This window comes from Rhamphochromis sp. 'chilingali' (genome assembly GCF_963969265.1).
Source record: "Rhamphochromis sp. 'chilingali' genome assembly, chromosome: 14".
NCBI lineage: Eukaryota > Metazoa > Chordata > Actinopteri > Cichliformes > Cichlidae > Rhamphochromis > Rhamphochromis sp. 'chilingali'.
The window spans coordinates 23,331,420-23,475,598 of record NC_137941.1 but is presented as its reverse complement, the minus strand read 5'-3'; the positions used below and the strand labels follow the sequence as shown (position 1 = coordinate 23,475,598).

The following is a 144,179-nucleotide window of genomic DNA, read 5'->3' as shown; positions in this document are numbered from 1 at the left end:
CTCAGCAACACGGAAATGGCATTTTGGAATATGGCTGACGACTTTTCAGTGTTCATCCCTCCTCCTCCTCCTCTCCTCTCACTCATTGCTGCCAAATACATACTTACAGAGCATACATAATTTAAATCGCGACTTTGAAGGCCCACTCAGCAAGACCTCGCTTTGAGTGTTCGCCGCGTCACAGTTTCGAGAATTTCTTAAGCAGAACTTGAGAGGAGTCACCGAAGACTCGGGCAGACATTTCCGTCTCCTCGTGCAACATTAAGGGATTGCTGAGGCAGGCTTAGCATAAGATGCTAACTGAGATGCTAGGTTGTATCAAGACTGACGCATGGTTCGAGTTTTATCCTGCTTTGGTTCTTCGTTGCAAAAGCACTATGGTGATCTTAAACAGTGCTGCTCTAAAACTTTTCTATGCACGTTCCAGAAAATGAGCCTGAGAGGACACGTGAGACAAAGCTGGAATTAGTGAACATCAGGTTTGGCAGGAGGATGAGCTTGTGTTCATTTTCAGGTCAGATATTAAGACACGAAGGCTTGAAGAAGGAAGGTTAGGTCTAGCTTTTTCTTCTTCTTTTTCTTTTTTTTACTTAAATGCACTTTTACCCGACTTTTTCTTTTTTTTTCTTCTTCTTCTTCTTTTTTTTTTAACCAATAGGCCAATGAGCGTTATGGCAATGTAGTATCTGGTTGATTCTTATTCTGTGGGGGTAGAGAGTGGGTGAGGCAGCCAGATGGTAGGAGTCTTTGATTCTCCAGATGGCTGTTCTGTGTGGTGCTCAGTGACACTGGGCAGGCTCATTGACATGCTGCCTCCCTCCCCTCCATCTCTTCGCCTCCTCTTCCTTCACCTACTCCTCCAACACAGTCGCTGTTACGAAGATGGATACCAGCCCCCTGGCCTCTAGCTGCAGATCTTGAGAGGATGGGATGGGACTCACCACTTAGCCCAACATAGAAAATATCAGTGTTTGGGTTCGTATTGATGACACCCATTTGCCACTGTCAGATCTACGTGAATTGTCTGTGGGAGGCGCTGCTATTGCGGCTAAAATGATTTAAGGAACGAGGAAGAACTGATCTTAGGCTGGCTGCAGCATGACTACGGGGCGAGTTGGAATTGGGGTTTAAATACAGGTCCTGCTTTAATAAATCAATTTCACAAAGCAGGAACATTTGTAAAACATTTATTCGGCTTCTCTCTTTATTAAATTTATGAGAGCCCCGTTTGATGGTTATATGATTATTCATTCTATGACTGGCAGTGCTATTTAATAAACTTTTGGACCTTTATATGAGAATACAACACAGAGTATCACATGGTTATTATTAAGTCATTTTGTCTGTGTGTATAAATTATTATATTGGGAGTTGACTGCTGACATAAAGAAAATTGTCATCTTGACCCTCATCATTAATTTTATGGGAGGAGAAAACACACCCTAGCCATACTCACGGCTGGAAATGAATCTACATTCATGCACATCTAAATTAGCCAGTTAAGCAAATCTTGGCCTAATTTGAATTGGACCAGTTAAGACCGTGTTTCTGCACATCAGCCAAGCTCTGGCATTAAACGCTCCCTGCTTTTATTCCCTGACCCCTGGTGCACCTCTCCTTTTGGGGTCATATCATCATTACCATAGTGCAAGCCCAGAGACTGTGTTTCTGTGTGCCTTAATTAATGTGTGTTTATAGGGGGCCACAGGAGTGAGTGCACTTAATGAAACATTGCTACGGTAGCCTCCAGGGTCCAGAAGAGACAGCTTCTCTATTGTGCTGCTGATTCTTACAGGCTGTAAACACTTAATTGATCTGAGGAGCATATTTCACTGCGCGTTCTAGGGAAATCCTTTTTGAATTGGGACTGTTCATGATTACTTTTTAACTTCTCTTTCAGGGATCTCGGAAAAAAAAATAACACTGTCTGGAGTCTGTTTATTTCCACCAAGAGAGGTTTAATTAATGATAAGTCTGTACATAAAATGAAATGAAAACACAAAAGAAAGGGAGACGGCGAGTAAATATACGGCGGGAAATCAAGCGAAAGAATGCCGCCGTCTTTCCAAGTGTTTCGTGCGATTATGATGATGCCACTGGAAATTATCTCTGCTTGTTGTGATGTCACGTCTGGGAGTCTGGCGTGGAAGTACTGGTGCTATAAAAAGGCCTGGAGGTCCCTGCTTTGTGGCAGATTGCTTTCCTCCAGCAAAGAGTGATCCTGTGTTTGCGTGTGTGCGTCTGTGTGTGAGTGCGTGCAGCAGGGCCGATGACAGGGGCCATGGCCTCCCCACCCGGGGGACCGCCAATGAGAAAGAAGCATTTCCTCTAACATTCCATGGGTCACAAAAACAATTTGCCCAGAGAAAAGTGGCTAAACAGCCACAATCCTACTCAGTGAAGCTTGTGCAGGGTGGGGGGAGAGAAAACGCTTCAACTTTCGTGGGAAGAAATGTGCTATACCCTACAACGAGGCTGTGTGCTAATACCGTGCTAGCTCCACAGCAGTGTATAATTAATAAGTTTGCTCTGTATGTTCTGAAACTGTTTTGCATTGGAAAAAACAAATTCATTTTTCACGCTTCAGTTGCTTTGTGATTACTGTTAATCGAGAACACAGAATGATTCCCTACTTCATTACCCTGTACACATACCATGTCTGCAGCAAAAAAAAACCCCAACCATAACTACGTGACTAACCCCTCATAGGTGTCCACATCACAGCGTACACCTCTCCAAATATACCTCTGCTTGAAATGGCCATATTATCTAAATATAAGCATGGAAAAATCAGACGTTCCCACCCACACAAGCACACACACACACAATCATCTGTGGCCCTTTAATCAGCACAGAGTCTGGACTCTTGATAGATATAGATATTCACGATGACATAACACCAGGTCGAGTGAAACCTGGAACAGGAAAGCCAGGCAAAGTCCGCCATAAATAAGCTTGAGCTGATAGAGAGAGAGGGAGAGAGATGCAGCTGGATTGCTGCTGAAGCGCACAGAGCACTTCCTCTGTCTTTCCCACAAGGCAGACGGGCCGACTTCTGGGACAGGTACAGGGAGCAGAGCGGACATTCCTCAAAATACTCCCGATCTAGGACAACTGGAAAAAAAGACGGTGACAAGTTGCTGGTGCGGTGTTACTAGGACAGTGGGACAGGAGGGAAAAAATAAATAAATAAATAACCTCTGTCAAATGGCCGTGAGGCTTGGCGGTGATAAAATGCTGTGTCGCGGGGACGAGAGCCCGTTTCAAACGGCACAGCTCGGGCTTATCCTTTTCACTCATCCAGATAAAAGTTGTCGAGAGAGCACCGAGCCCTCACTCGCGCTCTCTCCGGCTGGTTATGAAAATGTGTTTAGCGCCAGTCTTTAAGAGGAGTTGATTGGGGGAGGAGGATTCTCCCTGAACACTGTGCTTTTCCTGGGAGAGTGAGGCCAGGTAGTTAATAGGGGTCAGAGCCAGGGCTGAAGTGTAAATTGGCAGGGGTGCATCAATTAGAGGGTGGCAGAGGCTAGGATAAGGAGAGGAGAGAAGAGCTAGATGGAGCAGGAGACAAGCATATAATCTTTATCGCCACTGCAGGACGCTGCAGGAGGTCTACAGAAAGAAAGAAAGCTAAAAGATTGCACAAATTAATGAGACAAAGCAGCGGCTTTATATTCACGTCCAGGGCTCGTCTAGGTTAGCGTGTCGGACTTGATATATTATGTGTAGCTGCAGCGCTGGTGTGTCTCTGAGAAATTACAAATGTGTCTCTGTATTTGCATAGAAGGGACAGAAACAGTCACTTATCCCACCTGGACACGGATGCACTTCAACATATATATATATAGATATATACACATATATGCACCTGTGTGACCCTCTTTCCCGCTAACATGTATGTTCCGGTGTCCGTGTGAACAAGTTATTCAAAAGAAGAGATATTTAATTATAATATGCTCACCTATCCAAGTGATCCAAATAATCTGAACACTGAGCACTGGAGCAGACGGCCACTACAGAGCTTACATTTGCAATCTTATACCGTTTAAGTGTATATTGGAAAAAAGACAATCTCGCTTATTGAACACATTCACCCTGGAGGGCAAACTGCTACGGTAATGAACACCACACTCTCAGAGAATTACAGTGTCCTTTATCCCGCTGTAGTGGAGGATGAAAAAGGATCTGGCCGACACGTACACACAGGCGGGGACACGCGCACGGGCTCGCACACGCACACGGGACGAGGGGGGAAAGTGGAAGAGAGGAGAAAAAGAGAGCAAACATGCATTTCAAGACCCCATAAACCTGTAAACAAAATCTGTGGAGCAGATAAATTATAAACGCCACAATGCAATTAAAGCCGAATTCAATTTGAGCACACACTGTCCATCTGTCACGGTGAAACAAAAGCCGAGAACCTCCATTATTACCAAATCCCTGCTCCCGTTAATTTGCTTGCTGGGAGATTTTTAGTTTCTAGGAGCGAGTCGTACTTAAATGCCAGGGTTGCTCACTCAGGGCTACATCCTCTGAAAAACAGCCTCCAGATGCTCCCAATCAGCCTTCATCCAACTGTCACCTCTTCCCCACCACCACCCGCCCCTCCCGAATAAGAATTTTTTTTTTTGTGTGCCCCCCCATCCTAATGAGCTTTTTTGTTCAACAACAATACAGCAAAACAAGGATACCTCAGGAGAGAGCTACCATAATCTACATTCTCCAGCTTTTGCTATAACGTGCAACAGAAAATTAGCAGTAAAAAAAGAAAAAATAGAAAGAAAGTGAAAACATCTAGAGGAAAATTTTCTCCTGGAGTGTGCTCTTTTGATCGCATCTGCATGTCTTGCAGGGAATGCCTGAAAGCTCCTCTAACAGGTGAGAAAACAACAGCTGATACAGTCACAGTGTGCATCTAAGATCTTTAGTCAGGCTCTGGTGAATTGTGAATCGTGTACGCTTCCTTGGTCCTGGTGAAACAGAGGCGCTCCTCTTCCTAATCCTGTTTGGCCACTTTAGAACGGCAGATAAAGATCTGTGCCCCAGAATCTGAGAGTGGGGTTCAAGGGACTGAGCTTTCTCTGCTTTATGCCAGCAAGAAGAAAAAGAAGGAAGAAGAAGAAAAAAAGACACAACTATCATCTTCAAAGGTGGAAGAGTGTGTCAATTTAAAATCAGAAATGTATCTGCCATCTTTATGCTTCTTAAACTACAATACATCTCGGCTGATTAAAGCACATCAAAGAGGGCTCATTCGTTCCTCAGAGCAATAACGGGGGAGATTTTAATTGCAAAATGTTAAACCTCACAATTAAAGGCTTTGTGGTAGTCGGATCTAACCCAAACACAACCATTAAGGACACCATACAAATTAGCCTTAACACGAAAGAGGCTCGGGAGGAACAGAAAATGGTAATAAGACGAGCAGAAATGATAATCTCCCATCAAAATCCTCATCTCTGCCCATGCTTTTAGAGAACGAGGACAGAGCTGGACTCTTTTTTTGTTTGTTTTTGTTTTTCCACAGAGAGGGGCAAGCCTGCTAAGCATGAGGCAGGAGGTGTGGGGGGTTAAAAAAACTTATCGGGCCTCGCTGCTTTTTCTTAGACAAACCCATTTTGGACGGGGGGGGGAGAACAGATATGCACTGTCCGTAAACAAACAAGTACATACTAACGCACACGTGCACGCGCGCACATACCATTGAGGTGTCGGCGTGTCAGAAAGGGCTGCGGCTGCCATGATAAGAGGCTGACAATGATACTGTACGGCTATTAGGCTGGAAATAGCCTGCCAATACAAACAGTTGTCAGGCCAGCCCATTGTCAGGCTGTGGATTTACAGTGAAGCCCAAAGAATTTAGTCGACTGCACTTTCGTAGGTAGTTTCCTGAGAACCTATTCAAAACATTGTTTTCCTTCAAAATACTTGAGCATTAATAAAGAAAAATAAACATGCTGGAAAGGTGCGACAGTAAGTGAATACATAAAGCACGCAGCTACACCACACTCACTCACACATAGCCGCACGCACGCACACAATGCGCACACATGCCTCCTTGTAACAAGCACAGAGCCTCCTTTTACAACCCCTTAGAGTAACAACCGTGTCTAATTAAAATTCACATTTCAACCAAAAAGGGAAAACAAGCCATCTTTGAACAATCCCGTCCGTCCTCGCCCTGGTCATGAATTTCAGATAAACACTGCGATACACAGAGAGTAGTGCCACATTAATTAAAAGCCTTGATAGACGTGGCTTCCATCTAACAGACCTATCAGGAATTAAATTTGTATCAGCGGCAGAAAGAGCAGTTGAGGGGTCCCTCAGGGGGATTAATGAAACAGACTTTCATAGCGGAGTCATCAGAGCCCTGGGCTGAGGGGAGGAGGCAGGGAAGAAAGGGCCAGCAGCAGGATGTCATGTGTGGGACCGTCACGTCACTGACCTCTCATTTCATACTTTAATAAAGTTGCACCCAGGTGTCCTTGATGCCTTCCAGTTGCCTGGGGCTCTGGGAAAAAGCTAAACAGGAGGCAGATATAACATAATTCCGAATGCCCGCCCCTCCCTTTCTGCATTCCCTCTGTGCTGTTGTGATATACATCCACGGGCACGCAAGCGTCACTGTGTGCTGCGAGCAGGCACGTATGTCGCAGGCACTTAAGGCTTTCTCGACCGTGCAGATTTTTGGGGCTTTTTATCAAGATGAAACTATGCTTTGGTTGAGAAACCTCGATGTGTTTCCTCACTCTCAAACTCGAGCATTCAACTTGTGCAATCCAAAGTAAGGGTGTTACATCAATTCTTCAGAAGTAGCCTCAAACGCTGCCGAGTTGGTACAGCATTTGCCGTGTCACTTCGGCTTCATGATTTACTATCACTGTGCAGTTGGTTACAGGAAATTGGAACAGTGCTGACTTGCTTTTGAATTGTGGTCGAGACAGTTTTCTGTTGAAAACAGAAGCAGATTATCTCGACGAGAGGCCAGCAGATTTAGAGATGTACAGTATGCAATATGTTATCGCAGCGTAGTCGGCCCAGACAGCTGCTATCTGTCATAAACTCTGCCTATTGTTGTCCACACTACACAGCAACATGTGACCTAATCTAGATGAGCAGCCACTGAGCAAATACAGAGTGGAATGGTGTCATTTTTAATAAAGCTGTTTTATGGACTCCAGTCAACAGAGCCAGAGGAACAGGCTGAAACTTCCTTGTGCAAATGATATGGCAGTAGGAGTTTCATAACTTCCTCTGCGCAGACAAGCCTGTGGCAAGTCTCCTAACAGAGCACAGAGCAGCAGTCACAGACTGAGAGAGAGAGAGGGGGAAAAAAATAACCTCAGCCTTATCAAGATTTTCCAGAGACATTTCTTTAATTAGTTTTAATATTTCTTGTTTAGATAATGTCAGCCAATTGACAATTCGGTCCCAAAAGAAACGGGGCAAGGGGGGTGTGAGGGATGGGAAGGTTGGGGGGGGGGGACTGTGCACTTGTCTGATACTGAGAAAAAAAAATGGCTGATTAAACAGATTGCTTATTTCATTTGTTTTAACTGTATTTGCATTTTCTGGACAGAAATCAAATACCTTTGCATGCACAAACTTTTGCCGCTGATCGTTATCTCCGGCGCCCGAGCGATATGCCCTCTCCCCCCTCTCCCCGATAGTATTTGTTAAATTTACAGGTAAACCGTCGCAGAGAAGAAAGCTATCTCCGAAACATTAACTGTGTAAACACGCTCGCAACAAACCCCGCGCTCTCCACGCCGTTACGTGCTCTCCGACCGCCGTCCCGGACGTGGAAGCGTTCACGCCGGTGACGGGGCGGCGATGGAAAAGCAATTAAGGGCTGCGGAGGAAAAAAAGTTTCCCCTCTCTGTGAGATCTCGGAGAAAACGGGGCTCGGACCGTCGGCCTCACACAAACAGTGCTGATCAAAGCACGTAAACATCTGGAGCAATGCCTCTGGAACAAAGATATCTATTTATATATTTCTCTCTCTTTCTTTTTCGTTCTTTCCAAGATAACCGCTAAAGATAACCGTATTTCACGCATAAGGGAGCACTTAGAAAATGTTTAGACTGTGATACTGTAGCCTACCTGCATATACACCCCCCACCACCACCAACACCACCTGCCTCTCCTCTAATCTTTGTTTTTTCACAATCCTCACTCCCACATTAACACATTCTCTGCTTTTGTACTCATGTCGCCTCTCCCTAACCACCTATCTCTATCCCCCCCCCCCCCCCCCTTCTCTTCTGCACACACCTTTTCTCTTCACCGGGCAGCAGGTGTTGAGTGGTTATGTTTACTCCCACCACCACCACCACCATACCCTCTCACTCTCTCTCCCTGTCTTTCTCCTGGTCTCTCTTTCGCTCTCTCTCTCTTTCTCTCTCACTGGCAGCTGGTAGGAGGAGGGAGAAGGCTATAACAGCTGCACATGAGGGCGGGTGGAAAAAAAAAAGAAAAAAGAAGCACACAAGGAAAACAGCTCAAACCCCCTCAGGGTTGTCAACTCCAATCCCCCCCCCCCCCCCCCCCCACAAACACACACCCCCAAACCCCACCTCAACCTCTGGCGTTTCTTAACCAGGCAAACAGAGGGGAAAACTGTTGCAGTTGGAAGACATCGGGTGGCTGAAGTGGGGGCTCGTTTTTTTAGCCCTACCTGGTGATCTCAGCCTCAGCGAGCAGGAGTTTGCGCTCCCAGAGGGTCTCTGTATAAAAGCTGTCTAGTAGCCTGCATGAGAAGTGTCCACTTAAATCCACTTACTACCATTTAATCATTTCGAGTTTGAAAAACATGTCACTTCCAAATGGAAATTGTGCTGAAGGTACTTACATCTGTTGGAGAATAACACAAAACAACGGACACCATTGGGGCGGGTTTTTTTTCACTCTTCCCTCTTTTTTTTTCACCCCTCTCAAAGTCTGAGCACTGTGTCTGCGTGTGTGTGTGTGTGTGTGTGTGTGTGTGTGTGTGTGTGTGTGTGTGTGTGTGTGTGTGTGTGTGTGTGTGTGTGTGTCGTTTTCACAAACAGCATCAAAATACATGAGATCAGCTCTCGGGCTTTGTTTGGCCCTGGCAAGGTTAGGCCAGCCTCATTCCAAATTTCCTGAGGGGGAACAGAGAGAAAAACGATTCCATGCAGATAAATCACTCGCACAGATCAAAAGACAAATCAGTGGCAAAGACAAAAGATGCTGACTCGCAGAGAACAATGGAGACAAGGAGATGTAGGTATCAGAGGAGTCGGCCCTAAGATCCCCGGCACCGCTCAATCAAACCTGCTAACCAGGGTTTGCACACTAGGTCAAACAAACTCTGCTTCTGTGAGAGGAAAAAGTGTATTTAAACTCATCTTACAAAGATGGGGTTTTTTTCAAGAAGGAAGGGGCTGCTGTGGTCTGATGGTTTAGTTTTGCAGAAGCACAAGTAGAACTGAGAATTGAGTTTCTGGCTTTTGCAAACTCATCTTCTAGTTTTGATTTAATAGCTACCCTGAGAATGGGAGATGTCCCGGTTTGAAAAGAAAAATGGGAAGAGAAAGAAAGAGAGGGGGTAAACTATTTGATATAAAGCGATGGTATGTGTGGGTAGTTGTGCAGCCGCACGTCTGTGCGGCTTGATATATGTGTTCAGCCGGGCTTTCTATAGTTCTGCATCTAAGACGAGAAGTCCTGTCCCATGCAGCCCTTCACGCATCACAGCCCACATTCTTCTATTAACTTCTTCAATACGAGCAATAAATAAATATATAGAATCCACAACTCTTTACCATGCAGCCATCACTTTTGAGAACCGAGGTGTCACGCAGACAAAAAAAAGAAAGAAGACGACGACGAGAACCAGCAGCACCCTCACCGATATTACCTTTTGATCAGACTGCTTCAGAGATATCAGAGGAAGAAACACATCACTTTTAGAGCTCTGTTTAAAAACAATTCTCACAAAGGAAGGGTCATGTGAAAAGCACCTTTGTGACTTCGCTTGAAAGCATGTTCCATAATGTAGAGGACCAAATTATGTTCAAAAACAGTTCACCATGCCCCACTGACAGCCATTATTTGATCCCCTCCTCTGAGATCCATGTATGATAACGCATCAATTTAGATTAAGGTGATATGAAAGAGAAATGTAAAATAGGCTTCAAGAGGGAGGAGCTGATGCATTCGAGATGAAAAAAATGATATTAAAATTAACACATTGAGCATGAGCACAGTCACATTTGACCTGTGAAGTGTGCTTAAGAAGAAAATATTATAATTTCCAAGCTCTGGGTCCAGATAGGCCGTGAGAGCTGTCCATAAAATCTGCTGAACTCGTCAAAAAAATGTGGCACAAGTCTTGACATCGGGCTTTATTCGAATATATGAGGAGATAAGGAGACCGACGGGGGCAGAGGATTTACCCTAATAGATTTGTATAGCTGGTGAGAGCCCCATTTGAAGTGTCCAAGGGAAGATCAGTGTGTAACTCTAACTGTTAAACGGAGCTGGGTCGAGCCCTCGGAGAATCTGACCCACGTTCCACACGGTGTTTGCCATCTCCAGTCCAAACATGTAAGATTTGATACTGCTGTTCAGGCCTGGAACAGAGGGGAAAAACAAGCCCAGTGCCACAACAAAGACAGGAAATTCAGCATAGATTCCTACTTCTCTCTTTTCTCCGGCCCCTCTATACCTAACAATGCTGGTAATGGAGAGAGAACAGTGCCCGGAGCTGGCAGAGACACCTGCGACATATTTTCTCCCCCACTCCCACTCACCCACCCACCCCCATCCACCACCCTCCTCGCTCTTCCCACCCCCTCGACATTAAAGTCCTTCACAGAAATCAGAATTTAATAAATCACCCCAGAGCCTGACAGAGTTTATCTCTGGGGGTCGCCTCCACTGTGCAGAGACTCACAGACAGACAAAGCCCGGCCCGATAAGATGTGAAATTAAATACAGTTAGCAGTTTGAGACAAAGGAGGGAGAGTGTCAAACCGAGCTTTGTACGACGTAAACGGCTGGCTGCTAGTCGGGGCGCGTGCACGCACACACAAACGACACCGAGACGGCGGGGTGATTCATTTCAGGTTTCCTCTCACATTTAGCCTCATTTGCATCATCCACTGTCAACATATCGCCTCTCCCAGATATGTTCAAGAGCTTTCATTAGACGTCCAGGGGATGACATCCTTTTTACCCAGATGCACCATTATTAATCACCAGCTCTTCTCCTATGTGGACTCATCTCCATCACGGATCAAACGCTATCTGCCCGTGTTTCCTTTCATTCAGCAGACATCCCTGACACCAGCCATCACTACAGCTAAAGGAGACTTATGGGAGTGTGTTAGGGCTCAGACGACCTTATGAATGCAGTACATAAGCATTTAGTACTGAGAGGATATAAATGTGAGGATTTGTTCGACACTGGTAGGATCTGTCAGCAAACCTCCAGCCGACTAACACGTGTGCCTCGCAGCATACCAACTGGAGGACTCTGTGAGACAATTAGTGGCACTTTGAAAAAAAGAAAATGAAACATCCAGTATGAAATTGCTGCCTGGTGTTAGAAGCCTGATTGCAATGTCTCCATAACAGTGTACCGTAATATTCTTTTCAATTAGCAGCGGTCTCCAGTTCACATCAGGATATGGCCGACCTCAGCTGTTCAAAGCTGATTTTTTCCCCCTGCTCAGTAGTTAAGAGAAAGCACAGTCAGGTTTCCAGGAAGAAGGCGAGCGGGTTGCTTAATAGGCTTAGCCTGGTCGTTGGACCTGACCTTTCCCTTTAACAATACCGGGGCCGTCGGGCTCGGGCCTGCTATGGGAACACAATGACCGTGGGTGAAGCCTAATCTTCTCCAACTCCATTCTCTCTGCTGACCAGACAGCCTTCATCCACAGCCTCTCTGTTGCTCCAACTGATGTCTTCCTGCTGAGACAACAGTGCCAAAGAACTGTCAACAGGCCCGGCCCAGCGGGGTCTCGGCTGGGACGCTCACACAGAGCCCTCTGGGGTCCGCAGGCACTGACACTCTGCGCTCAGACTGTGAGTGCCCCTACGCAGAATGTCGAGAATGACAGGAATGCTGGGTGCCATCACGAATCCTGATAACGCCGTACATCTAAGAGCATGATTAGCAGTCTCTGTAGTCAGCCCATCTATAGTTGTTATTTTAAAAAAAATGGGCTGGTGGATATTGTTGGCTTGTCACTGCAGTGCAGCAGCTTGTCATTTCAAATAACCTGATCCCAAACCTCCAGCATCACATGTCCACAACGCCGTAGCGCGTCCGTGATAATGGCAGATGATTATATTATTGCGTATGCGCTTAAAGTTTCGAGTTCAGTAAGTACAACTCTGGAAAAAATATGCATTAAAAGCTTGCCTTTTGATTTGGCCTCTACAATTGTTGTAGGAAGGCATCGGTTCAGATAATATTAGTCATTAATGTTTATTGCTAGGAAAAATAAATGGCTATGCTGTGGAAAAAGCATTACACGTCAAAGAGTATTGTAAATACGTGTTTATACACTCACAGATCCGGACCCACTCAAGAGATTAGCCTCGAGTGATTCTAAATCTCGTCATCCAAAGCCCATTTCTGTGACAAAATGCATCTGATAAAGAAAGAAAAAAGTAAAGAAATGCCTCAAAACTCAATTCAGTGCTGCGCTACTTAAACTTCTTAAGTGTTTGATCTGTGCAGGTGCTGACAAGGCTGTTCATTCTTTTCCCCAAATATTTTCTTGTTTTTATTTTTTTCGCCCCCCTCCCCAAGTTCAAATGATGTGCTGCAAAAGGTTGTTCTTTCTTCTCCGCGCAAGTAAAACTATACAAAGAGGTGTTTGATCTTTGAAATCCGATCTGTATTTCTAGCATTGTCTCCAGTTCCTACTGTGGCATCTTAAAGGTCAGGAGTGAAAGGCCATTTGATAACTACAGAAAGACCTTTCGGATTTATTACGCTGCCTTTCATCTCCTTTCCTGCGGAGGTTAAAACAAAGCATTGCATCCTTTGAAAAAGAAAGGATAAAATGGATCGCTTTGGAGCCTCAAGCCTCTTTTTTTTTGTCACTAGGGGAAGTCTGGCGTGCAGTGTACAAGGAAAACTCTAGTGGGATATGTTTCTGAGAGCGACGAGTCTTCTCAGGCACAATTAGCATATGTCCTCTCAACCTTCTACCAAACCTCTCAATGAGACCCTGAAATCCTATTGAGATATTATTACCACTCAAACAGGGCATTACATGAAACATCTAAAGGATGCACGCAACCGCTCGGTGCACACGCGCAAACACACACGCACAAGCTCAATGACATCCACTTCCCTCTGAATATTCCTTTCTTTTTAATGGTAACCTTGGGAGACGGGCCGCACCGGCGCGACACTTAACAGCCACTAGTCTGAGAAAAATGTTTTTGATATGCTTGTGTCATTTAATCATCCACATTCTGCCGAGGCTGTGCAGGACAATTTTGCAGGATATTAACTCCCATCTAAACCCTGGCTTGTATCATTTGTGGGGCCAGTCAAGCAGGAGTCCCAGGAGGAGCAGAGACTTCCTCCTCACAGTCGTAGTAATCTAAGCTTGACTGGGCACACACACACTCGCACGCAGCTACACACACAGACAAACACACAACTAATAGACAGGTAGAATCAACCATAAAGGAGGGAAGGAATCGGTAAACGTGTGGCACAAATAAAGGCCTTTTACTGACAGTCGCAACAGTAAAAAAGAAAAAAAGAGGACGAGTATATTTGTGATTTGGGTGATCAAGTAACAAAAAAACAACACAGCCCAGGGAGGTTGAAGCACAGCTACAACAATTTTACTTCCTTTTCTTTTTTCATTTTCACCCCAAAAAAGTTAGAGATTGAAGAGCATTCGTAAAAATGTCACTTTAACGTGATCCATTTGGACAGCTCACATTGCTTAATGGGGTAGGAAATTCATTTTTTTTCTGCTGTGGGACAGACATAGTGGATGATGTGATTCTATGCAAAATATATGAAGCCATTACTAGAAAAATGCATGAGTTTCAATAGTTGGGGGGGGGGGGGGGTGGGGTGGGGGGTGGAGAAAGTATCTGAGTGCACGGAGGCTATCCCTATTCTTTACCAAGAAGCATCGCATACACACACACACACACACACACACACACACACACACACACACACACACACACACACACAATGCAAAAGACAGCAAAGGCAACTGATGAAAACCATTTTTGTTCCGTCACAAAGAACTAGGTCACCCTCTCATAATTGTCAATCATGCAATAAATCTCTCTGTGGCACAAATGAATACAGCATTGGAAATGAGACAAAGCTTATTGGCATGCTATGTCAGCTTGACTCAATTCATCCTCCTTTTCACACAAGACCATTCATATGTGAAGTTGTGCGAGGGTGTCTCTCTCTCTCTCTCCCACGTTCACACTCTAACTCTCCTTCTCTCTCACACACACACACGCATACACATACACTCTCTAACGGAGCGCCCAGCACGCACTCGCGCGCAGGCGAACACGCTCACACGCTCCTAATGTGAAAGACACACAGGGTTAATATATGTGGACAGACCATTTCAGCCAAGGGCCGCTTTATTATCATAACCATGTTTGTTTCCATAGAGAACGTGTCTCACTGTATTTTCTGCACTACTGTGGAATTACTCGCAACGTACACAAGCGACTGTTGCAGCGCATCACTTTCAAGGGATTAGCACACGTACGGGCAGAGTTTGACAGCTTCAGACGGTCGAAGTTATCACAATCACGTGCAAGCTGTATTTGTTTCCAATAACGATGAACAACTTGCTTTTTTTTAAAAATCTTTTATTATGAAGTATTAAACTAAACTCACAAGCATTACCAGGTGTACAGTGGTTCTGTTTCCTGCTATCTGATTGGCCGGGAGCATTGGCTTGACGCAGCACTACAGCTCCATCCACAGAGGTTTGTGTCACGTCTCTTAGGACCCGACTGTCACTCTTTAAGAGGCGGGTAATAATAGCCAGGCGCCACAGCAAGTGGTGGCACAGGCGATTTTAAAGAAACATCAGGGAGACGGTGACATTTGAGTCTGCGAGGAGAGAAACCCAAGCGCCGCAACCAATAAAGACTCCCACCGATATTCTCACTAGGCTTACAGGGGAGAGACACAGAGGCAGAGAGTGAGGGGGCGCGAGGCAGAGAGAGATGTCAGTGTTAGATGAAAATGTGTTGACCTGGAGATATTGATACCCCCGTTCATAACCTCTACAGGTGTGCGTCAGGAAGCAGCTCTGGGTGTGGCTCTCTCTGTGGATAAAAGCCAGAGTTGCAGACCTCATTGTTTCACAGCACACTGAGCTGTGCACGGTTCACTTTGAACTGGCGAGAACTGAAACTGAGAATAGAGGTACCCTAAGTAAATAGAAAAAAAACAACCACTTTTTGATTGGGCAGATTTATTAGCGAGCTTATGGTGATTTTTTTCTTCTTTCTCTCTCATCTTTTGAAAGACAGATCTGGAGCAATCTGTCGAGCAGCGCCTCACATCAATCTCTGTTGTTAGATGTCTCGTCTAGATATGACCTATTAATATATTAAGGTAGTCTCGCAAATAATCGCAGCAAGTGAGACAAAAGTGTTTTTAAAAATGTAAAAATAACACAACTCTTCATTCCCTCTTTGCAGACTCTGATCCCCAAGAGTTTCTGAAACTCCAAAAACCAGAGCCATGAGAGAAGCTTAGCATCTAGCCTGCTGGCTCAACAGGGAGCTTATTTTATGCACACTGTTCGCTATAATTCAATGCAACAAATTGACTGCATAAAGTGTTTCTGGTGTCTAAGTGAATTCAAATTCACACAAATAGCTGTGGGGATGTTTTTTTTTTGTTTTTTTTTTAATCGCAAGGTATTGACTGAGCAGATGCTTTGAACCACCGTAGAATGTGCTGCTAGTCTCAAGTGTCATTAGCTTCAGGGCTTTTCCAGCTAGCGCCAGGTAAAGATTAGATAACAATCAGCCCTTTAATAGATACTGTTGGAGGCACTGGAGCCGTTCCTGTGCTTTGCTGTTCTTCTGTTGTTAGCTTCAGATGAAGAAAAAGAGTGGAAAGCGATGTCATTTCCTCCCCGGTTTCTTCTCTGTGATGTACCGCTGAGCCCAGCAAGGAACACGGCTGTTGTTAAATTACATGTAACTGTTGGCTCATAGCAGAGTCATTGCAGAGTGGCTGTCTGTCTGCGGTTAAGCATTCCTGCTAGGATTTTTTTTTTTAGAGGCACAATTCTTTTGTGTGCCTATTTTTTTAAAGAGATGTTGAACATATTTAGACATGAATTTGAGAAATTTAACTTTGTTATGAAATTCATTTATGATTAGTTGACCAGCTCCTCACAATTCTAGATCAAACGTGAAAAAACAAAAGAGACGAAAAAAAGAAAATTTAATTTAAATTGCTCTATGCCGGACAAAAGACGGCTTGTGCAGATTCTTAGCCCTTACTCCCACTGTAATGAAAAAAACTGCTGTATAATATGATGAGCATTACTTGAAATTCCAAAAAAAAAAAAAAAGTACAAAGGGCTTTTTGTTGGAGGACTTTCTTCTCTTAATATCCTCCAATTATTAAGGAGGAGTACTGCATTGAGCAAAAGAGCTCCAAAAACATTGACACTGGAGGAATAACATCTGCATGTTTACTCAGGAGAAGATTCATCCCCGATAGCCTCCACGAAAATGAAGAGGGGGAGAAAAAAACAAGGAGAGGAAATTTGTGGAATCCCATCTGAGATTGCTTCCCTGATGGATTCCTTTTCCTGTCAGCTCAGACGAGAAATGAAGCCGGGGAAAATTAACTCCTGATACAGCTACGCTGAATTAGACAGAGAGGAGGGGGGAAGAAGAAAAAAAAACCAACAGACTTTTTAAGGATTCCAGCCTTGTCATTTTCAATTTTCTGCTCTTTGGACATGCTTGTATTCAGATTCCCCAACATCTATTCGCCATATCAATCCTAATTAGACAATCTGGGCCCACGAAGGATGAGAGCGGAGTTATTTGCATAATTTAATCATAAATACTCAGTGATACATATTTCCAAATGCATTTGTACAATTATCTTTTCATCCTTGGGGCAAAAGTATTAATATGATTAGGCAATAATTCTTTAAAAAAAAGGGAAAATAGGAAACCAGCAAGTGTGCACTCTTTTTTAAACTCCAGCTTTGGGCTATATGAAAAATTAATTAATTTCTGAGGAAAATCAATTTCTCTATGTGACCATATTAGACAGAGCCAGGCACGGCCCTGCATTCCTCCTCCAATCAGGAAATCTCATCTGCTCCCTCTAACTTCTGTCAGTAGCATTTAACATCCTGGTACGAGCGTCTGTGACTTCCGCTGTGCTCCCTAAATGCGCTGTAATGCGAAAGAGCTCGTAAGTAAAGACGAGCTGGGGAGCTGTGACCGAGGACGGAGGAGAATGGAAATGAGCATGACCCAAAATCTATTGCTGGCGTGTTAGACAATCACTCACAGGTGAAAGAAATCATCAGGAAAAAATCAAACCGAGCTTAATGTGCAAGATTACTCGTGGATAGATGGAGAGATTTTAAACAGCTTAAGTCTAGGGGGAAAAAAAATCTAAGCTAATGCATGTCTATGGTTGAGGAACGTAGCAAATAAATCATTTTCACGCGCTGATCAATGCAGAAAGACCTGACGGACGTCGGCGTTGAGATTTTAAGCCACTTCGTTTCGCAAAGGAATTAATTGGTAATTCAAACTGCTGTTGCTGTTCCAGTAAAGGCATGCAAATAAGGCAGGAGCATGGACAACTAATGCGTCCAACAGGCAAATTAACAATACAGGCCTCTTTGCCATGCAAATAGCCTCTAAATCCACAAATGACATTAGACAGTGTCAAACAAAGCCTCTCTAACAAGTGAAATCTGTGGTTTCAACAATCTTGCCTCCCACTTCATTTAAAGCTATAGAAATACGATCCCGGAAAGCAGTGAGGACTTGATGTAATGTAACTTTTTTGTTAACTGAGCTTCTCCGTGGACCCCCTTCTCCCCAAAAAAACAAAAAAAAAAATGTTTTAATTTGCTCTTGTTCCAACTGAGTGAATGTCAAATCAATAAAGCAATTCTGATTTTCAAGGAGACTATTTGTTTTGCGGGAAAAGAAAAAAAACAAAACACCTTGCCACCATCTGCCAACTGCACAGTTGACTTGAGCACATGTACTGTACCTAATCAAATTTAGCAGAGCCCCACTGAAGGATTAAAATGCAAAAAAAAAAGCAGAGAAAGAACGAGAAAGAACCTTAAATGCTTCTTCTTCTTTCTTTTTTTTTTACTTCAATAAAGTAGCAAAGCACAATATGAGGGCCAATTTGGCTTTCAAGAAAGCAGTTCAATAGATTTGTATTTTAAACAGCTTTGTATACCATTATCTCTCTCTATCTCTCTCTCTTTCTCTTCCTCTCCCTCTCTTTCTCTCACTCTCTCTCTCTAATCAGGCATCTGTCACTCTGTTTTTGAAGTTATTATCGCCCAGGCTCCCTCTTGGATGTGGTTGCTGGGTGACGGGTATCTCGGCACCCACTCTGACTGGGAATGATTTGAATGGAATCCAGAAATCTCCCCTGAGTACCTGTAAACACATCCGTGCCTTGTAGAAAACAAATATATTATAAGAGAGCTCAGCAGAAGAGAGGCGGGAGAGAGACAAGCTGGCACCCTCAGTGGCAGCTCACACTGAGCGCTAAACAAAACAATTACCGTCATTTGCAAATATGTGTGTTTAGGCATAAACACTCTTGAAATAGGAACAAGAGAGGTGATAGCTCTCGTAGCACTCGCTGTCATATCAGTATCAATTAGACGCATTTGTTAAAGGAAAAAGGGGCTTTCGCCGTGACCTGTCACTCGCGACACTTCGGAGGAGGATCTGCTCAACTGAAACAAGGCAGGTAAAAATCTATTTAAGGGGAGCATGTAAGTGAAAAAGCCATCGCATTCCCAGCGGTGGGACATCGTCTGGGGCGTGTGGTTAACCTTCAGAGGTAGACAATGATTGTCAATTAACTGCTGTATTTCTTGCGCCCCAGCATCGGATAGCCTTGCCTCCACAAAGCACACCAATGAGAGATATGCGATATCAACACCCCCCCCCCCAAAGTCCCGCTCCCGCCCCACCCTCCGTGTTATAATAACCTTTCAGAGAGTTCAAGTGTCACACAGCAATAAGAACCTTTTTCATCCCACCGCGGGGAAAATGAAAAGGAAAACAAGTAGCTGAAACAGAGGGCTCCTGGAGAGGCCAGAGTCATAATGTTGGGGTGGGTTAGGAGGTGGGGGTGTGTGTGGGGGGGGGAATGAGATGGCAGAACCTGCATCAGTATGGGAGCAAGAGCGAACATGGCTAATCTGGCACGAGAGTCCTTAAGAAAATGAAGGGGCCGAGAATCGCTATATGCCGAGTGTCTTTAAAGATGAGCAATAATCACTACAGGGTAAGCAGACACAGTTTAAACACTCACTGTAAAACTAAGAACTTTAAATGAAAATAAATTCTAATTATTTAAATCTTTTTATAAAACACAGGAAAAGGGGGGGGAAAATCCAACACGGCCTTTGTGAACAGCTCTGCTTTTATTTTTATTTTTTTTTGAGTTGTGCTAAAGTAAGCATGGTGGGGAACAATTTGGTTGGAGCTTGTTTGTGTCCACATCAAAACTAAAACAGCGGGATGCAGTGGTGCTCTGTGATGCTATTCACATTCACACTGTGTACAAAATGAGACGAGTGTTGTTTTAGCACAATAGACTGTGGGAGGGGGGGAAAAACAGCATGTGAAAAAGTAGGGGCCCATTGTATAGGAGTATTATTCACTTCATTGTTATCACTCTGCCACTGTATAAAAAGAGTAGTGACATCGTGGTAATGGGGAGAGATGAAAAGCTAAACTATCTCGGGCAGCGGGCTGTTGTTGTGTAACCTGAGCGGGTTAACCGGTGAACTCGTCTTTTTATCTGGAGAGAGCACAAACAGCAAATAAAGAAATAAAACGAGAGCAAATACTTCGGAGAGGGGACCTGTTCTCACCTACGGGGCAACCCGCGTCCCTGTGACTCGGGCCGATCATTTTGTCACTAGCTATTCAACGACAAGGAGAGCAAAGCACACATCCCCGCAAATAAAATCAAACTCTTTCTAAGTAACAGAAGCCTTTTATCCAGCGGATGCCTCGCTCTTCCATGATGTAATTCTCCAAATGGGGCAGGCAGGCAGGCAGGCCGGGTCTGAGTGATTGATTTCAGCCCAGCACAGGGAGAACCTGGCTGCTTTCAGAGACAATTACAGTCCTGTCCATGTGCCTGTAATAGCCCAGCACTTTAGCGTCATTAAAGCGACGCGAGGCACTGCATTATCCTTTAACCCCATCGCTGGCCATCCCCCCATTGACAACCCGGAGAGTTCAACCACGTACTTTGTCACCTGAAGCCCCACGCCAGGCTTGAGAGGAGGATCACCGCACTGTATGCTTCTCTCTGCGGAGTGTGTGTGCGTGTCTGGAGTGTGTGTGTGTGTGTGTGTGTGTTTTGGGGGGGGGGCTCTGCTCTCTTGACGCTTTATGTAAATGAAGCTTAAGCGCCAAAGTGCACAGGTGAGATTTTTGAGACGACTGCAAGTGGGATGGAAACATAAGACTGCAGCATATTTATACGGGAGAATAAAAGGGGGGTGTTTACTGATAGCATAGACTGCAACACAATGCTGTAACATAAATTTAAACATCTGAAGTGCACGACAAGCAGCCTCGTCACTGTAATAACATCACTCTCAGACTTCCTCCCTGTGCGGTGCGTGCTATTTGATTTATTTTTTTTTCTTTCGTTTGTTTGTTTTTCTGCTGTTTTTTTGCCCACATGTACCTTTTTAGTTACAGCAACACTTTGAGGCTTCAAATATACTAAATGTTAACACTCGTGGATTTCTTAATGACACAAACTGGCAATAAAGAAGAAGAAGAAGAAGAAAAAACATGCTTGCGCAGCAACTTGTGTGTACGCGTCTGTGTGAATATTTGCACGCTGCATCCGAAACTCTGAATTAAGTTCGACCTCACACGGTTGGGGTTTTTTCTGGAGGGGACAAAAAATAGGGGAAAAAAAGAGGATGCATGCTTTAAAAACTGAGACTCAAAAGTGTTTATTGCTACCCCTCCTCCCCTCCCCAACTGATGTGAGCCTTTCCATCATATTTGCATTTCCAGCTCATTTCTAGAGCCAGGAGATCAATATGGAATCAATCATACTGACAGGTAAGATGGTAAATTTGACCAGGCTGAACCATCCTGTGAGACTGAGCGATACATCAAAGCTAGGAGCAACAGGACAATAATATTTTTTTAAAGGCTTTTAATCAAATATTGATCTTCGCTTTAAATCACACTGATTTTAAGATATTTTTTTAAAAAACTCCAAAAATAACTGAATGGGTCAAAATGGTTTAATGTATTTATTTAAACACTCGTAGTCCTTTGCCTCATTTGATTTAGTGAAATCAAGTATGTTTAATTAAGACAGATAACTGAGTGCTCTCATGAATTATCCTTAGCACTTACAGTGTGCAAAAAGAAAAGAAAGCTCCTCCATTAGTGCACTGTAACCTCCCTGAGAAATGTCATCAATACTAAAGGGGGGTGAAAAAAAATCATACAAGAAAAAAGCTGGCCCTTTTTTTTATTTTTTTAATACTCTGGTTCCTTCTTGTTTACTGTCTGAAAACTCAAGTTCTAATTGAAATCATGCTACCCCCTGTGGCAAGGACAAATAATGAGGCATAGCCTAGTTTTATTTCAGTCATTAAAAAAATAAAATTGAGCTAAAAGCTGTCTAAAATTAAACAGAAATTGGAGTTTTAAAAAAAAAGAAAAGGCTCTTATTTGTAGTTGTATCTTTGTGGTGGCAGCTGTATAGCGAAAGTTTATTCAACAGCACTGTGAAACTCAACCAGGGTGTAGCCTACATTATCGATTCATTTGTTCAGAGGGAGACAGGCTATCCATCACGGCACAGCTTTGCCTTGCACGTGTTAAAAAACTTTCACTTAACTTTTCCCCTCTCTCTTTACCACTGGTGAAGTGCGCCGGTCTCTTCCTGCCCAAACACACCAGCCTCGGTGTTTGGGATGGAGTTTGACACACACACGCGCGCATTTTCACACACTCCGTGTAGGAATCAATTATTAAATTCGGCTAAGACAATCGTACGACTCTGACCGCTTGTTTTGCAAAGGCAAAATGTCTCCCCCTTTCTAGCTCCTGCGCCTTTACGCACGGCCGTGTGTGCGGACATTTAAACCCCCCAAAAAGAAAAAGGAAAATCCACAACAGAGCTCGCCACTAACCTCGCATTGGTGCAGTCGTTGTACAGGGTCTCGAAGTCTTTTCTGGAGATGAGTTTACAGCGGTTCACGCCGGGCTGGATGGCGCCGAGCCCTCTGAGGATGCGGACCTGCTCCACATTGCACACCACCGGCGTGATCTCGAGCCGCTTCAGCTTGGTGTAGACCGTATGCAGTCCGCCGACCAGGTGCTTCAGGAACAGGTCGAAAGCCTGAGGAAGGCAGATGAGCTCGCAGCCGTCCACGGTGAAAGAGGCGACTTTGGCACCGCGCAACTCGACCATCTTGCACTCGTTGTTTTGCGGTATGTTTTCAACAGGCGACGGAGTCGAGTACACGGGTTTGCTCGGGGGGAGAGCCGCGGTTGGGGTCGGGATGCCCGGGCTGCTGGTTGCGAGGAGCTCTGATCTGAACAGGTTCTGTCCGGGTCCCGATGGGGGGGCCAGGGATGGAGATGGTGATGAAGTTGTCGACGGCGGGGACGTCGTCGCGGAAGGAGTCGAGATTGGAGGCGGTGGGACCAGAGGGTTTGGTGGGATCAGAGCAGCCGGTACGGCCATGGTCACCTACAAGAGGGGAAGAGAGTAGCCGAAGTTCAAAGTAGAAAACCCAGCCTGCCGAGATACCCCTAAATGAAAGAATCCACGAGAGTTTAGCTCCTCAGATAAGTTGGAAAGTAAAAAGAGCTACCGAAAAAAAGGCGTGCTGAGTGAGGGTTTTTTCTTTTGGGGAGGGGGGCGAGCGGCGGGACAATGATCAAAGATAGGAGGAGGAATGACAGGAGGAAAATGAGCTGAAAAGTGCAGCTCCGCTCTGTGGATGAGTTGTTGTTGTCACACGGTACAGAGAGGGAGGAGCTAGGGGACAGTGGGAGCCTTTGAAGAGCAGATAACTGGGCTCCGGCCACTGCTCGCACGTTTCACGTCTGTTAAATGATTTCATTGCCCAAAGTAAATACGTTTATGCTGGATCATAAGTTGTAAAGAAAAGCGTATGTTTAAAACAAATAGTTTTTAAATCCCTTTTTGCCAACATTAATGCAAAGCTCACTTCACCTATGGCGATCAAGATTGGGGTAATGTTTTTTTTTAACTTTTGCTTTCATTTTCGTGCAAATACTAAAACAAATTTTTTTTTAATTAAAAAAAAAACCCCTCAAATGCTTAAAAAAACCCTTTTAATTCGCACGTTATTTTTGGTAATTTTTGTCATATTTACCAAGAATGCACGCCAATATGAATCACTGTTCAGCCGACTCCATCTGTGAGGAAGGATGTTTGGTCTTTTTATGTGCACATCCAAAGTGGCTGTAACTTTTTGTCTTGTGAAATATTTTTTTGTAAGAAATATGTGCAGTTAATTGCATATAAAGCTTTCATATATATATATATATATATATATATATATATATATATATATATATAAAACCCTGTCATGTGAGTTAGGGGTTAATGTTAATGTATAGATTACATAAAGGTAGCATATTTTCTGGTAATTTTGCAAATTGAAGTCAGACAGTAAAGATTGATTTCCAACAGCTTTATATCATCTTTCACTTTAAGTGCATCCACTCAGTTTTATGTACTGTCCATCTCAAACCCCATGATACTTTTCACAGGAGTCAGGTGAATATTAAAAAAAATGTCATGTAGGTTAGGGGTTAAAAAGTTCATGCACTTAAAGGTAAAACCTCAGAAATGAAAGATTTAAAATATTAAACAATATTATAATATTTTAGAACTGAACTATTGAAGTTAACCTGGTAAGAACACAAAGCCATAAACTCCAGGAAGTGCAGGAAAGAAAGATAAGAGAGAGGAGGAAAATAACAGCACTGCAGAAATGTGCAGGGTCAAGTCCATGTGCAAGTGTCTTGCTGCAGCTCATATACACTTAACTGCACATTTATTTCCAACCACTAAGGTACATCATGAGGTGGAAAACCTGACTTCCTGCCTTTCCTAACAAATCAATCAGTTTATGCAGGGCACTAAATCATGTACGGATTATTTTAAATCAGACGTTATTTTATTTAAAAGATGGCAGGCCATTATTGATTTCCTGGGACATTTGGATACTGCGTACATCACTATAAAATTCTTTGTAATCCATTTCCCAACTACCCGAGATTTCTAAATATCAAACTGGTTGTAAGATAAATTATATAAAGTATACTATACATATATGTCACGGCTTTATTATTTTGTTTGCGCAAACTTTTTGAGACAAATGTATTTCCCATTAGTTGGATTTCAGTTAGTTTCATTCTGGTGAGCACATCAGCACTTATTATGTATTGCACATCTTAAAGATTGTTGCTTATCTGTCTGCATTTGCCTTAATATTTTGTGTATTTCTTGTGTCCTGTTAGATCAGCTTTAAGATAAGCAGTGTGCCATTTCAAAATTATCATTCAGGGAAGAGGTAGCTTGTAGTGTAAAATCAATAGCTGCTTAAAATTCATTGCCAGGCAATCCATTTGCCCTTTATGTTGCTAACCTTTCACTTAAATATGCACCATATTAAGATTTCATTATATACAATGAATGTCACAACAGTTTGCCCACTATTTCTCTTGTTTGCATGGGTTAACTGCAAATCATGGCGCTTGTAATGTCTGAAAAATGACTTTCATTAAGAGTATGCAGAAAAAAATAGGGAAACTATATGAGCTTGAGTGGTCTAATAGGTATTAAAAGGCACCACCGGATGTGTATGATGTTTTAGATACAAAGGCCCTTTAAACAGACTGGATGTGTCTGTATCCAGTTACGAAAACAGCCACATAGCACAAAAACATATCCGTGAAGTGGTGAAAAGTGAAATCCTTACCTGATGTGAAATCATGTATTTTAACACAATCTCAAAGGAAACCATTTCTCAGCTTCTGAGAAATGGTTTTTAGAAAGTTTACTTGTGTCTCGAAAAAAAAAAAAAGAAGTGTCTCGACTTTTTCCTCAGGCGTTGGTGACCTAAGTATTGGCAGCTTGGAGAAACACTTTCAAATTAGCCCCATGAAAGGAGTTCTCTGTGGCCTAATATTTGGTTAACTAAGTAACATAAACAGTTAACACAGTTTTCCTAAAAGTACACAGAAGTAGAGTACATGTGGATGAGATTGCGGTAAACAAATGACTATGTCAAAATGTAATCACCCCCCCGTATGATGAATGGCATCAGGAAAGTGTTTGAAAATGTATGGATATGGGACAGGACTTGTGTATGATCAATGACACAGTATATTGTTTGATGTAATAATTTATTCACCCCATAAAGCTTTGATAAAACAATGTTGAAAAGCAATTTAAATTGAATTCATTTAAATGTCAATTCTCATGGTTAGGATTTTTCTATAATTGGCTATTTAATTAAAATAATTTTCATAGTCATTAATACAGCCAGCAACTTGTAGCGCGCTGACGTGTTTTAATTACATGGTATTAACAAAATTGATATGCTTTAGAAAGCATGGTGAATAAGAAATAATTAGACCAATCATACATCATCCTCTTATGGACATTAAGTGTATCACAATATAATTGATGAACTTAAAAAAAACGAGAAAGATAAATAACTTTAATTGTACAGAGTTGGTGTACAGAGCTGGGAACAAAGAATCATACTTACGATGTATTATATTTCAGAGGCAATTCATTATCTGTAACATCACTTAGCTCTCTGTGCCCAGCACTCTCCCCTAACCTATGATTACATGACATTTGAAAGCAGTGATACTGTGTAGTCTTTTAAACTGTCCTTTTACCCAGTCTGCATAAATCTTCAAAGTGCTTTTCCGCATGGGCAAATAAGAAGAGGAAAAGCAGCTTCAGACATAAGAATCATTTAGATGCTTGGAATAAAGCTCTTATTGATCATGAATATTTGTTTTCTCCAAGGTTATACTGCCTTGACCCCATCTATCCATAGACATCGGCCAACACAAACATGCCACTTGGGGTGAACGGGGGGATGTCAGAGAGCACTTTCTGATGGTGGAGGATGAGTGATAATTTTCGGCACAGTCTGCATCAGTGTCTTTCCATGTAGAAAGAGTGGACTTTCACACCTGCTGTCGAGTTGTTGAGTTATCAGAGAGTGTTTGTTCAGAAGCCCTTACTTTTCATTTACAGAGCAAAATATGATCCTTTGACCTACAGTGGCTCATTCATTAACCAGTCAGTGGAGTGCAAATGGGTATTACTTACTACATTCTTCACGCACAACTCTTTCTCAGCTCCTCTCATCTGTGCATTTGTTACTTTTTGTTTGTTTTATATGAGAGCAAATTGAAACTTTTTTGCTCTCGTTCAGATATCAGACATAGAAACTCTTTAAACTTTTTTTCACGATTTCCTTAAAGAATTTTATTTTGACCTCTCTTTTATGTATAAAGCCATGATGCATTGAGTTTTTCCTTTCCAGTCACCTTTCTCACTCACTATGTGTTAACAGACCTCTCTGCATTGAATCATATCTGTTATTAACCTCTGTCTCTCTTCCACAGCTTGTCTTTTATCCCGTCTTCCTTCTCTCACCCCAACCGGTCGCAGCAGATGGCCCCGCCCCTCCCTGAGCCTGGTTCTGCCGGAGGTTTCTTCCTGTTAAAAGGGAGTTTTTCCTTCCCACTGTCGCCAAAGTGCTTGCTCATAGGGGGTCATATGATTGTTGGGTTTTTCTCTGTATCTATGAAGTGCCTTGAGGCGACTTTTGTTGTGATTTGGCGCTATATAAATAAAATTGAATTGAATTGAATTGAATTATAAAGCGAAGGTAAAGTCAGTATTGTTAACCAAAGTGGTGAAATATAAAAGAAATAAACTGAAAAGTTCTGAAAGTCATAAAAGAAAGATAAAACGTCACAATCGGCCAGGATTTGGTGAACTGAATTCGTCTCTTTATCCTGCAGCAATTTTCTTCAACAACACTGCCAATATGAAACAAAGTAATTCGGTGCAAGAAGCTGTGTGTACACTTAACCTTGACAGACGTGCGCTGAGAGTTTGGGCATTGTAGATGCGCAGTCTTCGACCTCTTCACCCAATTGTTTGGACTCAGCCGAGCTAATAGAAATGCTCCTTCGCGCAATAACAGCTTTCTGGTAATGTAACTGCTCAAAGGAGCAAATGGAGCTCAATTCATTTTCAAAGCACCAGCCCCACCAATAGTACCACAATTAGAGTAGTCACGGCCCACATCCTCTAGTGCTTCATTTGATGCCACGCAGCTTCCAATATAACTGGGGTGCAAGAAACAGAGAGATTTGTGGATATCTAAATTGCTAAAGCAGAAACCTGTATAAACAGCGGTAATTACCGGCCCATTGACAGTCTCTCAGTGTTGTGCTCATTCTGCCACAGTCGCAGTGATTAAAATGAATCCTCATCGACTTCTCCATTAAAGCGCTGGCAGGAGCGATCCCGTGACCTTTCCCCATTGATTGAACATAACAATCACAATTCAATTGTAATGCAAAGAGAACATTTGTTATAATGTACACGAGATGCATGAGCCATTTCCTGGGAGCGGAGAAGGGTAATCAATGGAGTGACTCTTGGCATGATGCAAGGAGAATGAGGCTGTGTTTGCGGGCCCTAATTCATACAGCCTGCAGTGTATGATGGAAAGCAATGATATGCATGTAAACACTCAGATTTCTCTCTGCTCATCATTCAGCGGGATAACAACAAATTCTGATTTCTATATCTACATGCTCTACGTCACTGTGGTTGGCAGTGGTGTACATGCCTGCACTTTAATTCAATCTGAGGTTACAGTTTGCACTGCAGTCATACTGAGGTATCCCTTCCAAATTGTCTTTCACAGAGCAGGAAATGCCAAGAAGTGACTTAATGCAACATCTGACTCCAGACTACACAATACTAGAAGAGTTACTCAGCTGACGGCTGAGGAATAACCTAAACCGTTACGCTCTTGGAACAATCTCACATGAAGCTATACAGTGTGTAAGTGAGAATCGAGCAAGGACAAGCTTGTATAAGCACAATAACTAACGATTAGCCAAATTCGTGCAAATGAAACTACAACTTGAACAATCTGTGTGCCTGAGAAAAAGAAAAGCATGATAGGCATAACAACCCATGCCGTTCAATCCCCCTTTAAAAGCCGCACTCGATCATGTCTTTCAAAAACTGCCTTATGAAGAGTGTATGCGAATTATGTCCTTAAGGGATTTCGTTTTAGAATCAGGAGATTATAGTTTACACGGACATTAAACAGATTAAACCAGCCAGCTCTCTAAAGGCAGTTATCTAATGGAGAAAATGTGGTATGCTAATTGAGAAATTCCGATGGTAAAATTATATTTAAACCCCGCGCTCTCTCGCTCTCTTCCTGCTGGAGGATTTTTAGTTTGGCTTGATGAAATCAAATGGCTAATCACAGCCATAAGCTGAGAGACGTTAGCTGAGTGAAACAGTGTTTGCCATGCTAAAAGGTAATTGTCCCGGAAAACTTCATCGATGACAGATTCAATTCCATTTAGTAAATGTTTAATAAATGTTGTACAAACAGGCAGGCCTATCTCGCTGCGCTTGGAAAACAAAGGGAAACTTTAATTGCTTTAATCATCCCTAGCTTTGACGTTGTTATTGGCCTTAAAAATAGCAGTTAACAGAAACTGTCCTGCTGAGGAAATTGAACCACATTTGGAAAGCGATCCGTAATTAAGATAGGGGCATCCCGAGCAGCTAGGTCCCAGCAAATTGTTGTGACTAGGAAAAACATTCCAAGTCATACAAAGCTATTCAATTAACAGAAGGACCCAAGGAAAACAACCTCTCTATTATGTATCACTTACTTTAATCAGATCGAAAGCAATTGTATCCCTTTTTGAAATTCCCTTAACGCAAACATGTTAATTAACAGATAGGAAAGTGGAAAGATGTATTTTTCATTAGTGGGTAAAATAATGTTCCCCTTTAACATCAAGGAAAATCAACTGCTTACTGCAGTTAAACCAGTCAGCGGTGTAAATTCCCTGCCAGCATTTTTATTTAAAACCTCATTAATGTGCTTCAACCCAGCATAGCTGTACCTTTAATCTGCACTAAAAGGAAATAATGCGTTTCCTGCTTTATTTACCAGCCTTACTTAACAAGTGTTCCTGTACAATTAGAATTGTTAATAGATCTGGAAACAAAAGGACTTTGAAGGTGGGAAAGTGCTGACATTATTTCACAGGGGAAAAACACTCTTGAGAAAAAAGATCTGCTGTAAATGTAGTTTCCTGGAACACAGGCGTACTGCAATGTTAGTCTCTCTCATTAGAAATGCCATGCACAGGACATAAATCAAGGCCCGTAAAACATTTCATTGCCACACAACACTAAATTACACACTTGCTGGTTTGCCACACTGATTGTATTTAAACGTTGTAATTTTACTTTATTCCCATTAAATCTATGCAGAGTTTTACAATCCATAAACAGAGCATCCGTAATAAACGTTAATAAATGTCATAATTTGCATTTGGAAAAAAACACCCCGCTACATTTTTGCAAATATCAATCTATGAACCTTTCAACATTTCGTCAAACAAAATGCTAATTGTACCTTTAGGAATTTAGGAGACAAGTGACAAGAAATGAGATGCAATGTCCTTTGGAATCAGGAATCAGGGAATCAGCTAAGCGGGAATACATTAAGGGAGACACCAAAGCAAACCGGAGGAGGAATGTTCATATAGTGGAAAAAAAAGAGAATGACATTACATATATTATCATTATACAGATATGCCATTTAAGCATTTAAACACCTGTTTCACGTGACCCTTTGTTGCTCTGTTTTGTACTGATTCTCCCCACTTTCCTGCTACTTCTTCTTTACTTGATATACATGGAGAAGCTTACCCTCATTGGCTAATCCTTATAGCTTACTATTGCAGGTTTGGATCCCACTTCTACCTCCAGAACTTCCTTAATTCTTTGTGGCATAGATTCAAAAACAGTCCCAGAAACATTCCTGCTGCAGATTTGTGGGCGGCACCTTCGTGATGTGATTCTCCTGTTCCACCAAATCCCAAAGGTGCTCTGCTAGATTGAGATCTAATGAGGCCATTTAAGTACAGTGAACTCATTGTCATGTTGAAGAACACAGTATGACATGAATGACCCTCGTGACTCAGCTGCTGAAAATAACCATCAGAGGATGGGCACATTGTGGTCACAAAGGGCTCGACATGGTCAGGAACAGTTCTCAGACAGGCTGTGGCAAATAATTGATGCTCGGTTGGTACTAACAGGCTCAAAGTGTGCCAAAAAACAAACAAACTACTACATCACCACCAACCTGAATTGATGGTACAAGGTGGAATGGCTCCACAGAGAAAGTGCAGCTCATCAGACCAGCAACACTTTTACAGTCCGGTCTAATTCAATTTTGCTGAAACCATGCCCACCATAGCTTCATTTACCTTTTCTTAGCTGACATTAGTGGCACACAGTGTGGTCTTGTGCTGCTGTGGCCCATCTGCTTCAAGCTTTGACGTGTTGTGCATTCAGAGAAGCCTCTCTGCATACCTTTTTATTGTTGCCTTTCTATCAGCTCTAAGCCGTCTACCCATTCTTCTTTGACCTCTGCTGTCATCAAAGAGTTTCTATCCAAAGAACCAGCACTGACTGCGTGTTTTTCCTTCTTCTCTTTCGGACCACGCACTGAGATGATCATACACGAAAATTCCAGGCGATCATCAGTTTTTGGAAATATTCAACCTGCTTCTTGCACACCAACAACCGCGCCACACTCAGAGTCACTTACATTACCTTTCTTCCCCATTCAGATACATTGACTGAACTTCAGCAAATCCTATTAACCATGTTTATAAGAACAGATATTTGCTGTAATGAGCAGTTGAGCAGAAACTTATATAAGAGACGGACTATAAATGTATGAATGCTGTGCATTAACTGAGATTAAAACTATTACTAATGTCATGTTGAAGCTGTTGTGTGCAGTTGCATCAAAGCAAACACTCATTATTTATTAAATTACAGCACTTTAAGTTGTATCTTACATTAAGAAACTGTCAAACTTTAAAGTGTGCTCCTCAGTGTGCAGAAGAGTCTTCTTATACAGGCCAAGATTTATTAAACATATTATATTTAATATGTAATTTTTCCAAACTTACAGCATAACGTCCTAGTATGAAGCAGTGTATATTAAATACTAACCAGCTTATCAGTGCAGTGTTTAAAGTATGAACAATAGGACAGAAACGTTAAATTATACAATTGTCTTTTAAGTAACAGACAACTGCAGGCAGTTTGAGAGGAAACATTATATAACTTACACTTATTTTGTGTGTAATGCAAGATGAGGTTTGGTTAGGTTTGTGTAAAATTACCTAATTTCCCACAGCTTCATAAAGCTAAAACTACACAGCTGAACATTTGTAGTAATAGAGAAGAAACCATTTTTAATGGAATCATGTTTGGCTAATGCCCAATAAGTTAAGGGCGGTATTCACACTGAATCATTGTGTCATTAACATGAACACCAATACATCTTACACTGAGCAGGCCAAGCCAAATAGAAGCTGCTTGCCAGTCCAGCAGCATCAACAGCCATCAGTCATGGAAATAATCGGCAATTTGTAGCAGTAAGTGTGCTTCTTTGTCCACGTGTTTGCTTCACAGTGGGTCAGTGATTCTACAGTGTGCGATATAATAATTAGAATGTATTTTGTGAGTAAATACGAGAAGTCGTTTCTCTTTTTAGTATCCAAAATGCAATACATCAGAAACTCTTGGCATGGCACCGCCACGTTCTTTAATATCTCTCAGTTTGCATTAGGTCACCGTGTTCTGCCGACTTAAACTATGCATCCAACAACAATGATTATTCATGTCATTCTTCAAAGGTCCTTGAGAGAAGCTTGATGCAGCAGCGATTCAACCTTTCGTATTAATTCAAGCTTGGCTAAGACTGTACCATCTGGGCCCTTGTACTTCATGATTAATGCCAAAGAGTTGATTCATATGTGCAATTGGAGTTTAATAAACATGGATTTGGGAGTTAAATGGCACATACAAATGCTCGGGATGAACTCATTCATAGTATCTAATTTGTGTTCTCTCTAATAAATCCTGCACATAATTGCTTGGTACAATCATCTCCCAGATACACAAATATTGGGATTTTGTGATTAGCATAATGTGTTTCTTCCATAGAGGAAATAATCCTACAACTCTAAGATGCCTTCAGACATATGTACACAAGATTCTTTATTTGGTCCAAATTAACTTACTGCGGGTACAGCGTGATTAATACTGGCACCAAAAATAATTACTGTTCAACGCTGCACAGATTAAGCATCGAATAAGTTTTTCCCTTTTAAAATCATGTTGTTTGTAGTAGACATTATGGCTTGGAAAACAGAATTGACTTTGTAATCCTTCTCTTACTTATGCTCTCTTGATCTCTTTCAATGTCACAGTACTTAGTGGAGGCTTCATGAAGGAAGGTGCTACTACTGCTGGTAGTATCCCAGTCTGACACAAAGACACCACACAACAGTGACCTCTACAGGAATAGAAGAAATCAAGTGAATTCCAGTTCATGCTTACTTGTACTACTGTAACATTAGCCCCAAAATGATCACATTAAACATTGCACTCACCTGATTGTGTTCTACAAAAGCACAATCTTTGTTTCTAATAGAGTACAGAATTATATTTGTTTTATTACAAATACCAACAACTAAGAGCAATAGTAGTTTCTAGAAATTTGCATTTATGGCACAACTAAGAAGTTAGATTATTGTTGCTTATTGGCCACTGGATCCCTGTGGATGAGCCAGGACCAAGGCAAGTAAGAGTAAAGGTGTAACGCAAACAGGTGAGTTTACTGCATATTAACAATTAATGGCCTCCCGAATTCCAATCCCTCTTCTTTTAGCCCAAAACAAAGAACGGTGCCGATCAGTGTCTTTGGTAGCGTAGAGGAAGAACGGGTGGGTGCCAAGCCACACAGACCTCAGCCAAGTGCAGGATCACAGAGGAGGAATGAATGATGCTCAGATAAGGGGCAAAGTAAAGAGGGCAGACCAAACAGGAAAACTAAGACGGGAGAATGTGCGGGGCGTTGCCTGCCTGAGCAGGGAAATGTGTTGATATGAATACATGGCATTCCTTTTTTGATTCTTGGTGTATTGTATAATCTGGTGTTTTTTGGGGGGGTTTACTGCAGTAATGACTGGAAATATTCCAATTTAGCATGTATCACCAGGGTGTAAACGGTATAATAAGGCGTCATTATATGACAAAAGTGCAACCCTCTAACTCTAACTTAGCAGAAATATGTAACTTATTTAGTAGAAGCTCTTTTAGTGCAATAATTCCTTTTGCAGAGTTGCTTAGCAGAAGCGCATACTCTGATTAGAAAGAAATGAACTATCACTAAGGAACAACACATCTGAGAAAAAAAAAAAACGGTCCGTGGGGGTTAAATATGCAGCTCTTGAGCTAAAGTACTCATGGCACAATTGGAGACCTAAAAAATGCTAAATTAGTAGTTGAGACCAGGCAGAGAATGGAAAAAAGAAACACATAGGCTAATCTGCCTCTTTTCCCACACAAGGGACCGGGAGAACACAGGCTATGTTGTACCCCCCTTTTCTTCTTACCCGAGTTCTCCTTTATGTATTCAAATTCACTTCAGCAGCATAAAATTCTCCCAAGAGACAGCATTGTCCTCCTGTTTGTCCCTTGGGCTTCCCATCTCTTAGTAACATCTCTTCACTCCTTACAATTTATCCCTACATCTATCAGACAGACTTTTTTTCACAGTACCCTCTTTTTAAATAGTTCAGTGCAATTTAAGGAAAATTAATCAAAATGCCTTTAAAAAAAAAGGCATTTTTAAATACTTAATACAAATTATTCTAGTTTTTTTCCTTCTTTCTTTATTAGTAGGACAGTCAGAAACAAGAGCTCTGAATCAGCCTTTCACTGGGTTTAACCCCTGAATAATAATCTCGGTTGTGTTATTATGTGTGAAAACAAAGGGTACACACATTTTCCCTCTCTCTGTGTCTCGCTGCATTCAGGAAACTTAGAATGGCAAATTTTACACTGATGGCTGAGTTGCAATTGCAGTTACAAATGTATGAACACTAAACTTTCATAATAACGCGGTCCAAATGTTTCACAAGGCACGTAGGTCTGCTCTAGTGAACTTGAATGTGTGGTCCTTGGTGCATAAAGTAAGCATAAGGCCAGCTCTATAGCAATGAGGCTTTACTGAATGAAAAAAAAGAGGGGGGGGGAAGCCAGAGGCGTCAGAGTTAATACATTAACGAAGGGGACGACGAACAGACAAGAAATACAAAGAAGTGAAAGGACGACTGATTAGCGTGGAAGTGAAATAATGCTTATTATAGCTTATATTTTCCGCACTCAAGCGATGATCCAAATATAAGTTGGTGAATCTGGAGCCTCGGCGTGGAAGAATATCACGAGCAGTTGCGCCAGGGGCTTTTACTCCGAGAATAAAATCATCACACTTTAGTGGGAGTGTTTCTATCACATTCTAAGTATCACAATATTGTGATATCTATTCACTGCTGGCATGATGCAAATGGGCTCAATGACATGCTTGCCTCTACAAAACTCTCCCACAGGGTTCTAATAAAACAGTACAATTTCCCACTCTCCACTCTCCCTCAGAAATGTAGCAGTCTGCAGCCCTGTGATCTGCCACAGACAAAATGAGACGCAGCAGCTACAACAGAACTGAGACGCAGCCAGAGTATTCCCTGCGCTCCTTGAATAGATAATGCTTTCCTTCACATTCCTTTATTCTTTCAAAAAGAATGCATCAGAGGCCAAATATTAATTCTTCTCGTCATATGGAGGAGCTACACAAGTAGCATACTAGGATGGGCTTTTGAATGATTAAGGGAACACATAAAGGGTTTCTTGTGGCGCTTTGAACTTTCTGCAGAGTTCTGAGCACTCGCAACTTATTCCCCACTCTGCAGGAGACTTGATGTTAAAAGACAACATTAATGAAAGCTCTGTAACAGGTAGAGACAGAGGGATTAATGCAATCTAAACACAGCAAGCCTCTCAGAACTGGCTCTGGCTAGCAGGTGAACGAGGAAACACTTTTCCTCACTTTCCCCCTTTCCTCTCACCATGAATCTCCTTTAAAGAAATGCCAATAGATCTGATTGCCTAATTCACTATTCCCTCCCTTCCTCCCCAGGCCCATAAAGATGCACGTGTGGGGGAATCACTTCAAGGAATGACATTGACTGGGGAAGTGCTGACTTGCACCGCTGTTTGTCTTTTGATGTGAGAGATCAAATCAATGTACACGCCTGTCTCCGAGCAATGTGCAGGCAGATTAGCATTAGCCCGAAGGTGCCTGCTTACACTCAATCATTAGCGTTTACGTGCAACTCTCTAAATAATCAGGATGTACTCAGTGACGTTGTAGGTGCAAAAATAGAAAGAGAAGAAAACATTTGAAGACATTTGAGATGAAGGGTAGTGTGAGGCTGTCATAATGACACCTACCTAAGCCACAGACTCTGCTTGACACTGGCATTTATTATTGGTGTGAGCTGTGTTATTTGTCACTGGTCTGGTGTGCAATGGTGCTTTCACATGGAAAATGCCACAATGAGATCTCCTGAGTGCTTAAGTCAGATGGATTGAATGCTCTTGAGCGCTGATAAAGGTTGATTTTAGGTTCTGCCAACATTATTGTGGGCACACTAATGCAGAATAATTATCATATTTTTTGCTGTCAAAAGCCAGGACGACGACATATTTAATGCTCTAAAGTGTGCCTTCGCGTCACAGGCGAGAAATGAATTCAGATTTGAGTATGCTCAGGTTCATGTGTTTGTATACTTTCTCAAAAATGCTAATCCTAAATGTCCTGTCACCGTTAAAGCCTCGGTCCTCAAACAATCACTGTGGAGGGGAAAAAAACTATTAAGGGGTGCAACTTTGAGATTAAAAAAGGCACGAAGATCTTGGCAATGCGTTTCTGCCACATTTGAATTCATAATGTTTGCCTGTAACTTCATGCTAATGATCAAAGTTGGGGGTGGGGGGGTGGGATTCTCCTGAGTGCAAGTTATGAAGATGAGATGAGGAGAGAGAGGGGGAAAGGGAGAGGGAGAGAGAAACTGCTTTGCTGCCCTGCTTTGAACACTTTTACACTTTCCAACAAGCTTTGTTTTTTAATTGGCTGAAATTAATCTTAGGGATGTAGATGCCTGATTTGCATTCATTAAAACCCAACCAAAAGAAGTCATGCTTAATTCCAATCAAATTTGCTTAATTATGCATGGCGAGATATTCCCAAATGAGCTGTGGATTTTTGTTAGACCCTTTTTTTGGTTTCCTATAGCAAATAAAATGTAATGAAGCTGTCTTTTTGTGTTTTACTGAATGTTGAGGAGCGTGTGAGGAGCACCTTGAGCCCGAGCTAGAAAACAATATTACTGCTAAAGTAATTATAAGAATCTGCATTTTTCATTGTTAATTGTGGATGTCAGCGTCATTAATTTTAATTTACGACAGGCAATAAAATTAAGAATACTTTGTGCTGATGTTTTAAATCATGCCTATGAAAGGGACACATAATGCAACTTAAATCTCAAGTAGATATTGATTGGGGTGGATGGTCTTTTCTATGAATCTTAAATAGGCAGATGCTGGGAATCTGCTTGAGACTTCACTTTTACGAGTTAACTCCGACACCAGATAGCAGGAGTGCAATACAATTAAAGTGTCAGTTTAGGCACACACACTTGTGCGCACATTCACACACACTTAATCAGCTAACCGCCTGTCGAACCCTCATAAAGGAGTGAATGTAACAACGCGGTCTTAACATGAACTTCTCGAAATAGAACTCCACCGCGCTACCTTTTCTTTAATCCAGCAGTCGTATTAATGCAGCTGTTGGACGATCTCTGACTGTTTGTACAGACGGATTGAAAGCAGGGAGAAGGAGTTCGAGGTGTGGTACTATAGCGGGGTCTATGGGGGATGACATTATGTGTTTCTGCTCCAACACTTGATTTATAGCTTCATTTGGGCCGTGCTTGTACGAAAAACATCCTGCTGCTGCAGGAGCTTTAGTGCATTGTAGTCTGAAAACAAAGGAAGAATAAAATTGATCTTTCTGGACACACACAAAATCAATGAATGGCTATTTCCTGTTCCGTGGCATGTTAGTCCAACTGACTTGCTCAATCCTTGAACTTTCCTTGTGTCCTCATCGCGGGAGAGGAAAGGTCTTCAGAGTTCAGTGGAAACATAAGATGATGTCATTTCAAATTGGCCTTGGATTGGAGGGTTTTTTGTTTTTACCTCTCTACAGCCGCCCTAAAGAGAAAATATTGAAAGCTTATCGTATCTTTTAAAGTTCAAGGTAGACAGAGTTTTTGGTTTTTAAAGAGTTAAATAACACTCATGTTGCCATCACGACCACAAAGGAAAAACATAATAAAAATCTTGAAATGTGTGGGCTCTTTTTTCTTTTTTTTAAATTCCACATGTTTACCTATTGTTCTAGAGGATGTGTTTGTACCTGTTGCACAATGCTTTCTGTTCTCCAACAAGGTGATTGTGTTTCCAACACAAAAAGACTCTACAGTGATGTTCAATTGTTCTCTTTGGGGCTGGCTGTTAGCCAGCAGCTCCTTCATGACACATGGAGCTGGTACTATCAGCTCCCCTCTCCTCTTCCTGCCTGCTTTCCTGCCGGTGACTGAGGCAAGTCACTCTAATGCAACAATGATGGTGATTTCACTCTGCTTATCGAAGCGAGTAAGTACTTAAGCAGCTGCTTGTACTTTGATCCAATTTACTTCCTGAATGTGTGCTTCCTCATGCACAGTAAACAGGCCTGCCTAAGTTGTCATTAGTTCAAAGCCAAGGTAAATAGTTCACATGATTATTGTTCGCTCTTTTTTGCTCTCCTTTGTACAGTAACTCTGTTAACAGAAGTGAGCTAACGTGAGCCCTCTAAATATGGGGGATATTTCAGGTATCGGTTTTTATCTTGCAGCATTGCCTCTAATTCAATACTGCCGGCGGAACTCTGGAGGTTGAATGGGAAAGCCATAAGCTGAATACCGCAACCTTTAACATCATTGTGTGCTTGAATCATCCCCAAGGACAGGACAGATAAAAGATGATCAGTAAGAAAATTGATAGCACTGATTTAATAAACATCCTCAAAATGATCTCTGTGACCTGCAGGGAGTGCGGCAGTCACTCGTACTTCGCCTGGGTTAAAGAATCAAGTGCGATGATTCATTTGAGTGACTGAGGTAGTTGAGTTTGATGGATCATTCCTAAAAGCATCATTGCTAATCTTCAGCTCCTCTTTTTTAGGTTATTCACAGATCAGTGAGTTTTCCGGCTAATCCTGGACCTGACGCTGCTCTTGTCTGTGTACATGGTATTCATCATACTCTGACAGGGAGAGTCCTTCAGACGACAAATAACCTTCAGAGAGAGGAGGCAGGCAAGCAGTAGGTGTGCAGTTATTTTGGATACATTTCACAGTGGAGTAGGAAAGCTGCATGGGGAGATGTATGGTGTCCTTGTTGGGCGCGAAGAGATGGACCCCTCTCCGTTTCCTAGCATAATCATTCTGAGCCTCAGCCATGCCTTCGACAACTCAATCAGACAGCCCTCTACCTGTAAAGTGGCTGGGTTGATTTGATTGCCATTTTTATTGGATCCTGGTCACATAAATCAAACCAATGGGGACGGCTGTACAGACGTGACCACTCGTCATTCGCTAGTAGCCTTGGAAACATTGTTTCGGGGACCGCGTGGCTGTCATCGGAGGTAAATCAGGGTTCTGAAGTTTCTTTCCTCCAACACAGGAGCATGGAGTTAAATCATCTTGAAAATTGATGTCACTGTGCCCAAGTGTTTTCACCTATCCCTTAGATAGAGTCCCATCAAGTGGTGACAATGTCAGCACTTTCACCTTTCTCGCACAAAAAAAAAAAAAGGATGTTTCCTGTCCTCGGGCCTACGGGCATGCTGTGGCTGATAAGAACCCTTAAAGTTTTCACCGTTTTAATCATAGGTCTTCATCCGTTTATTAAAGACGTAGCTTTAAAACAAAGACGAGCACTCAGACCAGCTACATCACTCTATTTGTAATGTATCCTGTGTTATATGAAGTAGGCCGCTGTTTCAGGAGGTAAACTCAGAGACCTTGTCTTTAAAAGTTAATACATTGTTCATCGCTAAGCACTGTCTGGTGAGCATTTTGATTCAGTGCGAAATGATTAAGTCTAACATGTCCACCAGCGCTTACAGTGGGAACATATTAGATTAAATACAGGTAGCTAATTTCCTCCTCTGCATGGGTGAGTGGGAGTATGAATGAAAGTGATGTAAAATTAATTTAGACCTCTAAAATTTTGATCACGCCGCGGCTATTTTGGTTCTCATGATGACAAGTAATAGGACGTTGTTGCTTTCTAACCTCACAATATTACCATGTTTGCCTATAGGGCTTTCAGGATCAATTTCATTCAGCATAAATATCACTTGATCTGTAAAACAAATTAGAAATAATAAAAGCCATAAAAATGCACCCAAGCTCTATTGAGATGTCCCTCCTAGCCATGTGTCAAGACTGAAGACATTAATGATACATGGAGGAGAGAAAATTACCATCTAGGATACGTCCAAACCAGTAAACTGGTAAACAAGCTGGCCGTTAGGAGTGGGGATGATTTGAATCAACAAGGGTGAACAGATATGGATACTCGGCGCATTAGTGTTAATAGGAATAGATTATGGAGGGATTTCGTGGAGTGACCTTCAGTGCACTAATTGAAATAGTATTCCGAGTCAGCAGTGGAGTAATCAACTTAAACACAGAATCATAAATCATCATGAATAGCGCTGTCACAACCAAGCCATTAGCCTCATGTTTTTTCCCCAGCAACCTCATGAAAATATCTGCCACACCGATCCGTAGGTTAATAGGAACAGAAATGGCATTTAGAGTCTATTTGGATCAAATGTACTGAGAGCTTGAAAGTAGAACTTTGCTAATTTGCAGGTAATGTGAATTGATGTAGTAAGGCTTGAAGATAGTTCAGACGACGAGTCAACACGATAACAACGTAAGGGGAAAACTCGTCTGCGGAAAAAAACGCAAGAACTCGATAAAGCCTTTTTCCCAACTCTAGTCCTCTCCGTACGTGACCGAGGGAGCCAGCGGTGACTAGATATGTTATCAGGCGGGGGTTAGGTAATTGTGCTGGCTGTGTGTGACCTTTGTCTTCTCGTATTAATTATGTCTGACTGAAACACAATAAATTGCAGGACCTTGCAGCTACACTTGCTCTCTCGAAGGATCTGCAGAGAGCGACCTGGGCAATCATTGCGCAATTCACAGCAAAACAAAATGACTGAGTGTAACGCTGCAAGTTTTTCAGAAGCTACTCTTTGATCTAATCCATATTATTGTAGTTTATTAATATTATCGCTTAATGCCATATTTCAAGTATTGATACACAGTGCTTTGTCAAAGTTTACAACATCTATATTAACATCAACAAGTGTTCTCGCAGTAAATAGCTTTTTAATTGCAACTAAAGTGAACGAATTAGATACTAAACAGTCGCTTAGCGTCAGTAAAACGTCTTTCACACAACAATACCCAGCAAACTTGTCAGAAATGCTGATAAGAGGGCCGATCCTGAGCGCTTACACTGCATTAATCAAATAGCAGGTCTAATTAAAAGCGCTTTAAACAAAGCTTTTTTTCTAAATGTTGCTCAGGTATGGCAATAATTTTTGATCAGCCAAGCCTGGAAGACAAATAATTAGAACTGCCACAGCGGCCTGATGAGTGATGTCAGCATCTCCGAGTGACCTTCCCCTGCTAATTAATTTTCATTCCAGGGAAAAAAGACCCCGTTGTTGCACATTATTAATTGAGTTCATGAAAAGATGCACCTGATTAATTTTTGTTGATAATACTTGTCATTCTGGCCGCCGTTCGTAATCATTTTATGGGTTTTCATCTTAGTGTTTTTCAAAGTTGATCTAAGTCATCTTTACTGGAGATTAATTTGTCCAAAGTAGAGCTGCCCTGTCCCAAAAGACAGCAGGGCCTCAGTGCGTCTCACTTAGATGCCCAGCAAGCACATGCATTTGTTTATTTTTAATTCCCTATACTAAAAATCATTGTAAAAGTAAAAACAGCTAATCTTATTTTTCTGTATTTACTGTATTAAATACATCATCTATGAAGACAGTTATTCACATTTACTGCCCTTAACAAAAACTGCATCTTAACCAGTCTGCACCTTTACAAATGGATGGCTGTCAGCTGAATATTTTATATTATCTACATTTTTTCCATTAAAGATTCTGGGTATTACAGTATTATAAGCCATAAAAATTAACCGGAAGACAACAGATATATTAACCTTTCTTCAAAGCTTCAGGAAAAGATGCACATTTTAACACCTTAACTTGCGAACACGTAAAGTGTGTTTAATGTGGTACTTACAGTGTTGCTTACTATAGGTGAAGTCTTAAAGTATGATTTTGTTTTATCTGATAGAAGTGCTGTATTTTGACATCTCAAAAAATCCTAAACCCTACAAAATCAAAGCATGCTCTCCCTTTTACACATAAATTTAATTGTATATGCTGTAAGCTTTGCATTCGCTGTATTTTTACACTAATATATGTAGATTTTTTTTTACATATTCAGATAACAATCACAAGCATGTCCATCCTAGGAAACGGTAAAGACAAAAAGAAGAAAAACAGCAGGGAAAATGGAATGGCTGCATATAAATGAATGACTTTCCGTTAACACATGCAAAGATTGTCCATGATCCAATCTACATTTACATTCAGACCAAATCAGTAGCCACTATGATTAAAGAGCTGGAAGTCCTTAGGTTGTAAATCATTACGGTAGTAAGAACGTGACACGATAATTTGGTTTCTGTCATAATTACAATTCTATAGTAAATTTACCAATACCGTAATAATCTACCGTAGTTGTCCCTTTATCATGCAAGTGCAATGAAAAAACTACCATTAACTGCTCAACAATCATTTTGGCTGTTATCACCGTCTATAACTTTAATGTTCAGAAACCTTCCCTCAGCCCCAAATTCTGATGTTCTGAAGGAGCTGATAGTGTCACTGCTGGCAGTGGAAAAAGAAACATCCAATAAAGCATGATGAGTTACAAGGATGGATTAACAGAACTTTGACACAGTCTCAACAAAAGTGTTATATATTTTAGCAACTCTTAGAGTATATATAACAACTTTATTGTTAGAATGATGTTTCAGCTTTTTGCCCTTATCAAGGTCACTTTGACAGAAAAGTCAAACGAACGTATCTCATGATGGTCAAACCCAGCTCAAGTCAACTATCAGTGAGTGAACAATCCAATGCTTGGTAAACCCAGTGACAGAAAGAACCTACATCATGGGTGACCCTGCCTAAAACTTTAATCATTTTAGATTTATAATATCCAGTAGCTAGGATCAAGTTTGGCAGTCAGTGTTCCAAATCTTCAGATTAGTGAATGTGGTCATAAGCTTCACTTTTATCTAGTATACGTGCAACACGGTAGACAAAGGACGTTTTTTGTCTGCACTGTTTTCCAACAAGGAGTGGTCACTGCAAAACAGGGCTGGGTATTTCTAAAGCTCTCCTCAACCGTTATATGTGGTTGGGTTAAAGGCAACATCAGTGATTTCAGCTAATCACTTTTAATGGTTGAGTAAAATCCAGAGTAAATAAAGAGCACCCCACGCCAAATTTTCCAATTCTTTATGTTGGTTGGTCACATTAGTACCAGCAACTATATCAGATGCCAAAAACTGAGCAACTGGCACCGTAACGTTATTGAAACTGTAGTGCAAATATGCCTTAAATGAATGAACGTGGAACTCACTTGGTCCTTTCTATTGCGAAGTAACATGTTTTTGAAACTTGGAAGTGTGGTGGTAAAAAACCTTAAGTCATTTGTTTGTTGGTGCAGCAGGTGCTCATATTTGAATTAGCCTGTGCTGACGTATTAATAGTTAACCTGGCTACCTAGCAAGGATGTTTAATCCCTTACCAGTCGAAGGCTCATGCCATTTAATTAAACTTTTCCAAATGAACAGAATTTATTCAAGAAATCATATTTGACCATATAGAACATATAAACTGTATTTGCCACCAGAAAGGATTAAAAGACTAGTTTAAGTAACACCTAAATATTTGCATTTGTATTTGCATTATTGCTTTCAGTTTCCTGAGTTTTATACAATATACTATGAGAGGCAGCGCCTTCATCTCATCCTCCAATAGATGCTCCTACTTTACTTTTAAGTTGAGGTTTTTGATAAAGCATATGGGTAGGGCTGGATGAAGAGAACCCAAACCATCCCACAGGTATTCTGCTGAAGGTTTAGGCTGCCAGGGGGAGCTTGCATGATGTACTGAGCACTTCTCCTCGTCGCCCCACTTTTCACTACAGATTTGTTTGTTGCTACTGCTGCATGTCTTTAACTTGACTTATTTTCCCAAAATGTATGTTTTGTTCTGTCGAGGTTCAAGTTTTTTCCTGTGTTCTCTTCCCCTCACCACCAAAAAGGCTGCCCACCCCGATCCTTGTTCTCTTTGTGCTTTCCTCCTGGTGACTACAGTGGAAATGATATTTAGATCAAGTCTAATAAGTAACAACTGAGCTCCAAACAGATCATTTACAACAGTAAAATAATCTTTATATAGTTATATTTAATGAGTAATAGTAATTTAAATAATCTGTGACCATTCTCCTGTAGTGAGTTGTTTTTTTTTACTTCAGTAACATCTACTGTAATAGATTACTTTGCAGCGTTTTAATATTTTAGTGATTTTTTTTGTGATTTTTTAAAATTATTTAAAATTTTAGTTATTAGAATTGTGTATTCAGTGGGTTTTCCCTGATCAATAAAATCATCATCTTTATAAGTTGTTGGTGCTAAGCTTCTACTGCACCACTGCAGTGTGTCCCCCTGGGCTACGTTTAGCTGTAGTACTGTGGTGCTAACATGAAAAGTAAAAAAGAGGGTCAAGCTGGCCAGTTAGCAGATGGGCTCATTTACTAATGATTCTATGCATGAGGAGAAATAAACGTAATTTGTCATGTTTCTACTTCCTTAAATAAAACGCTGAAATATGCATTGCAGGTTGTTTTTTTGTTTTTTTCTTCAATCTTCTTCTTCTTAATGGAAAAAACCTTTACAGCCACAAAAGCCTGCTATTGTTTGATAAGCTGAAAATGTAGAGTGGTGTATGAAACTCCATTTAGATTTAATAATACCCAAACCATTCTTGTTAATGAAAAACTGTAATTTATCTGAAGAGGCTCCGAGTCATCTTTGAAATGCAAGATGTCACCGAGCTGAGAGAAATGCAGTTTTTAATGGATACATCGACGCTGCCGCAGTATTGTTCATGACAGTCGAAAATGATGTGAATACAGTTGCACGTCATTGTTGGGAAACTATTAATAGATTTGTAATTACGGTTGGTAAATTGTTGATTATTTTTTTCCTCTGTGGTATTTGATATGCTCAGCACAAAGAAGAGATGAATTAAGACTAATAAACAGGTCTCACGATTCTGTCTCTAATTGGAGGATCATTATATCTCTTCCAGAGAGATGCCCACAGCTAAAGCCTTTAACGGCACTATTTCAAACAGGACACAAAGGCCTTAATGAATACTCCTGTGACTTCACAGTGTCTTTCACAAAGGGACACACATACTGTATGCTGTTTTTATCTTATACAAAGTTTCCTGTAATTGTTGGATTGAGGTGCTAGATCAACCCCGCTTCCCTTGGAAATAACAATAATTACACTGAGGTCATATCTTAGGTTAAAGAGCTAATTGATCCTTTAAAAACATGCGAGAGACTTAAGATAGCAGTGGAATGACACTACATTTTCTTCTGTATGAAACCTGCACCTGCTCGCTCTGTGTGTCTAAATGTGATGGATTCTGGAAAAATATAACCGATATTGTTGTAGTGCAGAGTTAACTGTTTTACATTGTCCTAACATGCATACTTATGCATTACCATTACAATACAATAATGAAAATACATAGAGAAAATGTAATGCATGCTCAGGGAATGTGTTTAAATCTCTGGGTGCCATTTGCTCCCATCAGTGTAGCTGATAGAGTCATTAGAGAGCTGCTGCAGCTCGGCTCTGGGGTCTCTCTCCTGTAAATGGCTCTGTTGGATGGGTGAACAACCTTCACATGGTTCCGTGGCCTCAGAGCACTTCACTAAAGCTAATAGGTCATAGCTGTAGAGATGGGTGACAAAAGCATGAGAGTTAACAACGGATAATGTGAGAATGGATTGCATTTATCTGGCGCTTTTCTCTGTTTCACAATTCAGTGTTTTACATTGCATCGAGCGAGCTTTAAGTGTAAGTCACGTTGTTTTTTCCTCTGACTGCAATGACAGCAAGGTTTGGGAGTTTTGACATTACACATATGACCTCCATGCTAATGGAGGAGCTTCTTCTTTATCTATTAGTGACTAACGTGATCACCCTTGGACGGCTGAAAAACCAAAAGTGCTGAAATCGTCTAAATGATGAGCTGAAGGATCTGTGGGTTTTTGCATATCACACCTCCTCTATGGCTTTAAGAAAAAGGGTGAAAGAGGTCAGCTCAATATGCATATAATTTGGGGTTACATTTGAAGTTTAGGTTTTAAGCTTCTTGATGAAAGACAGCTATGAATAAATGTAATCTTTTCTCTCACATTTGGTCATTTGCTGAGAGGTTGGAAAAAAGCCTTTGTGCGCTCTTTGGCTAATAATATTCCTTATTGCCATTCCTTTACATTCATTGTCCTGCTGAAAAACCCTGTTTAAATGAAAATAGTCAAACATGATTAAAATTACTGATCTACGTTATCCAACTAAATAAAAATCAATATTGTTACTGTCACATTTTATGCACTCGGTTTGTCACGGATGGATGAACAGAAAAGTTTAGGCCACACCGAGGAGGAACTTATTTGTTGAGCAAGGGAAAAAACAACAAGACGAGGGCAGACTGTCAAAGGATCGAAAGCCATTCATCTGCTCACCTGTTCAAGGTGTGCTTGGTTGATGTCCTCCTCTTTGGTGGGAAACATATGTCCACAGCAGCTGTGCCACCATGAATAGGCGGTGACTGTGTGCTAGCTAACTGCATTCCTGGGAATCAGGCCAAGTCTGAGTGGAGTAAGCTGTCCCATTTTTGATGCGAACATTCCACCTGATTTACACATCTCTTTTCCTACAAAACTAGCAACCATCTACACAAGCCAGGACAGCACCTGACCAAAAATAGTGAATTGTGTGACATTTCTTCGTGCAAATAGATATAACATTAAGAAATTATGAAAACACCTTCATCAATTTAACGAAACAAGCACACAAGCAGAAAGAGTAACACATTTTTATAAAAATAGATCTACTACTACAACATCTAGTACTACAACTTTTACTAGACGGTAATGGAAACATTTACATGTGAAAGAAACCCCAGCTGGGATATGGTGTGTTTGGTGACTTAGAAGATGCGCTACCAATATAGGTAAACTTATTTCTGTTGTCACTAGCAGCAAATCCTAGTAACTGATTTCAATGTGTGTATTTAGCAAAGTTTTTGACTGTTTACTTGTGTTGTATTTGAAGGACATTGTCTTTGCATGCTTTTTAAGTTGCAGTACATTCTCAGATGAAAAGCTATTAGAAGTGCTTTGAACATCTGTGTTACTGAATCTTGGCAGTGAAACTGCAATGATACACAATACTGTTTCGATATAGATGGTAGGGGTGCAACAATACTCGTATCGATATTGAACCGTTCGATACAGTGCTTTCGGTTCGGTACGCATATGTATCGAACAATACATTTATTTATTTTATCAACTTTTCTTCTGACGATGCTGTCTGTGTTGAGCGCTCAGTGAATCTGAGTTTGACTACTCCGCCTAGGCTGCACTGTTGACTGCAGATCCACTGAGCGCAGCGCAAGCTAGCGAGACAGAAGCTAAGCTCGTTGCAACATGGCAACTGCCTCAACGCTACCCGAAATTGAACCTCCCCCACCCTCATTCAGATCTGGCGTTTGGAACTATCTTGGTTTTCTTGTGAAGCATGACCCTGATGGTCATGGACAAAAGTAAAACAGTATGTCGGATGTGCCACGCAATGCTCAATTGGTGGGAACTAGTGCGTTAGCGCAGTTAGCTTGATAACGTGTTGATGCCGTCCAGCCCCGCGCACAGGGCGATCTGCGGTAACTCGTTAACGGAGATTTGCCGCGTTATGGGGTTAATGTCATTTTAACGAGATTAACGCTGACAGCACTTGTGGGAACACAACAAATATGACTACACATTTACACCAACATCATCCTAGTGCAAAGACAAGTGGAAGCAGACAAAAACAACAAGCATGCATGCTACAAACTTTACCCGAGTCATTTAGACAGCCGTTAGCACATGATTCTCCTTATGGGGACCTGATATGTTTAATGTGCTGCTGAGAATATAGCCCAGAAGAAGCGTATAGTATAGCTTTTATTTTGGAAAGAGCCATTTCTCTGTAATAAACTCTCTTTTCCAAAGATGAGCGATTCCTCGATCAGATAGATTTTTTTTAATTATTATTATTTTGTTGTTTCAGCAACATTAAATTTTAAAACTGTACTTTTGAGTTAAAATATATATTTATAATTTTAATAAATGACAAATTAAAAAGGCATGAACATTTTTTGTATCAAAAAAATATCGAACCGTGACACCAAAATGTCGAACCGAACCGTGAATTTTGTGTATCGTTAGACCCCTAATAGATGGTGTAGGCTTACCTTGGTTCAGACCTTTGAATCTGTACATCGCGGTATTTGATGGACCTGTATTTTCTCAATTGAAAACTAAAAGGCTCAGTGAAGTCTGTGGCAGGACAACACTTATCAAATCAGAACTACTAGTGAATCTACCACCATCGTAATGCAGTTAAAGATTAAGCAGGCTCTATGCCATTAGCCATTTGTGAAGTCTCCATTTTAAGATTTGCGCAATTATTATGTCATCTTGTAAGTGCTATATTTGGATGATGAGGCAAAAGGCTAAGTTATCCACTAAAGCTAGCAAGTTTGATTAGCAAGGTGCTTTCATAGACTTTGTGGGGGGATTGCAAAAATACAAATACAGAATTCTAATAATGAACTCACCAAATCTTTTGCACAGATTTTTGGACAGGCTCTTTGTACAGTTAATCCATTTTAATTAGCCCGGTTGGCAAGCAATGCAACCTTGTCCCTAATAATATGTAACTTTAAGCCTTAATAAAAACTTACATTAGTGAGTTGTGCAGTGGTCTGCATTGTCACCTCACACCAAGAAGATCCTGGGTTCGAATCCACCAGCCAACTGAGGATCTTCTTCATGAAGTTTGTGTGTGTGCAAGGGTTCCCTCTGTGTACTCCGGTTTCCTCCAACTGTCCAAATACAAGCAGTTAGTTGGGTTAGGTTAACTAAATTGGCCATAGGTCTCTGTGTTAGCCCTTCGATATACCGGTGAACTGTCAGGGGTGTACTCATGAGAGCTGACTCCAGCTCCTCCTTCCACTGAATTGGATAAGCTGTCATGGTCCTGGGTCGGTGACCCAGCGCTTTTAGTTATCATTTTCTAGTTTATGATGATGATTATTATTGTTTGAGTTCTGTGTGTTATATTTGGTCTGCCTTTGAGTCTGTGTCTCTGTCTATGGTGTCACCCCATCTGTTTGTGAATCTGTCTGTTTAGTTCAATGTCTTGTCTGGTTCCATGTGTCTGAGTTTCCTGTTTTATTGTGAAGGTCTGTGTCGTATGTGAGTGTGCTCAGTTTACGTTTCCCCTGTCTCGTCAGCTGTGATTTCTCCCAGGTGTGTTCCCCTCCTGTCTCTCATCCCTTGATTACTGCCATCTGTGTATTTAAGCCCTGTGTTTCTCTGTGTCAGTGTCGTGTCGTACCCTCAACTAGCTGTGTGTTCTGCTTCTATGTTCCTAGTGTTTGGTCTCCTGCTCCAGTTTAGTGTTTCTTTCCAGTGTTTCAGTCCTTGGTTCCTCTGTTCTGACTTTTGGTTTTCTTTTGGTGAGTTTAGTTTGTACGAGGTTTTTCCCAGCAATAAAGCTGCGCCTTAAGTTTCACTTCCGTGTCTGAGTTCTGCATTTTGGGTCCACCACTCCTGCTTGCCTGCCACACAGCGATTCAGGACAGAACGACACGACCAGTATGGATCCAGCAGACTCACTGAGGAAGCGCAGCGCAGCCTTTGACGGGACCCGGCTAGCGCTTGGAGGGCCTCTGTGCTGCCGTTCCTCACTAGCTGCTTACCCTTCGGTCCACTCACCTGCTTCTTCCCCCCGGATGCCCCGGTCTCACAGAAAACGCTCCCGCCGGTCCCGGGAGGATTACTATGAGACCGCGAGCAACCAGCTTACACCAGCTCAAGCTTTCTACAAGATGTTAGGGATCATTATAGTGCCACCCGACTCACCCAGCATTTCCACATCACAGCAGGAGCAGCCACAGCCGAGTCATTCCTTGTCACATTCTGCCAGCGCTGCTCCCTCTTCTACTTGGAAGCGGCGAACGTGCCGCCAGCACTCACGGCTCCGGCAGGAGCCTGGGACTCTTCTCGACCAACCGCCTAGGGTGAGTGACAAAGTCCCCCTTCATTCGCCTTCTGTGTCGAGGGATAAACGTACCGTTTCCCCCAAGGCCGCTAACGTCAGCTTCATGAACTCTAGAACTTCTGTTCCTCCTGTTCCAGAAAATGACAGAATTCATTTTGAGAGCGATCGTTTCCACTTTGGTTCAAAAGACTGTGCTTCTGATGCTCCTTCGGACCCAGGAGTTAAGACTGTTTCATCTGGAACTGTTTATTCTGGGGCTATGTCAGCTCGGCTAGCCGCCCGGCCCGAAGCTCGGCTAGCCGCCCGGCCCGAAGCTCGGCTAGCCGCCCGGCCCGAAGCTCGGCTAGCCGCCCGGCCCGAAGCTCGGTTAGCCGCCCGGCCCGAAGCTCAGTCGCCACCTCCACCACATTCAGCCTCGCTTCCCATAGCACAGTCACATCCACAGCCTGACTTACTACAAACCTTATTTCAATCCTTAGCCCAGTCAATAGCTCAGTTGGTAGAGGAATCATCAGCCTTATCGTCAGCTCGGTTTCCAACTTCACAACCATCATTTTCCCGACCTTTTCTTCAGTTGCCCTCAGCTCAGCCACCTATACAGCCATCATCTTCACCTACACCTCCGGTACAGCAAGCTATGTCTATCCAACCCTTACAGAACTGTTCCACAACCTCGAATCCTAATCAGAGAGACAAACCAAACAATATTGTTATCAGTCCTCAAAAGCTGGCCAGTTCTGAGACTGAGATTCACTCCAGGGCCTCCCCAGAGGCTGGGTTTCAGCCCCCAGCAGACTCTGGACCCCTGGCGGTTAAGAAGCCAGCTGAGGACCGCACCCGGCCGTTGCTGCCTGAGCAGACTCAATGCTCTGTGCAGCTGCAGTCTGCCATGTGTTTGCCAGAGGCCCGTGTGCCTGGTTCTGTTCTGTCCCTGCCGGAGGCCCGTGTGCCTGGTTCCGATCTGTGCCTGCCAGGGGCCCGTGTGCCTGCTGGTTCCGATCTGTGCCTGCCAGAGGCCCGTGTGCCTGGTTCTGTTCTGTGCCTGCCAGAGGCCCGTGTGCCTGGTTCTGTTCTGTCCCTGCCAGAGGCCCGTGTGCCTGCTGGTTCCGATCTGTGCCTGCCAGAGGCCCGTGTGCCTGGTTCTGTTCTGTCCCTGCCAGAGGCCCGTGTGCCTGGTTCTGTTCTGTCCCTGCCAGGGGCCCGTGTGCCTGCTGGTTCCGATCTGTGCCTTCCAGGGGCCCCTGTGCCCACTGGTCCTGAGACTGTTTTCGCTGGAGGGCCCGAGGAGCCCGTCCAGCCTCCTGCTTTGCCAGCTGGGGGGCCCGAGGAGCCCGTCCAGCGACCTTCTTCGTCAGCTGGGGGGCCCGAGGAGCCCGTCCAGCCACCAGCTGCTCCACCAGCAGCCTCATCCACACCCGCAGCAGCAGCCGCATCCACAGTTTCATCCACACTGCCTGCTGCAGCGCCTCCGTCTCCGGCTTCCACGCCGCCGCCAGCTGCAGCCTCTGTGTCTTCATCCTCGCCAGCTGCAGCCTCTGTGTCTCCACCCACGCCAGCTGCAGCCTCTGTGTCTCCACCCACGCCAGCTGCAGCCTCTGTGTCTCCACCCACGCCAGCTGCAGCCTCTGTGTCTCCACCCACGCCAGCTGCAGCCTCTGTGTCTCCACCCACGCCAGCGGCAGCCTCTGTCTCCACCCACGCCGTCGCCGGGTCCAGCTTTAGGTCCACCCACGCCGTCGCCTGGTCCAGCTTCAGCATCCTCTTCGGCATCTCCTGGTCCAGCCTCTGCTTCAGCTTCATCCTCATCTGCCTCGCCTGGTCCAGCCCCCGCATCAGCTCCAGCATCGCCTGCAGTGGCCTCCTCTTCAGCGTCACCAGTTTCGTTTGGCCCAGCCTCGGCCTCGGCCTCTGCCTCGTCTGGTCCACCCTCCGCCTCGCCTGGTGCCGCAGGGATCACGCCACCTTCAGGTCCCAAACTACCGCCTCAACATCATCGAGCGTTTGTCAGGCCTCTTGTTGGGCATCGTCACCACCGTGGCCGCCCTCCGGACTTCTGTTGCCACCCCCGCCTTCTGCGTGGACAACCTCCTACACGCCGCCACTGCCTTCCGTGTGGTCAGCCCCCGGACCTGCACCCGCGCCGCCGTTGCCGTCCGCACGGTCGGCCCCCGGAACTGCACCCGCGCCGCCGTTGCCGTCCGCACGGTCGGCCCCCGGAACTGTTTCCACGCCATTGCCTACTGCGTGGCCGGCCTCCGGACCTGCCCCACTGCCGCTGCCATTCGCATGGTCGGCCTCCGGAACTGAACTGTTTTGGCCTCCTGTGCTGTTGGCCCCCTGAACTTGGCCATCTGGGCCTTTTTGGACTCTGTCCCTCCGTCCTGGGCCCCCTCCGCCCGCCCTGGTCGGGTGCTTTTCTTTTTTGGTTTTGGTCCGTTTTTGTGTTTCTGCTGGGCTGTCTGGAGCCAGCCCTTGAGGGGGGGGTACTGTCATGGTCCTGGGTCGGTGACCCAGCGCTTTTAGTTATCATTTTCTAGTTTATGATGATGATTATTATTGTTTGAGTTCTGTGTGTTATATTTGGTCTGCCTTTGAGTCTGTGTCTCTGTCTATGGTGTCACCCCATCTGTTTGTGAATCTGTCTGTTTAGTTCAATATCTTGTCTGGTTCCATGTGTCTGAGTTTCCTGTTTTATTGTGAAGGTCTGTGTCGTATGTGAGTGTGCTCAGTTTACGTTTCCCCTGTCTCGTCAGCTGTGATTTCTCCCAGGTGTGTTCCCCTCCTGTCTCTCATCCCTTGATTACTGCCATCTGTGTATTTAAGCCCTGTGTTTCTCTGTGTCAGTGTCGTGTTGTACCCTCAACTAGCTGTGAGTTCTGCTTCTATGTTCCTAGTGTTTGGTCTCCTGCTCCAGTTTAGTGTTTCTTTCCAGTGTTTCAGTCCTTGGTTCCTCTGTTCTGACTTTTGGTTTTCTTTTGGTGAGTTTAGTTTGTACGAGGTTTTTCCCAGCAATAAAGCTGCGCCTTAAGTTTCACTTCCGTGTCTGAGTTCTGCATTTTGGGTCCACCACTCCTGCTTGCCTGCCACACAGCGATTCATGACATAAGCAGAAGAAAACATTTGGATGAAGTTATAAAAAAGTCAGTTGTAATTTTTTCTACAGAAACCGTAGCCAGCTTTTCTTCCATGGTGTAAACATCTTTAGAAACAACAACGTACATGTAACATATACACATAGTCAACAACATACTCACAACGTATACGTTAATGTCAACAACACACATGTAATGTACACCTAAATTCAACAATGTATGTTTATAGTGTTGATCATTATAGTAAGATACATTAATGAAAAAAGAATAGCTAAAATACATACCTCCTGCTCAACAGTTATTAACATTTAGCTCTGCACAACATGCAACATCACCATGCTAAATGCTAACGAATAAATTCATCTTAAATGTTAATTAATGGTTAGCACCATCTTTGTTTCTCATATTAGCATGCTCGCATTTCCTAATTTGCAACATGTATGGTACAGATTTAAAAATGAAAATATAATATGTTTGATAGTAGTTGAGCATAAATTAAATAGCTGGACAACTTTAAATTGTTAATGCTTTTAGATAATCCTCTGGGGCACTCCAGCGTGTATTCCATATAATAACCGCCCACGCTTAAACAGCTGAATAACAACAGATTTCCATGAAACACATGAAATTGTATTCAAGAAATTAAACAATAAATATGACCCTCAAGTTGGTGTTAACGAAATGTCTCTGGGTGTCGAATAGTTTCTCAGTGAATGTAATCACTATTTTTAAATATGACACTCACTCTACTTACAATAAACTGAAGCACCTGTAATAATTATTCGGAAACTTGCACAAGTAAACAGAGCCTGTGAGGGCAATTTAAATGTAAACATTAAAAGGCTGTTGCTAAATGGAAATGTCGTTTCTGTTTGCCCTGATGTCTGATCAAAAACAAACAATAGACATCTGCAATATTTCGCTGTCCTATCACCAACCTCCATCCTATGAGGAAAAAGGTCAACAGAAGAGCTCCAAATGGGATGGTGATCCCAAAATAACAATCCCAACAAACGCCCCCCCTCCTCTCTTAAACACAATCACACAATCAAAGCCCTACTGCCTTTCCTTCATTGTTTAATTTCTGCTGGCTATCTTAGATATCTCTGCGGCTGTTCTTATCTTTGACCTTCAGCTTGTTGCTTTGTCGTCACCCCCTTACATGCGCACCCTCCACCCACCTACCTGCTCCCACCCCCACGCCAGTGTGCTGCGACCTTCAGAGGGGTGTCATTACTCCCTGACCCATTTGACGATTCCCTCATGTGGAATGTGCATATGCCGAATCGCTGTGGATCTGCACAGTATGGGGTGAGGTGAAGTACTTACAGAAATATGACTTGACACGCTTTATCAAATGGGGAAAGATGAAGACGAAACAGCTGCTGGTGCTGTCGTAAGCAATCTGGCCGTGATTGAATAAAAGTGTCAGGAAAAGGGCTGCTTGATGGTCTTTTGTTCTCCCCCATCCAGCTTGATGTTAGTTTGAGCTGTCAGGAGGGAATCACAGCTGGGTGATTTATCAATACTTGGAGTGACCTTGTAGCCACACTGCTATGTGTTTGTGGGTGTTTGTGCAAAGGCTTGTATCTGTGTGTGGCTCTCCCAGATTAAAAAAGACACAAAGTGGAATATTTTCAAAATAGTTGGCACACATAGACAAAGACTTGGCTTGACTTGGAACAAAATTCTCTCTTCTCTTAAACATAGTAAGTGGATTGTTCTGCCAACACGATAAGGGTATTTTTCTCGACATCAGAGCACTCAAAGCAGCACCGGGAAATGTTTAGGAGAAGTGTGTCTCTTTTAACTAACTTTCACAATTTTTTTTTCTAAAATCGCTTTACTATTTTTCCCCCCTGACCTGTCCACACGAGCTCTTCTCCTCACTACTTTCTTTGAGATGTACTTGGACAGCCTGTTTTCACAGCAGCCACTGACTGTCTCTGTTGTGATTAAGCAGATGTTTTATTGCAGACTGGAACAGTCATTACTGCCATAAACCCATCTGTGGAATTGCTTTTTATGCAAATTTGCAAAGCATCTGCATAAATAAAGTTCTAATTAATACCTTTCTGCAAACCTCTGCGCTCTTTGATTCCTAAGTGTTCTTAATTGTGTACAAGCAGGTAGAAAGTACAAATCAATGCTCACAACATGAGAAGATTTTGTTCTTCATTTACATTATGTGTGTGTGTGTGGGTGGGTGTGTGTGTGTGTGTGTGTGTGTGTGTGTGTGTGTGTGTGTGTGTGTGTGTGTGTGTGTGTGTGGGTGGGAGGGTGGGTGGGTGTGTGTGTGTGTGTGTGTGTGTGTGTGTGTGTGTGTGTGTGGGTGGGAGGGTGGGTGGGTGGGGGTGATTATTTAATTTATTTATTTAGGTAATTCAGATGATAGAGGTAAGAGCAAATAACTAATGACTGTCGCTATAATTGGCAATAGTTTGCAGACTTATAGATTTTTGAAAACACGCTGCTCAGCTGTTAGTTAAACATAAAGCGTGCATTCATACACAATTATATTTTTGATAACCCAACATGGTTAATTATTGACAAATTGTTAATTAAGAGCGAGCTGTAAGCAATTTCAATCAGGGAAAACATTTATGTAAAGTTGCATTGAGTAGCGTTTTTAGCTCCTGTTGTAGGTTACAAGGGAAATAAAACAAAATCTGCTGCTACCGGTTGATTGGGAACTACTGAAGAGTAAAGTTTCCCTGAGAACATTAAGGCTGCTTTATAGATCCCTTTGTTGTGAGGGTGCCAATGGAAGCTCATTAATTTTCCCAGGTTTTTAATGGGGAGTGTTGAACATGTGGCAAGAGTTGTCTTGGTGGGACTCTTATGGCTTGCACTTATGCTGCTGGAAGGAAGCTATTTGTTAATTGTAACAGTGTCCTTTGCTAAGTAATCGAGCCCATTTTATTGTACAACCCAATTTACTTAAGCTGTGTTGACAATTTGTCATTCAATTCATATCAGTCACTTCTCTTCTTTCATGCCCTGTTTTGCAACTTATTAGCCGTGATTTTATTTGCACCTGCAAACATTACCCTCTCCTTGTCATCTCATCTCTGTCCAGTACATATCACCTTTAAAACTAACCTTGTGCAACTCCACCTTGGGTTTGGGTATGGACGTTCTATAATAATACAGCATAATAAAGCACAGTAAAAGGTACAAAGGCATTTAGATTAAACCCCCCCAGTATCTCTGAAATCACAAGACGAAAGGAAGTGTTGTGGATGAAGAAGGACTTTGTTTAATGATTAAAGGCGGCATCTGAGGCATGAGCGAGAAGGAGGAGGAGCTGTCAGCGAGGTCAGGAGACAAATGACAAATGGTTTTGAAAAAAAAAACATGTTGGGATAGAGGCAAGATCCTCAGCTTCAACTTTAACTTTTATTTTGAAGTGTTTAAAGAACAGCACTGTTTTAAAGCAAAAGGACTTTCCCACTTGCACGTTAAAGTGTGTAAAGTAAAGCCTGTGTGCTAACCTTCAGCCAAATGCATCAAAACTCACTGTATGACATTTCATCATTCAGCCACTGACAATCCTAAACACATGGCCAAAGCAACCAAAGTGCCCCACACAGACAATTTATTGATGAGAATAAATGCTGTGTAACCGTCTAACTATGCTGTGATCCATGTTTGATATTTACTAATGCTAGCACAAACAGTACTAAACATTTGAAATGGGGTATAAATACCAAATTAGAGACTATAGAAGTTGAAGCTTTTGTACAGAAGTCGGTATCATTTACGTAATTAACATGCAGCCTGGGAGCCAGATCAACACGGCCCACTGGGTGGCTTGGCAAAGTTCGAAAATTTGGAACAAAATGCTTCACATCTGTAGTTTTTTCAATAAAATATGTCAGCCCGGTGACGCCTTTATACACAAGAGTGAAAATGTATTGTCAAAAGGGAAATTAAATGTCATCATCGTGACAGCTGGCTTCAAAGTCATAAAGAGTAACATGCTATTGTTGTTTAGGTCCAAGAACTCTGGAGGTGTTGTACTTTTGCAGAGCCGTTGTAAATTATAATCCACATACCATAAGAGACACAGCACCGAAGCACCTCAGTGTGTTCTTCAGTCTGTTTTGTGCAATTAATAAATGTGAACACTTTTAAAATGTGCTTGTTCTTCTTTAAACTTAGATTTAAGTTTAAAATAAGTCCGTGACACACACAAACACAAAAGTGATAGAGGGAAAGCTTTCTTCGACAATGCAGTGCCAGTTTCTTGCACAGCAAAAAATACAAACATACGCGCTGCTACTCTGTTTCTCTCATCAGCTAGTGAGATCTAGCAACTTTTAGCATAATGAATTTAGCAGGGATGCCTTCTCTACACAGCCCATCAGTCCTACCATCTAGGAGATTAAATTATGTCTGTAAGCATTAAAGCTTTGATGCTGTATTTGGGCCGCATGCATGCATCCATTTGCAAAATTCTATATAACAAAATTAAAAACATGGACACCTATGGAAAATGGCTTGGCACTAGCACTTAAACCCAACCACTCCAAACAGTCTGCTGACTAATGCATTTCTAATCATTTCTGTGATCAATGTTAGCTACTGTGCAATAAGATTAATCAGCCATATGCAAAGCTAGGATCACCTTGAACAAGGCACGACGAAAGAGAGGAGAAAAAAAGGAGATAAAAGGGCTGAAAGAAAGTGTCCTGCTGTTATGTATGATAAGCACACCGTACAGAAATAAAGCGCACCTGCATTATTCACGTTTTCCATGGCGTTGGTTGTGTGTGTGTGTGTGTGTCAGTGTGTGTTTCATCGGCATTACACCATTGTGCTTCCCTCAGCTGTGCTTTGGCATCTGTGCATGGCCATCTCATTGCTGAATAGCTGCCTGATTATTCCAAATCTAAGGGAATATTCAAACAAGGCCGATAATGCATTCTTCCATATGATTCTCCAGAGCTGGGACAGCTGTTCAGCAGCTTTCAGTGCCATGTTCAGAAAGGGACAGATTTCTCTGCTCAATTAATAGGCCCCCATTAAAAATCCAGGAAGAAGTTTGACAAATGAAGCAGAGACTGAGTTTGTCTTAGAAAGATAGCTACAAAATAACTATCTCGCATAACTGATAAATAGCACACACTTTGAGCGAAATGATTGGGAAATTAATGTTTAACTTACAAATCAATGGCTGCGCTGAATCACTGTGGCCAGACGAGGCTGACGGATTGAAATTTGCCTGTGGAAGCACACAAAGCCTGCACTATACGGAGAGGAGTGTCGTTTACATTTCTAGACAATAACTGTCAGTAACTTTGTCACTGTGCAGTCATCGAAATTAAACAGATTACAACCAGGTCAATTTCACGAAGCGGTCGTGATAAAAAGCAACATGATAAAACTTTAATGACAAGAAGTGGTCGGCTGTACCCAGACAGGAGGAATTACTGGAGATCACTGTCTCTTTGTTCACTTCACTTTAGCCACACGGTGATATGAGAACACAGAGCGCTGCTGCTGCTGCTGTGCCGCCGCCACTGCCTCGTAACGTTTCAACTGGCAGATGAATTCTTTCAGTCTGGCTTCGCCCTCTCCCTTTCTCCCTCACTCTCCCAAGAACAACGAGGAGGTTGTCTGTCCAAGGGCACACCTGTAAGGTGCAGACCCTCGACAGGCTTACCTCAGTGGCCTCTCCTGCTGTACTCAAAAGGCAATTATTCCTCTCAGAAGATAGAGCACTGTCAACTTCAAACAGAGGACATTCTTTAGGCAGATTAGGCGAAAATTATGTTTTATTATTTGGGCCCTGAAGAATGAATTGGACTCTATTTGGCCGTCTTTGTGGTGAAATCTAAGACAGTTTAAATGGCAGAGGTATGTTTGGAGTCAAGGTAATACTCTGGTGTCTTTATGAAAGGGCAACAGAGAGGATCAGATTAGAAACTGAACAGCGAGAGTCTTTCAGTGCGGCTGTGCTATCATCTCTGTCTTCTTGTCCGTGCCTGTAGAGAGGTTAAATTAAATGGCTGTAATAAATGTTTTGGTCTTGCTGATGTGGTATGGCTGGCTATCAAACAGAAACACTGTGGAGAAATGGCATGGTGGAAGATCAGAGAGAGGAACAAATGGAGGGTGGGAGAACTATGTCAGCACATTACCAACATTAGAAACGGACTTGTTTTCACTTAAACCTCAATTATAATGGTGGCTCCAGAAACAATTATATTGATGAATGCTTTCTTAGTTACTGTAATTAAATTATTCCATTTAATTAACGAATTATATTGAATTTCTCCCTAGAGGACGGCATTAGCCTCATCTGCTGTTTTACAAACAGGAGTACTCTAATGTTGTGTGCTATGGAAATGATTACTAATGCCTAATGAAACTGTGTCAGATCAGATAAATGCTGTGCACAGTCAACAAGCCAAGCTTGTAACACAGCCAAACTTGAGACAAAACAATAAAGCCAAAGAAAAAATTATTGATTGTATTTTTTCAAGGGCAGGCTTTGTAAAGCTGACATCAAATGAATTATAATGCAGAGTGCCTGCTTCATGTTTTAAAGACTATATAGAAAGTCAAAGAGAATTTGCATTAAGCAGGTTTTAAAAACATAATTGTCCTTGCACCAGTTCAGTCAAGTCAAGCTTTTAATTTACAATGAAAATAACCAGTGATTTAAAATTAACTTTACGTGTCTAGTTAAAAAACCACCCAGATTTAAAAAAGAAAGAAAGAAAAGGTCTTGCTTTAAAAAATTAGTAGCACTAAATTAAAGTGTGGATTTACTGCATAAAATGTCAACCCACTGCCCATTACACTCGTGTGTGTGTGTGTGTGTGTGTGGGGGGGGGGGGGGGGGGGGGATTATACACTATATAAAACTATGTAGAAAGCACACAAACTCTGATGGTTCTGCAGTACAAAGCTACACTATGTAAATCCACAAATGAGGAAAAAAGATATCCAACTGCAGCTGACCATTGCCCTCTGGTGGGTGTGAAAAGCACCTGCTTGAAGATGACTAAATATAGAGGGTAACTTAGATTTGTTTGTATTTCTTGTGTTGCAAATTTCACAAGAGCTCAGATTATTCAAGACAAGAAACAAGCACAAATAAACACAATTTATACCAGTTACACAAAAACAAACCAGCTAATTTATTTCTTATTAAGCTGTTTCGTTTCAAAGGAATAAAAAGAAAGAAAGCACGAAAACGTTAATCCAACAGTAGTAATGTGATGCATGTGTTTATTGTCCGATCCCATTTTGGCTTGGCCATATTAGTCCATGTGAAAGGAGACAGGAGTTGTGATGCTGTAAGCACATACCGTGCATTCTCTGTCCTCCGCTGTGCAGTTGTTGGGCATATTGTGAGGTTTTAATACGAGGGATATGGCGGAGGGCTCGGCTCACATTCACTGTACAGGAAGAGCCAAGAATGACAGTTGCTCCTCTTGCAGCTGAGACATCCATGGATTTATATTGCACTTTTAAAGGTCAGCACATGACAGGCAATCAGTCAGCTCCCAATTGGATGATCAGCAGTCATTTGAATATGTTTCTAAAAAACTTTTCTCATTATTAAAAAATCTGAAATTGCAAGCATTTTCTTGGGGGTGACTCATCCTGATGTAGGTAAGAGTTTAAAAGCCACCCTTAATATTATGATCACACCATCTTATAAAATATAGATAGAAAAAAATCTTTGATAATGGTTATCTTAAAATGCAAAAGGTAAGATGATTTCTTAAAAGAAAAAAAAAAGACTTTGCTGTAAGTTAAGAGAAAGCCATAAGATGAAAAAGCAGAGGCAATTTAGAAAACCATAAAGACTTTAAAAGAAATCTCTAATAATTGTGAAATAAAGTGCAAGAGTCAATATGACTTTTGTGTAATATTAAATAAAATTGCTGTATACATTAGAAACATGTTTTCCTCGTATATTTTGGCTTTCAAATATGACCATATGTAACCCGAGCGATTCTCATATTTAAAGCATGTTCAGTCAAGCCTGCAATGGGTGTAGTTACAACATTTTAATAAGAGGACTCAAACTGCCTGAAGGTGAAAGTGGATGGGAGTGGCAATAAATGTCACATTAAAAGAAATCCTAACACACACTGAGGTTTCATATATATATATATATATATATATATATATATATATATATATATATATATATATATATATATATATATATATATATATATATATATATATATATATATATATATATATACATATATATATATATACATATATATATATGTGTGTGTGTGTGTGTGTGTGTGTGTGTGTGTGTGTGTGTGTGTGTGTGTGTGTGTGTGTGTGTGTACATATATATATATGTGTGTTTGTGCCAAATTGTGGCACACCCATATTTCCAGTTCAAGCATGCTCCCGTGGAACCATCATAGGTAGCATAATATACACAGTGTATTATGAGGGGTGTGTGTGGGGTGGTCGACAAGTCAATTCTGTTTTGTTAAGCTGAGTTATAAAGCTGCTGTCACTGATCTCGAGTGGGCTGAAGGCTGTAATCTCCTTTATTTCTGGGCCAAATCCAAGAAAATACAGTAAAGAACAAAAGCAAGTTCCTCCAGGGTCACATTTCCAAGTCTTTAGAGTGCAAAATGAATACAGGACTGGAAGTTTAGCAGGGATTGCCGCAGGACGAAGTTCAAACACCTGCAGGTTAAAGTACAGTACAGTTAATCGGTGCTAAAACGCACAATGGCGTACGCTGCATTTGATTGAAATGCTGAGCTATTTTGATGGAAACATGCGTAGCCTGTATATGCGCGCAGGCTTCGTCGCTGGCTCAGGAATGTTGGCATCAAGTATGCAGTCCTGACAGACAGCTGCACTGCAGTGGCGTTTTTAACATGCCACACCAGGACACAAGCCTGCAGGATCCTCTGTCTCTGAACAAAATCAGAGAGTGCGTGAAGAAATTAGAGCGAAACTACTGGCGAAGCGAGACGCAGAGAACTCACCAGTTTGACTCTATCTGTGGGGATGTTAGAGTTAAAAAGATTGCTGAATTTCCTTTGAAATTTGAGAGAGAAAAGAAAACCATGTGTATAATAAAATATTTCCCCTCAGAAGTCTGTGTCCAGTTTGAAAAACTTGCAGCTTTTATAAAAGCGTAAGAAGCAAAGCATTCTTTTTAAGTATGACCCTGCGGGGTTCTGCACCGACTCCATCAACGAGTCACTGACTCACTTTACTCTAATGTCTGCGAACTGCGCCTGTAAACCGCTCCTTCATGCTCACAAACACTTGACACCTTATTCTCTCGCAAGTGACTCTTTAATCACTAATCCCCAAGAGTTTTGGCGTTATTTCCACCCTCTGCCATTTCACCCCATCACACAACCACAGTATTCATTACACTAGGTGTATCGCGATCGGCTGGTTGCCCTGTTTATTTTGTACATGTTCAGCCCCGCCCTGCAGACGCGCTGATATCACGCAGTTGCGTAATTTGACAAGCCAGCGCAAAATAGGGAGAATGAGCGTTTGACAGCTGCCGTTTTCCTGCTACAGATTTCTTCGAAACAAAAGAACACTTATGCTGCATTCATTCGCTAAAGATTTCGGATAGTTGCCCAGAATCTCTGCTTGCATGGCCGCTGCCGTGAGGAATAATAATGTTTGGGTTGCTCCGCGGCAGGACGCGCAGTTCCTCCAGAAAACCTCCGCACCATTGACATCCGACGGTCTTAGAGGTGAAGATCATGGACAAGTGCTCTGTAACACGAGGGATGCCATCCCGGGAACTTCCTCCTTCCACGATTACAATTTGGTAGGGGCTCGTATTATTATTATTATTTTCTTTCCCCGTCTGCCTCTCAGCATCACAGGCTTTACTGGTGTCAGCAGGTTTAACGCAGGATTACAGTGTGTTGCTGATCAAAGCAAAAAAAAAAGAAAGAAAGAAAAAAAGGCTGTTTTCATTTAAAGATGTGACCCACGATACTGAAGGAAGGCCCGTGTAATTACAGCTAAATCCTGGGCTTTTAACCTCTGCATCGATGCTGCTATTTACTAACTGTTAAGAGGGGGAATTGCAAACAGGACATGGCTGGGATGTGACGCGTTGCTCCCGCTCCTGAAACAACTCCTGAGGAAGATGCATTGCCGTGCAGAGCAACTGCATGTTCTAATTTCAGCCATGTATTCTGAAACAGCTTAGCCTGGAGTGTTTTAGAAGGGCGTCTGCTGCTTGTAGGGAGGGGGTGGTGGGGGCGTCTTTGATGTGGATGGGTGCACACGAGTAGGCCCCAGCATGCATCCCAGATTAATTTACGTCAGTTACTTTTGTTATTGTCAGACTTCTAGTACCTTAAATGGGCAATAATGGGAAGTTCTGAATGTCTCTGATTTTTCATTAACTCTTGCCCCAATTAATATTTCTCCAAGTCCAAAGAAATAATGATATAAACAGATGAGTGCATGATGAGTGCTGACCTTGATAAATCTGAATGAAAAATGTCCTAAAACTAAGCAATTAGTGAGCTTGAATCAATTGCACAACACTTGTATTTCCTATTCTGCTGTCTTTACATCCACAGTAACAATCTTGCTACGACTCACCTGATCATTTTCCTCTGTTTTGCCTCTCCCAGGGTAAATCCGAGATGGACAGCTATTTGTGTTCACAACCACAGGATGTAGTAAATTCCAAAATGATGTGCAGAGACAGCACCCTGGCTCTAGAGCCACCTTTCACTGAGGACTTTGCCTCCCCTTACAGCGTCAGCATGAGTTTGCTCCTTCCCGATGTCACATATCTGCACCCAGGCCTTTGCAGGACTGTCAGACAGATCAAAACCGAGCCAACAAACTCTCTGATGCATCCCGCGTGCCAGGGGAGCGGAGTATCGCCAGCAGTCTCTGAATACCCAGGGTTTTTTTGCGCAGCTGACACTGCAAGTGGTAACTTCGTCATCAAGCAGGAAGTGCCAGATTTCCAGGACGTTCCCCTATTTCAGCTTTTGAACTCTGATCTGGAACAGCTCATTCACAGCTCGCAGGTGAACCCCATCCCCATAGCCCCGTTAAGCATTCCCACTGGGAATGTTCATGCTGGCCCAGTCCCGAATTCTACGAAACCTGCGAGCAGCTTGCAGAACGAATGTTTTTCATTTAATCGACGCGTGGGCCATCAGCCAGGATCAACCTATCTGCCACCTTCTCCGCCAAACTCTGAGCCCTCAAGTCCAGACAGGGGCAAAGGAGTCCTTCACAACCTCTCCCCACCTCCATCCTACGAAGCCAGCATCGCCTCTAAGTTAAATTTTGAGACCCACAATTCCATTGACCTTGGACAGACACCCAGCATAGCTCCAATCCAAAACCAAGATCAAATTTCCACGTCTGGATTCATCCAAAGTTCAGGTTCTGGACCAGTACAGCGTTCAAGCCTGACACCAGTTCAAACAACGTCGGGTATTGGCCCGCTGTCCCCGGTGTTGGCTCAGTCGGCTCCAGTTAAGTACAATCGAAGGAATAATCCTGATCTGGAGAGACGGCGGATTCACCACTGTGACGTCCCAGGTTAAGACTTCTGTTCGGTCTCCCTAACAACAATTAATTTGAGTTTAAATTTTGTCAACATTAAAAAAGATATAAAATGCAAGTACTTAATGTGCTCTGTCTGTTTGTTTTTACAGGCTGTCAGAAAGTATACACAAAGTCATCTCACTTAAAGGCTCATCTGCGGACGCACACAGGTAAAATGTTCTGAGTTGCACTTCTTATTTTTGGATGAAATTGGTGACGTTGCCAGGCAGAAAAATTGCACTTGGCTTGCAGATGCATTCTGTCTGCTGACAGACCTGGCCCACATCTCACTGCTGTCAAATCACATAAACCCGCAGCTCTCATAAAGAGAGCAGGGACGACGACAGGACATGGTGTGATTTATGACTCACAGTTGTGGCTTAGTGTGAGTTTGTTTTTTTTAATTGGATGGAGTAGTTTGGTTTTTTTTCTTGCATAACATTAAATATTGAAGGAATTCAAATATATTTAAATATATAATGACTGGCTACCTTTATTCTTCAACTTCTTCCCGATGAAGGTGAGAAGCCGTACCACTGTTCCTGGGAGGGATGTGAGTGGCGCTTCGCCCGCTCTGATGAGCTGACACGCCATTACAGGAAACACACCGGGGCAAAGCCTTTTCAGTGTGGAGTGTGTAACCGCTGTTTCTCCCGCTCTGACCACCTGGCCCTGCACATGAAGAGACACCAGAGCTAGAAACCTCTTCCTATAAAAACATCAATCTTCCTTTCCTGTTTTTTGTTTTGTTTTGTTTTTTTTGGACAAAATACCATCATATGCATATCAGCAAATAAACATGTTAAAAACTGTGAAACTTATTTCACTCACTCCAAAAGGGGCAGATAATCTTAGCAGTGCTGGCCCACAAATACGAATAATAATAATGTAAAAAAGATCAAATATTATGGTTGCCTTATTTTTTTTCCACACAAATGCCTCAGTTTAGGGGATGTTTGCATAGGTATTAGTAAAAAGAACAAAAAAAAAAAAACATAATGTAATAACGTAACTATAATGTATCTTTTTTAAGATTTTATTTTAATTCTACACAAAAACATTTTGAAATTTAAATTTTATATTTAGGTGTTTTCATTGTACACATCATATCACTCACGTGTCGTAGGGGCATTTATTTAGTATGCTGCAAACTGCTACACTGTAAGTGCAGATATCTATGTATGCTATTAGCCGGAGGGAGGACGATGTTGTTGCAGCTAGTAGGTCAAAGGGTTGGTTGTGCATTTGTGTAATATAGAAAGTAAAAGCACTTAAGTTAAAGTTGCAGGAAAGCAAGTTGCAGAGTTTTCTGAAGCGGTAGCAGGAAGAATAAACATTGAGGGGGTGATGGGCATTGTTTGTGAGCCATGTGGTGATTGCATTGCTTACAACATGAGGACACTTGGTATGAGATATTAAGCGTTGAATGACCAGCACGGTGAATGATCTTTATCTGTGCTCTGACACTGTAACATACACATGGTCCTTACAGAGAGGGTTGTCTTTTTTTTTTCTAAGTGCAGCAGATGAATCCAAATGTTGCATCTTGATTTTAGGATTTCTGTGAACACTTTCCACTACTGTGGTGTTTAACTTTCAGCGAGATCTCATTTTATACTAGGAATTCGAAGTGCTGAAACAATTTACAATATCTTTGGGAACATTTATTTTCTCTCTCCTGTTCGTTGTCATCGTGGAGAAATCAAAACAATTTGACACTTAATGTTTTCAGTGTGAACATCTATGAAAGTTGATGGTTTCTTTGACTTCTCTCCAAATATCAAACACCTTTTTGAAAGTGCCTTTAACTGCTTAGTTGTTGCTGTTTTTTTTTGAATGAATGAATGAATGAATGAAAAACGAAGCTGCCCCTGCCTGTTAAAACCATCGACTATGTTCCTCTTAATTTCCACAATGTAACATTAATAGAAATCTCTATTACCTGACCAAATTTGAATATGGCTTAGCAAAAACTAATTTTAAAGTTTCTGTTATTTAAGATGTATATATTTTGTATCTGCTGTTTTAAAATAAAAATAAAAAAGAACCATGTATTTCTTTTGGATTGTATTACAGTTTAAAATTTTCCTTTTTTAAAATAAATTAGGTTTGTTTATTTTTGTTTTACAAAGTACAAAAAGGATTAGATTACGCCGCTACAGTCGACGCTGTTACGAGTTTATCCAGCCAAGAAAGAAGCGCAGCGAATTATTGCAATACTGTTGAATAAATAAATATGCACAAAGGTCAGAGGTTTGTGTCAAAGCTGAAACATTAACATGTAGCCTAAACTGATCAAATGTCCAATGGAGCTGTGTGTCCCTCACGGTGCAAATAAAGATGTTTTGTGTTGAATATTAACTTTTGAAATGTCTGATAATTTATTCACAACATTTAAAAGGTTTACTCTAGCCATATGTCTCCATGCTAAATCTGGAGAAAACGCTGGCTAATGCTAATCTTTTGTTGCTTGCAGAGCGGGAATATTGCACGTTATTATATAATTTTACACCACAGCTTTTGCTTTCAGTGAACCTTGCTGGTATTGAATAAGAAATAGCACAAAAACAGGCATGGCAATGTTGATCGGTTTTTGCTTTAGAAATTCTGCTTTTTATGCAAAATAGGAGGGAAAAAGATTAAACGTGGCTCATTGACACCATTATTTTTTAAGTTACAAGCTGAAAATACAGATAGTTTTAGAAGGATAATAAAAAGAACTCATGTAGCACCTTTGTAGTCTGTCTAACTTTCCCAAGGACACTTGCCAGCTGGAGGAGCCAGTTTTTCTGGAATTTGCTAATTAGTCCAGACCACACCCCGATTCATGACTTTCCTTTTTAACAATCTGGTGTAATCAAAACAAAACAAGTCATTTTCTTGGTTTCTCTTGGAAGGTGTCCCTAACATGAGTCATAGCAAAGCTTTTGCAAAAAGTACCAGGAGAACCTGTAAAAGCCACAGAAGGTGTCTGAGCTTGTCCTGGGTGCAGAGGAACTCCTGAACTCTTCTGAGGATTATTTACTAGTGTAAGTCCCCCCCCCCAGCACTCCTCCCAGTGCTTTACATTACTTACGGTACAGTAAAGCCCACATAACTCAGACTCTAGTGAGTGATAAATCATTCAGGTGAGATCCTGCACAGTAAAATGCTTAGTGGAGTGGGAATTGATTGTAATCATCTCAATCCGTTGCTGCCTGACAGAAACATTCATCCAGACCTCGTTATAATAGAGCAGAGGACAGGAAGTACAGGGTGCATTCTTTTAGCTGAAACCTTTTCTCAGAAAAGGCTTGTTTGAGAATACCAGGTCTTAAAATACTACTCTTTGTTGATACTACATAAGAACAACAAAGCATGTGATATTACACCGAGGTACACAATGTTTTAGTTGGACGATTCAAAACATCTTTTTCCGCTTCCAGTAGCGGTCCGATGAACTTTGCGTACAGACCACTGTACTGTTGTTCAGCTACGTCTTCCCTAATAGCGAGATTAGTTTTCCGAATGCCAGCGAATGGGAGTTCTCGGATGTCTAAGTGACACCGAAACCACATTCCACCCATCTCAGTCATAGATAGCAACTGGCTCCGTCCCAGTCTGTTACATACAAAATGCAACTTTATTAACCTTCATGCCTCCATTCATATTAATATACATGTATATGTTTGAACTTATTTTAATTTCACAGCTCCATCCATATGAAAAATACAGAGAAAAAGGCAAAAACACTGACTGGATACTTAAACAACTCTCGGAGAAAAGGAAACAAAAAAAAGTGTAACAGGAGAAAAAAAAAGAGTACATCTGTTGTTGAAGTTTTGAAAAATATCAGGATTAAAAATTTCTGTTACAGATGTGGAATTCCATGAGCAGAATCTCCCTTTTTGAAGCGATGTTGAGCAATATCACATTTTTCTTTACGGTAAGAATGAAAAGATCTGAATATATTTACACTACACTCACTTTACATAAATACAGGAACAACGATTACTGTACGTAATATCAGCAAACTTGAAACAAAGGCATTGGCTTCACTACCTAAATTTTCAAAACCAGGAAAATCAAAAGCAGATGTTATACAGAAAGTAAAATATATATTGAACTGACAGAAACTGCAAGATAAGTATTCATTAAGAGAGGTGTGACTGCTGGAATCCCAGTCACAGGATTTTTTTTCCTTTCTTTTTTTTTTCTTTTTTCCTGTGAGTATGATTCCTCATCATCTTCCATGGAATCACTATGTTGAATTGATGTGTTGAAGCTGAAACACCAAGAGACCTTTGTAACTCGGTTTTGTTACCCTTAGAGGAAGTGACTTATTGCAAGCAAAGTAATAATGTGTGCTATAAACAGCCTGTGAAAGTGTTATGGGAAGATGCTGCATTGTACACAATGGTATAAGGCTCAGTGCGAAAAGAAAGTTCAACATTAGAGGTCCGACTTGCATAATGTTGTCTGTGCTTCTTTTTTTTCCCCCAGAATTCGTGGTTTTCTCGTTTGAAATTTATTAATCCAAGCACGCGTGCTGAAATCGAAGCTCTGCACAGAGCAGCTGATATTACAAGTTTGTGATATGAGGCACTATTCATTATTATTATTGCATAACTTTGACCCTGGTTACCGTAACAAAATTATGCTTTAAAGTATGAGGAAAGAGATGCTGAAGGGAAATACAATACACCCTGTCCTATGGAGACACCATCTTCAAGTCAAATTGAGATTTTCAGAAATTGGTGTATTAAGGCATGCAACGTCATATACTGAATACAGGAGTACATGTGTCGCTGATATGTGCTTGATCGGTAGAATTTCTTGTCGGGTATAGCAAAATAGCAACACAGGGAATTGTGTACCTTAATACTGTGTATAAATAATTGGTCGATTCTAGCAAACACTGGTTCAGCCTTGGGAACTGAAAAAAAATGATTTGATCATGAATGTGTTTAACCACAAACCAAAGAGAAAATAAAAAGCAAACTGTTCTATAACATCACATATGATCATTTACATGATGAATACCATTAGCCCCATTTCACTGTATATCAAATTAGATAAATTACAGTCTCTGAAAAAAGACTTTACATGTATAAATGTATTTCCTGCATCTACTAATCAAAAGCCCTATTTTTCCAATGTATGTACAGGCTGTAGAACTTTGTAATAAGTTTTATCTTCACTATCACATATATTACAACATTTCAAAATGTCCTTTGTACAGAAGAGAAAGATTTATATGCAAATGAAGACGTGCCCCTCAATCATAAAAACGCTCTAATACATTATAAGGATGATAAAATACGATGATGATTATTCGCTTATAAATTGACATCTGAAATAAAATCATTTGAATATCATACGAAACAAACAAACAAGGTGCTGATATGGTTTTGCCAAAATGCTAATACAACTGGGCATAATGTCGTGCACAAACAATACAGATAAATAATGACAACATGCGTTCTCCAACAAACCGAGAAGGGCGTCGCACGCTTCCGTGCGGAAATTGCTTCCTGGATTTGGCTGTTTTACTGAAAGTGAGAATGTGGAATCCAAGTTTGTGCATTAGCGTGCAAGTGTATGGATTTCAAGGTACCGTAATCGAAAAGGTTAACATTTTTCTTTTTTACTGGCCTAGGTCCAATAGATGCATTTGGCAGCATTATCGAATAACATTGGTTGGCCTGATATTTTATGTCCGAAGCTTTTACGTAGCATAAAGAGCGCTGGAAATACTTGCAAAAATGTCCGTTATTAGGTCTATAAAAATATATTTTTAATTGAATTTCCTGATTAAGGTTAAGTGATGCTTTCCAATAAATATATCTCTGCCGGAAACTGCTTCTAAAAGGTACTCCTGCTGTGAATACAAACACACACACAGAAAAAAAGAACGGAAAAAAACAGTGTGCATGTATTTGTGTATGCATGTGTGCAATTCCTGCATTTTTCTGCTTTTTACATGACCAAATCTCAGGTAAATCAGACATAAATCATAACTTATATCTGGTCTGAGGCGATTTCAAGTGACTTTGTTTGTGTTTGAGACAAACAACAGGAATAGAAATGATACATGTGGAGACAATCACCAGCTGGGAGACATCAGATTAGAAACCAGTCAGTAACGGAGGGAGTTGCGGTACAGAGCGTGAGGAGGTGGCCAAGCTGGGAACTTCTCCTCGGATATTGACATCAGCAAACAGAACAAAGAGGAGGTTTAATGTTCCTTCCCATCACTTTGTTCAGAATGTATTGCTCTTCTGTATTGTACACCAGGTGCCACACTATCCCTGTAACACTTCAGCTGGTGTCAGTGTCATTTTATGGACAAGTGCTGCGGTGCTGTGCAAAACCACAACACAAATTCCTTTTTTTTCTGTTAAACCCAGCTGAAGTGACTTTTTCTTTTTAAAAAATGAGAAATGTCAGGACACAATAAAAGTCTGTAAGGTGCCTCTATTTTTTCACATACTGGAAATCTCCTCTGATTGTTCAGTTCACTGTACATGAGGGGTTGTATTTTCTGAGTCAAACATAAGCAATAAGCAGGCATTAAAAAAGAAGCAAAACCCAATAAACAACATTTTTATACTGAAGTATATTTATCCTTTAAGATTGCACTTTACTGATTGCTAATCACAGCTCAAAATCCACCAGATTTTTTTTTTCCTTTTTCTAATAAATGCTTTGAAGAGGCTCAACATAAACATAAAGAACAGCACTGATGAGATTTGGAGTTGCCATGTGAGTGGATCATCAATGGTGTGTGCTGGTGCGATGATATGCAAGTCCTATTTTCATTTATGAAAACAGGCATTGAATGACTGAAAAAGTGGAGGTGCTGATGAGGTTGATCTTTTCGGGTTGTGGGCATTTGAGTCTATCTTGATTACAGTTTGCAGGCGATGAGAGAGGTGAAAGTCCAACCTTCTTTTAGCTTCTACAAGGGATGCCTCAGATCTAAGAGCAGAAGCCAACAGGAAAATGAAACCACTTATGATTAAATGGTGCCCCCTGCTGGTCACAAATCAGACTCACACAGGGGGGCGTGGTGAAAAAACACTACCTGTAACTTCAACTACCGGTACATCCAAGTCCGTTCCCGTGATCCAGTCGAGGCCAAACTTCTTCCTGCTCACACAGGAAATCCATTCCTTACAACGGGGTCTTTCACATTATGAATGCTGGAAAAGCAGCCGTTTGGAACAATAATGAAAAGAAAGACACCAAAACAAAAAAAGACACAGTTGCAATTGCATTATACTTTTTTTTGTCCAAATAAAGAGTTAATCTTAAAAATCAAAGTGAAACATTTACGAACAGTGCTGTAAAAGACAGTTCCCTATTATGCTCCAAGCAAAGACAAAAAAGATCCTGCCGTCTCTTCGTTCCAAACCAAAGAGGAACCAGAAGTGACCCTGTTTTGTGCTCCTCAAGCTCTGTGCACCTTCATCCATCAGTCTTCTCTGTCTCCGTCTTCTCTCCTTATGAAGGATGAGGGCATGTGTGCGTCTGTGTCTGTGCGTGGGTGTGAGTGTGATAGTGTGTGTGTGTGTGTGCGCGTCCAGGCCGGCTGAAAACATTCACAGGGAGATCCCGCTCCCCTGGCTGCCTGTGTATGCATGTGAGTGTGTGTCTTTTCGTTGACCTCTCCATCTCTCTCTTTATCGCGCTCCGTCTGATTCACACCAGCATGTGTCTCCGTCGGTGCAGGGCCAAGTGGTCAGATCTGGAGAAGCTGCGGTCACAGTCTGCACACTTGAAGGGCTTCACCCCTGTGTGTTTCCTGTAATGCCTCGTCAGCTCATCAGAGCGGGCGAACTTCCAGGTGCAACCGTCCCAGGTACACTTGTATGGCTTTTCACCTGGAAAGGAAGTCAGAAAACACAGTCCATGTTCAGTCGCATTTCCGGCAAATTAATTAGGAAAATCTGCACTTGATGAGTGATAATCCATGAATTACTGCTAACCTAATGTCCACTTTGGTAGTGCACGTTTCAAGAATCTATATAACTCACTAAAATGGTATGGATGTCTGATGAGATATTATTGAAAATATTTAAACACAAAAAAATTACAGGAACATATAAGTCACGCATCAGATTTCGACAGGGAAATATTCAATTTGAAAGTCTTCACTGAAAGACTGTGGAAGCACAAAATGATGCAAAAGCCTGGATTCAAAGTCACGGCAAAAAAGAAACATGAATTTGATCAAGTGTTATCTTAATATTCTGAGCAGTCTATACTGTTGGACTTCAAACTGGCTTTAAAGTCTATATGATTTCCAGTGAATAAACAGCAAATTGCTGTATATTGGCTAAACAACTGATATGCTATATTCTATAACAGGCCAGGAGCCGACACCTTTGCTACCCATAAGTCAAAATTTAGGGTTATTATCTGAAAAATTTCAAATCTCAAAAAGTTGCCTTTCTAACTCAAACCTCTGAGAAAAATCACTCAAAATTTAGAAAATAACTTGAAATTTCCAAGTAATTAAATTGAAATTTGGAGAGAATAACCTCAAATTTTGACTTTAGATGGCAAAATGTGTCTTTTTTTTTTCCATAGAAACCTTGTCAAATACAAAAAAGGTCTAATTGTGGACTGAGGTCAGAGACCTTTTACAGGGAAAAGCATTTTCCATTATCCTAACAGCTTAACCCATACGGAAAAGAAATAGTAAAAACTTATATGTGATTACTCATGAAAGTGGCCACTTTCATGAGTAAATCATATAAGGCTTACATGATTTACTCATGAAAGTGGCCACTTTCGCATTACTTTCATACATTGTTTTAGTAAGTATCCAAAACATACAAGTTTCATTATATAATTTTTCAAGGGATCTTATATCTGTTTTCACTCTTATATGCTTTTCATACAAGTTTCACACAAGACAGATACAAACTTTATAAGATTTATATATATCTTTTCCATATGGGAATGTTCACTGCTTGTCAGCTAGTGCGCTGGCTGAAAAGTCAGGCTTTGCAGCAGCCTGAGAGAAATGACTGATTTTATAATGTGAGGTGTCACAATCATCAAAGATCTACACGGTTGGGGTAATGAACGCAACATGCTTATTTCATTTGCATAAATGGTCTCCATATGTGTATATGCACTTAATCATGATATGCCACAGTTCTTTTCTTTTACGACTCTACTGCGAGGCCAATTCTTTAAATAATGCTTGACCATTAAAAAAAGTGTGCAGAGTAGTAACGTTCTTCTCAATGTGTGAACAGAATAATGTATAATTTCTTGTGTGGTGCTATAACGTTGTGCCAGGGAGCCATACAATTTACAATCAGTATACACCTTTTACTTAAAGCAGACTCTGAGGCTTGAAATGATTTAAGGAAGCTATAACTTCAGTGTCCGTCCACAACAATGGGAGATCGTTTCAGTAGGAACGGCTGTAATTGTTTTAGCACTTTTCATGAAATAAATAATGTTAAGGACAATTCAGCCTTCTCAAAAAGTAATTAAAACGTTCCATGATGCCGTATGCTGTCTTGTCTTACTGCGTTCATGAGACAGATAAGAATAAGTTTAGCTGCTCAACGCTCTTCTTCTGTGAGTCAAGACTCTAAAGTGGTTTTCAGCAGTAACTTTCTCAAAATGTGAAATGCCACCTCACTTAGACTTAAACAAATAGCATTTAACAGCATCAAAATAAAATAACAGCATTTCACAACAACTGTTCTCACACGTAGATTTACTGACCTGTATGCGTCCTCCGGTGTGCTTTTAAATGCGAGCTTTTGGTGTACACCTTATTGCACCCCTCAAAGTCACATCTGTGGATTCTTCTCTTTTTGGAATCCGGTGACTCCGACCTCCGAGGACGCCGTATGCTGTCGATACTGAACGGGGACATGGAACTGCAAGGAGGACAAAAAGTAGCAACAGATAACATTATTAGAGTCTGATGATGTCTTTGTCTTCTTCCGTGATAAAGAGCAGTTGTTGAAAGTTTTGAAGAATAAGTCAGTCATTTTAATTAAAGTTTGCAGTGCATTTCAATTCAAAACCTGCTGAAGAATATTGCAGTGTTTATTTAACTTGCATTATTGCACCATTTACCATTTCAGTTTCAGTTTTCAGTTTTATTTGTCAAGTTAGCACAGGGTCAACATTGCAATGAAATGTGTTTGACGAGCAGCAGTCACTCAGCAGCATGGTACAGTAGAAGAAAATATAATAAAATATAATAAAATAAAATAATAAAAAAAATAGAAAAATAGTAAAGAGCAAAATATTAGAGAGACGTGGTAAAAGATAAAAGATGACTAAATATATATGTATCTATAAATATAAATATATGTACACTAGTGATTAAATAAGAAAATCTTGAAAAGAAATATGACGGGAGGGCAGATGGGATATTGCACAGGAATGAGCAGCAGAAAATTACAGTATTGCACTTTTTAAATATAAATATTAATAACAATACTTGTGAAGCTGCAAGGTAGCTTCTGAGTGCGTCCTGTGGAGTGTGTGTGTTTAAGTGTTGTGGTTGAGGTGTCGTATGGCTTGGTGGTAAAAACTGTTTTTAAGTCTTGTAGTCCGAGCAGGCAGACTCCTGTAACGTCTGCCAGATGGTAACAAGGAGAACAGCTGATGATGATTTGCAATAAAAGGTTTAAGTTTTTGTTTTATGCAACCAAAAGAACATAAAACATAACCGTCATACCGGCTGTAATGTCACTAGTTATTGTGTTAAGAGAGGAAAAGGTGTGTAGATAAAAGACAGACTGGTATTTACAGAGTGCTTTTGTGTGCTTAGTGAGAGCTCACTACGCATTTACACTGGAAGCACACAGTGCACAAAGATGTTCATACAGCACTTTGCTTTATGCGCTTGATCTAGAGCTCACAGTCACACAATTTGAGGTTCATCTTACCCAAAGACATTTCAACATGTCAGACTCTAGGAGTCAAACCACCAGTCTTCTGATTTGTGGATGATTTTGATGCCCTCAATAAGTACAACCATTTTATCTCTTTCTTGTAAAAAGTAGTGCGTTTCTAAACGGAATCAACATATATGTATTTTTGAAATGCAAAAAAAAAGACAGTATACAGTGAATATTGAAAGATAGACACGTTGAAGGTGGCAGAGCAGCAGCTTTGCCAGCAGGTGGCAGTGCAACTCTACTTAAGTACCTCTGAAAAAGTATGTAAGGTAAGAGGGCTGATATTCGTATGGTTCCAATACTATTGTTAAAGCAAAAGTGGTGAGATGAAGAAGTTTTTGTCTTTTTTAAAATCTCTGTGTGAGTGATTTATGTACTCATTGCATTTTGGCATTTCCTCTCCAACAAGCAGTCAGTATCACCGTCTACTGTATTTGTCATTGTGAAGCAATGCTGCAAAGTGTGTGCCTGTGTCAGTGAGCATGTGTGTGCGGTTTCACATGCATGTCTGACTTGCCAGTGTTTGTGAGCGCAGTTGCAGAGTACAGTCATCATATCTGTAGTTAATCTGAATGTACTGTCATCTTTGTGTTCTGAAGGCAGCGCTGCACACAAGCACACAACCCAGAGAGAAATCCAGAAGGCAGCAAGAGGCGGTCAGAAGTTCATGCCTCGCCCATGATTGTTGACTGTGCAACAGTGAGCACCTTTTTACACAACACATGACTCGTGCACGCAGCCGGCAAACTGGCGAGAAAAACTGAGATACGATATTGAGCGAAAACAAGAACATCTCTGTTTTGTAAAGAGGGGAGGAGTGATATATTTGGGATATATTTAACAGGGTTCTCTGCTTATGCTGTGAGGCTCGGAAACAGGTAAAAGGTTGAAGTGGGTACAATTAAAGCAGAGTAGCGGGAGGAGGAACTGCTAAAATCATGCCAGAGGAACAGGGGCTGCCAGACAGGCCCTCCAGTGAACTGTCTCCACCGCACACAACCCACTTCCTGTCTCTCTGTCTTACACCAAAGCACAGTCAAATGCAGATACAGTATACACGCACAACAAAGATAAACACATAGCTATACGCAGGCTATATAAATACACTGAAACAGAAGCGCACGAATGCATACAGATCACCTGTTACTCTTGGCTTACTGCCAAACTGAAGCTGTACAGGAAATGAGCACACGGGTCAGATATGAAGTGAACTCCATTTCCCCTCTCATTTCTCTCTCTCTCTCTCTCACTCTCTAAGCTCAGGGAATATCGCACTGTAACGTGATGACAAAACAAATGAAGAATTTAAGACGAAGAGTTAAACTCCTTTTCTCAAAATGATTGATGAGTTTCCCGCATCACATATAATCTAGATGAAAATTTAGAGGGCCATTTAGAGTCAGAGGTGCTGTAGAACTCTGCGTGTGTGTCTGCCCGGGAAAGTAAAGAGAAGAGCCAGTGGATACACTCTGAGCTCAGACCATCGAGCAGATGAGGCGGATGTTTACATTCTGACTTCATCCATGAAGTGACTTCATGATTATGATATAATTTAGGAAGGTCTGAGTACAACAGCTTCTAAAACAAAGAACAAGCAACCATCATAAATTATTTCACCGAATACAACGCTGCTGCGTTTCAAGAGCTCAGTGACAGATTGGTGTAATCAGTAGTGGGAGTATTTATAGACGTTTTGTGCATCTGCAAAAAAAAAAAAAAAAAAAAAATTAAGTGAGAAATGTTCCAGTTCTCAAAGAAGAACGCCCATTGCTCACCACCGCTCACCAGTGACATAAAGGTAAACAGTGGAAAACTTCTAATCCCACTTAAATGACATTTTAATGATTCAAGTGAGGAAATTGGGTCACAACAAAAAAGCCAGTGAGCAGAATTCAGTGCATAATTGAAAAATAGCAATAGAAGTTAAAGGCTTAAAGAGAACTGAATATAAAATACTGTGACAGAGTTATTACTAGACCTACTGATTTAAGCTCCTGCTACACACTCACAATGAATACACGTACAGTCATGCGATTTGCCTGATTATTACTATTATATAATATATGACTATTTTGATAATCTGATAGATGTCAATTAAGAGCATTTAACAAGAAAAAAAGTGGCAGGAATTCGGTGCTTTTCAACGATAGCGTTGTAAACGCACAAGAAGTCTTCACTTTTACTACCTCATTATAGATGCACAAATTAATTTTTCTCATTTTTAAAAATCTAATAATAATCCCAAATGCAAGAAAGCACACAAAATGTATCTCTTTGGATCTTTCATGCTTATAATGTAGTTCTTGTGTGACCGCGAATTGGTTATATTTTCTCATTAGAGCCCAGAGGAAAACTCACTCTGCCTTGAACCCTGAGTCACCGCAGCATAATGCTTGTATGAATGTGTCTGTTTGTGTCTCCCGAAGTAGCAGAAAGAAATGGGAAGTACAGCTGAGAATAATTTCAAACAGCGCTAACCTCTGTTTTTGTTCCTTTGTTTCCCCGTTTTTGGTTTTTTTTTTTTTCCCATCATCATCCACTGGGCTCTACACATACGACAGAAAGATGGGGAGCATGGGGAATGAGTGTGTGTCACCTGCATTAGGGATTTCCCACAATACAAGCACAATACATATTTCTAACTCCTCACCCGCAGCGGGGTCACAACACCGGCTTGAGCACAGCAACAGCACGACCTGCTTCAAGGCACTGGTGGAATTATCAAGAAAACAGGAAAGGGAGTGCTCAAGTTTGTGTATGTGTGCGCTGGAACACTGCCCACCGGGCATTCCTGTACCTGTCCGAGGATACTACCCCTCACCTCGCCCACATCTCCTCCCTCCACCTGCTCTCTGGCCCCCCAGGTCCTTGGGGACCTGCCAGACTTCAACAGAGACAACCCTCCCAACACAAGCCCCTGCCCCCAGCCTCACACACCTCTCCTCTCTGTCTTCCTCTCTTTCACTCGCACTCTTCCACAATGGCCTATCCTCTGATCCCCAGGGAAACGCATGAATATGGAGGAGGCTGACCAAGTAGCACATGATACACACAAACTCGCTCTCTACCCAACTCTCCTTTCACTCATTTATTTATATATGGATACCTATTGGAGGCTGCAGGCACTCCCGTCCTCCGCCCTTACACCTCACCTCTCTGATGCTCTCTGGGTGACTGTTTGTGTAAATGTGGCTGCCAAATTATGTAAAGCTGCTCTTTCCACAAGCGCGGCATACACATTTAAATGAAAAGAAACGCAATATAGCAACGCAGTGGACTGATATGTTTATAAGTCGGCTTCTGTTGCGGTGCAGATGTCCATCGAGTGCATGTGCTATGTCAACACACAACGCACATTCTTCCTCTCTGCGGCCAAACCGGCGTGTAACTCAAGAAGACTACAGACTGCTTTGTTTTTCACAGACAAACATGCAAGTCTGTGTTCCTGTTGACAATGGCTGACCTCCTTCTGGAACCAGCTGTTCTGTCCACTGTGCAGAAAACACGTGCATGCATACAGTACAAAACACGCACACACACACCGGAGGATTAATACTTACAGAAGTGCACACATACTTTTTTTTCACACTAACACACACGCACGCACAGTCACAGTCACATACACAGCGTGCACACAGGAGTTTCCACACAGCACAGTCTGCACTTTGCACACAGAGAAGTGAGTGTGTGGGCAGGCCCTGGCAGGGCAATGCTAACCCTGGCTGGTGATTTATCGCCATAGTGAAAGCTTGGGCTTTGAAAGGTTGTGTCCTGCCAACCTCTGTTCTCCTCTGACCACCCGGTGCCCACGTGTGGCACTCAGGGGCACGCCTGTCCCTTTCAATAACCTGCATCGAAACCTGAGTCCTCTGGTGCGTGTGTGCTTGTGTGTGTCTGAAGCACAGCAACCTATACTTGTACCCCTGAACCACAGCTTTACTATTATGTGCTGTACTTTGGAACTACAATAAAAGATTTAGGTTAATTACAGTAGATGGTCACACAGCCAATGGATGACAAACAAACAATACAACATCTAGTACACAATGTCAAACCTGCCAGCTAGAACATTACAAAACACAGTGAGTGCCGGCAGCCTTGTTAATGTCGCTACGGCATTAGCAGGATTCTCAAGGAGTCCTGGAATACTTTCCTTACAGTTAGTCTAAATAAAAGTCTGATGGGTATTAACTTGAGTCTACCCAGGCTGGCAATTATGACTGTTCTGGGTTTATGAGCAGCAGCGCAACAAGGACAGGGCCGAGCCAAATGCTTCTCTGCATCTGATTTCCTCCCTCTGATAAGAATTCTATACGCTGTCGTCAACTTTTCATTTCAACACAGATGGACTGGCACGGCAGGAGTTGATGTCTGTAGGCCGAACAGGGCATAAAGTATGTCTGAGCCATATGCATACAGGCATATAGATGCACGCCCACGCAGACACATCCAAAGAGTGGAAGAGCGGTTACAAAACCACACGGAAATGCACAATGCTAAGGATTACAATGGATCTGATAATGACGCCCTCCTCCAGGGAGTCACAAAAACATATTAGTACTCTGTGCTCTGTCTATTCAGAAATTCAAGACTGCAACATCACTGGCTTGGATGACTAAAGGGATTTTTTTTTTTCAATTTTACCATATTAAATCCATTGAAGATGATTTAATTTTCAAAATAAAAGCCTCTAATAAATGCGTGCACACATGATAAGATGTTATATTATAAAACATATTTACGTGTATTAAGTTTCATGCATTATTTCTGTGAGCTGTTTTTTTTCCCCTTTATGCAATGCAGAGTGCTACTTATTTTAATAAAGAGCTCTGCTGTGCTGTCATTATTAACTATTTGGCTCAGTAATAAAGCAAAGTAACAGTAGTTCGCATAAATTTGCTTTCCCCAGCACTAACAATAATGCACCAGTGGAACAAACTGAAACTTTCATGTAACCAAATTTAACACCGGTCACTGGTAAAGAACGCAAAAACCAAAGCCACATACTTCTGAGCATCTTGTTGTCATAACTCCGACCCAACTCATGGCAGAGATCCACATTTGATTTATGGCTTTAAAGTTAGCGAAGAAAAAAAAGTCAGCGCCAGGATTTCCGGCGTGTGTTCAAGAAAAAAAATGAATATACTCACTCTTGTACAGCACGGGCTATAGACAGCGCGGTAGAGCCGGTCTCATTAACACTGTCCAAGGTCACGTTTGGCAGGTCATCGTCATCGCTGTCACTTTTGATCTGCCTTGGCGACAGGCCGTTGGGGTCTATGTGTGCTGTGAGGATGGGACACAGACATGGGAGACAGACACATGAAACTGGAGCTGGCGCTGTAAACTTATAAGGCATATCACATTGTGCGTCTTTCTAATTATAATGAAGTAACTCCTTTATATACAATTTCATCCGAATAACCCCAAAAGTATTCTTTTGTGTGCCATTATTTAGCATACTGTATGCAGTAGCTGAGCGTGAGTTGAGATGGCCTCAGTACTTGCCAGTATTTTCTCTCAGGAGCTGTCAATCAAACGAAACATTTAACTGGAGGACAGAACAGTCGACCGTGACTCTGTACCCAGAGGTTGCGTACTTACAGAGTAGCATGCGAAAAGGACACACGTGTGCACATAATCTCTATCTGCCTCCAACCACAAAGATAAGACTACAGGGTGGAGCACTGTTTAGCTGTTGTTGCCTGTGAGCAGCGTGTGAAAACATTCGCGCATTTGTTACTGTTTCCAACTTAAAAGAACATGTGCACGCATGAGAGCAACTGTGAGCATCTGGTCCTCTATACAGTATGCACACCTGAAATAGAATCTTATTCATCATAGCAACGAACCTGTACACAACACCTGAAGAGATCAGCTGCTAATTTCTTCAACCTCGAAAATTAACAAGCAAACTGTATATGTGGGTGCTTGTTTCCTTTTGGACAACATGGACCAAAACCATGAAAAACAAGGAAAAAAAGACCACAATGCTGTTGAACCATGACCCTCTGAGCCAGTGAGCTCAGTGGTTTCTGTCTCTTGAGCTACGCAGTAAGGTTACATCTATTCCACAAGCTGTGAAAACTTGTCCCTTGGACAGCTCATCAGATATGCTGCCAGAGCCTGGAGTCATTCTGTCCATTCTTTCTCTTTCAGCCGACAGATGCGGCGAAAATCCCGGATAACACAATAAATTAATATCAGAAGAAAAAACAAAGACATGCTGTAGATGGAGAATTAGCAGCAGGGCATTCTAATACAGCACTTAAAAAATGTACACTGTTAACGGTTCTGTAAAGGCTATTCTTGCTTAAAATCACCGGAAACACTGAATATACGGAGACATACAGTATTTTCCACTGAGGTCTACAACATCCCCATCTACTGTAAGCCAGGGTGCTTTTATAAGCTATCAGGACTTCACCTTCTCTGCCCTCTCAGCTGAGACTGTGGCCATAATGGCCCATAATAATGGTCTAGAGTTAGGAGCAGACATGGTGTTATTACTGGAGGGGTGGGTTGGACACAGAAATAATGCTGTAACTCAGTTGGAGCTTTTGCTTTTAAAGGTTTCTGCTGTTGTTGTAGACTAAGACATGCAGAGTGGTCACCAGCTCGCCGAACCCTATGGAAAACCTGTAATTAGCTAGAAATACATCGCGTTTTGGAAATGGGGATTGGAGGGTGGGGGTATTTTGAACTAGGGACACAAAGGAGGAGTGGTGGAGAGGTGGGCAGAGCAGCGGATTTCTTCCTTTCTCTCCTGTTGTTTCCAGTCAAGCCCTGTTTCCATGGCAACCTCCTACCGGAGACAGGGAGACAGCAGTGAAAGAAAGGGTACCCGCCTTCTCTGAAAGAGGATGGCCAACCTGTGTATGTATGTGAAAAGCGAGTGAGTGTGCACCTCATATCTACGCTGAGAACTTTAATAATCGCATTAAAGTTTTCTTGGTGGGGGGTGGGAGGGGGGCTGGATTTAGTTCGGGATTTGCCTAATGTCAACAACTTATTTGTTTAACCACCGGCCAGTAGTGACACTTGAAATTCCAGATAAGGCAGGAACAAAAAAACTCTCTCTATATATAGATGGATAGACAGATATAGATATTTTTCCTATTGCTTTAATTCATTTTTGATTTGGCTTTGATGGTGGAATGTTGGATTTTGTAGACATCATATTAAATGCAATAAATAACCAAATGTTCTGGTTCTCAACCGTTTGCACTCTCATTAAAAGTAACTGCGTCCACCACACCCAGCACTCATTCACCTCGTTTCCTTTGTGCTGGGTGCGTTCAGAGCCGGGCACTGCTGATGTTGCTCTGTGTATGTGTGTGTGGATGCGTCTGCTTGAGTGCCACCCATCTTCAATATCCATCCACACCCTATTATGCAAGTCTTGTTTTTCCCTATCCTTCCTTCTTTTCCTCTCTCCTCTCCCTGGGAACTGACATCTAGCATTTTAAAAAGCAAAAAAAAACAACAACCAAAAAAAAACGCCCATCTCTGAGGACCACCCCACCCAGCCGGCCGAGTGTCTGTTTGAGCACATGCTCTAATTACATATCATTGCTTGTTTGCTTGTACGTACTGTACATGCACGGGTGTGAGCCTTAATGTGTCTATTCCTTCTGCAGGGAGTGAAAAGAAGCAACCTTTTTTTACAACCAACAGTTGCCCTGTGTACAGCTCAGACTTGGACAGAAACACCTACTGTAGGGTCTCATCCAGTGGTTGGCAGTAAAACCACACCCAGAGAGAAAACCAACAACACATCCAAGGCAAGGCCGGAGAGGTCTAACTCTCAGACTACCCCAGACTTCTGCTTCTTGACAGAGGGAAAGCTACCTGCACTGGAGGCTGTTAAACACAAACAAGGCGTTCAAGCTCTAAGCCTTATCTTCCCTCTGAAGAGGCCATTCTGAAAGCATGGACATGACAGTCTGCCTTCTCAGCAATGTGTTGACTAAAGACAGAGCAGAACACCTGCCAGATAACAAACCACACAGCTTATCACTGAGCTTTCCCCCTCTAACATTTCAAAATCCTCAGTGCTAAATGTCAGTTTGTGCCATCCCTTATATCTGACCCAGGTGCAGCCAAAAAAATTTCTGTAATTGTTCCCAGAGAAAGCTGCGAGCGGTTTCTCTATTCATACACCTCTTAGTAAGAATACATTGAAGCTTATTATGATTATAACCTATTTTAAGTGAGTTAACGGATTTAAAAGTAATATTTCTCAAAAGGTAGCGCCTAAGAACAGGTACCAGCACTTTCAAACTCTTAAATGTCCTATTAGAGGTTTCACCCAATCTGGATTAGTATCTAGGTCACATGGTTGAGGTGAGTGGTCATCCTTCAGTCAGGCTGATCAGGAATCATGATGGCCACCAGTGGTGAAACACGCCAACAAGGTGGTAAGCCATTACATTTTTAAATACAATTGTAATTTTCAATAAAACAAAAACGTGATTTCCTAATTAAAACTCACTGGTGTAGAAGAAAAATTGACCTTAAAAAGTACGCAATTCAATTCAGAAACTTTTGAAATATATGTATCCCTGAGATACATTTTAATCTGAAAAACGTGGTAATACTAGCTCCAAACACAGAAATTGCATTATGAAAGTATTGCTTTATCTTTTCCTGCAGGGCATCGCAGGTAGCTCATTTTGTAGGAAAGAAAGAAAGTGATTAGATTGATCCACGCAAGCCTTTCAGACTTTGAGCTCAGTGATAAAGGCGTTGAGAGATAGTTGCAGTGGTTTACACATTTGCCATAGATGTGAAAAGACCCCCAGTTTGAGATCGGGAGGAGTCACAGGCTGGCGTACTCCTAGGGCCGGTTCCAATCACAGATAATCGAGAGGGTTGCGTCAGGAAAGGCGTCTGGTGTAAAATCGGTGCCAATTCAAACAAGTGAATCTATTCGCTGTCGTGACCCCTTGGGAAATAAGGGAGCAGCTCAAAGTCCCCCCCCCCCTCAAGATATAGCTCTACTGCAGAGGTAGAGGATAGAAGTCCAAAAACCCTCAGTGGATTTAGGTTGTGGTAAGCCTACACAGTATTTGTAATGTAATGGCCAGGAGAAGCTAGAATATGTAACTTCTCTTTATTGAATCTAACATTAAAATGTTTATCATTTTGACTTTGTTACACCATAGGGCAACATTTCCTTATAAGTACGTCTTAGAACATGCAAAATACACCAAAACAAGATGTGGGGCTAGAGTTTCACAGGGGCCCAGGCTGCTCAGTAAATATAAATGTAATAAAAAAGGCAGCAGTTCAAAACCTGAATCATAGTTGAACTTTTTGCAGTGTATCTTATTAAAATAATGACAGAGCTTTAATAGAAATCCCAACAGAACAAAGTTAGCTGTATAAATATAGAGCAAATTCAGCGAGCAGGGTCTCACCTTTGCCCTGGCTTTTGGCCTCATCCAGCAGAGGTAGCATGATGGCATTGTTGAGGCTGGAGGGTGATCGAACGGCAGTGGTGTACATGAGGGGCAGTGACTGTACCACAACTGGGATGCGGTGAACATGGCTGGCGAGCTTCCCGGCTCCCTGCAGGCTCAGAGGGCTGGATGGAGGCGGAGGCACAGAGTGCAGGATGTGCAAATATGGCTGACCTCTCACCCCAGTTCCCGGGGCAACCAGAGGGCCCGATGTGAGCACCGACGAGGCTGAGGTGATAACAGATGGAGAGGAGGAGGAGGAGGATGACGACGATAACGAAGACGGGGAGAAGGCGGATCTGAGGGGGGATGACGATGAAATCGTGGTGGCGGATGAAGAGGAGGGGCGGGGTTTGTTGATGGACAGGTCGACGGGCTCGGTCTGCGTGTGGAAGTGCAGGTCGTGGGCGAGCAGGTCTTCGGGAGGTTCCGGTTTAACTCTGCTGAGGAAAAAGGGGACGCCGTCCATCGCAGTGTAAGGGCGCACTTTGGGTGACTGTGGGCGTAAGAGAGACAGTGATGTTTCAGTTTAATGCCACAAAATACATTAACCTCAAAAGACAGAGTGTTTCTATGGCTGAAATCCAAGTTCTAATAGTTTTTGTGGAAATATTTGTTATGAAACACAAATACAGAGCAAAATATTCATTTAAGAGTTCAACTTCTCCCGTGAAGCTCTTCAACTGGCATGATGTCACGCACAGAAATGCACGAGTAAAGATAACGTCTCTAAAACTCGCCTCCTTTCGCTCCCTCGTTCTCTTCTCCTGCCCTGGGTTGCACTCTCTCTTTTTCTCCTGTTTTCCATGACTCCCACACAAACGCAGCTCTCTTGGCTCCCCTTGTCTCTCTCTTAAATCTCCTTTGTGACGGTGAAAAAACATCATATGGGCTCAATTTCCTGACCGTCTCTCTCCGTCTCTCAGAAATGGGCCTCCTAAGGCCAATGCTGGTGGCTTAGCGTATCCCTCAACACATCTTTCACTTAACACCAAGCAGACTGTAACACAACCTCTCCATCTGTCTGCACACGTTTCAGGAACCTGTTTACTTGGAAAAGATAATAGAGAACACACACGGTAGAAAATGTGACGCTCACCCTGCTACTATTTGCTTCTTAGGGCTCCCAAACTTTGGCCCCTTTACTTGATATCGCGGTCTTTGTTCTAATGTCAGATTAGCCGAGTTGCATGTGATGCGGCTGATCTCAGCTCACTCTGCTCAACGTGGGTGCTGCAAAGTGTGGTAAGCAGTGTTGATCCTCACAGTGGAGCCTTTCAGAGGCTGAGTCACAGTTAGTGCCATCAGGGAGCGAGCACGTCCAGGATTTTTATTTTTTTTAAATAATCAAACAGGAAAAGCTCATTAAAATTAAATGGAAAAAAAAATCACTCCAATAGCAGCTGCAGGAGAAATGAAAAAATGTTCTCTAATGTGGGTTTTCATGCTCACTTTTGTTTTCAGAGACTCGCATTTCTTTTTCCTTATGTAATGCTGACTGAGAGTCGATCTGCGGTGAATTACGAATTTTTCTGAGTGGTGTGTATGGGTGTTCTTTTATGTAGTAGCTTACTATTTTTACTCCAGACTTGTATACTTGTTTTCAGCCTACAGGAAGTGTTACAACCCCATGAATCAAACAAAAAAAAAAAAAACTTCACGCAGCGTAACTCCTCTTCAGTTGGAAAACAAACCATGCCCCATGAAAAATGCTTTCTGATGAACTCTGAACCTCAGTGGGGTTCAGCTCAGAGTCACTGGTGTCGTGTCAAGATCCACAGTAAAATATGGTCTGGGTCATTACCCACCACCGATTTCAGGCATGAGCCTTCACAGCATTTCGTTTGTGTTATTCTTCAGGGGTATTGCTTCAAAAAAAAAAGCTCAATCATGCTGTTTATTAAGAAAATGGAAGACATGATCAGTTCTAGTGTACTGTGATAAAGATAACATCACATCTCCTTCAATTTTGTCAGTACTATTCAAACAGAGACACTTCCCTAAAGGGGCTGACGAATCGTTATAAAGTTCTCCTCTTTTAAAAGTTATTCTCAAAGAACGAGAGCGACCTACAGGCACATATAGAATATTTAGAGATTCTAAAGCAAATATCAGTAAAGGCTTCAGTAGAAGCAACTTAGATCGTTGCGAATCCACAGTGGCATAAGGCTGCCAGCACAGCGACAATGAGAGCGTCATACAGGTTCCCTTCTACCTTTTCTGTTACGATCGAACTTGTGGGCCTCATCGCAAAGAGGAAGATGAAACCAAAGTTTACAAATAAGGTTTTGGTTTTTTGGTTAAAGAATTATGGTGCAGTGATGAAGTGCAAAAAAGAGTAAGAAGATAAGAGAAGCTATGAGAGAGCCACAAACTCTATCAGCAAGAACAGCGATCAGTATCCGGCTGTGCATGTTTGAGACAATAAAGCCCGTGCACCACTGAGAGACTCCGACACTGTGGGGATGTTATGGGCAGCGCACAACAACTTTTTTGATACTATTTGAGTATTCAACTGTTAGATTTGCAGCTAATTAAAGAGCCACTGGTGTGAAAGCATAAACCAAACCAAACGGCTGATGATGTACATGTACAATAACAATAAAGAGATTTTCTATTTTATTCTATTCTAAAACACGTTTTTGGTACTTAGAGGCAAAGAAACGGAATACACTTGTATTCTTAAACATGCTTCAGGCTACATTTATACGCACAGATGGATACATAAACCTATCATTTTTATACAAACAACCTCAAGTGAGACGGATGACGCTTGCATTGCTTTGCTTAATAAAAGTTACACTCTGTTGAGTCTCCATGCTAGCAATGTCTAGATTTAAACAAGCACGTCCCTCCTTTAGGTTATTCAAATTCACATTTTATATTTTTCGTTTGTTTGTTTGATTTTTTTATGGTTGAGTGTCTGCTATCTAGTGGCTATATCAAGAATTTACCAAGACAAAATTATCTAAATAAATTTCACACAGAGTTAAACATTAACCGTCATCTCTACTTTGTCTTGCATCAGTCTGACGTAGCCTTTCTTGGCTGAGCCTCGGGCTACCATCTAGCTGCTTTTGCACATGGTCTCTCTGTGTTTCCATTTTTGTGTATAGAAAGCGAGTGTCACAGTCTGCCCGGAGCTATACCGCCTGTCGGCTTTGAAGCCGTTAGATTCACCGAGGCTAATCTCAGTGTTTTGAAAACAGTGTCTTTCTTAGTAAGTGTGTGTAGCCCACTCCTAAAATCATGTAGTATTAGCAGGTCTTCTTACCAGTTAAAGACATTGAAGTATCTCATGTGGTAAAGTGCAGAATGAATAATGTTATGAATAAAACAGATATGCTGCCCCAGTCCTAAATGTTGATTGTTTAGGACAATCAATGAAATGGAATTTTTCTGGCAATATCTTCCCAAGTGCTTTTTTAAAAGAGCAAAGAGTTTTCAACATAGCATTTCTAAACATACTAGTTTTCTTTGGAAAACAGAAATTGTTTCTATTTGTCACAAGAAATATTTCAGAAAAACAAAAGAAATTGGTTTAGACTATTGACGCTCACAAAGTAGAAGACCCATATAAAAAGTTATCACAACATTTCCTGGTGTTAAGAACAGAAATCAAAAGAAATTGAAAGAGTCACAGAGTACAGAAGAAGCCTGGTCGAAGTAAGAAGTTAAAGATTTCAAAGCCTCTGAAAGAAAACTAGTGAGAGTTGGTGTGTAAAGACTCCAGAACGACTACCGAGGCACCAGTGAATGACTTAACCCATTTGGGAGAACAATAACTAGAAGCAGGCACAACAATGGACTGTGCAGGTCTAATGAGATGAAACTAGAGTGCTTTGGCTACTTTCAACATGGCAACGACCCAAAACATACGGTGAAGAGCTACCTCCAGAAGACCAACGTGGTTGACTATTGACGTCAGAGGAGCTAATCATTTTGACCGGGTAGTTTGGCATTGCGTTGAATGTAAGCATCCAAAATAGGGCTAGGCTGTTTGGACAAGCTGTGTTAAAAATTCCTTTCTCTGTTTAACAGTACTTTGGAAATACTTCTGAACTAAAACTAAATTTTCATAGGGAGGTCTAATAATTCTGTCTGCATTTGTGTATGTTTGTAATGACAGTGCACTTGGAAAGTGTCCTATAAACAAAGACTAGTTGGCGCTCTAGCAATGACATTTCCTTTTTAAATAAAATACATATACACTGTTTCTTAAAAAAAACTTTACTTATCTGTTAATTTATTTATAAAGTAGTTAAAAGTAACTTAATGTACTAAATGGTAAGTGAGCAAATTGCACTACAATAAATGATCATATGGCACAAACTCAGTTTACAGCAAGACATCAAACATGCCACTTACAGAAAAGTATACTTGCAACACTATTACAAGCCTATAAAAGTAAATCTACTGCTTTTTTTAGTCCATTGGTATTATACCTTTTGTTTCCATTCATTTGTGAGTGCTGCCGTAATGTTGAGAAGTAAGAACTCTATTTAAAATTCTCTCGTCAAAATATTAGAACGGTCTATACATAAACAAAACATGCAGAAACGAAAGTTCTGCCTTTTTTTCTTCTTCAAACACAACTCAACAGAAATGGAAAACTTAAGCCACCCCTACTCTCACTTTGACAGATACAAACCCACACATGCTTACAAACCTGACACACATACAGCAAGAGCCGCTCAACCTGCCTGCCTGCCTCCGTCCTCATGCCATTGTCTTTATTAGGGGATAATGGTTAGCGGGGCAGATTTTCCAGCCCCTTGCAGGCGAATTGTCTAACGAGGCAGACCATTTCCAGCAAGCCCTTGGCCCCACGCCACCCAAATGAAGACCACATTTCTGCAGCAGCCTAAACTGTCTGTCTGCCTCTGCCATCTAAAGGGAAGCTCGGTCTGTTAGGGCAAGATTGGATCTTAGTGCACTTCAAAGCTGTGTGGGCTGCAGTGCTCACATCCTGTCTGTGACTGACATCATTACAAGGAGAATGATTTCAAACCCAAGGTATGAGGTAGCAGCGCAAGAGCCTAGCTCTCAAACCCTTAAGCTGCAGCTGAGGAAAGGACACCCAGAAAGTAACCACCTGCTCCCTCTATGCCAATTCCTTAGATGTGGAGATTCAATTCTTATCAACACAAACCACCTCCACAGCCAAACAATTCTCTGCAAGGCCTCCGAGATAACCTGACGGGTTATCAGCAGCCCGTATTTTTCTCATCCATCACAGGTTAATGCTCCCAGATTCATCTCAACAGAAACTATTCCGTTATCCCACAAAGTGATCTTGGTGATTTATTAGAGAGCTAAAAATGTTATTGATAGGTTATGAATGGAAATCAATAATAAGTGAATTCTAATTCATCACGGTTACAAATATTAAGTGGTCTGCGCCCACTACACACACAGCTATGCCAGCAACACAGAGCCCTTGTAACCTAGCAACAGCTTCACCATAACAAGACCACTTTATTTCTAGGTACGTCAGACCAGAGAGCACTGATACTGTATGTGGGCCATGAAAAGCTTACGCGAGGTGCCTCTGTTATACATAACATGATCAATACATTTAAATGAACTCATGAAAGTAAATTGTTCTATGTAGCCGACCGGGTAAACAAAGTTATTACAGATTTGCTGGTGGAATTTTTAAACTGCGCTCACATGGGCTTGTAGTGACAAGCTCTTACTCTGTGTAGAAACACCACGGAGGTGACATGGAGCTCTGTGAGAGAGCAGAGGCATGCAAAGGATACAACAAAGCAGCAGATGAAGCCGTAATAGTGTGTGCAGAGAAGGAGTGTGGCATGCTGTGTTGTTTGTCTGCTTGTATTAATGTGTGCATGTGTTTTTGTGAGAAACCCCAGAGGGAGGATAAAGGAAAATTGAGAGATGTCAAGAAGCAGGAACAGGCAGAGATAGATAAGATTTAGTTTCCCATGCAACCCTCCTCCTCCTCAGAGTAGTGACGAGGCTACATCTGCACAGGCCTCACCCACCCGTCCAGCCAGCCAGCGTGGACTCCGCTGGCTCCAGTCACCTCCCTAAAAGACCCCCAGTGCATTCCTGCTCCAGCTGTGGCTCTCTTCCTCTTGGTTCTTCTCTTCTCTTTTCTTACTACCATGCTCTCCGACCACTCCTCTAAGCCCCCACTCAGTCACTCACTTGCTTAGGCCTGGGAGTGATTATCAGCCCATTGCCGGGAGGAGGAAAGAAGGAAAGGAAAGCAGGAAAAAAAAAAGGAATTGTCTGGAAAACAACTGCTCTCTTACCCCTTGTTCCGATTCCAGGGGCTCGGCTTTGACTCGGACTGCAGGCATTCCGTCAAGCATTAACATCCTGTTTCTTAGCCTGCCTGTGAAGGAACACAGAGGAGGTGTAAGACGGGTGTTTTAGCATGACTAAGCAGGTCCCACACTCACTTATTCACACATGGACATCTACAATGTTGTCCTCACACCCACTGAGAAATAAACACATTTTAAATAGACATGACTTCATGTTTCAGAATCATCAGAAGCTGACACACAAACACACACACACACAAAAAGACGCACACAAACTGTGAGTCCCTCTTCTTTATAATAAAGATTTTCGAATTGCCTGGTGGGCTGCAGTGGGGCTAATAACACTTAATAATACTGAAAGAAATCCTCTTAAGACTTCAATGGAATACAAACACATGCTTCATATACAGTTAATCAACAGCAAAGGCATGAACACAACCCGTCTTCAGAGTTTTCCTCTTTAGCCACTTATATAGAGAAAACAATGAGCGCCGTTTGAAGTTGTGGCACTTCTAAAGGTGTAATGTAATATTCATTAATTCACATTATTATTTGAAGTATTTCTTAAGATCCACGCATCCCTCTGCCTCTGAGCACGGTGCGTCTGTAAAGTGGGCAGCAGTGCCCGTCTCCTCAGCTCCGCACTGTGGCTTTAAGAGCGATACTCAGATGGAGCCAATGACAACAATGCATGTTCCGTATCCCTCAGCTTGGGCCCGACCTGAGGTAACCCTCCCTCTTATTATTTTAGCAGCAGTACATGGAGGAATGCAAGCAAGGCAAATAGACCCTAAACATCTCTATTACTCTCCACTGCTGGCACCAGCAGCGGGGTTTGCGGCCCAGTCCTCATAGTCAGCAGCACCACGGCAATCATGACCATTCTAATTCTGAGGAATAAAAGCTGAGGCGGTAATGAATGACATACATTATCTCTGTTTACCTTATGTCCTGGCCATCTAACCACACTAAACATATTGCATATCACACAAAATCCCCGTGGCCTGCTCAATTACTAAACGTTTGGGTTTTGTTTTTGTTTTTTACTCACCAAAGTATCCACTCAAGACAGCTATCGGAAAACATTTCTTATGCAAAAATTGTTTCAGCAAAACTGTTTAATGCCAAGTATTGTTCCTCTACCTCTCAGAGTCTCAAGCGAAAGGCTAATCCTGACTGTGTTTGTGAGTTGAGTGTGTGAGGGAGGCAGAGAAAGAGGGAGGATTTACTCCCTCAATCTGCAACCCCCCAGATCTCGCCTCACAGGTCTAAGTCCCTCAGGTACCCTGGCTGTGCTGCTATTGTATTGTTGTCCAGGATGTCCTTCGGCTTCAGGTCTTGGTAGGCCCAGATAGCGTTGCCATGGTAACGACTGGGCGGGTGGAGCTGCAGCCTCGGTCCAGCCTCAAGCCATGTGTTGAGGAGGAAAAGAAGAGAGGAGTGCACTAAGAGAGGCAGAAAGTGAGGTTTTGTTTTCCCCGGGATGACCACCGTTATGGCAAATGCACTTTCTCCTCATTCACGAGAAAAAAAAAGAAAAAAAAACCCAAACCTCTCCAGACAGAGACACTTAAGATAAAACTTTATTTTCCTGAGGGGTTTGCTATTCTTACATCAAAAAGTTGTTGTTTTTTCCTTTTCTATTCATTTTTCTTCACTGTGCTAAATGCTCACTCTATTGCTGATGGAAAAGCAAAACAATTAGAACTTCTTGAAAGTAGCAATCTTTTCCCCGTGTGCCTAAAGTCCATTTAATCCAGTGGGTTTGTGAGCAGTACCTAATGAACTGGCCTGCAGAGGGATATTCATAGGAAATCAATGGTCTCTGCTTTCCTTTGCTTGTGATGATAATGACCAAAGAGCTAACGGCAGTCGGGGAGCCCTAACACTGAGTAATGAGATAACTGAGGGGTGTTGAGGAGTTCGTGTCGCACTCCTTTGACTGAAGTCAAATGTCAATCGCTTTTGTTCCCACAAAAGAATTGTTTCTAACAGCTAGTGCTTGAAGATCAAAAAAAAAAAAATCAAAAAGATTAAAGATAAGAACAAAGACTGAGTTGAAACTGAAAAGAATTTGTTGGTGGTGATAAACCAATGCCTATCCAGTATCACTAAATTTGCTCTGCTGGCAGCAGGCTCAGGCAACTAGCAGTGCACTGTCCATCAGCGGTATGAGGCACTGTGTGTGGGAGATGGAGAGAAGGAGGGGTGGGGGGGTTAGAAGGAAACAGGGTAGATTAAGATCACCTTTCCATTTGCTGCTCTCTGAAATGAAATGGCCATCCCAGGTGTGTGGGGGAGTTGGATGGAGAGAGGAGGGCAGTGGAGTGTTGAGGCATCTCATTTCTCCCTCCTACAAGCCCTCCTGTCCCCACCACAATCCCTCGGTAAAAAAAAAAAGAAGGTAAAGGGAGCAGGTGAAGATTGATGTCAGTTCTAGCAGAAGAAATACTCCAAGTATACCTATTTGTGAATTTTCTGCTGTCTTTGTTTTATTGTTTGAATTTATTTGCGTGCCTGTTAATGCGTTTAACTGAATGAAGTGAAACTCCTACTGCACATCAACATCCATGACCTGAGGTTCACCATCTCCTAGTTCCCTGTTGACGGCTATTGACTGTGTACTCACTGAGGCAACAGCAAGAAGCTTGCGGGCTGCCTTAAATAAAGTGTTAAAAATTAGAATAGACAAACTTCTCTAGAAGACATCAGACATTGTGAGACCAAATGTTGACCTCATGCGCTCGTTTACATGCACATTTCCTCACTGCATACAGAATCAAAAAAATCAAAAGGAAAGCATATCAAATTAAAAACCACTGTGCCAGAAACAGCTCTGTGGCTTACTCTTGTCTTTTAGCTTTACACCTGTGCTACTAGCACGCTGCCAACACTGTGAATGAAATAATTTTATTTATGAACTGTTCAGTGTTAATTAATGGAGTTTAACAAGGAAGTACTTGACTGGCTAAAAAAAATTATATTAAAAAAAAAGATGCATGTCGGTTGGTGGTGAACAACACTGTGACTTTGTGCAAGTGCTTGATACTGTCTCTGGGTGTTCACTCTAAGAGCACGGAAAAACATTTCTAATTTTTTTGTTGTTCAAGTAAAAGTTGAGGCTTAAACAAGCTAATGAAACCAGATTTAGTATCTAGCTGTGTGCACCATCTTTGCTTCCCTTCTCATCTTTTTCCTCTCATGTGGACATACTAGCACACACACACACACACACACACACAAATGCCACACACCCTGTAACACACTGCAACAGACGGGCCCCGCCAATGCTTTGTTCCCATGTCGAACGCCCAGAGCAACTGGGTGCATCTGTGTCACAGAGGCTGGACCTGCTGCCACGGGCTGGGATGGAAGAGGGATGGAAAAGGGTGAGAGGAAGGGAAGGGGTAATGAATAATTGGGGGGATTGGGGGGAGGGGATGGGGGGGTTACATGAGGATGGATTCAGGAAGGTGATAGGAAGAGATGGCGGGGGGGGGTTGAAGAGCGCAGAGTTACTGGCAAAAGCTGTGGTTAGGAAAGCAATCACGGGGAGTTGAAGGGGTTGGGGGGGGTTGTTTAGCGGGGAGGAGGAAGGGAGGGAATCAGAGAAGGGAGAGAGGGGAGAGAGGGGATATGGACATGAGCCAAGGCCCGGTCGAGCGCAAAGCACACGGTGCAAGAATGCCAACAGACCCCCCCTCCCATCCAGTCCTCTACCAAAGGGAGGAGAGAAAGAAAAAAGGGAGAACAAGAAAGCAAAGCAAGAAATGCATTTAAAAATGTAAACAAATGCTTAACTAGTTCTATGGATAAAAGGGACAGAGCTGTAGTTGATGCGAAATAAGCATTTCCTGTGTTTTGCCCAGGCTGTCTGTTGCTGGCCTCTTCGCTGCAGCTCACTTCCCTGTTCTGTGCCCCTGGACACCCCAATGTGACACATTGGCCTGATAACCAACCTACGACTGTTAGCTCACTTGCACACTGCAGCACTTCCTCTCTTTCAAGTCAGCCAGTGCACAGAGGTTTTTGAAAACTAGTAAAGAAATACTGTAGCAATTTCTCAATAAAGAAGGTGAAATGAGGGGAAAAAACTTGCTAGACAAAGAGCTTTGGATGAGTGATACTTTTGCAGACACTGGGACATAAAGCTACTGATTTTTTTTTTTGCTAGCAGAGTAGACGGGTCAGCCGAATCACAGCTGATTTTCAATCTCAGCCTGCTTCATGTTAAGCTGCATCTGTGCATGACCTCATCTTGTTGAACTAATTCTGGTCTTGAGAGCTACGTGCATAGTTCCTTGCTGAGTTAGTACTCGAAGAGTAACTGCGCCCAGGAAAATTATGGCATTTTATGCGGTCAAGGGCTCAACATTTGAATCTTAAACCCAATCCAGTCAGTGGTGCCCTACAAAGCTAAACACCACATAAATAATGCAATTCAAACAGGACCACTTTAGTCAGAGAACTTCTTATTTTCATTTGCAGATGACTAAGTTATACTTGGCTGCTTGGCTCTGCTCTCAGGCCTCCCCAGCAAAAGCCTTGAAGAGCACACCTCAATCCCATGCTCTTCCACATGCATAGATAGAAAACCCAAGCACTCTCAAAGGAAGAACAGCAGCACAGGCGTCAGTGACACCAGATATGATGCTGAGAAGTCAGATAAATCCATAGAGCTATTTGGGGAATGTATATAAAGAAAATCTTAGCTGTGTTAACTCATATTCATATCTGACAACAAATTGCATGGCTGGTAAAACATACAACTGACATGTCTACTTGGAACCTGGGTTTTCTCCAGGATGTCAAATGATAATTTGTGTGGGAATTAAGTGGAGTTTAAGGGATTCAGACACACAGCATCAGCTTATCCTCCATATTGCCTTCTGTGCCTGCTGGCGACTGTAAAAGACCGTAAAAAAGCGCCTGATGCATTGATTTTTGCTGGGAGTGGGGGGCAGTCAACTCATTCCTGCTTGCTACAATATAGCTGTTGATGACCAAAATGACCCTGAAGCCACCGGAAAATGTTCCCGTGCTCCTGATTGGTAGTCTGCCGCTGTTTGTCACAGTGCGCAGCGGTCAAAGTTCAAATTAGTTGAACTCTCAGCGCGCTGCGGGTGAGCCACATCGTTGCTTTGGCCAGCATGCCAACAAGCCATCGGCGCAGTAACAAACCAGTGGTGCGCAGTGCAAACCATTTTAAAGTATGGATTTCACAGCGTCAATGTTCCATCATGTTTGAAAAACCGATTATGTTGATAGATATGAAAAAAACTCCCTTCAGAGCCACAGAAGGGACATAAAGATTACAAACAAATAAGGCAAATAACTGTTTTCAATACGATGAGTTGACGTTTGAAATTAGCAGAGTTCCCCTTTAAGGTCTCTCATGAAAATGAGATTAAGGTACTTCCTATCTAAATAAAATCCCTTCACCAGACAGGAAAAGAGAAACACCGTCAGTGTTGATGGTGTTTGTTGATTGTCCAAGGTATGTATGTGTGTTTAGGGTTCACGCCTGGATGTACTGTTTTGGACATGTTTTTTTTTTTAAATCATTCCTGGCACTCTGTGAATGGTCTCAGAATTTCCATTTCAGAAGACGTATTTTCCTTGGCAAGAGCAGCAAGTGAAGTCTTTTGGATGCTTCTGGGACATTTTTGAACGGGGCTCAAGAGAGCAGAGAGCTACTACCTCCTTGCTCATAAAAGCGTGGACTTCTCCGACTGCAGACAAGCACAATGGCAATAAACTACAGCTTATACACCCTACCCTGTTTAAAAAAGAGAGAGAGAGAGGGGAAAAAAGTTCCCTTTAGGGTTAAAACCCCCTCAAAGATGCACTCAACTGATGCCTTTTACCTCAAAACACCCCGCCCATTTCCTCTTCGAATAAATCAGTTCCACAGAGGAAAAACACAGCTTGCTTTATGTACACAGTTATTAATAGACAGAACACACTCATCATGTGTTGGATGATTTATTTCTGGCACATATTGTGAAACTTGGGGAACTTATCAGCTCCTTATCAATTTAAAGGAAAAACTCAGAGACAGGATGAATACATAATGATTTTAGAAATAAAAGGTAAATGGGCACATTAAGGTTGTCAGCAGCAACAAAACAGAGCGATTACAGAGGTGTCACCTAATGGCTAATCCTTGTATGATTATTCTTGAAATTAAGAGTAAAAACGATATCACTGAGATGCTGCCTATCAAAAAAAAAATGATGTGTATTAAAAAAAATTTTCATAAAACCGAATACCAAATAAAGCCATGTGACAAATTGGGTCCAGGGTGCACCCTGCCTCTCGCCCCATGGCACCTGGGATAGGGTCCAGCCCCCACAAAACACTGAATTGGATTTTGGATGGTTGGATGCACGGATGTGTGGAAAATCAAATACAGAGTAGCCTGAGACAGCTCCAGAGATAGACACCCAAAGCATGTGAACAGGTTGACTGCGCCTAGCAAAGGATGAGTATTGATTTCATTGATCCAAGTGTCATAATGGTTACACCCAGCTTCAAGAAAAGCTCCAATTTGAAATTCCCCATAAAAGTCGTCGTGTTCCAAATTAAATTTAAAAAGAAAAACCTGCGCTCTGGCGACTTTGTGCGGTGTAAAGTTAAAGAAGCAACAGCAGTACCCGTGATATAAATCATTTGAAGACTTCAAATTAAATTCTTAGAAATCAGTGTAATGACGTCTGAAATTATGGAAACACTGCCATGTGTGAGAGAGAGCCACAGAGCAGTGAACTCATAGTGTTCCTCCCTGAGCCAGGCAGCTCAGCACCTGAGAGGAAACCGGCTCCATTTATAGAGTGGATGCCCATGTAAATACACAAACAACACACAGACACAGAGTCACACACTAGTAAGGCCCACGGAAGTTCCCATATTCTGGTGAATTGCCCTTGGGTCCTTGCTATTTCTGCCAGGGGCAGGGGGATCCTGTGTCAGTAATCCTGTCATGATGAGGGGGATGAGGTCGCCGGATGCAGCTCAAGTACGCTGCCTTCACCAGCACACACGCACACAGGCAGAATAATTTGTAACGACCACGACATACAGCAAGTCAGTTATGAGTGTGGTTACAATAACAAATCTGCGGTTCACAATAAAATTTCCTCAAGGTAATGAGAAGATGTCGCAGACCGGCACTGACACATGCTTTATTTAATCAAGTGAAACTTATCAAATTAAACCAAAGAGTCGACAGACCAAAGCAAGTTGCACAAGTAATAACACTTTAGCCAGATATTTCCCTAGTGCCTCTTGTTTAATGAGTCAAATGGTCAAAATATGGTTACAACAGGGCAAAAGGGAAATCTTTTATCTTTTTTTTTTTTCAGTGACTTTTTTCATTGTGAAAGATCCCCACCTCCACCATTACCACCTCCGTCCCTTCTAGGTCTTGTGAAACTGTGGGAAATGAAGAAGCTGTTTATTCTGAGAGGAAACACTCAAAGCGAAAAGAAGAGTCGGTCGCTGTCTGGTTTGTCTGTGTCTCTGTCTGTGTCTCAAATGCACTTCTTATAAAGCTGACTTCCTGAGCCCCTTTTCTGATCTACAATCTGGCTCGCAGACACTCACAAACCTCGTGACCTCTGCCTGCACCCACCGTGAACCATATTTATCTTAGATTCAGAGGCAGACACGCATGCACATAAACTCTGCAGCTCTGCCCATGAAAGAAGAATATGGATGCCCATTCAACACAAACAGCCACCCACACACACCTACAGTGTATGCACACACAAGCCGTGCACAAATACACACACACTCCTCCACATTGCTCCAGAGAGAGGTAAACAGAAGAGTCTGACATCCTCTTGCATCATGTGCCTCAAATGCAGCAGAGAAACAGCTAAACAAGCTGTGACCGTAACAGCGCTAAAGTGAGGTGGCATTACTCAAGCAAGCTCCGACTCCCAAGTCAAAGCAATTTGTGACACCATTCTAGACTATTTATGTCCAATTGAAGGTCATTTTGATGAAATCGTGAGAAAGAATAAGTTAAATGTTCAGTATGAAAGCTGGATCGAGTTTGGTGCTAAGGAAACCACAAATAGACACCACAAAACAGCTCCTGAAGAGATAGTTTACTATGAGGTCTTCTTGCTTCAGCATAATCCGCTGACCTCTCAGAAACACCGTACACATGCATACACACTCACTCACCTCAGTAAATGCAGCACGGTCAGTGGCTGTGCATCTAAAATAGCCTCTGACACAAAAACCTCACTTGTACCAAAGGAGGGGGAGGTGGAGCCAAGCAAACCAGGGTAAACGTGTGGAGCACTTGGCTTAGCCTTTCAGGAAGATACTCTAATATTCTGTGTATGTTTATACCACCATACGGCTAAACTGTACACGAGAGTGAGATACTGTGAGGCTGGTTGACTGCAGTGGATCAATATAAGATGCACTCGGTGCCTCTGTACCAGTCTCTTATTTACTTTCAGTTCACAGGTCCTTGGTTGAGGTGACCACACTGCGGTACTTACTAATCATCTCGAAAAGGCCGAACAGCATCGCGGGCACATTTCTGTACAGCATTCACCGTGAATAAAAAATGAAAAACCGGTGAATATATTTTTATTGATGCTTTACAGTGGGAGGCCGCCATAGAAGGGAAATATAAAGCGTTCTCAGTGTTGTAAAGGTGTTAAGCAAGTGAACCTTGTGGTATTTTGCCATTTCTCAGCGCTCGTGAAGAAGTTATAGCTGCTTTCAACATGTTGAAAATGAGTGTAAGGGTGAAACCCTGCTCTAATTTCCCACACTGAACTAATGGATTAGTTCAGTACCCTCACAAAAAAGCAACAAAAAAAATCCTTTCCATCAACTCTACCACCTTGTGGTATTTTGCCATTTCTCAGCGCTCGTGAAGAAGTTATAGCTGCTTTCAACATGTTGAAAATGAGTGTAAGGGTGAAACCCTGCTCTAATTTCCCACACTGAACTAATGGATTAGTTCAGTACCCTCACAAAAAAGCAACAAAAAAAATCCTTTCCATCAACTCTACCACCACTAACCACCCACATGTTTACCACCCCCACCCACTCTCACCTGCCCGAAGGGATGCCAGCACACTCGACCCTAATGGCGAATTCTTTGTGTAGGCTACTGTCTCTTATCCCCTAGGCTCTGGTAGCGTATGTGTGTGTACTTGTGTTCCAACATGTATGTCTGAATGTGATTCCCCTTCCCCCAACATATGCACTGTGTACATACTGCTCCCAATGGCCTGTCTTCCGAATGCATCACAGCACACGTGCATTCTCAAAAAGATCGACCTAGATGTTGTACAATAACTGTACAATGCAAGCATGCCAAGGCACCAATACAGTGACTCATCTACTACTGTATCTACTGTAAACAACTCATGTAGAAATAATATCATCTCAAACAGTGAAACACACACTCTTATTTTTTTTTCACTTGTCTTCCTTTGCCCTTTTTTCTCACTCACCATCTCTTACATCCAAACAGCGGCCTGCATGCAGGCATATATGCGAGCGCACGGGCAATTTTCTCGTGGCTTTTTTTTAATAGCCTTTGCAGAGTCCTCCTGATGCAGCTTCACAAAGTGTCGCAACTATCTAACCCTACTTTTTGCTGACACAACCAAATCCACCCCAACGCACAGCACAACGGACCAAGCAAAACATTCCAACACACTGACACTTATTACATCAAATGCGCGCAGCTATTTTCGCTCACCGAGTTTTTCCCCTTGGTTTGACCCATTCCAGCTCTCCAATAACACTCAATAAAAGCCAGCAGCTGTGTTTACCTCTATTACTCATCTACTCACGCCTTCACTTCGATTACTGCTCCTCTCTTTTTAAGCCGACGCTGTGCCATGTTGATACCTGGCTGAAGCAGCTAATTGAGTAGAGCTATGGCCTGTAGTAGGAGCCTAAATTCAGCTGTGTAGAAATGCCACAGCCCTCCAAATGGATTCCACATGCTGTTTACATAATTTCGTTTCCTAACAGTTGACCTACAGTACAACTGGAAACAAAGTTCACAGTGATCCACGCAGCATCCTTACACAGGTCTGTAGAAACCATCTGCATGGAGGATAGAGAGAAGCAACTCCCAAAAGATTCTGTGAAGGGGAAAGTCTCAGAAATGATCCAAAACAGACTGAAAATGCTGACTTTGAATACTCTCCCATCCTTCTTTCTTGGCTTCCTTCCTTTTCTTCTCTCCTCCTTTAACCAGCCATATTTGGCTAAAATCAATCGCACGCTAGTTTGAAAGAGGAAACGTCATCGCCTATAGACGGGCCTTCCACTGACATACCTTTCTATCCTAGCCATGGAAACATGTCGAGCGACCTCAAATCAGAGTCTGGGGGCAAGCTCTGCAACATGAGTCACTTCCAGTAAGCAGTGAGTGTGCTGCTCTAGCGATTGTGTCATTACTCAAAAGGAAAAAAGAAAAAAAAAACTTGGATCAATACACCGGTCAGACATCATTTGAAAAAATCTGCCTGTCTTAATACGTTTTTTGCTCTATCAAAATAAAAACTTGGTTCCCCACGATAGCTTTAACAATAGGAGACTCCTTATAAGTATACAACCAGGGATGAGGTTAACAATGCTTAAAATGATCTTAGACAAGCTGGAATCTTTCATGTTAGATTGTAGAGCCTTCTGATTTTTTTTCTTCACTATTTATACTATCAACCTCAGAGTCCCTGGCTGTTGCACAATACTTTCCGTGCTTTCTCTCTCCCTCTCTCTCTCTCACCCCTCTCTTTCTGCTCACTAAACACACATGCTCTTGCACTCTGTGTACACCCTTAACTTAATTTGGTAAACAAACGGGGGCTGGACACTCGGGTCGAAGGTTGAATCCACAAGAGAATGTGCAAAGGGAAAGAACATTTTGTCATTTCTAGGATTATGAAATACCAGTATAGGGACTTCAGCTCACTAACATCACCTACAGATGTTTCTTTTTGTTTTTTAATGTCGCTCACAGTAAGTTCACGACAGCCACCGCTGGATGAACGACGAAGCGACACAACGATTCCTTTCTCTTTCCTTTAATTGAATCAGCTTTTGCATTTTCTTTTTTGGCTCACATGATAGTTTGATGTAAGAAGGTGCCAACATATCCTGGATTGAGAGCTCGAGAGATGAGAAGCAATTTTCGGAAACTGGATCTGTATGTTATATATTGGGTCCATACTCTAACCTCTCTAATTTTCCTCTCACCCTGGCCTTGGATTACAGTAGAGACCCACATTAATCCAGCCATATAGTGCGCTGCAGTCTATCTGCAATCAGTGCTGATACACTCCATAACACCCACTTGGATCAATGAGCAGTCAGTCAATATGGCAGCAGTTAACCCAGTTTATTAGCCCTAATGCAGGAAATTTCATCTTCTTAAATACAAATTTGAGCCTATGTGTTGTTAGCATGAACAAACCAGAGCAAAGCACATCTTCCTGAAAGATTTGATCTGTCAACAAGCAGCCAATTTGTGCGTCCTGATACGTGGCTGACAGAGGTTGCCTTTAAAGGGGGGAATCCTGCGGAGCAATTAAATATCCTGGGCAGAGCGGTGTTGATGGACAGATAGAGTCTATCCGTTGGTGATTGGCTTTTTAATTGAGTCCCCCCCACCTGTACCGATCCTTATCGTAAGCCTTTGGACCATGTCTTGGGGTGGGGGTTGAGCTACTGAAGGAATCAGATTGGCAGCACCAGCTTTATACAGTTGTGGAGGAAAACAGCAAGACATGTGAGACATCAAATCGTTCATGTCAATGTTGGCATAGTCGGTGTGCTCTCAAGATTTGCATTCTATTTGTGACAGCAGCGGTGGGTTTCAGGGGTTGGGTGCGCTCAAAAGCAGGCACAGGTATGCTAAAGAATACCATTTATAAATGCAAATGTTTAACCTGACATGTTGAGCATTTTAATCAGCTGCCTCTCCAGTGTTTCTTTCACCTACCACAATTGGATGGGCTCCAACTGTAGTAGTGACACATGCAGCAGTCTCCAAATACTGCAGGTCTCAGTAAAAGTGGCTCTCCAACTTACAGTGGATCTCCAGATCTCCCCATACCAATATGGGCAGCTGCCATCCAAGATGATGCCCGGGATGAGAGCAAAGCAGCTGAATAATTTTGCCAGCACAGCAGTAAACCAGCAAAGCATGACACAGGAAGGATGGGGCTAGGTGGTTAGTAACAACTGAACCTTTAAAATAAGAGCGAGATGATTGTCCACTTGCACAATAATGATGTATATCGTCCTTTCAGACAGACGATAAGAATCACAAAAATGCTAAAATGAGTCATGAGACATTAAAATATCTGTACAGCCTGCCGATATCTATGTAAAGTCTATTTGTGGGAAAACCTGATGCTTCAAGCAAAAAACTAGAAAATAAAAAAATAAGGAAACACCCCAAAACAAAATAAGTCAATTTTCAGAGCATTCTGCAAGTTGCAAGAGTTATGCTTGCTGTCCTTCAGAAGCAAATGTCAAAGATGAATAAAAAAAAGTACATACAGCGATGGGTGGATGGATGATTAAAGTAAATTTGAACACCGAAGACAAGTGTCAGTTCCCAGTTTTTTAACGGACAGCCACTGCCATCATTGTTCTTGAACTCTTAGTTATTACTATAAACAGGGCATTGAAGAGACACCAATATATCCACTGTAATCATTTTTCCAGCTAGTTTCATGGAGAACCAGGGGGTCTCCAGATCATAGACTGGACAGAATTACAGTCCTTGCTTTTTGCCTGCTGGGGTCTCCAGTCCATCAAAGGTCTAACAAAAAGACCCTAACAGCCTTTCACACTCACGCTCACCTGTACAACCGACTTTGAAATCAACACTTATATCAAGCATCTTTTTGGACTGTGGGAAGATACAGAGCATCTGGAGAAAACCCATGAAGTCACAGACAGAATACGCAAGATCGAGACAGAAAGGACACCGACAGGTTCAAGCCCAAACTTTCTTGCTGTGACGCAAAAGTGCTAAACAGTCATTTTGAACCCAAACCATGACCTTTTACTAACCCACTCATTTTTTCTAGCTAAACATACATCCTCACAGTAAGCCACAAACAGCAACATCCTTTCGATACTGCTGTCAAACCAGCTAGTGCAGGTTGCATGTTGCTTTAGGGTAAACATTAAAAATATATACACTAACTGGTCAACATTTCTTTTTCTTCTTCTTTTTTTGTTACTGCTATCTGAATGTCTGGATTAAGTCACAAGGAACACTGACCTGTTTATCATGTAAAGTGACCTTTACATGATAAACATTCAGACAGGTCATTTAACTCTTCTGTTATCATCCAAATGTACTACAGTTCATTTGAACTGTTCTCAGTTCACCGCATTATTATATGCTACACTGAAGTGAGTAGTGTTGTCAGTGAAGTTAATACTTTAGCAGTCAATGAAGTCATTTTTACAGAAATACAGGCTCTGACTGTGTTTCAGCAAGAAGATGGTCTTGATTAAGACAATATATCACATGCACTGTGCAGGCTTCCCTTACATGCAGGCAGCAGTAGCATGATCAAATACAGAATGTACAAAGGCTTCTAGCATCAGCAGCAAAGTGGGCATGTGATGAAGACTTCGGGACCTGGACTGCAAAGTCTCTGTTTTCCTCAGTCCACACTAAAACACAGTGCTTGAATTTTCTACACTGCTTCATAATCCAGGCGTACTGTGAACGCTGGGTAAAGACACAGCAAAAGTTATGCATTTTAAAATGTTAACCAGTTATTGTGGCCATTGCCTCAGGGATTATCCAGCTTAAAGACCTTCTGTTGAAGACCTGTTCATACATACACTGAACCCCCTAATTATAGCTACATTATCTAGCGCTTACAATGGCACTCTGACCACAGATGTGGTTCAGTGCTACAGTAATTAACCTTAAAGAGTTTATTTTCAAATTTCTTTCCAGATCATAAATACTGTTATCACAAATAAGCCTTCAGATCCGTGACATTCCAGACTTACGTGATTTGGATGATCAAGACGTGCAGATGTTTGTGTGCTGTAAAGAGACACTTTCAGGCATCTAATGTGATTCCTTGCCGTGTACACACAGTGTCGAAAGTCTGCTCTACATGTGTGATATCAGCCTGCTTATTCGTGCACAGGCAGAAGGCCTTATTGTACATGGATTTAAGCGATACTTTAAATGGGCACTAATCTCCCTCACTCAACACCAAGGAGCTGCAGAGCTGCAGGGGGTCTCATCCTCACACATCCACACAAACACATATATATGCCCACACCTTCCCTTCCTCTTTCTTTCAGATATGTGTATATATATATATATATATATAAAACACCCAGCACGCCCCTGCGGGCGGTTTATCCTTCAAGCTCGGGTCCTCTACCAGAGGCCTCGGAGCTTGAGGGTCCTGCGCAGTATCTTAGCTGTTCCCAGGACTGCACTCTTCTGGACAGAGATCTCCGATGTTGTTCCCGGGATCTGCTGGAGCCACTCGCCTAGCTTGGGAGTCACCGCACCTAGTGCTCCGATTACCACGGGGACCACCGTTACCTTCACCCTCCACATCCTCTCGAGCTCTTCTCTGAGCCCTTGGTATTTCTCCAGCTTCTCGTGTTCCTTCTTCCTGATGTTGCTGTCATTCGGAACCGCTACATCGATCACTACGGCCGTCTTCTTCTGTTTGTCTACCACCACTATGTCCGGTTGGTTAGCCACCACCATTTTGTCCGTCTGTATCTGGAAGTCCCACAGGATCTTAGCTCGGTCATTCTTCACCACCCTTGGGGGCATCTCCCATTTTGACCTCGGGACTTCCAGGTTATACTCGGCACAGATGTTCCTGTACACTATGCCGGCCACTTGGTTATGGCGTTCCATGTATGCCTTGCCTGCTAGCATCTTGCACCCTGCTGTTATGTGCTGGATTGTCTCTGGGGCATCTTTACACAGCCTGCACCTGGGGTCTTGCCTGGTGTGATAGACCCCAGCCTCTATGGATCTTGTGCTCAGAGCTTGTTCTTGTGCTGCCATGATTAGTGCCTCTGTGCTGTCTTTCAGTCCAGCTTTGTCCAGCCACTGGTAGGATTTCTGGATATCAGCCACCTCCTCTATCTGCCGGTGGTACATACCGTGCAGGGGCCTGTCCTTCCATGATGGTTCCTCGTTTCCCTCCTCTTTCTTGGGTTTCTGCTGCCTGAGGTATTCACTGAGCACTCGGTCAGTTGGGGCCATCTTCCCAATGTATTCTTGGATGTTCGTTGTCTCATCCTGGACTGTGGTGCTGACACTCACCAGTCCCCGGCCCCCCTTCCTTCCGCTTAGCGTACAGCCTCAGGGTGCTGGACTTGGGGTGAAACCCTCCATGCATGGTAAGGAGCTTTCTTGTCTTTATGTCAGTGGCTTCTATCAGTGGCCAGCCTATTACCCCAGCAGGGTACCTGATCACGGGTATGACGGGTATAAATATATATATATATAAATATATATATATATATATATATATATATGTATGTGTGTGTGTGTGTGTGTGTGTGTGTGTGTGTGTGTATGTGTGTGTGTGTGTGTATATATACATATACATATATATATATATATATATACACATATATATATATGGACAGAGAGAGAGACCCCGGACGCATAGTTAAAGGCAAGGTAGGGCCTCTCCACATCGCTAGGGTAAAGTCACACAGGTCAGTGCTTAGTTTCCACATCAAACCCAAGAGCAGAGGCCAGAGTCTCTACCACCCCCATCCCCACCACCACCTTTCTCTCTCCTTCCCTCCCACTCTCTCCACACACATACTCCCCCCTCCTCCTCGTCCTCCCCCTCTCTGGATGTACAAATGCCTTTGCTGTCAGCTCTGCCCTGGTCCCCTGTAATTGAAAATAACAGCCAAGGGCCAGCCCCCGGCCACTCTCTCCAGCCTGGTGGCTCTCTGCCCCTGTGACAGCCACCCATCAATACCAATGACTATTACCCTGGAAGTGAGAGCGCTGGCGATGACATCCAAGACACCACCCCTGCAACACTCCCACACACACACACACACACACACACACACACACACACACACACTCTCATATATACACACACCCGAGTGTCCTTCCTCCGCTATCCAACCCTCCCAATGTTTAACCCATTCCTAACAGCCTCGTTCCTCTGTTTCTAAGCTGCTACAGTAGACAAACAAGCCCGTCTCTCTCTTTCACACACAGACACACACACACACACACACACACACACACCATAACGCTGCACACAAATGCACACCCACACGCACACAACTCTCTTAAGACATGCACGAAACTCTGACAAGCAGCAAACTTTTTTTTCCACTGAGAAGTGCCGAGAGTTTTTGCAGCGCAGTCACACTCACATCCCCCACTAAGACATTCAGTCAGTGTTATTCTACAACACTCCTTCACTGATAAGCAGATATGTTTGAAGTTGCATTGGACTTGTGAGAGATAAGAGACTTGAAACACAGGAGGTGCCTGCGCTGCAAAAGTGTGGATGCTGCCCATGTCCCCGGTTGTCCCGAGTATATAAAAATCAGCTCTCTTTTTTTTTGGCCTCTTTTATGACAGCTTATTAATTGACACTGACAATAAAGAGTTGTCCAGTCAGCTACATGCGGGATCTCTTGTCTCCCCCCCCACTACCTTCTCTACTGTCAAACACCAAACACAATACTATAGGTGATCTGAGTTGTCATTTGCTTTGACAGAGCAATGACAGCTGGACGAAACGCATTGAACACAAGCACAAAGCCCAGCAACGTGACAAATGAAGCACATAGCAGCAGCCAGCAGAGGAACAGGACAAGAAAATTGCACAGACCTTGTCAGAAGCTGCAGAGCCGTGGAGACTAGGAGACTGTTTTCCTTTCTACAGTCCTCTCTGTCTCGTCTCCTCCTCTCCTCTTCTCTCCTCTCACTCTGCGCGTATGTACGTGTGTATGTGTGTGAGTGAGTGTGTGTGCGATAATGTGTGTGAGTGTGAGTGAGTGTATGTGAGTGAGCAGCTCCCTCCCCTTCTGCCTCTCAGCTGCTCGGCTCAGGCAGTTCTCAGGAAATGAATGAGAGCGCACAGAGAACTGTTGTACTTGCAAATGACTTACCCCGAGTCACATGATCCGCTAAATGTAGGGTGGGCCGGTGGGTGGAGGCTTCATAAGCAAAAGGGAAGACAATATACTCTAAGCTTTAACAGCATGCATCGAATTACATGGGGCCCCTCAGGGGAGGTTTCCGACGCGTCCGCTCTAAACCAGTCCAAACTCCCTCCAGTGCACACCTCCCGGAGCGCAGCGGAGAGTCCTGGGCTGGGGTGAGCACCGGAGCACCTCCCCGTTTAAAGGGGACGGAAACGAAGGGGGTAACAGTGCATTAGTTCAACTTGTTTTATTCGCAATGCATCAGTTTGGGTTGTGATAATTAAAAGGACAAAGTTTTTACACGCGCGTCTAGTAATTACACCCACGGATACAGTAATTATAAATACAAATGAACCGATGTGGTCAGTGAACCGATTTGTGAATAGAAAAACGAACTAGTGAACATTTAGTTTAATTTTAAATCTCATCCAAGAGCAAGGAAAAACAGCAAAATCACATGAGAATTTTTCGTTCTTCTCTGATTCAGTGACGATCAGTGTCTCAAGGGAATAACTGGCAGATTAATACATGAACACGAACATTTATTGATGCAAAAATGACTTAAATCCTTAATCTTCATAAATCAGAATTGTGACTGAAAAAATATTGCAGTGTAGAATACTTTGCTTCTCATCATTAAAGCATATGTCCTATTATTTATTTATTTTTATTGTACTTACTACTTATACTTATTGCATTTATTGCACTTATTAGCATAATAAAGCCTAAAAATCTATTTTAAAAAGTCAAATAAATGCATATATATATATATATATATATAATATATATATATATATATATATATATATATATATATATATGTGTGTGTGTGTGTGTGTGTGTGTGTGTGTGTGTGTGTGTGTGTGTGTGTGTGTGTGTGTGTGTGTAGAGAGAGAGATCAGTGCTTTGAATGATCACCGGTATTGATTACTTCCACTATTTATTCATTAACAGTTTAATGTCATGAAATAGTAATTAATGCTTAATTAATGCTACCCTTGTTGTGCATCCATATATATATATTCGCTTATTAAAATAATCTAAATAAATAAATAAATGAAGTGACCATCCAGATTATTAACGATAATTTTCTTGTTGATTCGAGTATCACTTTATCAAATCAATGTTCCACTTTAACCAACTGAATTCATAAAATCTCACAAGACATGTGCACGCACAGTGTAAGACTGTTTTAAAGCACCCCTGTTTCCCTCGTCTTTTGGGGATTATACTATCTGCAAGTAAAACACAAAAGGCATTTCTGCCCTCGCTTAAAGTGAAAAGATTTGGATAACATGCAGGAATATAATAAGCAGCTAAGCCACTGTAACCACGTCAGTTTTGCTCTTGGTATAACTGAGCTTAATGAAAGGTATCTCTGTGGTATGAGCGGCTGATGCTCATACCCCTCAGACCCACTCCCCTGAGAGCTCTAATTAAGGTAAAGGAAGCAGACTCATCTGCATGGCTGATGGCGCTCATGCCACTTTACATGGTGCCAGCTTTATCGTGGAGCTGACTGAAAGAGCCAGAGATGATAAAGAACGAGAGAGAGAGCGTTGAAAAAAAGACTCTTTACTTTAGTACAGTGATCCAACTGCAACCCACTTAATATTCATTCTGTTTCACTTCAGATACTGTATGTCCTCTGTTTGCAATCAATGGAGGATAAAATGGCTGGATGGATATGAGAGGATGGAATGAAATGGATGGAGAGAAAGAAAGACTGGACTAATAAGGTTGAGTAGGCTGGATAAAGGGATGGCCTGGGTGTGCTATATGGGTGAATTCTGTGGCTGTCTCCTATTGGAGGGGTTGGTTGAATGAATAAAGAGAGATGGGACGGTGTGGCACTGACGTAAAATGTAGCCGTATATAATCTCAGGCTGCAGACCTGCTCTTCTTATCTCTGCAATGACTTTTTCCATCAGTTGTACAAGTGCTTTATATGTTCTTATCCAGAGATAATACAGCCTATTGAAATCATGGTTAAACCTGTTGGGGTTGATGCTATTTTTACTTAAAGTACCCTAATGATTATAAGTGACTTACAATGTATTTAGTGTTGTCAAAAAGCATAGCTACATATCAATTATGCAATTCTCTAGTCTAGTTACATACTTTCTGACATTCAAAGTATAAGCATGCGAAAACATGCATGTATGGTGAAAACATTAAGTATTGTGTCTTTTTCTGGATAACAGCAATGACACGCTGTTATCCAGAAACCCAACTGGGAAATTATCAAGTTTAAAGATACGGTTGTATTTAAGGTCAATGCAACAAGTGTTGCAAAACACAACTAAAATCCCTCTAGTGTTAGACTATCTCATTACCTGTCACACATTCAATGACCTTGTGCCATGTTTTACGACAGACTAATGGCTGTTCATCTTCTTGATTACACTGACACATGAGAATGGTCAGCTACAGATTCATGTGACGTTGCCAATCTCAGAGATAAATTTATGTGATGAGCGAGCTGGCTATTAGGTGCTTTGAAGGCCCTCCGTGTGTGATGGAACACTAATGTAACATCAGCCGTAAGGCCCGGCGATGATCCTTATAATGACGTCCCGAGGAGCTATTTCAAATGAAATCCTTGCTCTGTAACTGCTGCCCCAGGAGTCCTGGCATGTGTTCAAGGAAAGACGGCAGAGTGGAGCGCACACAGGCGCTCCGAAGGAGGAGGAAGGAGGTGGAGTGTGGATGGAAGAGAGGAAGAGCAAGGGGAGAGAGGATGATGGGAGATGGTCTGAGGGACGCTTGCGGGGAGGGGGTGGGATGAATCAGGCACGCAAAGGGAGGTGTGCGAAGGAGGCCTGGCGCTTGATTCGGGAATCTCAGTTCCATCGTGGTGCCCCAGCAGAGCTTGTTAAACACCTGAGACGCGAAAAGCTCTCCCAAGGCTACGCCAGCTCTAGACAGGTTGCTAACGTGTCACCCTCGGGTGGGATCAGTTCAAAGAAGGCGTGGGTGTCTGGGGGATCATTTATGCAGCATAATAAGCAGTAAGACATCAAGAAGAACATTATGATTGCACTCCTCTCCCTTGCATCATCTGACCCAATCTCATCAAATTATTGTAACACCATTCATCATTTAGTCACACACTACAAAATGTCTACACTGAGGGGGCGGGCGATCTCAGCGTGCAGAGGAAGCCTGGAAAAAAAAAATCTGTGCGTGTTGTGAAATGCTACAAGTGAGGGATGTGATGCTCTCCTCCTGTTCTCCCTGGCTAAACTTTAGACTCTGGACTCAAAAGATCAGTCGTGTCAGATGAAGAAATAGGGAGCAAAGAAGCTAAAGTCAACCTGTTACAGCGCAGTAAAGCGGGAAGGAATGGGGAAGGGGATGAGGGTTGCTGAGAGGATAATAATAAATACTACAAAGCCACAAAGACACATTCCTTTCACTTACTTTCGTTTCTTTTCCTTTTGACTCAGAGAACACTGTAAAATATAACTTCTACCCCATTTTAAAATATTTCACCGTGGATTTGAAAAGCATAATGAACACAGGCACAAATAAGAAATATGTGATAAAAAAGAGTAATTGTGAGAAGACTCCAAGTAGAAGAATCAGCTTGAAACCTTGAAACTGGAATGGTCAAAAATACATATTCATGCTGTCAGACAGCCACGGTTTGTAAGTGCTCACCTCTGGAGCCTGTCTTTATCCCCTGCAGACCCACGCTGTTCCCACTGTGAATACTCAACACAAATGGGCTACACAAAATGACAAGCGCTTGCTCTCAGCTTCACGAATCAAGGTTTTCTCTCCTCCAAAATGAAATTGAAGCAGTACATTGGGCCGGCCTATTTGTCTGCTTGCCACAGTACTCGCACAGTGTTGTCAATTTTGACAAAAGTTTGGCGACTGATGCATGTGTGATGAAAAATATTCATATTTGAGTATGGTACTGTTAATCTACATTACACAATAGCTTGTACACATGTTAGAACAGCAGAGAAAATACTGCATTTCACACCTGCACACAACCTTGTTCTCAATTCAACCACAGTAGCATTTCACAGTATGGAGCTGTGCTAACTGCTCCCTTGCTAGATCTGTAAAATATCATGCATTATTGTTTCTTGCAGTATACTGTGAGAATATAGAAACATTAAAACCTTTAACCTAAAATAATACATGTTAGAGTCAGCTGTGTTCAGTAATTGGATTTTTTTTTTTGGTTGTGACAATAGCAATAAAAACATTAATGGATATGTCAATAACATATTTGTCATTTAATGCACAGCAGCTGCTTGTATACATCAAAACATTGATAAATATAGGGATTGTTATCCCTTTGTCACCAATGCATGTGTTTGATGTATTTCATTCATAAGTTTGCATGCTATCTATCACATATGACACATTTATTTATCACACATTCTTAACATTTTATTAGGAAAATGCAAAATAGGTGCATAGGGATTGTTTTAAACATCTGCAAACACAGATGAAAATGTAGTATATGAGGAGAAATTAGGGTTTGTACAGTTCAAGATTTGTTTGTCATACAAGATTTTGTATGACCGCTGTCATTCTTCAACACAGCTTGAACTCGAGCTTTCTTGTTATTTCTTAAAGTAGTCTTCAGGAATAGTTCTCCAGGCTTATTAAAGGACATTCAAAGCACTCCTTTGGATGTTGACTGCTTTTTTGTTCTGTTCTCTGTCAAGATGATCCCACACTGCTTAAATAATGTCGAGGTCCAGGCTCTGGGGAGCCCAATGCATGACTGATAATGTTCCAGTGTGTGCATTTTCTGTCCAGGTATGCTTTTACTACATTGGCAGCACGTTTGGTATCATTGCTGTGCTGTAAAAATGAAGCCATTGCCAATCAGATATATTCCAGATGGTATTGCATGGTTAATCAAAATCTGACGCTACATTTCTGCTTTCATAATTTTGAAAAGATCTCCATCACCGCTGGCTGAAATGTAGCCCCAAATCATAAAGTGTAGAGACTCACTGTTATACAGTTCCCTTGACTTCCTATTGCCAGTCATTTCAACCCAAAGTTTCAGATTTGCATAAATAACCTGTTGCCACTGATTTTCTGTCCGGTTCATGTGTGAAGAACACAAATGGGTTCTGCTGTAGATTGTTTTAGGCCTCCCATTTCTTCTTTTAGCACCTTTTATCCAGTTTCCTCAACTTTCTGAAGGATACACTGCACACCGTTCTGAAATATGCCAAGTTTTTGGCTAATGGCCTTTTGGGAATTACCTTGTTATTGCAAAAATACTATTTTATGCCTGTCAAATTGTGTTATGTTTGGCATTTTTAATCAATTTAACTTAAGAAATGGGAAAAAATGATGTGTTTTTCTGACAGGCTGCTGGTAATAAAGTGCCCAAAGACACAATTTAAAATAAAAATGATCAGGTACAAGGACTAGACTGAAAATGTCATGCCCAAAACACTTTGAAAGACCTTCAGAAAGCCTGGAGAACAATAAGAAGACAAGAAAATCCAGCTCATTGGAAGAAAATTATAAATATATGAAGGGTGGCTCAAGACTTTAGCACAATATTCTATATGATATAGAATGTTAACCTGTCCCTTTCTGCAACCTGATGCAGTCCCAACAAACCAGACATGTTTGAATTATTGTTATAAAAAAAAACAACAACAACCAAAAAAGGCTGTTTGGGGCATTTTTAAGTTGTCTTCTCTGTATTTTAGCTATAAGAGGTTTTTCAAAGCCCCAGTGTAATTTCTCTGACTTGTTTCAAAAGATTGCTGAATTTAAACACAGAAGGATGCCAACTAAGAGGTTAGATGTGGGAGTGGATGCAGTGCGTATAACTCGAGAGTATGTACAGTACTGTGCATAAGTGCGTGGCCAAGGTTTATGCCTGCACTGGGAACTCCACCCCCAAGCTCTTAAATGCATTGATCCAGGAGCTTGATTGCAATCACTGATGAAGAGTGTTATAAGGAGTAAATTATCGTGCGTTCATGTGCATCTATTGTTAGCTAGTTACAGTTTTTTCTGAATGCTTAAACCCTAACTGTGATTCCTGTAGCACAATCTCTAAAACTATTCAGACTTATAGCAAAACCACTCAATGAGTTTGCAAAACTAAAAGCACAAAAACTGCTTTGCACTCAGTTTGCAATTTTGTAACACACACTTTGCAAAACTGTAGGCACAATTCACTGCACAACACTCAATTACCAAATTTCCAACACACTCCTAGCAAAAGTATACACATGTATGGCTATCATTAACACTAATTTGCCAACTGTCTGGCACACTTTCACATGTGAAAACTTTTTTAGATAATTAGTTCACTTTGCAATCAGCCTAAGCACTATAATACAGGTAAGCTGTGTGTGCGGAGTACAATGGAGGGAGCAGAAAGAGTGAGAAGTAGAGGAGGCCGAGGAAGAGGACGTGGAGGTGAAGAAGTAGGACGAAGAGGACGACAAGGACAAGGAGGAGCAAGAGGAAGACGAGGAGGGGGGAGAGGAAGATGAGGAGGGGGGAGAGGAAGGGTAGGAAGAGTAAGAAATAGAATTGCTGATGACATCAGAGCTACAATACCCTGAGGGTAGCTGGCCAACGGGTCCAGCCTAACTCGAGCCGCTACACTGTAGCAAGTACCATAAGGACATCTTGAAATGAGAATCGGTTAGTACAGTCACTTCGCACAAAGATTTGTAGCACTGGCATATGCCAATGAGAAACACACCAATACCATTGATGTAAAAATACTGAAATTGTTACTTTACAGAGTTGCTAGATGACCAGATGCTGGGGGCAGAGGAAGCATGTTCACTGCAGACCAAGTAACCCATATAGTCATTATGGCGATTGCAAATAATCCTATACTTGGAAATGAACACTTGTGTTCGTTTTGATGTGTTTGAATAAACAGCAGTACTTGAAGTTTGGATCCCTCTATGCTTATGGATCTATGACAGAAGTATGAGCTCAAACTGACATAGCCTACCTTGTGCACAGAGAAAGCAAAAGCCAGATGTGTTTTGTATTCATACCATCAGTGTGCAGTTGGCGCATTGTGTGCTTAGTAGATGATGGCTTGTGTGTACTGTTTGATACGGAAACACCATTTTTACGAAGGTGTGAAGAGTTAATCTAGCTGTGTTTGCTTTTGCAAGAGAACTACAATGTTTTGATTATTGGGTGACAGGTTTTCTTATTTGTGTGAAGAGTTTTGCAAAATTAGCCAATAGTTACAAAAAATGTGCTTAAGCAATCAGAAAAAACTGTAATAAGTTCATTCAAAGCATGTTCAACTGCATGTTCTGGGACAATGGTTTGCTTTTTATTTTGTCAGAAAAGATACACAAGAAACCAGAAATGATTCCAAATAAGGCCCACAACTGGAAAATAATAAGTACCATTCATTTCAGTATTTGCTATTGCAGCAAGTGGAAAGGATCCTGCAAGCATGGTAAAGAAGGTAAGATAGTGTTACAGAAAGGAAGAGTAAGGAGAAAATGAGTACCAGTGACAAACCAAAAACAAAAAGGACAATAAACCAGAAATACAAGGAAAATGACAGTGAAAATGATAAATCCAGAAGAAAGGTAACAGAGAAACAGAGTGTTAGGACATCTGCTTGCTCAAGGGCCTCACTTGGTCTGGGTCTTATGCATGTGTGTGTGTTTTTCCAGGCGACCGTACACCTGCACAGACTGAGTGGGCTGGCTCAGTGGGCTGGCGTGGAGCTCCGTGGATCCCCCTCCAGGCCAGTTCTCTGTCAGGCCCTGCCAAGGTCAGCTGCCTGCCAGTGGGTGGGTGGGGGTGGCAGTGGCAGGGGGCAGGGAGGGGGAAGCTTCATCAGCATGGCCACCGGGGTGTCAGAACACTGTGTCTAATAGCAACCGCAATGCTTGCACACACAAGCACCCCTAGAATGAACTTTAACACCAATACAAGCAGATCCTGAGGAACACACGAGCACGAGTTGATAGGAACACATTCAAGGAAGTAGAAGAGATTTTTTTTACCCTGCAAATAAGATAAAACAAAAGAAACTATAGCTACAAAAACAAGGAAATAGTTTAGATTCGTTGACAAAGTAACTATATCTACTGAACTTAAGAGAATGAAAGGTTTGCTAGGAAAGTAACAAGGAGACCTGTGTGTTTTAAAACAGCAAGCTCTGTATTATGTCCATTCCACAGCTATCACTTACCTGGATCGTCTTACTGGGTGGCTAGAACCAGGGTGGAGTCTGTGATACTCAAGCCATCCTGAATACCTGACTCACTGATGCACAAATAAGAAGTTCAGCAAGTAATATAATGAAAAAATATACACTGTTGAAAACTTACAGCACTAACCCTGGTAAAAAGTTATCAACTAAGTATTGAAAAATATCTTTACATTACTATAAAAATGATTGGACTATATTAGATGATGCATTTTTCAAACAAAGCAATAAAAAGAAAGAAAGAAAGAAACCAGGACTGATTGATTTATTTTGATCATCAGAATCTGTCCCACATGACTTGGGGAAAGCTATTCACAGAGTGCTCATTACACCCACTTGCAATTGACAATCACCTGACAACCAAACCTATGTCTTTAAACTGTGGAAGAAAGCTGCAGTGCCAAGATCAAGGCCACACAGGCGAAAGGGAATCACAGTCATGATAACAGCGTAGACACACAGTCCTAGATACCGCTCTAGCAACACTGGTTGTGAAGAAAAAATGCATATTCCCAGACTCATTGGCAAGTGGTTGGTGACAGTTGCTGGGAAAATGATTATTAAAACCCAGGTCATTGATCAGTCTCTAAGGGTGTAGAGACCTAGAGACTGGTCAATGACCCTGTGGGAAAAATGTTTACTCCCTGACCACTTGGCAAAAAAAACTTATTGCCATTGCTTTTGTTGCTGGCAGATTGCCAGCCTTACTTTGCACTCCAACTTCTCTGCAAACATTCGCCACACTGCTTTTAATATAAGATGGGGAACCAGCTAGGAGAAGTTAATGGTACAACTATAGTCACAATTCAAACTTACTTATTAAACATACTTTTAAAGTAAAAGTTTCACCTTTTAAACTCTGTTGGTTACAGCGCTGAGGCACAATTTTGATTCCCAGTTTGCATTTCACAACTGCTTTGCTAGTACTTAGGGAGTGTTTCCAGAAAAGTCTGGGCCTTGAACGCTAGTTAAATCCAATTCAGTTCAAATGAAATCAAATCACAACAACAGAAAAAAAGTAATGATCCTGTATAATACAGAGAAAACAGAGAAAATCCCAACAACCAGATGACCCCCTATGAGGAAGTGCTTTGGCGACAGTGGGAAAGAAAAACACGAAGAAACCTTCTGCAAAACCAGCCTCAGTGGGTGATTGCCATGTGCAGCGACTGGTTGGGGTTCAGGGGAGAAAGATAGGATAGAGACACACTGTGGAAGAGAGCCAGAGACTAATAATAACTAATGATTCAATGGTGTACAAACACATAGTGAGTGAGAAAGATGAGTGAAGAGGAAACACTCAGTGGATCATAGGAAGCCCCCAGCAGCCTAGACCTATTGCAGTGTAACTCAGGGAAGATTCAGGGTCACATGATGTGATGTGATGAAAAGGATTTTAAATTCAATTATGGAATTAACAGGGAACCTGTTAAGAGAAGTTAATATGGGAGAATATGGTCACAATTAAAAAGTTATTTTTCCCTTTTTTTTGGACTGATGTACCTTTACACAGGTCACTGCAAATTTTTACAGGAAAAAAATGTGGCAATTTGTTACAGTGTAATTAACATCAAATGCATCAGTGGAAGGGTTAAATGCATTACTTCGGCACTTTACTAGACTTGTAAAGTGAGTTTTAAGTAGAAGACAGATGAAAGATTAGCCTCATCATAGAGCAGTGGAGACACCTACGTTGTATGGAAGCACTGAAGCAGTTGTTCACTGCCACTCTTCCACATCCCCCCACTGCTGTCAACCCTGTCATCAACACTGGTGCGTGTGTATGTAACTAGCTGGGGCTGATCAGCCACCAGAGCCCTCAGTATTGCTCTTTTGTTGCTCTTTTTCCAGCCAGCAGCCCTCTGATTTTGACGAGACCTTGTGCTGTTCCCCCTTTGGCAGCTGGACCCCCACTCCACCCCCCCACCACAGACATCCCCCACCTCACCTCCTTACACCCATCACCTCCGTCCCCCCTCACCTTCTTCCCCTCTCCTCCCTCCCAGGGTTTGGATAGAGAGGGAACAGCCAGTGCTCTCCAAACACAAGGACAGAAGCTGCCAGCAGGTAGCCATGGCAACAGTTTCTCTCTCACCCGCCACTTCCCCGCTCGGTAAAAGGGAGTGTGGAGAATCGCAGGGCCCCTCTCTCTCCTCTCTGCGCTCTCTCACAGCCCAAATTAGACGGGTCACAGTGTTTTTCTGGCACCCGTTTAAATAATCATAGAGAAGGATGTGCATAGAGAGAGAGGGTGGAAGAAAGAGAGGTGAGGCGGGGGCACGCCAAGGAAGTAGAATGGGGGTGTTAATCAAAAAGAGGCAGATTGCTGCACAACAAATGATTTCTTTTTTCCAGACATAAGACTGTGGTGGGTGTAGACAAGGATGCTTGAGATATTTGCAAGCCATGGTACAGAACCTACCTTGCTAATGCAAGTGCACGCGAGGAGGCTCGAGTTGTAATAATTTCAATTGCAGCTTCGTGGTGAGAGGATGTAAATGTCTGGGAGACAAATCAGTTCCTCGTTACGAGCTTTCTGTTTATGTGATTTCAAAGGTTCATTTCCAGATGCGTCTCTGTAACTTGTAGTTTAGCACCTAAAACATTAGAACAGAGTGCATGAGCAGATTTGATCATACATCCCTCTTGGCAGGTATACTATACTGCAGGTCTTACATATTTTTTCATGTAACACCTAGAAGGACATGCATCAAGCTAATATAAAACTCTCGGTGTCCTTCTGAAAGTTTATGTACCTACTAAGAGGTGCTGATATTAAGAACAAGGAATTGTATGATGGAAAAGCCAGAAATGTTTTCTTTTCATGAGCTGCTGCCACGGGTCTGCCCTGGCTTAATAGCATGCTGGCTTTTGAAAATAATTCAACCCTGCTTATTTTCTACTTGATTTACTCTGTGCAAGCCTCCCCTCATCAGGCCATGGTTTTGATATTAAGCCAAAATAAATCAGTTTCCCTTTTCAGCGATATGTTGAGCTTGCACTAACAGCAGAGAGAAGAATTTTTGAATGCAGCCACAGGATTACATCATAGTCAAACAATGTCTATTTTTACCTCAGCTAAGGTTTTTCTTACTTCCAGGAATTTCCAAAACAGGAGAAATCTGAAAGCTCACTGCAAAATTGAATTAAGCTGCAATCATAAAAAGGGGGTCAAAACGGGGAATTAGGCGTACCCTTTAAAGTAAACTCTGGGTTTCAAAGGTGTGTTTTGGGGAATAATACAGTGATGATACATACTAACAACAGCAAGACAATAACCTGAAATTTATCCTGGTCACAGTGGTACTTTGTTTGGTTTACATTACATCATTTCAAAAGTTGCCTAACCAGTGGAAATTATGCTAGTCTAACAACATACGGCCTCCTGTTTAATTTATGTGTCCACACCAGCACTAGTAGAAGAGGTCACTGACATGATGTTCAGGTTCAGCCACGAATCTCTTGTCCATAAAACAAAGTCATGTCTTCTGTGTGTGTGTGGCCGTGAATGTGTGCACATTCATAAGCTTGCTTGACTTCTCCGCATTGACACCAGATGGCCCTTCCCATCATGGCCAATGGAGGAATTCAGCTGGCAAGACCCCTTCTTGTTCATGGTCAGTGTGTGTGTGTGTGTGTGTGTCCCTGAGCCCCTCCTTTCCTACCGCACACTGACCTATTTGTATTCTGGGCAGAGCAAATGAGGCTCCAGGCCCACTGCCCTGCTCCCCTCTAGCCCGTCCCCTCGGGAGGGCATCTGTGGGTCTGCGCTGGGCAGATAGGGCAAGCCCATCATGGCAGCACTTTAAAGACCACCTCACTGGTCCGCAGAGAGGCAATGTGTTTGGATTTCAGTGTTGGTCCCTCCATGCTTGAATGCTGAGAAGTATCTCCTTCCATTTCTTTGTCTGAGACGGTCTCGTTTTGCGACCATAGTTCAGATGACAAAAGAAATCTCCCGACTCCACCGCAAAAACTCTGAAAATCCACAGTCAAGTGGTAGCTCACAGTGACAAGTAATTGTATAGAAATGCATCTGTCACAACCTAGATCTTTTCTGCAATGCATTTGAAAAATAAACCAATAATTGAGAGACAGTGAGCGCTGTTAAGACTCTCCATCTCACACTGATTAGTCACTCAAAAGGGGCACATCTCCATCCTCTCTGAGATCATGTGTGGTCAACCCATATGTGTTGTATGAGTGTGTATTTCTGTTTGTGTGTGTGTATTTCAATTCAAACTTAGACGAGCTCATTTAAAATCACCCAAGCGTATCTGACAGACCCCTATTTTTAACCCCCACCTCCTCTCCACATCCATTCACCCTATAAACATTATTTGTTGATTTGCAGCTACGCACATATACTCAGAAGCTCACATGGAAAAAGAGCGTGTGTTTACGTGTGTGTGTGGGAGTGTCTCTGTGAAAACACGCGCGCGCACTCGCACACAGCCATAAAGGAATGCAGAGCGGTATAATCACAGCATCATCAGCTCTGTCCTCTGAGAGAGCGGGCCAATAATGCCCCTCTAATTGAATAACTTATCCACAGCTATTTCCCAGGGGGCCGAGCTGCAAGGCACTGTCGCCGAGAGAGGGGGCAGATGGTGCTGAACGGAGCAAATCAGCATCCTCAAAGTACTACAGTGTAAGGTGGAGTTAGGCAAACGCACATTGTCACTCGGCATAGCGCGACCGCTCTCAGAGGCGGCAACTTTTTTTTGCCCTTTTAATTTTAGATTTCCAGAAAATGAACTGACGTCGACTGCTGCACGAACAACTATTGTATCTGATAATTACCCAAGCTATGAAGCACATAAATTTATTAAAGCACACTGCTATGGCTTTGCTTCCTTTTTTATTCCATTGCTGAATCTTACTGTGTTTGTCGATGAGAACAGGGCTCCCTCTTCTTATGGGATGCTGAAAAGCTCGCTACATCTCCAAGCTTGGGGGTGAGGATAATTCCCCCTAACACCTCCCAAATTCTGGCTCCTTGTTCAACCACCCTTGGGCTCTCTACAGGGGGTAACTATACATTCTGTTTCCTTTTCTCCCATCAGACGCCATGCCTCCCTGGGAGAGAACACACACACATGCTGCACACAATACTTTCCAAGTAGCATTGTTGCCTCTATCACTGCCCCCCACTCCCAGTGATACTCTGTCACTGTGGGAAGAAAACATATCTTCAGGCTCATGGGAGAGCACTGTTGTTCATACAGTACTAACCTCGTAGTAAGTACAGTAAAAACAATGCCACATGTTAACGCCACAGTTGTGCTCAACTGAAATCTCGCATCGTGATGATTTCATTATTTCTTTTTCTCAGCTCACTTGCTGAAACCCTCTCTGTACCTCATCAGCACGCATGATATCTACCCAGGTCAATACCTTTATACCCACAAGCATAGTTGAAGTCAATGGAATTTTTATTAGGAAACAATAATGGGGGTGGGTGACTTGGTGCGAGGTAGAGAAAGAGAGAAAGCGAGGTGTAGGGAGAGGTAGTACATTGATTTACCCTTCATAGTTCGTTGCACTACATTTACCCAGCAGAGTGCTCAAATTAGTGCCCTCCAGCTCTCTCCCAATTAGTTTCCACAGAGACGAGGTGTAAAGCCAGTCACTGGCCTCATTACCTCTCCTCTCCTCCCCTCGCGCTTCCCCCCCTCTGACTAAACCTTCCTCCAACTCTTTCTGTTTCCCCCTGTCTCTCTCTCTCCACTTCAGCCTCTCTCATCTCCTCCACTTTTTTTTCAGTTTCAGTCCTCGCTCCCCAGCCTTTATTTGTGCGCGCTCTGTCTGTCTCTCCATTTCAACATTTGTGTGTATTTTCCTCTTGTTCAAAGTGTGGAGCAGACTGCGGCGACCGTATTCAATCTCTAGGAACATGGTGTGGGGCTGGCTGAAAGACTCAAATACCTGATGAAGAATAGAGGATGTGTCTCTTTTGTCGCCGTGATTCTGTGAAGCTACCTAGTTCAGCACAGTCAAGGATACTGCATGAATATCCCTGCTAATTCACTGTAGAGATCCTTTCAGCCGCTCTTTTATTTTTATTCAGACCTTTACTGAAACATACACTTAAACATATTAACCATCTGTGGTCAAAAAATAAGCATGCAAATGGTTTTATTGAGTTATGTATTTGCCATTTGTGTCCTCACATCCACTTTATTTTCTTGGCTTTAACAGTTTTTTTTTCTCCTTTTCAAAATAACAGCAGAATAATTCAGAATAATTTTTTAAACTTTGACAGTCTGAGCAGAGTATTTTCTCATCTGTGATGTCTTTACTCTGTTGGATATTTGTGGGTCTCTTCCATAGATGGATTATGTAGAATGGGCAACTAGGGTCAAAGATCTCCACTGGCCCCAAATTCCTTGGGATTTGTGTGTCTAATAATTACATACTGTTATTTGATTTGATACTAGAAGTGTTAATTGAAAGTTATTCCCTGTGTTTTGCAGCTCCTTCATATCTAAATCATTGCTACTTTTGTATGCTAGTTTTTCTGAGGTAGATAAAAGTCACAGACTGGGGGCTTTCTGTGTTTGCATATTGTTTTCATATGCACCAGCATCCTCCCACAGTCCAAAGACATGTATGGTGTTAGGTTAACTGGTCATTCTAAATGGATGTGTTAGTGACCTGTCCAGGATGTACCCCGACTCTCACCCTGTGACATCAGGAAAGTGTCCTGCCCAACTATGACCCTGAATTGCAAATAAGGAAAAGAGGATAGATAGACGGATGGGTTTCCTTTTGAAAGATATCTTGTCTGTGGGGTTTGCAATAGCACTACAACATGTGACATTTGACCCTCAATTATGCAGTCTATTGTGATGGCCTCACCGAGAGGCCTCACTTTATTCAGAGGTTCAAACCTGATTTTATTGTAGGGTCTAGGTTGAAAATTGAAAGCAGTCAGACGTTTTTATATGAAAATTTAGACTGAATCAGTTCTCTCACTAATACAATAGAAGGAGCACTCGTGGTAGATCTTTAGCCTTAGAACAGAAACATTTTTCTTGCAGAAAAGCAAACACCTTTTCTTGTACGATCACACCCCCAGCAATATCTCCTCACCTCCCTGCCTCCTCCTGTGTAGAAACCCAGGGAGAATCTGGGTGAGGTGTCAAGATAGCGTACTCCCTGCAAACAAAGCCACCCTGTCCACCCCAGATCCAGATGTTCCTTATTGATTCCCCTGTGGATTTGGCTGAATGTAACCGCTCTGTAATTTCTCTTTCTCTGTCTCTCTCTCTGTTTCGCTCTCACTTCCACTGTCTGCATATGTGTTACTCTCCGCTAATGTGGTCATGCATGGCAGGTCAAAGGCTGAAGTGTTGTTGCTCCTCTTGAGTTTACACTGCAACAACCAGCAGTGCGGGACTTGTAACGCACTCCCTCTCATTCTGTCTCTCCTGCCCGCTATCTGCTCCTCTCCAGCCCCTCTCGGCTGTTTCTGGTTAATAATGCAGCATGCCTCGCTGTCTGATGTTGCATTGGGTTGCTGTGGCACCACGGAGAGGCTGTCTACCTTTCTGGGAGACGCTGCAACTGGTTGCCAAGGAGTTGGTTTCAGGGAGGAGGTGAGCAAGAAGAGGGAGTGTAAAGCAAAGGTCTGGCAGAGAGACAGAGTAAGAGAAAACGGCAAAAACAAAGAGAGTGAGAGGAAACAGACCAGGAGGGTGAGAAGAGAGTTGGGGGTGTGCGGAAAGCAAACCAAGCAAGTCCAGCCATAGCTCGTATGATTTCACGCCGTACAAATCTTCCTCGTAATGATAAAAACAGACAAAGCAGGTGAAATATTACTGAGAGCAGGTTTAGTGTAAGAGACAGCATAACAGTGGTGTACTGTGGGTTGTGCAGATTTATTGTGTGGATTATACGGATGATATATTTTGTTTTAAACGACTGAAATAAATGCTCCTTGAATCACCAAAGGATGTGTTCAGGTTTACACTTTAACTTTCTTTGTAAATTCCTGTGCTTTCTTGTAAGAAAATAAATACCATAAAGCGATAAGATATGCAGTTTGCGGGTTGCATTGTGGGTGGAACATGTCATTCATGGGCTCCACAGTGATTATTTATGTCATTACATGGCGCAGACGTGGCTCCTGAAGGAACTGATGGATTGAGCTGCTTGTCGGTGTTTCAGTTAAAGGTATTTCCCTGCAACCACCAGGTTTATAGGGATGTGCGCGCACATATTCACATACACAGATCCACCATAACTGCTTAAGATGTAAGTAAAAGCTGACTCTCCGCCTTCAAGCCTCAGCACAATATTTTTTGCGGTACTTAATCTGATTCTGTAGCAAGGGTAACGCAGGCAGGGTTGTGTCAGAGATGTCTCTTTTTACCAGTGAGATGCTCCTACATCAATGAGATTGTCTTTATCTGCCTGCTTGCAGCTTGGGCTCAGATTCTGCCCTCTATATACGGGTGCTGGGTTGTGGGAGGCATGTGGGCGAAGGTGCGTGGCATCCGGCCTAATGCACAGCCTGGAGAGAAATACTAACACTTCATATTCACTGTGACTTCAACACCGCCACAGTTGAGGCTCTCACATTTGGATAGAGATTTTCAGTGAATGAGTCACAGGTTTGAAAGATATTCCATGGGACATGGTCTTCTAATTTAGTTGTGGTGTAAAATGAAAAAGCCGATTGCAGGCATCCATGTTGTGTTGTCAGCCACTCAAATGAATAGTGCGCTTAGTGTCATCTGTCTTAATATAAAAACACAGTTTATAAAAGTCTTGCCACAAAGCGCTCCTCCTCAGACCTCAGGGTTTGCCTTGTGTTTGACTCAGGATATTCCCCGCTGCACCGCATTCCACCGCTGTTCCGTTATTCTGGACAGGGTCCCTGCCTCTTCCTGCCAAAACCCTCCCATAAACACACATCCAACCCTGAAGTCCTCACTCTGCAGGGGGCATTCCAGAAGTGTTAGTTTTCCGAGCCGTCCTCCGTTTTTTGAAGACATACGTACGTCTGCAGACACACTGTACTGGCACCTTGCCCTAAAAATAGGACAGACAAGACTCACTACTTTAGGACTCCTACCAAACATACAACAGGACTCATTGACTAACTGCAGTTGAGTCCATTTTATACACTTTCCAGCTATATCATTCCAGTAGTAGCTAATGCTAGCTAGTGACCCACATGGGACTCACAGAAGTGACACTTGCTTTCTTGAGTGGAGTTCCATTATCATTATGCCAGTTTTTTTGGCACACTGAAGTCTGACAAAAACTTTGCAAAGTTAAATGGACACCAGCCTCTTTTAAGGCACGAAAAACCAGAAACATATGCTGTGTCTCTTCAGATTGGAAAAACGCTTCCAAACTCCGTGATAACCGAAAGTCTCCTTATTATTCGTAATCTGGTTACAATAATAGCTCCTAAAGAGTGCAGGCATCCCACGTTCAGGATGCATCTTTTTTTTCTTTCTTTTTATAAAATAAAGGGATGCGGTTCTTAAGCAACTAGTGGGGTTGTTTACATGCTGAAATACCCATTTGACTTGCTATGCAAGGAAGGCCAGCTACAATTGAAAAGTCAGTGGACTGCAGCAAAATATTTCCCTTAACATAGCCACGCAATATCTGGGCTTTTTCAAGGCTTTCAGGAAAGTCAGTTAAAATAGGAGCGGCTTTAAGTTAGGTCTGTCTCCTTGGAGACATACAAACACACATATACACAGTTTACACTATCTTATTTGATTTTGAGCCCCTGATTTTTTGTTTGTTATTTTGACTTCATTGTCGGTAAAAGCAAAAAGACAAAAGAAAAAAAAAAGTGTATATTGCATCCTGTTTTCTTTCCTAATCACTTTTCCTTAACCTCGTGCCAACAAGGCAAGATGTGAAGGAAAATTTATACAACAGCAGCAGTGGTCAGATGATGTGACCACACCCAGACACAACTACTGAATACTGATGGATTCAAAACAGGTCTGCTGTTGTACTGAAGATGGTCCACAAAACGTGCATCATAGATACATCTTCCTTCTTTAGTCTTACTGTTTTGTTCCATGCAGACTATAAAACCTGTTAAAAGTGTCACTTCATTACAGAGGTTGGAATTTTAAAAGGAATATACGCTGGTGAAACAAAATGGTTGTAATGAGAATAATTGCCTACCCTTCTGTATGACTCATATTTTCTCTTTCTGCTAAAGAGATGATCCCATTTAAGACTTGATTTCATTTAGGCTTTTAGCATCTGAGATTGTAAAGTAAAAATACTTCATGACAATTCACAAAAGCCTTCAATTCAGCAATGTTCAAAATGTGAAAATAGCTGACTCTCAGCTCTGAAGATATCACTTTCACTTGATCATTTTAATATAGCTTGAATCCTTTTGGCTTCTGCACACATTGTAAAATAACATACAGTGATGTGAAAAAGAAAGTACACATCAAGCAGCAATAAGTCAAAGTGATCAGTATGAGGTATGAGGTGTTTATGCTGATATGCTGAGTTTGGTTTTAATTAAATGTGGTGCTGTGTGTTACAGCCAAAGACCCTCACTTTGCTCTCATCTGGCCAAATTTTAGTGGGATTGTTTGTTTCTAATTAAGTTTTGGGGATTTTTTAGATTAAGTTTAACAAACCGAAGCCATGCTGCCATGTTCTTTTTAGAGAGAAGAGACTTTCTGCTGGTAAACCTCCAAACAAGCTACATTTGTTCAGTCTACTTCTAATTGCACTGTTGAAAACTTTAACATTTAACTTGCTAGCTGACCTTGGGATGAATTTGCTGGGTGGTCCACTCCTGGGAAGATTATGGTATTGTTTCAACACACCTGAATGCTCTAGACCAACAAACAGCCAAAACTTCTGCTTTTAAAGCATTTAGGCTGCTTTTAGGTGAGTAGTCACAATGTGGGATTATTCAATATATCTTCTGAGGATAAGAGAAGAACCACTAAATCATGTCTCTGTAGCATTACGTAGGAAATCACTTTAACACTTCATGTCATTTCTCTCAGTTACACACGTTTCTAATCTAAGGATGCCTTGTGTGGTTTTATATTGAGAAAGAGAATTTCAGCACAGTGTTTGTCTTTGGACTGTGATGAACACATGTGATGAAATGTTGAGCTCGCTGTCAAAAATTAAGATGTTCCCCCCCAAAAAAGAAAAAGTCTGTGTGCATTCCATTAACGATGGCAAGGATTCAATTACATCAACATGCGTCTTTAATTCGTATTTTGGTTCCACAAATTTTTGGATGATTTGAAAGATTCCAACATCAGATTTACTGACAGCTGGTGTTTCATCTGTCACTCGACTTCATAAATGAAGCCTCTGTGCAGCTACAATGTACACAACTTCGACTGAGAACACTTGTAAAATAGCTTTTGGTTCTCTTTTTCATCAAAAGATGGAGATGTTGAGTGGAAATATTTCTGCACTTCTTGTTTCTGTCTCATGTTTCTTTGCTAGTTTTACACAGTCAGCTATCATTCCCCATGAGGTAATTGGAGTTATTCCAGCATGTGTTGCTTGGCCTTATCAGTAGCACACATTTAAAATACTTGGTGTCTTTTATCAGTTGACACAGCAAGAATGAATTACTTGTTGTCTATTTCCATTTATAGTCTCTCATGAACTCAGAGCTGATTTGATTTTTACTAATGACAAGAAACAATTTTTTTAAAAGGTGTATAAAGAAGTTAAGAGTAAAAAGTTTTAACTCATACGTCGTCTTAGCACTTTTCCCCTCAAATCTGTACCAGTGCATACACTATGGTGGCTAGTGTGTGTTCACACCAAGTCTTGAGGTGTTCCTATGTGAACTCTGCACATCAATTATTCAGTTCGATCACCTAGCCTACTTACTGTCTCCATCTTACCATTGCTCCATGTTGTAGAAGGACCTTCTTTGCTTCTATAGCCAGTCGGGGGGCGGGGGAAAGGGGGGGCAGCCCTGTAGATAGCCTGACTGGAGCCAGAAGAGGCCTGGAACAGGAGTGTTCATTAAAGTCGCCCCAAGAGCACAGGCAGAGGAGAGGATAACAAGACCCTAGGGTGGCTGGTGTGGGCCCTCACTCCTCAAAACCAATAAATGTATTCCCCTTCATCCAGACAAATCCAAAGTCTACTGTGTCAGCAAAAATATACACACACATCCACCTTTGCTGGACGACTGATTCCTTGTATTTTATATATATAAGTTTTTTTTCCTTTTTTCCCTTTTTTACAATTTGGAATATTTAATATAGAAAAACTTTCCTAGCCATTATTTTTAATGTGGTTACTTTTACAATAACATGTTAATCAGCAACTTGTGTGATGAGAGATGAGAACACTTGTTACTGTATGGCAGATTTTTGCAGGGGAGCCAAAGAAGTGATCAGATGTGCTTTAAAAACAGTGTCTATACTAATCCAAAAGATTGATTTTTCGTTCTGTTTGTTTATACTTGTAAATTTACACTGGAATCCAGGCCTTGTGATGTGATGGCAACTTGTCCAGGTTATCTAGACCTTTGGCTACATGTCAGCTTGGATGGGCTCCAGCCCCAGTGTCTGGATAAAATGGATGGATGGTTGGATAAATGGGAAAATAAAATATAAAATATTTTCTTATAGTTTAATAGAAGTGATCATTCAAGTTTGAATGATAAGTGCACAACTGATGGCTACCAGCTGGAGTCAACAGCAGTATAACTGAGAAACCCATTGGCCAGTCTACTGACTATGTGCTTCTGGGTCCAATTGCTAATTTTATGTGCTTCAGGTGCAGCCAACAGATATCTAGGCCAAGCCTTCCTGTTCAGTCCCCTGGCCAATCTTTAAAATTTAAACCAATCTAATAAAAGTGAAATCATCGTCAGACCATAGCCAGTGGTTCAAGGTTGTATGCTGTCAAAAGCAATTCCTCTATTGACAGTCAACCTGCATGCAACCAAAGTCTGCTGAAAAGTGACGGAAACCAGACAACCTTCCATACTGGAATTGTTTTCCCTTTGGTGCAGACGATGAATTTTCATATGTAGAGATTTGTTAATGGAGATTATGAGCAAGAGTGCCAAATCACTTCTTGGTAAGCACCAGTTGCCAAGCAACCAACAAATACTTCAGAAAGTTACTGGTCCTGTGAAAACTGAGGAGCTGGTTGGTGAATGTGGCTACCTTTGGAAGAGCCATGCCCTTTGTTTCTCCTCTTTTTCCCATCTTTATGCTGACTTATGCTAAATGATGCTCGGGAGCTCTAGCTACATATTTATGTACTGGTGAGAAAGTAGGATATTTGTGAGGATATTTTTCTTTGTAAATAAGTTTTGTTTTCTTTTTAAATTTAAAAAAAAAGTATTTTGTCAACACTCTTGGTACTGGTCATTGCACCATGTCCAAACACTACAGTATGATGGGTAAAATGTGATAGATGAACTAAGACTGACACTAATGGTGTGTTATTATATGTCCTCAGAACAGACCCAGTTTTCCCCCATTCTAGTTTGCATATATTTGGTGCAAAAACAAGGAAACCAAAATGATCTGATGAGGAGAGATAGCTAAATATGTTTTTCAACCCAGTTGCTGACTGCTGGCTATTGATTAACTCTCACCCTTGTGGGTATTGGCCAGAGGTGGAGAGAAGCATTTAAAAGCGCAGCACACTGAATTTCTCCTGAGGTAGCCTGCTCTGACTGACATTATGTGTCTCTGGAGTCTAACTGCACAGAGCTGTTGTTCTCCCTTGTTTGCCTGGCTGGCCTGTTGGACCCCATACCACGGCTTTCCAGAAAGACCCCCAAGCGATCTTGCATTCAGACAGGCTGAGCAGCAAGCTGAAATTAAAGCTGTTTCGCTGTGGTTAGTTAAATAGTTGGACAGTGAGAGCATTGGGTGGCCCTGAGTCAAGGCTGAGGCTGTCTGGGCTAGTGAGTGGAAATATCAAAAAAGGATAAAGCACTGGGGAAGGGAGAAGGGAACATCCAAACTAAATGAGTAGAGGAAACTATTAAGGCGACCTGTTTAAAAGGATCCTGGGATTTTAGAGTCGGAAAGCTACAAAGTACATGTGGATGTGTTCTGTAACACTGAAAATCTATTACATTTACTGTCACTGTTCAGTGCCTGCCGTTGTTGCTGCACAGTGGTAAGGAATGCATTACATAAGATGATAAGATACTCACTCAGTAAGGCAAACACAAAGAACGTTCAATGGTCATCTAAAAGTGAACAGAGACGAGAGACTGAAAGCAGGAAATATACTTCCAGTCCCATTTTCTACAGTGTGAATATGAAACCAGAATTCATCAGCCAAAACATGTAATTGCAGTTTTTTCCAGTAACTGTGATTAGTTAGTCATAACACAACTTAAAGTGCTGACCATGTTGTAGTCTGGGTGTTAGATGGCTTACGGCTGGACCCTGGCAACAGAGTTGGAGGTGTTTGTTGAATTATGTAACCGTTCAGTATAAATCTAGGCTAAGGAGCAAGGGGCGGATCCACAAGGTTTTTCTACCCCCCATGAACTTCTGGGTTTGACCACAAGTCCAGCCCACATTCTTGAGCCTCTGCTTGCTGCTTTTTGTGAAACATGAAAAAGAGGAGGGAAAAAAAGGATCAAACCACTTCGACCTTGTCAGCAGCGAGTTTCCTGACAGATGATTTTGTCCTCGGGCTCCAGGTCTGTCATCCAGAACACATGCTCAAAGTATCGTGTGTGATCATAATCACAATACTGCTTTGGCCTTTATTTTCTATTTTTATGCTTGTTGGATGACATACAAAAGAAACATTTTTCCTAATGTTTCCAGGCTACGGTGAATCGGCCATATATAATGACTGGAATGGAAGAGAGAAAATTCCTCAGCCAAGTTCCTTTAAATCCACAGGGGTTCATACAGCGTATGGATCAGTCCTCCAAGAGTAGCAGGAGCCAAGACATCTGTGTGACTAGTAGAGACTGATCCCTTCCTACTAGAACACTGGGAATAGGAAAACCAGGGTTATCTGGTCACATTGCATATCATGGGTGTATTATTTGTGCACAATTGCCTCACTGCCATCCAAGTGCTCTGTGTCAAATTCACAATGCAGTATGAATAATGTAACCCAATTAGCATGTACCGATACGTGCACGCGCTGTATTTGGGAGATGGAACTTATTGTGAACTAGCATTTACAATCATATCTGGAACTGTGCAGGAATAGAAGCACATAGTGACAGTGAATCTTTTTGCCTACACTAATCTACTCTGTGTGGAGTTTCTCATTATCCACTCTCCACAGTGTTCCTGTTCAGTGGGGTCTCTGTGCCCAGTCAAGAGTGCCACTCGCCTGAGGGTAAAAGGATGATGATGGGGATGACAAGAGGAGCGGGGTTTTACTGTTTCTCTGCATTATGTTTTACACATGCAATAATGTTGTAAAAGAAGAAGATAATTTCATCATGATCCACCATGCTTGTGGGGTGAGCAAATCAAAGATTTTTGCAGTGGTGGACAGCCGTCTGGAGACACATTATATTCACTGTAAAACGGTGACATCCAGCAGCACTGTGTTACTCTAGTGCGGCTCTTACTTCTGAGTCGCACTAGAGTTTGTGGGCACACGAGGAGGTTTATTTGATATTTTTTGTATTTCAAGTATGTTTTGATGAGTCGGTATGAAGGAGGAGCTGTCTAAAGAGGTGACCATATGCTTGATCAGAGCTGTTATATAGGACTGAAGTCAGGTGTGATCAGTTGTGTTACATTTATCTGCATTAGAAATATGGGTATCTAAATTTAGAATTTAAGAGCTCAGTGTTTGCTCCCAATTGATTCCTAATATATTAAGTTTCAAAAAACAGTAGGAGATTTTATAATTTCCTGTTTAGAGATTTACATTTAAAAAAAAACAGCATCAGTTGGTGCCAGCCTTCCTGCCACCTGTTAAATCTACAACAAACTGCACTACAAGTGGAGTAGAGTAAATATTTAGCATCTACAGTTTAGGCATAAAGTGCATGTATGCATGACCAGCCTGTGTTTGTCCATCCAGGGGCACACAGGAATGAAAGCGTGTGTTCTCACATGTGTGACCTCCTGTGTCCTAGAATGTTGCCTCCACCCAACCACACCCACTCTCTCTCTCCCTCTCACTCACACACACACATGCATGCACGCACACGTACTCCAACCTAGACAGGCCAGGTTGCCAGAGCTACACAAACTCCCACCCATTAGCGGCAGGATTCCAGGATAACCATGGCAACCAGTCTCTCACCCCCGAGGAGACGAGCAGTAGAACTGAAAGGCTCCATTCAATTTCCACATCCCAGTACAGCACACACAAAAGGACACACATGCACTCTTTTTCACACACCAACACACACTCACCGACAGGCACACTCGCACACATTCGCGCAGACACACAGACATGGACACGTCCAACGCAACCCACTTGCTCTAACAGCCTCGCAGTCACTCCAGCCTTCCCTGCCTGCCTCCACTGGGGTGAGTGGGAGCTTGTTAGAGAGACCGCACACTACATCCTCTCACCCACGGTCCTCAACTGCACATACACAGCGCACGAGTGAAACATTAATTACACCTCACTCATGGTGATTAGACACACTGTTAGAGGAAGATGACAGACTTTATTGTATGCACAATGATGATCTTTCTCTACCCCGGAGGCTTAAAACATCTTATCAAGAACTGTACTACACTGAAAAAAATGTTTTGTTCAATTTACTCAATTTTTTTATGACAAGTGGTTGCACGAAATAAATTTGTTTGAATCCAGAAATATTTTTTAAGTACACTGAATTTAATTTAAGCGAGTAAAACCAACATATATTTTTAAGCTACTTTAACTTAACTGTTGTGGATACGTCTTAGTCAAATATTATTAGTAAGTCCAACTAAGGTCGTGTTAAATGTACCAGAATAATTTGTTTCCTTTACACTTATGTCCCAAACTTATATTCAAATCAAATTGTTAATTTCTCTCTATTTCAATTAAGTTAAGTTTACTTAAAAAAATATTGCTTACCCTGATTTGTAGTTTTTAAAAACGTCAATAATGAAAACTACAACATTCTTTCACATCATTTATTAATGCAAAATTTGTTGCAAACAGAATAAGAATCCACATCTCTAAGGGAAATTGCTGCAATTTGTATAATACAAATTACAAAACTTTTGCCTATGAACTAGTAGCTTTAAAAAGCTGTATTCAAACAAAACAGAAACAACAGACAAGAGAAATGTTAACCAATGTTTCTCTTCCTCTAAAAAAGAAAAAAACAAACAAACTCCTTACATAAAAGAATAAAACACTACCAGCAGTATAATGTATCACAATTAGAAACTGATGCATCCACAAACTAACCAGTTTCAGACTTGCTGTTCTGCGATCCATATTTAGAAATTGCATTTTAATAAGGTAATTAGACTTAAAATTAAACTTGTGTTTTCCTTACTGCTTATTGACCACTGTCTTTCCATTCTAGTCCTTCCTTGAAGATTCTGAATGTTTTACATATTTTCTGACCTAACATACTCGCTTCAAAACAATTAATAGTCTTTAAAGTGTTACCAGTGTGCTGCAGTGTGGTAATCATGAATGGTTTTTTTTGTTTTTTTTATCCGGTTGAGTTAACACTGATTATACGCAGGGCAGCAGCTATAACTGAATAATTACAAAGTTGCTCTTCAAGCTACTCAAATGTACCACACGTGAAACATTCATTATTGAAAGTTAAAATGTTCAATCGAAACATAACACAGAACAAATGATGGTTGTACAAGAGTTTCACTCCTATTCACAAGAGCACCAGTCATTGGTAATTTACATAACAGCATTCTCTTGATGTGTTATTTTAGAAATCTTCCTATCCAGTAGCAATTTTGTTCTTCAGCCCAAAGACTTTGGGGGAGAGCTTTTCACCATCGAATCCCATCAACACTTTCTAAATGAATTCATAATAGTCCTTCAATTCCTTGGGGAAGGCTAGGTTTAGTGCATAGATTACTCCAAGCATCAATGCACAAGCTTGGGCCAGAGATCCAATGTTGTCCATGACTATCTCCCCTTCAACAAATATTCCAATGTCATCATAATGTCCATCCTCCCTGTTGATGACATAAATGCCCATGGTGTGCTTCTTCAGGTCTCTCTGGATATCATCTCCTTCAATGTCCTAAACATTTAATAAAAAGGTAAAAGAAAAAACAATTAACTCTACAATTAAATTCCAATCTAGTCGTTTGTGTTTGTGTGTGTGTGTGTGTGTGTGTGTGTGTGTGTGATACACACACACACAGATATCTATCTAAAAAGTGTGTGTATAGATGACTTGCTTACAATGACTTAAATGACTTACAAAGAACTCCCGAATAAGGCTTCCGTCCTCTTCACCAAGGTAGAGGCAAAGTGCCCTGAGAACTGCTTCCCTTTTCACTTTAACATCACTTTCAGCCTGTTTAAAGAGAGTTGCTGATTAAATCAATTTGGAAAAAAGAACAATGTCTGACATTCGCAATAAGTAAATTTTATCATATGTCAGTTCAAACATAGTAAATAAAATTTATATATGAAATTTCAAAATTTAGATTGCTTGGCTGGTCACCTAAAACGGCTTATTGGACTCACCAGTGACCTGCCACTTAAGACAAAAGAAATCCAAATAGAATTTGCAATATTCAGATTTACCTCTTGCATGATCTGCAAGTGGTGGGCAAGTTTCTGCCCAGAAACACCGCCCTTCTTCTGGAAAACTGTCATCAACTGAGGTGTAATTCTGTCTAACTGTGCCGCGAAGGTCATCTCCAGTTGAAGTGTTGTAATACACTGGAATTCAGCATTTACCTGTATCACACACACACACACACACACACACACACACACACACACACACACACACACACACACACACACACACACACACACACACACACACACACACACACACACACACACACAAAAAAAAAGAAGACTGGTGCTTAATCATTGGTATGATTATTTTGTTATTTCTTCATTAAATGCTACAATGCAATTGCCATCACTTCATAAAGCATGATTATCATATGGGTTAGTATACAGTGCATGAAGGATGTTACTACTGTTAATCAAAGAAGAAATGAATGGCATCAGTCCGTTTAACGGGTTTAAAGGGTTTTAAAAAGCAGATATTTGTCTGTTTCAGGTGGTTGGCAACACATTTTCCTGTGCTCTTTGTCCACTGGTGGGAGTGTCTCACCTGTGAGGTCAGCGGGGCAGAACTCTGCCATCAGCAACAGAGAGCAGAGAAAATTTAGATGTGCAACTAAAAACATGCTTGCCATGTAAGCCCCAAACATCTCTGAAATTGCTCTGCAAACTTCAGAGTACTTATACTTCAGGAGTCCTGTGGGTACCGTAAAGACTCATGTATGCAAACAAACCACATTATTTTTTTGCAATCTGATCCTTTTTCTCTTGGCTGTTTCCTTCAGGGATCACCACAGTGAATGATCCAGCTCCATCTAACCCTATGCTCTGCATCCTCTTAACTCACAAGAACTAAATTCCTGTTTTTCATTTCACTTTCGCAAGTTTTTGTTTTCCTTTTGTCCTGGATAAAAGAAATTTAATCATATATATTAATTGATATTAATTAATATCAATATTAATAATCACAAGAACCCTTAAGATGAGATAGATAAACTTGTCCCTGCAATACTGTGACAAATACTGTTGTGATAAATATGTAAGGAATTTGCATGTACTTACCAAAATAACACCATCTTCTTGAATAAACAGTAACACATAAGGGGAAGAAAATCTGCCAGAAAAGGAAGACAAATAAAAAAAATAAACTTTAGAAAGACAAACAATTACCGTTTCCAAGCCATTAGTGCATTACTTCATGATACTCCCTTGTAACAAAACAAATCTTACTTGTGCCTCTGTGCAAACTACAGATGGCACGATACCACTTTTTTATGTCCGATACCGATATCATAAATTTGATTATCTGTCGATGCCGATATGAATCCGATATAGTGTATTTTATAATAAATAAAACTGTTTTTATAAATATTTTGCTGCATTTTGTATAAGTTCATACTCAGTTTTAAAAACAAAACATTAAAGCTATTCTGTTATACCTGTATGCAAAAAATACACTGCACCCAAAATATTTTATACTTCAGCAATACTGATCAACCTAAAAAACTTACACCATCCTCCTTATTCAGGTATTCTAAACAGTACATAGAAATATTAAACTAACTAATAGGACTGCCAACTCCCAGCAAAAATATTAGGAAATCACCCCGCACCCTTCGCCTGATAATGCTTAATTGACGTAATCTACTTTAATGCACAGAAATCAATTATTTTTCTATAATAATTTGATTCAACATTTTTCTTCAATACAGTTGCAGACAGCGCAGACAGCGTACCTTCCCAAAGGAAAAAGTGCTATATGTACTACTATTACTAGGGCATATATTAGACTTAATATTTACTACATACAATAATGGATCTCTATACATTTAACCAGATCACCAAGCTAGACATTTTAAATGAGAATAAGAAAGAAAATTATGTCTTTGTGTCTCCCTTTCCCTGTTAATGCCCTACCTGGCCCCCTGGCAAAACTTTGCTAGATCCGCCCCTGCACAGTTACCAGATGTCAGCTACATAGAAAAGGATCCTGGTGTTATTTGTCTCTCATAAACAGTTCATAACTTCCCTTCAACTCATTCATGTGACCTAAAATGTAAACCTGTTTCTTCATTACCTGTTCAGCTCTAATGATTCAGTAAAAACTTCTCCTGGTTTCACCTTCATGTTTCCTTCTCACCACATATCCAAACTATCATGACCAGCAGCTATTACGGCTGTGGCTCCAGAAAACATCAGCGGATACTAGAAGTAATATTAAAAAAATTCTAGCAACAGCTTATCAAGCTTAAACGTGCTGCTGTTGTTTATCTGCCGTTTTCCTCTTTCTAGCGCAAACTGGGTGACTAACAAATGAGAGAGACTAGCGACAGAAAAGCCGATCACCTGATAATCGATCAGTTTCATGATTGAAGTAGCAACAGGAGAGGGAGGGGGGAGAATGAGGGAAGAAGTTTTAGCTGTTCAACATGAAGACACCGAATAACTCCAGCTTTGTGTCTTTTTTCATTCTAGCTGAAGTATAAAACAAATCGCTTCCTTTCCCCCTCAATACAAAACTCCGACAGCCAGCCCAGCTGTGGCTCCATACATCGGTTGTTAAGCTCAACATGAAAATACTATGCAAACATAAAGAGATGAACTTACACACTTGCTTTACTTCTCTGTGTTAGTTTTCTCTGAGATTAAATGCAGCGGTTTGGAAGCACGTAGCGAGGCTTTAAATGCTAAACCAGACCGCTGACAGGTCTTGCACTCAACAGCTCTATCAAGTGAAGCAACTTCTTTTCTGAGTTAATTTCAGTTCTGACAAACATCACTCTCAGTGCCTTTTGATCTCACATTTTTGGCAACCACTGAGTTATTCTCCTCCACAGTTTACAACCATTATTTTTTTCTGCACAAAAGACGTTGTGCAATGCCAATCCTACTTATTTCCTACTGCACCCCTGACTGTGCAGGTGCGTTCAGAAGCCCCCTCCCCCGCCCGACTATTCCTTAATGCCAATGTTGTGGCGGGAGGGACGATTTCTCCACTTAAAACTGCAGGTGACTGTACAGTGAACTTTACAGCTAACTACAGAGAAATTGCCTCGTTCCATAATTTGTTAGTACAAAGTGTGCCACAAGAACTAAGCTAAAAACATATGACATTTTAACGCATCAATACAATTACTCTTTTAATAGAGCAGTAGCTAATAGAGCACATAGCTAGCTTAAGTCAAATTCATGACAAAGTTCAGAGGTGTACAACTACTTAGACTTCTTTCTCCATGTGCACACGTCTTAAAGAGTCAACATGCTTTGACTGAGGTAAAAAAAATAAAACAAAAACGACCGTAAAAGGTTTACTTACCGAAGCTAGACCACCTTTATATGAAGTTGTGCGATTAACTTGAGCCCGCTTGCAGCACACAAAGAGTCCGCTTCTTCAGTCCGCGTGCAAAATGGTGGCCTGTCCTAACGCATGCGCAAAATGGCCCAGCAGGAGGCTATGAAAAACATACTTAAGCATTTTGAGCTACATTTAATTAACTAAAATTAATTGGATTAAAACGCAGGGAATGTATTCTGGAGTTACTCGAATTATATATGTAGACAGGAATTACTCATTTGAATTGAAAAGATATACCAAAATATAATATGCTATATTTAAAAGGAGACAATATCACTTCTTTCAGTGTAGGTTATATCATCTGAGTGCATCCGGCATGTGCGTTCCTGCCCCCACCCTCCTGCCCCATGCTGTTATGTCACACGGCAAAATACAAGGAGGTGAGAATGGTATCGTGTTGAGTAATTTTTGTTGACACCTCTCGGAAACACGTAAAATTAAAGTTATATGAGAGGGGAAAGTGTTATATGATAAGAGACAGAAGTGCTTTCAGTTTACAGGCTAATAAGGATGTAGTTATCATCGCTGATGAAGCCTCCATTCCACTTGAATGAGAGCAGCATGCTCCCCAAGTCTTCTCAAACAGTGCTCCCTGGGTTTAACCCAGAGAAAAGAGAAAAGGTTAATGACACACACTGGGAAATCAACCTCTAAGCATCTCAGATAGCATGAGAGAAAGTGATAGTGAGGTATAGGTGGAAAAGAATTGGTAGAAATCGGCAGTGTGAGATGATAAGCTCCTGAGAGAGAGAGAAAATGAAGACATGAGAAGGCAGAAAGAGACAGTCACAGAAATATAAATGACTGACAAAACAGCTCCAAAACACAGGGTGTTGATTATCTCCTGTTCACATTAGAGCCCACACAGACCATTAGATGTGAGCCCAGCCTGAATCAATTTGAAAATTATCTATTCAAGAAAATCTTGAGTGGCAACCACACAGCACTCAGCCTTTAACCAACACAATGCAGGTTGTTTTCTGTCATCTTCGAGGGAGAAAGCGGGGAGGTGAGGATGTGTGAGAGGGCTGCAGCGTCTTGTTAGGATGGACGGACAGGTGGGAAGACTGGCAGAGATGGGGTCGGGAAATATTCCGAAAGGGTGTGGTGGTGGTGGTGGTGTTGTTTTAGAAACAACGTAGGAGAGAAGGAGAAAGGTCTGGAACAAGGGAGGGAGATGGAGGAAGAGTGAAGCAAGGCTGGCACTAATGACGGGTGCGCCCAGGGCCACACGAGTACAGCTGTCTCCCCTCCCAACTTCAGCGATGTCAGATCGGCATAATAAAAAACCCAGTGTGTGGGTCTGAGCTAGCAGCAACAGCTGGGTGGCTTAGTGTAAGAAAATAACAGCGAGCAAGGGAGAAAAGAACAGCGATAGCAAATCATCTATGTGTTGAACTTGTTGACTTTCTTGAACAATTCCCAGGCAAGCGTAGTTTAGAAAGGCGCTTCTTGTGAACACTTCATTGTTATTGGCAGCCTCTTCTTGGACAACCCTCTCTGCTTTGATTGGGCTTCCAAAGGATGATGTCAGAAAGTGTCCAGAGTGCTCTGAGTCACACATGCGAACACCCTACTCACCACCTCGTCTCTTTGTTTGTGCCCTTTGTGGCCTCGCGAAGAGGATGTTCTTATAAACACAACATGATGTCAGGCACGCTTCTCCATTCCTCGTGTCACACCCAGTCCCTTATCGCTGATGCCGTACGCCCAGGTCTTACAGGGCTTAACCCAGAACACAGGAAGCTCAAGGATCGCCTCTGCAGAACTTGATCCTTGCATATTATCTGCTCTTTTATTTGATGGACCAACATGTAGGAGGATATCTGCCTGTCTGACTCACTCCTTGTCTGTCTGACCACCCCCACCTTCTTGCCTGCCTGCAGTCTCATTGTGTCTCTCGCTGTCTATTTCTCCTCCTCTCTTGCTTGTGTTTGTCTTAATCATTGCTGGGGTGATGTGGGCCAGGCACAGCCACTGGATAATGTGATTAGAAGGGGCTCAGGCGCAAAGTCTCTCCTCTGATCATTTCAGTCACCTGGGACTTAAGTCCCATTTGTTGTGTGGAAAAGAGCCCTACTAAAATCTTCAGACGTGTTACTTATGGTACGTGAGCTTCACGTTGTTGTTAGCCTTGTTTTCTAAATGTTTGTGGGTTCAGAGCAACAGCCAAAAGGGAATAAGGGAGTGGGCATGGGCTAGGCCTGCATGTCTGTTGCAGTTTAAAGTGCTCGTATGTGTGTGTGTACATACATATAAATCTGTGATTGCCTTGCGTCCGAGGATGCTGCGTGTGTTTTTCAGGCCTCCAGATGAATGAACCATTGGATCAGGTAAGCCAGGCGTTATTCCCCCAGCATGTGCTGCCAACTGCAGCACATGCTGGGGGAATAACGTAGGGATTTTTTGATAGTGTGTCTACCAGGCCGAGAGAAAGTAAGGAGAGGAAGAGTGGCTCTTGTCAGAAAAAAAGATGAAAAGGGTTTAGATATGACAAGCGTGTCATTAATCGCAAGATTCTCCAGGCAGTATTTGTGTATCTACCTGCACTCAGTGGAAGGAACCAAAGGAATGGAATGGACTAGCCAAGGGAATAAGAGCGTGTGTGTGTGTGTGTGTGTGTGTGTGTGTGTGTGTGTGTGTGTGTGTGTGTGTGTGTGTGTGTGTGTGTGTGTTTAGTTCTGTGTTTCTGCTGCAGCTTCATTATTGCCCTATTCACTATTCCGTCTGTCGTTCCTGGCTCTGGCCGGGTACCATCACCCCCTCTGGGGGTACATGACAGGTACAGAGGGAGAGAAAGCACTCTGTATGAAGCAAATCTGTCACAGTGCTAACTAAAACATGTCATTGTGGTAGTGCTGTGTGTCTAGGTGCACTCATGTGCATGCCTGTACAATGTGGATAGCTGATTGGAATTCAGGTTGTTATATGGAAGGGTTTATTTCATAGCTTTAGAGAAGGAAGGAGCTTTCAAAGAGTCGGGACAGCCGGTGTGTCTGCAAAGTGGGGAAATCGGGGGAAAGATGGGGAGAGGAATCAAGGCACAGCTGAACTATGAAACACTGCGAAATGTGTTCACGTCTGTGAGTCTGTGTGTGTTCCTGTTCTCTAGGGAGCCAACTCCTCTCTCTGGACTTGACTGAGCCCACCTGAGTCTCTCTCCCACCCCTCCAGCTGTTTCTCTCCATACCCCCAAAATCTTCCCCCGTCATTCCCAATCTCTATCCTCCAAATTTACTAGTTCCCAGTCTGTATCAACAATTCCTGTGCCACTCAAGCAAGCTTTTTAACAGCACTCCTGCAGTGTTGTAAAGTTTGTTTGTTTTGTATTTTTTTTTTTTTTTTTTGCCTGACTGTGATTTGAATGGGATATTGATGTGATTTATGGATAACCATGCAGCAAAGTTAAAGTTGAGCTTCAGCATAGATATTTTATGACTGTTCTACTTTGCACCAATGACTCTTGCTCCATGTTTTCTACAGAAACAGCTCCAGCTTTTAGACTGCGCCACAAGCAGAGCAGTAAATTCCCATATAAGGCAGAAGGACCCTTTCTAACCTCCTTCCTCCACCTCCTCCACTCTCTTATACCCCTTCACTCCTTCAATGCATCTAGCTCATACTGTCTTTTCATTTTCACCCCCTTTTCCTGTGATCGTTTTCTACTGCTATTCGAACGCACACTCAAATGTCTTCTAGAGGGCTAGAACAATAGTTCTGTGTCGTATGGTTGTTTTGTTTCGAGTACCAACCACTTGTGATTTTTGCATCAGCCGTACATTGCAATAACTACCTGCCTGAGCATCTGCATTGCTGGATATTTTTTCCCATAGGCTCTACAGTACAGCAGAAATTACACCAAAGCTGCAGATCAAGCCTCACAAATCCATTGGGAGGGATGAGGAGAGTGGGAAGCAGAGTGGGAGGTAGAGATGGATTGAAGGATGAAGATAGTGAAGACAGAGAGAGAGAGAAAACACAAATAGAGCTGATAAGACCTTCAGCAGAGGAAGTGTCATTCTGGGCCAATCCCCTGTGGACTCCCAGTATCCCTCTCTTCGCCTGCTGCAGGATGTGTCCTCGTGTGGGAATACACAAGGAATGTGGCCCCTTTTGTTTAGTGTGTGATAGGCTCCTGGTTGGCGGTCATTTGTGTGTCTTATGTGTGACAAGCTCCAGGCTTGGCAGAGGCTGATCAGAGCAACACTCCACAGTCCTTTCTGGGTAAGACCCTCCTAGGAAAACAATGACTGGTCCTTGTGGCTGCTATCTTTCAAAGCCCCTCCTTGGCTCATAGAGCACTTGCTCCCTGTGGGTTTTATTCATAAACTACGCATTAGACAAAGAGCTAAGAAGGCGTCTACATCAGTGGTTACCAGCATTTTATCTGTTACATGAACTCCAGTGTCCCATCGCTCCAGTTCCAAACATGTTTATTGGAAGTGATTTGGAACTAGTCTTTCAGAAACATTTCGGCAAACATTTTTATGCTAGTTACGTAAAAATAAAGTCGGAAAACTTAGTACAGCCCATGATTCAGTAGCTTGGAAAATCACATTAAGCAGCAATAACTTGCAGTGTCTCACATCATCGCGGAGGAATTTTGGACGACTCTTCTTTACAACATTGCGTCAGTTCATTGAGGGTTGCTAGCATTTGTTTACGCCCAGCCCTCTTAGGATCACATCACAACATTGTCAAATCAGTGACTGCACGGTGCACTGGTGCTGTGGCTGCAAAACAAGCACAAGTCATCGCGACTCCACCACCGTGCTTGAGGAGTTTGTGCTGACATGCTGTTTTGTTTTCACAAAACATGGTGCTGTACATCATGGAAAAACATCTCCACTTTGATCTCATCTGCCCGAACATCGTACCAGAAGCCTTGTGGTTTGTTCAGATGCAACTTTGTAAACCTAAGTTGTACTGCCATGTTCTTTATTTCTAAGAGTAGAAATGTTCAAAAGCATTCCAAACAATTGTAATTGTACCATCATGAACTTTAACATTCAACATCAACTGAGGTTTCGAGAATCTCTGATAAAGCTTTGAGCACTGCACAAGGAAAGCATTTATATTCAACTATATTTATAGACCTTCACATTGCTAATAATCGATAAGGGGTATTGATTATAAGCATCTGGCTATGTCTTTCCCTTTTACTTTGTTTTTCAGTTCCATAAAACTGTATTTCATAACACACAGAGGCTTCCCCGAGGCTAATTAGTACACAGACCCATTT

General features: G+C 42.0%; 4 protein-coding genes across 5 annotated transcripts in view; 1 reads left to right on the top strand and 3 right to left on the bottom strand.

Moving 5' to 3' along the window:
* Positions 1-23,550, bottom strand: part of dachd (dachshund d) — a 94,317-nt gene extending 70,767 nt beyond the window's left edge. Inside the window, exon 1 of one of the 2 annotated variants that reach the window (XM_080904104.1) lies at positions 22,434-23,550. In XM_080904104.1, the coding sequence (XP_080760230.1) occupies positions 22,434-22,990 (557 nt within the window). In that variant the 5' untranslated portion in view covers positions 22,991-23,550. The remainder of the gene's footprint in view (positions 1-22,433) is intronic. The other variant, XM_080904103.1, reaches the window with a different exon arrangement.
* Positions 23,551-62,674: 39,124 nt separating this feature from the next.
* On the top strand, positions 62,675-66,695 carry klf5b (Kruppel like factor 5b). The gene is made up of 4 exons (XM_080902824.1): positions 62,675-63,051; positions 63,875-64,805; positions 64,922-64,981; positions 65,332-66,695. The coding sequence occupies exons 1-4, from the start codon at positions 62,872-62,874 to the stop codon at positions 65,508-65,510; spliced, it is 1,350 nt and encodes a 449-aa protein (XP_080758950.1). The 5' UTR covers positions 62,675-62,871; the 3' UTR covers positions 65,511-66,695.
* A 1,683-nt stretch (positions 66,696-68,378) lies between these two features.
* Positions 68,379-108,754, bottom strand: klf12b (Kruppel like factor 12b; the record flags this gene model as incomplete). Its single annotated transcript, XM_080902165.1, is given in 7 exon segments — positions 68,379-72,676; positions 74,544-74,701; positions 80,887-81,022; positions 85,159-85,696; positions 91,482-91,564; positions 108,660-108,721; positions 108,723-108,754. Coding segments are annotated over 7 exon segments (1,191 nt in total). The 3' UTR covers positions 68,379-72,494.
* A 25,200-nt stretch (positions 108,755-133,954) lies between these two features.
* On the bottom strand, positions 133,955-139,119 carry LOC308409831 (uncharacterized protein). Its single transcript, XM_080902829.1, has 5 exons — positions 138,899-139,119; positions 136,645-136,696; positions 135,586-135,741; positions 135,257-135,352; positions 133,955-135,073 (listed from the first exon to the last, which is right to left on the bottom strand). The coding sequence occupies exons 3-5, from the start codon at positions 135,697-135,699 to the stop codon at positions 134,843-134,845; spliced, it is 441 nt and encodes a 146-aa protein (XP_080758955.1). The 5' UTR covers positions 135,700-135,741; positions 136,645-136,696; positions 138,899-139,119; the 3' UTR covers positions 133,955-134,842.
* Between the last annotated feature and the right edge of the window lie 5,060 nt (positions 139,120-144,179).

What these genes read in the sequence shown, in the direction of transcription:
- klf5b (XM_080902824.1), top strand. Translation starts at nt 62,872, where the DNA reads ATGGCCGCTGCCGTGAGGAATAATAATGTTTGGGTTGCTCCGCGGCAG. An exon ending in CCTTCCACGATTACAATTTG is followed by an intron (nt 63,052 to 63,874) that starts GTAGGGGCTCGT and finishes TGCCTCTCCCAG; the next exon opens with GGTAAATCCGAGATGGACAG. An exon ending in TCATCTGCGGACGCACACAG is followed by an intron (nt 64,982 to 65,331) that starts GTAAAATGTTCT and finishes TTCCCGATGAAG; the next exon opens with GTGAGAAGCCGTACCACTGT.
- LOC308409831 (XM_080902829.1), bottom strand. Translation starts at nt 135,699, where the DNA reads ATGACCTTCGCGGCACAGTTAGACAGAATTACACCTCAGTTGATGACA. An exon ending in ACTTGCAGATCATGCAAGAG is followed by an intron (nt 135,353 to 135,585) that starts GTAAATCTGAAT and finishes CTCTTTAAACAG; the next exon opens with GCTGAAAGTGATGTTAAAGT. An exon ending in GCCTTATTCGGGAGTTCTTT is followed by an intron (nt 135,074 to 135,256) that starts GTAAGTCATTTA and finishes TTAAATGTTTAG; the next exon opens with GACATTGAAGGAGATGATAT.